Source organism: Littorina saxatilis, linkage group LG7 (assembly GCF_037325665.1).
Source record: "Littorina saxatilis isolate snail1 linkage group LG7, US_GU_Lsax_2.0, whole genome shotgun sequence".
NCBI classification, from domain to species: Eukaryota; Metazoa; Mollusca; class Gastropoda; order Littorinimorpha; family Littorinidae; genus Littorina; species Littorina saxatilis.
The window spans coordinates 46,968,891-47,108,920 of record NC_090251.1 but is presented as its reverse complement, the minus strand read 5'-3'; the positions used below and the strand labels follow the sequence as shown (position 1 = coordinate 47,108,920).

General features: G+C 41.9%; 8 protein-coding genes across 8 annotated transcripts in view; 2 read left to right on the top strand and 6 right to left on the bottom strand.

The window, feature by feature from the left end:
- Positions 1–4,081, bottom strand: part of LOC138970365 (sodium-dependent glucose transporter 1C-like) — a 5,226-nt gene extending 1,145 nt beyond the window's left edge. Inside the window, exons 1-2 of the mRNA XM_070342825.1 lie at positions 3,916–4,081; positions 1–823 (exon numbers count right to left, since the gene is read on the bottom strand). The exon at positions 1–823 is cut by the window's left edge and continues 130 nt beyond it. Of these exons, the coding sequence (XP_070198926.1) occupies positions 1–823; positions 3,916–4,036 (944 nt within the window). The 5' untranslated portion in view covers positions 4,037–4,081. The remainder of the gene's footprint in view (positions 824–3,915) is intronic.
- A 29,267-nt stretch (positions 4,082–33,348) lies between these two features.
- LOC138971991 (sodium-dependent glucose transporter 1-like) lies at positions 33,349–38,149 on the top strand. Its single transcript, XM_070344834.1, has 4 exons — positions 33,349–33,479; positions 33,884–34,034; positions 34,746–35,692; positions 35,956–38,149. The coding sequence occupies exons 1-4, from the start codon at positions 33,360–33,362 to the stop codon at positions 36,163–36,165; spliced, it is 1,428 nt and encodes a 475-aa protein (XP_070200935.1). The 5' UTR covers positions 33,349–33,359; the 3' UTR covers positions 36,166–38,149.
- A 911-nt stretch (positions 38,150–39,060) lies between these two features.
- LOC138971643 (sodium-dependent glucose transporter 1C-like) lies at positions 39,061–45,869 on the bottom strand. The gene is made up of 4 exons (XM_070344410.1): positions 45,033–45,869; positions 43,972–44,122; positions 39,923–40,875; positions 39,061–39,569 (listed from the first exon to the last, which is right to left on the bottom strand). The coding sequence occupies exons 1-4, from the start codon at positions 45,150–45,152 to the stop codon at positions 39,369–39,371; spliced, it is 1,425 nt and encodes a 474-aa protein (XP_070200511.1). The 5' UTR covers positions 45,153–45,869; the 3' UTR covers positions 39,061–39,368.
- Positions 45,870–65,779: 19,910 nt separating this feature from the next.
- LOC138971990 (sodium-dependent glucose transporter 1-like) lies at positions 65,780–73,988 on the top strand. Its single transcript, XM_070344833.1, has 5 exons — positions 65,780–66,028; positions 69,712–69,846; positions 70,240–70,404; positions 71,036–72,070; positions 72,340–73,988. Exons 1-5 carry the CDS (start codon positions 65,780–65,782, stop codon positions 72,547–72,549), a joined length of 1,794 nt encoding a protein of 597 aa, XP_070200934.1. The 3' UTR covers positions 72,550–73,988.
- A 2,271-nt stretch (positions 73,989–76,259) lies between these two features.
- Positions 76,260–85,010, bottom strand: LOC138971642 (sodium-dependent glucose transporter 1B-like). Its single transcript, XM_070344409.1, has 5 exons — positions 84,983–85,010; positions 81,922–82,056; positions 81,404–81,554; positions 77,071–78,023; positions 76,260–76,751 (listed from the first exon to the last, which is right to left on the bottom strand). Exons 2-5 carry the CDS (start codon positions 82,039–82,041, stop codon positions 76,551–76,553), a joined length of 1,425 nt encoding a protein of 474 aa, XP_070200510.1. The 5' UTR covers positions 82,042–82,056; positions 84,983–85,010; the 3' UTR covers positions 76,260–76,550.
- A 3,736-nt stretch (positions 85,011–88,746) lies between these two features.
- Positions 88,747–93,276, bottom strand: LOC138970368 (uncharacterized). The gene is made up of 4 exons (XM_070342827.1): positions 92,826–93,276; positions 92,345–92,507; positions 90,767–90,845; positions 88,747–89,532 (listed from the first exon to the last, which is right to left on the bottom strand). Exons 1-4 carry the CDS (start codon positions 93,028–93,030, stop codon positions 89,431–89,433), a joined length of 549 nt encoding a protein of 182 aa, XP_070198928.1. The 5' UTR covers positions 93,031–93,276; the 3' UTR covers positions 88,747–89,430.
- Positions 93,277–105,387: 12,111 nt separating this feature from the next.
- On the bottom strand, positions 105,388–123,979 carry LOC138971641 (autophagy-related protein 101-like). Its single transcript, XM_070344408.1, has 8 exons — positions 123,679–123,979; positions 122,494–122,530; positions 119,410–119,450; positions 119,025–119,108; positions 117,780–117,878; positions 115,953–116,067; positions 112,241–112,407; positions 105,388–109,291 (listed from the first exon to the last, which is right to left on the bottom strand). The coding sequence occupies exons 1-8, from the start codon at positions 123,706–123,708 to the stop codon at positions 109,211–109,213; spliced, it is 654 nt and encodes a 217-aa protein (XP_070200509.1). The 5' UTR covers positions 123,709–123,979; the 3' UTR covers positions 105,388–109,210.
- Positions 123,980–135,370: 11,391 nt separating this feature from the next.
- LOC138971640 (NEDD8-conjugating enzyme Ubc12) overlaps positions 135,371–140,030 on the bottom strand; it is a 12,141-nt gene continuing 7,481 nt past the window's right edge. Inside the window, exons 3-4 of the mRNA XM_070344406.1 lie at positions 138,926–139,068; positions 135,371–135,713 (exon numbers count right to left, since the gene is read on the bottom strand). Coding sequence (XP_070200507.1) covers positions 135,509–135,713; positions 138,926–139,068 — 348 coding nt within the window. The 3' untranslated portion in view covers positions 135,371–135,508. The remainder of the gene's footprint in view (positions 135,714–138,925; positions 139,069–140,030) is intronic.

Below are 140,030 nucleotides of genomic sequence, written 5' to 3'. Positions count from 1 at the left end.
GCCGTGACACTGCTCAGCCACACCAACCAGTCTAGTTGCCATAGCGACGCCAGAAGAAACGCCACGAACGAGGGAACCATGAGAGAAAAGCAGCTGACCAGGATCTGAGCTGGACGAAAGATCCGCACGAGGAACATGCAGGCGAAGCGAGATCCGGCGAAGGCGAGCCAGAAAGCTGAGGTGACGAGCGCGCCCCGAGACTTGCTCCAGCCCAGCTGTAACACCACGAAGGTTGGCAGGTAGTAGGGGAAGGTCATCTCCACGCCAAGGAAGACGGCGTTGAAGACGCACACCCACAAGAGAGTTCCCAGGTAAGCCGCCCGAGGCAGGTTTGGTCGGCCATTGTGGTCATCGTTGCGGCTTCCACGGTGCTCTTTCTCGGCTAGCGTTTCATCACGTCCCGAACCTTCTACGTCATTTCTCGCTGCCAGCCGCGTTGTGATGATGTCGACGAGAAGAGGAATGGAGGCAAGAAAAGACAGGGCGGCGGTTATGCTGAAAGCAAAATGGATTCGAGTGTCTGGCACCGAGGGCTCTGAGGAAGTTTCGTTTGAGTAGAAATAACGATTCGTTCCCGCCTTCACCATACTTGGATCCAGAAATGAATCAATGGAAGCACTGAATCCCGCTAGTTGTATTCTGGGATCCAGAACTGAAAAATTGGAAGCGTTGAATGTCACTGTTTGGATTTTCGGGGCCAGGAAAGGTTCGACGATCAGCGGAGCCGCAACAGCACCAACAGCGTATGCGCAGCTCATGGCTTGCAACGCCGTTTCTAACGCCATCCCTGCTCCCCAGGTTTTCACCGCTTTTGCTGTGGATGCTACACAGTACAGTTGTAACACATTCAGGGTTTGTGAGTCTGTACATACGCATCAACCTCCAAAAACACATATAGACGACAGTGTTAAGCGCTAACTGTTTACATGTGAAATCAACTCAATAAAATCAAGATATAAAATAAACTGCCTTCATTGTTTTGCATATCTTCTTCGTCTGCGTTCCTGAGCTTTTTACTTTCAAGGTTAACTTATGGTGAGAGTTCTGCGTTCCACACCGTATTTTACCTTGTTCAATTGTGTTGGTATACATTTAGAGTGTGTCTTCACACGCGTACAAACTTAGACATTCTGTTCACTAACATTTTGAACTCTGCTTCGCCCGGGAGTTTCTCACTTCGACTCTATATATTCTGTAAGAATGAGACAGTGTAAAAGTATTTACCATCAACACACTCTGTTTGCTGACAAATACCTTTGATTTGAGTTATCTCCCTTCCTTAGGAAAGTTCTACGGATACTTGAGAAGCAGGTCTAACATTGACTCTTTATATTCTGTAAAGACTGATCAGGCATGCCTGCAAGAGAAGAGTTACCTCCCTTCCATGGGTGACACAGCATGACTTACCTCCCTTGCACTATATAGCCTGTATTCATAAATGGGGAGGGTAATTATCCGAGGAAGGAAACCATGTCTGGAGAAACTAAAACCCAGGTGTATGCAAAATATCTTGTGCTTATCTTTTGCCATCTCTGAGGTATGGCGACCACAGACAGACACACACACTTACATCCATTTTTACATTCAGTCAAGTTTTGACTAAATGTTTTAACGTAGAGGGGGGAATCGAGACGAGGGTCATGGTGTATGTATGTGTGTGTGTGTGTGTGTGTGTGTGTGTGTGTGTGTGTGTGTGTGTGTGTGTGTGTGTGTGTGTGTGTGTAGAGCGATTCAGAGAAAACTACTGGACCGATCTTCATGAAACTTGACATGAGAGATCCTGAGTATGGTATCTCCAAACTTTTTTTTTTTTCATTCTTTTGATAAATGTCTTTGATGACGTCATATCCGGCTTTTCGTGAAAGTTGAGGCGGCACTGTCACGCTCTCATTTTTCAACCAAATTGGTTGACATTTTGGTCAAGTAATCTTCGACGAAGCCCAAACTTTGGTATTGCATTTCAGCTTGGAGGCTTACAAATTAATTAATGAGTTTGCTCATTAAAATTGTCATTAAAATCGATTTTTTGCAAACAGATTTAAAATTGATTGCATCGTATTCTTCATCACATTCTGAATCTAAAAATATATACATATGTCATGTTTACTCTTAAAATGTGATCACAATTAACGAAAAAAGATTAATTAGTCTTACGATTAAAATTTAAGAAATCGATCCAAAAAGGATTTCATCTTATTCTTTATCATTTCCTGGTTCCAAAAACATATAGATATGATAGGTTGTATTCAAAACAAGCTCAGAAAGTTAACAAGAATACAGAAAAGCGCGCTTTCCTGCTTAGCACAATACGCTACCGCGCTATTCTGGCGTGTTAATTTCACTGCGTTTTGCACGTGGGAGGTGAGCGATTTCCTTCTCGCGGGGATTGACGAAGCTGTACTGTCTTGGTGAAAAAATACAGTTCGTTCAGTTTCATTCCGTGAGTTCGACAGCTTGACTAATGTAGTAATTTCGCCTTACGCGACTTGTTCTTTCTTCATTTCTTCCCCTCATAGGAGCAATAGAGAGCCTCTAATATCACTGGCATGATGTGCTTGCTACAGGTGAACAGTAGGCACTGGACTGGTCTTGCACAATATAAGCTGTATTCAATAAATGGGGGTCCATAATCTGAGAAAGGAAACAATGAATGAAGAAACTAAAATCCAGGTGCACAACTGCGGCACATAGAGAGTGTGCAGGCATACTCTCTTGTTCCTGCCTCTTGCCATCTCTGAGGTATGGCGACCACAGACACACACATTTACATCTTGTTTTATATACATAGTAGATAGATTACGAAGCGGCTGGGGGCAAAAAACATGGCGCCATTTCAAAAAGTTAGAATTTTGAGTACACAAAAAAGGCTTTTCTTTGCACAGTCTATTAAGAAGAAGAAAATAGAAAGAAAAGAAAAGAAAACAAGTCGCGTAAGGCGAAATAACAACATTTAGTCAAGCTGTCGAACTCACAGAATGAAACTGAACGCACTGCTTTTTTCACCAAGACCGCATACTCGTAGTTTCGTCAGTCCACCGCTCGTGGCAAAGGCAGTGAAATCGACAAGCCAGAATAGTGCGGTAGTGGTCGCGCTGAGCAGGATAACACGCTTTTCTGTATCTCTATTCTTTTTAGCTTACTGAGTTTGTTTTTAATCCACACATATCATATCTATATGTTTTTGGAATCGGGGACCGACAAGAAATAAGATGAAATTGTTTTTAAATCGATTTCGGAAAATTAATTTTAATCATAATTTTAATTTTTTTTTATTTTCAGAGCTTGTTTGTAATCCAACTATAACATATGTACATGTTTTTGGAATCAGAAAATGACGAAGAATCAGATGAAATTGTTTTTGGATCGTTTAATAAAAAATATAATTGTAATTACAAGTTTCCGATTTTTAATGACCAAACTCATTCATCAGTTTTTAAGCCACCAAGCTGAAATGCAATACCAAAGTCCGGCCTTCGTCGAAGATTGCTTTGCCAATATTTCAATCAATTTGATTGAAAAATGAAGGTGTGACAGTGCCGCCTCAACTTTTACAAAAAGCCGGATATGACGTCATAAAAAAATGAAAAATAAGTCCGGGGATATCATTCCCAGGAACTCTCATGTCAAATGTCATAAAGATCGGTCCAGTAGTTAAGTCTGAATCGCTCTACACACACACACACACACACACACACACACACACACACACACACACACACACACACACACACACACACACACACACACACACACACACACACACATACACCACGACCCTCGTCTCGATTCCCCCTCTATGTTAAAACATTTAGTCAAAACTTGACTAAATGTAAAAAAATAAAAAATAAATCCACCATTAGTGATCTTTAAAAGTCCAAGCCCTCGGTCGATTTTTAAAACCTCCAGCCAACTTACTTGCACCAAAAGATGTCCCAAAGACGGCATTAAAGAAGCAGACGACCACCATGAAAGCGAAGAGGGAGCAAAACGGAGTTACGGCTGACGTTACAGCCATCATCAGCATGCCACCAATCATAAGCAAGGAAGGATTGAATAGGCCATACAACTAGAAAGTATCAACATTGGACAATTAGAACTGAAACACAGTTGATGATGATGCAAACACTTAAACTGATGTATATTTGGTTTTCTCTTTTTTGTTCAAGACACGGAATTCTTACAAAGTCATAGATCTTAAAAGACCGTTAGCCTTAAAAAAGAAGCAACTTTACGTATTTAAACAAACACCAAGACCAAACAAAAGCTTGTATAGCAAGCTGTTTAAAATGAACAAAAGTTTGCAATAATAACTTGTTTAAATCTAAATACAGAAAAAATAGACAACTCAAAACCCAAAGCATAAAAAGTACCCAATATTGACGGACTGTGTGATGATATCTTCTGCTATGGTCTGTTGAGACAGTGATATCAAAATCGAGACCGGAGGTCGAGATTTTGATATCACTGTCGAAACAGACCAATAGCAGAAGATATCATCACACAGTCAGTCCATGTTAGATATATTGCTAATTCTCTGGACAATTTGTATTTACTGTAAAGAAATTACAAAAGTATTTGTCTTAGTTTTGGCTGTTCCATATCCCTCCCTCTGATTATTATTTCTTTTTGTTCACTCTTTTCTTGTACTTTTCAGTATTTTAAAATGTCTTTCCTTTCAAAAAGTCTTTTGTCACTTGCTCAACTAAATTCTGGGATAATTACATTTTCATATATATGTGTTTGTTTTTAAATTTAGGTGTTTTTGTTTTTGAAGTGGGGAAGCAATAAAGAGGTCGTCGATATCAAAACTGATATCGACGGAAATGTCGTCGATATCACTTTTGCACTGAGCTCAGTTTTGCCCAATTGACCAATGGAAATCCACGTAACATATGAAATAGCAATATGAAAGTATATGGTCCATCCTGTCAGCCTACTGAGGCAATGAATAGTACACACAGATATATTGTTTAGCCTTACCAGTCCGACCAGGAGCGAGCCAGCCATGTTACCAGCAGACAATGCCGTGAAGAGGGCGGAGGCCTGCTGCACGTTAGTGTTGGTGATTAGCTGAAGGTCCAAGAAGGCGGGGCCTATCATTGCTTCCGTCAATCCCTATTGGACAGAGCAAAGTTTGATTGACTGCACTGTGCTTCTCCATAATGCCTGTTAGTGGGTGTAAGTCCTTAGAGGCGGGGCCTATCATTGCTGCCGTCAATCCCTATTGGACAAAGCAAATTTTGATTGACTGCATTGTGCTTCTCCATAATGCCTGTGAGTGGGTGTAAGTCCTTAGAGGTGGGGTCTTTAGTTGGTGCCGTCAATCCCTATTGGGCAAAACAAAGTTTGATTGGCTGCACTGCTCTTCTCACTAATGCCGGTGAGTGGATGTATGTCCTCAGAGGCGGGGCCTATCGTTGCTGCCACGAATATTGGACAAAACAAAACTCGATTAATGCATTGCGCTGTTCACTGGTTTGGTGATTAGTTGCAGCCGGCTCAAGAAGACCGGCCTTTTTACTGCTGTGATCAATCACTTTGGGACAAAGAAAGGTTTGATTACCATGTTGTACTGTTAACAAATATGTTGACTGGCTTCAGGTCTAGAAAAGGGAACCCCATCATTGCCTGTTAGACAAAGTAAAGCCTGATTAATTGCATCTTCTACTTTACACTATTGCATGATGACTGGGTTGTAATTCCAAAAAATGCGGGGCACATCATTGCAATCCCTTTTGGTGTGTGTGTGTGTGTGTGTGTGTGTGTGTGTGTGTGTGTGTGTGTGTGTGTGTGTGTGTGTGTGTGCGTGTGTGTGTGTGTGTGTGAGTATGTGAGTGTGTGTGTGTGTGTGAGTGTGTGTGCGTGTGAGTATGTGTGAGTATGTGAGTGTGTGTGTGTGTGTGTGTGTGTGTGTGTTTGTGCAGGGCCGGACTAGGCTAAGAGGAGGGGGGGTTGCCAGTGGTGGTCCAGGGGGATGTTCCCCCTGGCAGGGTCAAGGGGCAGAGCCCCTTGTGGGGGCCAGGGGGCTTCGCCCCCTGAAGCTGATGGGTAGGTCATATTCTGAGATAGGAAAATGGTCGCTCCTTGCATGAAACGGCATAAAATAAACAATAAATAAAAAATGTTTTAAACAAGTGAGGTACATGTTTAGGTTAAGGGGGGGGGGGTTGCGCAACCCCCATAACCCCCCCAGTAGTCCGGCCCGGGTGTGTGTGTGTGTGTGTGTGTGTGTGTGTGTGTGTGTGTGTGTGTGTGTGTGTGTGTGTGTGTGTGTGTGTGTGTGTGTGTGTGTGTGTGTGTGTGTGTGTGTGTGTGTGTGTGGTTGTGTCTGTTGTCGTTTTTACACATGTATTCAAGTTAATGGATCTTTATACTTCGTGTAAAGTCTGAATATATCTTCTTCGGTGGCTGACATGAAGTATAGAATAGATCTGAGGTGGTGAACCTAATTGCTTCCAAGTGAAGGATCGTACCTTCAAAGGATTCCGATTACTTTTGCCCAGAACGAGAAACATACCTTACACGCGTAGCACAAGCAAATCCATAAGCTTCTCCAGACCTTACGCCGTCTTTCTACTTGCGCTTTCAAAGACCTCGTGATTCCTTCTTCCGTGGCCTTGATACAGTATTCCTTTGAACTTGACCCTTTGCTGATTTCGGTAGTGTCCTTGACCCCGTAATTCCATAGCGCTTGTCCCTCTGTACTTTCTTCGTCGTGTAACAGTGATCTCCAGGCTTCTTCCTTTGTAACTTGGGCCATTTTCGGACTTTAATGAAAAACATTTCAGCTACGAAATCAGATATTGAAAAAGTTCTATCGTAAAGCATTATTGTGTGAATAAATGAAATTTAAGTAAAATTCGAATGCTAGGAAGCGTTCTTGCAATTGCTGAAACTGTGCACAATCAATTATTTTTGTTTGTTTGTTTGTTTTAAGTTTGGTGAAACAAATATTGTTTGTTCCTAGAAGTGGACAGTCATTCCGGATTATAAAGAAATGTGTATCCTCACTGAACAAAATTGTTCTAAAAGTAGCCATTTGAAAATTAAAATTTGTAGCTGTAGTTTATAACTATCGCGCAAATTTGTTACCGATGCATACCGTACTGTGAATAAAGCAGGTGTTCGGTTCTGTAAGTCTATTTGTGACCCTCCACCACGGAATGAGTCGCATGTCACCTCGCGCGGTTCTGCACTAGGCTTAGTATAAGTCCGGGGGATGTCTGGTAACAGTGTGACGGTCACCTTAGTCACAGGCTAAAAACTCGAAAAGTTTGCGCTCTTTTCTAAACCGATTGTCACCACTGGATAGAGCATAAAAACCTCTTTAAGAAAATGTAAAATATATGAAAATCATGCAAAGGTGACATGCGACTCATTCCGTGGTGGAGGGTCACATTTGTATTATTTTGTTATTCTATCGTTCTTCTCATTTCTCTGAAGTGTCCGAAGACTACTGAAGCAAAAACACTCGCATGTGTGATGAATGTCAAGTAGAAATAAAACATTGACACAATAGGTAACCAACAACAACAAAACACAAGCAAACAAACAAACCAAAAAAACCATTTTTTTAAAACAAGCAAACACACGGACGAACACACTGAGAAACAGACTGTTCACTAGTAATAAAGAAAAGTACTCGCTGCGTTTTCCTGTCAAAAGACTTGGAAGCGTAAACATTCTTATGTTCATGAACTATGAATATCAAGTAGAAATAAAACTTAAAACCACATTAACAAAACAAACAAGCAAACAAATAAATTAACAAACAGGGCGGGGATGTAGCTCAGTCGGTAGCGCGCTGGATTTGTATCCAGTTGGCCGCTGTCAGCGTGAGTTTGTCCCCACGTTCGGCGAGAGATGTATTTCTCAGAGTCAACTTTGTGTGCAGACTCTCCTCGGTGTCCGAACACCCCCGTGTGTACACGCAAGCACAAGACCAAGTGCGCAAGAAAAAGATCCTGTATTATTACCCCCTCTGCTTCTTTCTCTCTGTAAAGGTGTAGGGCTAGTTATTTTTCGGTAACTTACACAACAACCAAAATCACTTACCCAACAACGGGCCTGAATCCTCGATAGCTCACATGTTGATGAGTTAGACTTTGAGGGAACTACTTTAGCGATTGAAAAGTTCCGAACGCTCCAATGTACGAAATATACATCTCTAGACCAAACAATACAAACATACTGCATTTAAACTGGCAACTACAGGCTTGAACACATTAATCTCCATATAAAATCTATGAGTTTGGTTGTTTTCTAAATCCAAATCTAACGCTCAGTGCAGAGAAACTCGCTTTAGATCTCTTATGAGTGCACGCAAACTCCCAAGGCAAGTAACTCGCGTACGACAAGAGTAGTTCCCCTTCCAAATTTTCTGAACTGAGTTGCTTGGACAAGAAACTGCAATCCGACGGTTAGTTTTCGACAATATTTCATTTTATAAACAGATCACACGCAACCAAATGCACAAATCGCATCAATTTAAAGAATATACAGCGGTTTCATACACTATTTTGCCCCAGAAAACGGAACTTCATACAGTTTTTAACGTTGGAACACGGGTGCAAAAGTTCGTCTGCTTGTCCCATTCGAAGAAAGAACATTTCCCAAGCGATACCAAAACATGACCAGAACACACACTATCTGCCTTTACCGGCACAGCAGAATAACAACATAACTGTGTACTTGATTTTAGTCCAAAACAGGGAAACTGACAAGAAGTGTTAACAGAATTGATTGATTTTCCCTGAACTATACAACCGCGCATTGTTCAATCGCCAGCGCAGGTAGACTGGTTGAGTGATTTGGATTCGATCAAACTTTCGCAAAAAAATTCCTCTTTTCTTTGAATAACTGAAGAAAGGAGGAATAAAGAGGTTACATACCTCGTCTCAGTGATTATTAAAAATAATGGTCTCAGTTCGCGGTCATGAAAAAGCTCGCTGAAGCTCGCATTTTTCATGATCCGCTAACTTCGACCATTATTTTTGATAATCACTGAGACTCGGCATGTAACCTCTACTTATATGTCAGAGTTCGGTGGGTTATAGAAACACAAAAATACCCAGCATGCTCCCCCGAAAGCGGCGTATGGCTGCCTAAATGGCGGGGTAAAAACGGTCATACACGTAAAAGCCGTGGGAGTTTCAGCCCATGAACGAACAAACAAACAAACAAACAATTAACAAACATATCCCACGAACAAACATACCAACAAACAAACACAGAAACACACAGAAACACACAGACACACATAGACACACACACACACACACACACACACACACACACACACACACACACACACACACAAAGATAGACAAACAAACAAGTAAACACACATTTTATTTGTGACAAAGACACGTACTCACATTGTTCCCAGTGCTTCCACACTCTACTTTTGACAACTAGCAGAAACACGCTGCGTATCATTTTATAAGGAATTCACTCCCACCCCCCGCGGGTTAGGGGGAGTCCCATATTGGTTGGGACGAGAAAGAATTTACCCGATGCTCCCCAGCATGTCGTAAGAGGCGACTAACGGATTCTGTTTCTCCTTTTACCCTTGTTAAGTGTTTCTTGTATAGAATATAGTCAATGTTTGTAAAGATTTTAGTCAAGCAGTATGTAAGAAATGTTAAGTCCTTTGTACTGGAAACTTGCATTCTCCCAGTAAGGTAATATATTGTAGGCTACTACGTTGCAAGCCCCTGGAGCAAATTTTTGATCAGTGCTTTTGTGAACAAGAAACAATTGACAAGTGGCTCTATCCCATCTCCCCCCTTCCCCCGTCGCGATATAACCTTCGTGGTTGAAAACGACGTTAAACACCAAATAAAAAATAAAAAATGAAAAAAGATTCACTCCCCAAGGCACATTGTCATTAGCATAATGAATCACTTAATCTTATTTATTGTCAGGCATGGGAATTGAAAATTGTAAAAAAGGCTGAAAATTTATAACTGAAGACGCGAAGCGTCAAGTCGACGGCGCGAAGCGCCTAGTCTTACTAGGGGGGTCCGGGGGCATGCCCCCCCGGACAAAAATGTCTCCAAAGAACCCAGATGGTGCAATCTGGTGTCATCTGAGCTCCAAGTTTGCCATTAAATTCTGTTTTTAGAATCAGAGTTTTTAGTACCAATTTTTGCTTTTTTGAAGAAAAAAATATATACATGTATTATATGGTTTAAATGTGTTAAAAAATTGATCTGTTTAGACAAACAGGAAAATGTAACTTGTAACACAATCGGTGCAATCTGGTTTACTTTCAAACATAAAAGTTCAAGTAACTGAGGCGGGCGGTAGCAGTGCGTGAACAAAGTACAGAAAGTTTTCGCGGGCTTTTGCGCAAAGGCAAAAATAACCGGTGCTTTTTTTGTGTGCCTTCCCCCTTTATTTTTTTGGCGGACACTTTTACTTTTACGGCGGAACAAAAAAAAATAAACCGCCGTTCGGCGGACAATTCCCATGCCTGAATTTATTTATTTGTGTCTACAGTATGATTCAGGGCTCCCCAAAGTGCGCGTCCTATACACACTATATAACCTGAAATCACGTACTAGAAATTCATAGAGGGGGTTCCGGGACGCACTAAACCTATAAGAGCGGATCCCGGGATGCACTAAATTTCCGCTATCGTGCATACCGTAGGTACTCATTTCAGACTGTATTCGTCAATCAAGCAAAGTGCAAGCACAATTGCAAAATTCACGCGGGAACGTTATGGAAAAGTAGGCCGAAGCCGGTACAGATGAAGCAGCGCCCGACAAAGGTTATGACATAAACAGCACTCCTGGCATGTTGCTAGCGCAAAAATATACCGGGCAACTTCAGCGGCGGACGAAGACAGTGCCACAGATCCCGCGAAGCAATGGACAAAATCACACCGCTACCGACCCAAAAGAATGTGGCGTTTTCAGGCAGAAAGGAAGAAGACTTTCAGTTGGTTTAAACTGTTTTATTCAACGTTTGTGCATTATTTACAAAAAACGCATATTGAGTAAACAACAACAAGCATAATGCTTATAGTGGTGTTTACAGTTTTCTAGAAAGTACATATAAATGGCTGCTATTGTACAGTTTCAGTTGACCAAAGTTCAAAGACAAAACAAAAGTACTAACGTATATATGTACCTATAAGCTTATCTAAGAAAAGGATCGAACCGATACCACGAAAAAAATCTTGTTAAGGTCTCGAAAAACTTTCAAATGTCAGCGCTGAGATCATCTATCGGCAAGAAATGTGCCGACCGAGCGCATAACTATACATCTGTCAAAAAGTAACGTGAAGGTAAGCTTCCATATTTTTTAATTAATTTCTGCTGTTTCTTTTTACATTTAGTCAAGTTTTGATTAAATGTTTTAACATAGAGGGGGATATCGAGACGAGGGTCGTCGGTGGTGTATGTGTGTGTGTGTGTGTGTAGAGTGATTCAGAGTAAACTACTGGACCGATCTTTAAGACATTTTACATTGGAGTTCCTGGGCATGATATCTTTAGAGGTTTTTTTCAATTTTTTCGATAAATGTCTTTGATGACGTCATATCCGACTTTTTGTAAAAGTTGGGGCGGCACTGTCACATCCTCATTTTTTAATTAAATTAATTGAAATTTTGGCCAAGCAATCTTTGACAAAGGCCGGACTTTGGTATTGCATTTCAGCTTGGAGACTTAAAAATTAATTGATGACCTTGGTCATTAAAAATCTGAAAATTGTAATTAAAATCATTTTTTTATAAAACGATCCCAAAACAATTTCATCTTACTTGTCATCATTTATTGATTCCAAAAACATAAACATGTTATATTCGGATTAAAAACAAGCTCTGAAAATTAAAAAATATAAAAATATGATTGAAATTAAATTTCCGAAATCAATTTAAAGCAATATCATCTTATTCCTTGTCCGTTCCTGATTCCAAAAACATATAGATATGATATGTTTGGATTAAAAACACGCTCAGAAAGTTAAAAAGAATAGAGATATAGAAAAGCGTGCTATCCTCCTCAGCGCAACCGCTACCGCGCTTTTCTGGATTGTCAATTTCACTGCCTTTGCCACGAGCGGTGGACAGACGATGCTACGAGTATACGGTCTTGCGGAAAAAAATGCAATGCGTTCAGTTTCATTCTGTGAGTTCGACTGAGCTTGACTAAATGATGTATTTTCGCCTTACGCGACTTGTTTTTCTTCTGGGTGCTGCCTTTCAAACTGGCACAGTGAGAATAGGTGATGGCGCGATGAGTCTTTGTCAGATTGTGTTCGGATCTTAAAGACCTTACAGCCTTAGAGATCAGTACCAAATCAAAATCAAGTCTCAAGCACTGCACCTTTTAACCTTTCTCAATATTTCTACTATCATTTGGCTAATCTATCTCAGTCATGGAAAGCCACACACACACAAACACACACACACACACACACACACACACACACACTCATACAGGCACACCGACGTACTCATGTTTCAAAGTGTGCATCATGTTTAGAATCTGACATGTTAAAACAGCAACATTGAAATTGAAAAAACAGGAAGTCAAGTTCAAAGAATGTGTGTGTGTGCGTGCGTGCGTGCGTGAGTGTGTGTGAGATTGATTCTCGAGATTGATTCGTCTTCCCACTAACAGAAACAACAGAAACTACATTTACGTTCACAGCCCTTGCCGTGAAATCAATCAATCAATCAATCAATCAATAGGAAGCTTATATAGCGCGTATTCCGTGGGTACAGTTCTAAGCGCTTGTCTATAGTTACTATAGCAGACTGATATGCCCCGTCTGTTACACACCACCACATACCAAAACCAAGGACAGTTGTGTACTCTACAGACTCTGTCAAAAGTGACTGCTTCCAATGCAGAGTCGGAATTTGGGGGGTGAATTTATTTTACAAATTGACACCAGCGGAAGTTAAAACTGTCCAGGAAAACAGCCCAGCTGTGGCTATTTGGTACGTGTCCATGTGTTGGAATGGTCTCATTTCATGTCAAAGCCTGGCCATGGCTGAATCGTTTGCACGGGAAAGAATGTGCCTTTGACTATTCAAAATAACCCCATATTTGAAAGAATCGATTTTCATCTCTCGCCTTCCGCAATGGCAAAATGGATCAGAATGAGAATGTCATTATTGCTACAACGGCTTCGGCGTTTTACAATTTTGATAAGCTTAAAAACATGATATCTAGATATTAATAACGCGCAATCCAACAGTGGGATGCGAAAACAATGTATACATGTAGTGACAATATCAACACAGTTTGTATTGTGTGAAAGCAACAATTCTGTTGAATAATTCAAATGAGATATAATAAACCTGTAGGGAGACAGATGTCTAACTGTTTAGACTGATAAAGACACGTCGTAAATTACGCACGTCGTTATTGTGACAAGTCACAAAAAATAAACGTTGACACGGTGTGGGAGAAGTCCCAGGGCGGGGACGTGGCTCGGTGGGTAGCGCGCTGGCATTATAAGTAAACCTCGCCAAAAAATTATTGCGACAAATTTCATTCAAACTTGTTATGCCAGTTGAAGCCAGCAATTGACTTTCTGGATCACCTTTCGGATTAAAGATTTCTTTTCCAGGGATCGCATGAGCGGTCAAACACGGGAATTTGTGCGACAATTTTGAGGGGTATCATGACAAAACGCGCTATATTTCACTCATGACTCGGTTGATTGCTTTGAAACTTTCAGGATATATTATTTTGCCTACATAATAGATGTGCTTCGAGTAAAGTTTTGGATTGTAACACTTTTCTGTTCATTCTATCATTTAGCTGTTTACCTGTGGTGATGCCCAACGCATTTGAGAACTTAAAGGTTTGTTTTTTAAAAAGTCATGAAGAACTCTGCCTAACACACCTACTGTTGAGCAGAAACTTTCTTCCTTAGCCCAGAGCTTGGAAAAAATACCGCCCCAGAGCTTTTCACGCATGGAACGTCTCCTACACAGTAACACGCACATGTTAATGCAGGCATGGGAATTGAAAATTGTAAAAAAGGCTGAACATATTTAACTGAAGACGCGAAGCGTCAAGTCGACGGCGCGAAGCGCCTAGTCTTACTAAGGGGGTCCGGGGGCATGCGCCCCCGGAAAAATTTTTCTCCAAAGAACCCAGATGGTGCAATCTGGTGTCATCTGAGCTCCAAGTTTGCCATTAAATTCTGTTTTTAGAATCAGAGTTTTTAGTACCAATTTTTGATTTTTTGAAGAAAAAAATATATACAAGTATTATATGGTTGAAATTTGTTAAAAAAATTGAACAGGAAAATGTAACTTGTAACACAATCTGTGCAATCTGGTTTACTTTCAAACATAAAAGTTACAAAGGCTCACCAATAAGAATTGCCTACTTAAGTTACTTTCCCATGATCTCTTACAAGGAGTTTAAAAAAAAAGTATACAAAAATATTTTTTAAAAAAGAAGAAGAAAATAAGGCTCAACGCATATATTTTTCTTCGATTTGTGGGTTAGCGGTTTGGGTACCAGCCCAGCTCCAACCCTTGCTTAAATTTGGTAAATATAGTTCGAAGAATACGATCAGCACAGTGACATTCGAATGGAGAAAAACTGAAACAGATGCGCAAAGTTCAGATCTAGAGCGGTGTTCTTCGCTTGACCACAGGCGGAAGGTATCGTCCACTGGACTACTACTATCACAGAAAGACTACTCTTTCTGTGATAGTAGTAGTCCAGTGGACGATACCTTCCGCCTGTGGTTGTTGACTTGAGCCAAAATCTGTTCTTCTTCTGCCGTATAAAATCGAAGGAAAATCAAACAATTCAGGAGCACTGTGCCATACTTGAGCAGAAAAAACCCACCTGGCAAACGTTGATTGTCCTTCAGAGAAGAGCACGTTTCAATGTGCTTCTTCCTGGGGAGATGGTCAGTTAGTGCTTGAAGTCCCCGACTGGCATACGAAACGTAGATGTTGCAGACGATGCACCATGCTGAACCACGGACATCAATTTTTCTAAATCGGGTGCCGACGTGCTCTTTGTCTCTATTCACTTCCACAACAGCCGACACCCACTCCCATTATTTTCCATTTGTTCGCGCATCCAGTGTCATCGAATTTTTGACCACGTTTTACAACACGCGCGATCGACATTTTCACTGGTACACTGCGTTCAATGCTGTCGCGTTCCCGCGAATACTATAGCGTGCCCGCAAATCAACAGCGAGCTGTAAACAGTTTCACTCAAAGTTCAAGTAACTGAGGCGGGCTGTAGCGTGAACAAAGTACGGACAGTTTTCGCGGGCTTTTGCGCAGAGGCAAAATAGCCGGTGCTTTTTACACCCCCGGTATAGGGGTGTGTATAGGTTTCGCTCGATGTGTTTGTTTGTTTGTTTGGGTGTGTGTTTGTGTTCGCATATAGATCTCAAGAATGAACGGACCGATCGTCACCAAACTTGGTGAACAGGTTCTATACATTCCTGAGACGGTCCTTACAAAAATTGAGACCAGTCAAACACACGGTTAGGGAGTTATTGGTGGATTAAGATTCTACAAGGACTTATAGAGGCACATATTAATGGTCAAAGGGAAATAACCTTCTCAGTTGGTGGCAGTGAGAATGGTTATTTCCCTTTGACCAACGGGGGTGTTTTTCCTACCTCGGAGGAATTTCTTGTTTTGTGTGCCTCCCCCCTTTATTTTTTCGGCGGACACTTTTGCTTTTCCGGCGGAACAAACAAAAATTTCGGCGGAAATGGCGGACAATTCCCATGCCTGTAATGAAATAGATCCACATGACCTGATAATGATTAATACCACAGCTAACCGCGATCCTGTGATGTCTATACCTTTCTTTTGTAATTCAAATGTAATTCCTTTATCTGTCCGTGTATCTACAATTGTCTCCATCGTCTGTGAATTTATTTATATGTGTCACACACACACACACACAGAGCTTCCGCTTAGCTAATAGATTGAAAGAACGTTAAAAAGCAAGAACCAACACACACACACTTATGCGCCAGTCACACATACATGATTTTTTATTTTCAACAGAAGTAACCCAAATGCACCTTTAAACTGTAACTTTATTCAATGAACTTTCCATCGCTTACTACACCGCACATGAATGCTGTATAAATGTCTAGAAATAATTTCGGATTAGATAAAAGGCACGGAACTGTGTTACATTTGATTTTTAAAAACAACTTTAGAATTATTCAAAAGAAAAATAAACACGTTCCTGTGTTCTGTGGCATTTCAATGTTGTATCTATTTCATCAACATGATTCCAATTTCATTACTAACAGTCTAAAAAAAATGTCAAAGAATTTTGAGAGATCGGAACAAATGAACACAAGGCAAAGACACAAACTATTATGAAACTAAAGACGGGTTTTTTTCCCTGTTGTTGCTGTTGGTGGTGGTGGTGGATGAGGTGGTGTTGTTGTTGTTGGTGGTGGTGTTATTGGTGGTGGTGGATGAGGTGGTGTTGTTGGTGGTGGTGGTGGTGTTATTGGTGGTGGTGGATGAGGTGGTGTTGTTGTTGGTGGTGGTGGTGTTATTGGTGTTGGTGGATGAGGTGGTGTTGTTGGTGGTGGTGGTGTTATTGATGGTGGTGGATGAGGTGGTGTTGTTGTTGTTGTTGTTGGTGGTGTTATTGATGGTGGTGGATGAGGTGGTGTTGTTGTTGGTGGTGGTGGTGTTATTGGTGGTGGTGGATGAGGTGGTGTTGTTGTTGATGGTGTTATTGGTGGTGGTGGATGAGGTGGTGTTGTTGTTGTTGGTGGTGGTGTTGGTGGTGGTGGTGGATGAGGTGGTGTTGTTGTTGTTGGTGGTGGTGTTATTGGTGGTGGTGGATGAGGTGGGGGTGGATGAGGTGGTGGTGTTGTTGTTAGAAATGTCTGTACATGATTTTGAGCATTGCAACATAAGCCTAATTTCCGTTTCTGTCAAGTAACTAAATGAAAAGAGTTTTCGGATTGAGCTTCTCATTTACATGTCTCTCGATTAAAAGTCTTCGGAATGCGCAAATGCTTCCGATTACAAGTCTTCGGAATGCGTTCAATTCTTCCGATTGGAAGGTTTGGGAATGCATTAGCACTTGGAAATAACCAAACACATACGCAGAAAAACAAAGAAGAAAACAAATTCAGTTTTCGCTGCGGTGTTCTACATCAGATGCCGGTCTTCCCAGATTGAGAAGAAGCTGCGCCGCCATTTCGTCCACACACCCTGCGGTGTTCTACATCAGATGCCGGTCTTCCCAGATTGAGAAGAAGCTGCGCCGCCACTTCGTCCAAACACCCTGCAGTGTCTTCCTCCTGCTGAATATGAAGAATAAATATAATTCAATCTTCATTATCATCATCAACGCCACCACATCTATCATCTTCATCGTCGTCGTCATCAATATCATCGTCGTCGTCATCATCATCTTTATCAGCATCATCATCGTCGTCACGCCAGTAATCAAATATAGTTTCAAAAGGCACTGATTTCCGCGGATATAGGGTATATTGGCACATGTTTTTCCGAATCATTATGTTCATTTCCAGGCATAGTTACCTCCCTTCCAGTGTTGGTCCCAGGCCTCGGTCTTGGCGATGACGCATACTTTTTTATTTGACGCATTGGCGTGACCCCTGGCATGTCGACTTTCCGATAGTTGGGACATATAGGTCTTCAGGACTGAGGAGCACGCACCGAAAGTGGGTGCCACCTAAACGAGAGAGAACAAACCGCGGGTTCTGATTCGTTGGAATCACAACACATCTCAGTTTCAACCAATCCAACACTGCGGGTGGCTCCCGTTTGGGTGGTCACTTTGTCAAGCACCTCAGCCCTGTCCATCAATTTCCCTACCAAACGGACAAAGCAAGGACGTTTGGACCTATCCCTTTTTGAATCTAGGTCCACCTGAAATGTCCTATATGCTGGAAACAACACTGTTGCATCATCGGTTTAAAGTTGCAGTGTTTAAAGCCCCCCTCCCCCCCCCCCCTCCAACGTTTGGACCTATACCTATTTTGAATCTAGGTCCACCTGACCTGTCCTATGAACCTCAACACTATTCCATCTTTGGTTTAAAGTTCTAGTGTTTATAGCCTCCCTCCCCTTCCCCTCCAACCAGATCAGCCAGTATGTATTTTCTTTGCAATGGGCGTAATAATCCTTTGGACTAATGGGTGCAGTGTCGTGGTGGTAAGACGTCGGCCTCTTGATTGGAAGGTCGTGAGTTCGAATCCCAGCCGCGGCTGCCTGGTGGGTTAAAAGTGGAGATTTTTCCGATCTCCCAGGTCAACTTATGTGCAGACCTGCAAGTGCCTTCGTGTGTACACGCAAGCACAAGACAGAGTGCGCACGGAAAAGATCCTGTAATCCATGTCAGAGTTCGGTGGGTTATAGAAACACGAAAATACCCAGCATGCTTCCCCCGAAATCGGCGTATGCTGCCTGTATGGCGGGGTAAAAACGGTCATACACGTAAAAACCCACTCATGCAAAAACATGAGTGAACGTGGGAGTTTCAGCCCATGAACGAAAAAAAGTAAATGTTAAGGGGTTTATTGTCCGTCAGGTCTTAATTGCCTATATTGGACATGAATTGGTTTATACGATTCGAGTTTTTACGCCCTCACGGCTTTTGATGTATGCGTGTTTAGGTGGTATCAGCCATCTGCACTTATGGTAGAATGACCAAGATCTTTAACGTGCGATTGTGGTGACACGGGGGTGGGAGATGGATACCGTCTCTGGGTCTGCACATAAAGTTGACCCGTGTCCGTCCCGGCCCGGATTCGAACCAGCGACCTTTCGATCACAAGTCCAGTGCTCTACCACCCCAAGCCCATGAACGAAGAAGAAGAAGAATCCTTTGGACTTACCTGTGAGGAAAGGGCCGGCTGGTGTTCCTCCGTCATACTGTGTGTTTCCACAGGGCTTGTGGCGCTGCTTCCAGTGCAGCTAGGAAACGATAATTATATGCAAAAAGATCACAAAATCCTCATTCATGGGGAAAGTACAAATTCATGGCTAGGTCAGACGTTAATGATTTTATACTATATATTTATGATGACATTATACGACAGCAATTGACCCCCCAAAATCGACTTCGCTAATATTTTGTTCGTACTATGTGATATTTTCAGAATGTGTTGAAACAAGTGGGAAGGAATTAAATACACGCGCGCGCGTCAGACTTAAAGACATACGACTGTGATTGACCCCCAAAAAACGACGTCGCTAATAATTTGCTAAAAAAAATTTTTTATTAGGGAAGTTGTTTTTGGGCGGACAATCGCTTTTGTACGTTTGTACGTTTTTGCACGATTGCTGGGGTTGTGACAGCTGATTAATTGGTGCCAGTCATGAAACCATTTGTATTGTAAAATTGTTTCTTCATACCAAAAGTCAGTCTGTCTGTCTAATGATTGCAATGTGTTGTGAGTGTGTGTGGGGGGAAGGGGGGGTGCGTGCGAGTAAATGTGTGCGCTACAAGCTCAACATGTAAGTTTCTAGCCACGTTCTTAACCCACACCTTTCACTTACCTGAAAGGTGGCTGAACAAAAAGGACGGTTTCCATGGGCTGAGAGAACGCGAACTGCCCGGCGCACAGGTAGCCAGCAGGTGAACCATGCAGAGGAAAGCCATCTGACTGGAACGCAGTATTGTCCTGAGGCTGACTGCTGTAGTGTGTCTGGTCCGCTACGTCTGGAATAAGTAAGACACGGGTTGAGTTAATTTGCAGAAATGATAACATATGACATGATTATGCTTCTTTTACTTTTTACCCGTTTTGCTGCAATTAAAATATCTTTTGTGGATCAAATTAAAGAATAGTGTCCCAAATTCAGGGAAGCTGCGACAAAGCACGAAAGTGTCAGTTTGTTGAACATTAGATATTATTGTGGTGAAAAGCAATAATTCTGACTTTGACATTCGATTTATTCCGTATTCTTTAGTTTCATGTTCAAGGGACACAACTGTTGACGGAGAGAGATAATTTGGATCTTGCCCAAATGTGACTCACCAACAGTAGCAGAAGTTTGCCCAAACCACTGCAGCGCTTGGAAAGAATCGCAAACCTGGAAGTTGGGAACGTGATATCTTGAAACCTGAGGTGGGTGTCCTCCTCGGATCTGACTCGGTGCATTTGTTCTGCGCGAACTTAGAATCCGGTTTCATTCTAGAATGGACCGGGTCCAGGTTGGAATTCTAACCCTGCGCAAGTACAGGGGTGCCATTCTAGAATGAAACCCTTGTTGCTGGTCCATTCTAGAATCGGCCGTGCGCAAGGTTGGAATTTGGGTCCAAGTTGGAATAGTCATTTCAGTTAGACTATCACACAACCAAAGCCACAAATGTGGATTTTCTGTTTGTTTTTGTTTTTTGTGTGTTTGGTTGGGGTTTTTTTCTCGGGTTTTTTACACTTTACTCAAAGACATATTGAATTGGGATTGTGATGTTCTGAAAGTGATTACGATTTTGAGAGACACTCAGCACTGATCGCTACGAACGGAAATTTCCGGACTGACAGTGTTTTGCCGATCTCGCTTGTAACTTTTAATCTTATTCATATACATGAAGTTGGTCTTCTGAATTGTGAAGATATAATGTCAACTTTTTTTTAAACCTGTGACAACAGCTCTATAACTCACTCTGTCCTTCTGTTGGTCTGTCTGTCGGTTAGTCGGTCTGACCGTCTGTCTGTCTGTCTGTCAAAAAAATTGTCAAAAACCCGGACATTTCCGAGAGGGAGACAGCGCTGACATTGCAAGCGGCCGCAACCGGCTCTCATCACAAAAACAACTGCCCTGCAAACAATACCGCCCTGGTAGTCCCCCTTGCTATGGTCTGCCTTTGTTTATTGCGTACTCAGGAGTGTCAACTTTCTTGACATGACATGACATCGCAAGATCGCCAAAGGATTTTTTTCAGGGGTAGACAAATCAGCCCCATTTTATCAAAGGGAAGGTGCAGGTGGAGATAATTCAAGGGAAGACAACTCTGTCTTACCTACAAACATTACGGCCCCCTTTATTCAAGGGTTTCATTCTAGAATGGCACCCCTGTACTTGCGCAGGGTTAGAATTCCAACCTGGACCCGGTCCATTCTAGAATGAAACCGGATTCTAAGTTCGCGCAGAACACATTCAAACGACTGAACGGGTATTCAGCTATTTGGGTTGGGCCGGTGGTTGGCGCAGGGCATTGGGCCAGAGACTGTTGAGTATACAGAGACGCTCCATGCGGTGCTGAAAAGTGAGACCGGATGCCCAGTGGCGCCACCACGCGGAAACATGGAAAAACCTACTTTCTCTTTTCACAGCAGTAGTGATATCGTGCTACACAAGCATGGCCGCGCGAACGCGAAAACGCAGTGGGGCATGGTGTTCGGTCATCAATTGCTCAAACCCGTCGCGATATAACCCTTCGTGGTTGAAAACGACGTTAAACACCAAATAAAGAAAGAATCAATTGCTCAAACGCACATGCCAAAGGCTTCAGGATGTTCAAATTTCCCAAGGAAGAGAGCAGGTGTTTCTTCAATTCAGTTTTATCTCGTTAAATGTTGGAAAATCAGTAACAGTTGTAGCGTCGAACTGCGTGTAGATCTATTCTACCGGAACAGTGAAAACACACACTGTATACACACTACAGCCTCAAACCAGTCCCGGCAGAGGGTAGACAGAGAGAGAGAGAGAGAGAGAGAGAGAGAGAGAGAGAGAGAGAGAGAGAGAGAGAGAGAGAGAGAGAGAGAGAGAGAGAGATTGGATTGGATTGGATTGTTTACTCATTTAGGCCGTAGCCCCTTATGACGGGGGTGAACATATATACAATGACATAATGACATTTGCACACACATCAAATGAAATAAATCATACACGAACTACTAAGACATTACATTTCAAATAAAATATACCGTAGGCTTAGGCTACATGAACTAAGACATAACAACACTACGTAGCCGAAATGCTTTGTACACATAAGCTGACAACTTTCGAACAATACCTTCATTCACAGATGCCATAAGCATAGAAAACTTGTGTAAACTTGGGTGTCTATAAAACTTAGCAGGAATAAACTGGCATCGCAAATCACGAAGTGCGGGGCAACAAAGCACAAAATAAAACTAATCTTCCTCACTTTCCCTGCACAATGGGCATAACAACATATCCGCATCGTATCTCTTATATCGATTAACGTGCACAAATAGTTCTGTTATTCCACCTCGGAATCTTGCCATAATAAGAGAGAGAGAGAGAGAGAGAGAGAGAGAGAGAGAGAGAGAGAGAGAGAGAGAGAGAGAGAGAGAGTGAGAGAGCTTTCTGAACAAGAAAGAAGCAACTGAAAAGAAATAAGAAAATCATCGATCGATCAAGATTCTTTAAAGTCAGCTTGGTCACAAGAATCTGGTTTAAGTTGCTGTATTTTACAGTTTTCCTTACATGATAACTTCTTAGCTCCGTGTTATTGACAACCCATTTCAGTTTCGATGTGCTGGGACGACACCAAATTGACTAAATGCCTTAGTTACCGATTTAACCGGGAACTATTTCGTTAAACGATTAATTCCTGAATATGTATTCAGTATGTATTTGTATTTGATTAAAACACACAAAAATAACGACGGTTAGTTCGTGAAAAGAGACTGACTTGAATCATGTTTGCATAACTTCAGCGATGCAGCGAATATTGCCTAAGAAAATTAATTTGATTTAATTTTAATCTATACCATTTTCTGCGGTGTTTTTATGGTCATTTAAAAAGGATGTTCACAAACAAACATATTTTTTCATCCAGTTACTGTTTGCAGCACTGTCAGCCGGACAGAACAGACAGTATGTTAATATAAACGTGATATAAACACAGCCGACAGCAGCCGCTATACGCGAACTTCCTTGTGCGGCAGGGAGTGGCTCTTTTCCCGCGCTGCGCTGGCCGGTCTCACTTTCGCACCGCAGCGCAAAGAAGGATGACGCGTCTCTGTATACTCTATAGTCTCTGATTGGGCTCCAGGGTTGTTGGTCATAGTTATCAAACTCTGCAGCGCTGAGGAGGTCGGTGGTCGCACGGTGGTGGCTTGAGGATATAGCAGAGGGGAGCTTGTGTGGAAGAATTGCTGAGCAGCCATTGGGGAAGCCAGTGCTTGAATTGTTGGACTTGTCTGAGACAGTGTCGGTGAGGCCAACGGAGAAGGACTTGCCTGAAAAGTTCAAAAAGTGTTACATTCGCATCTTGTTGTGTAATGTAAAAAGAACTTGCGGGGAAAATTAAAACAGTTTTAAACACATCGTGTTTTGAACGCCAAGATCAAAGAACTGTGATTGCCGGAAAAAGTCCCAACAATTTTAAACGTACGTCAAGTTGTGTAAAGTAAGACACTGCCTGGGAAAAGTCAATTTGTGCAAGCAACGTAAACATTAATCCGGAAAATTTTAAGTACATGAACTGAACATCGTTCATCTTATTGAGATTGAGAAGTGATAAATAAGCCTACTGTTATTTAAATCTGAAATCTACAATTTGAATATTCCTGTAATCAGCGGTAATTTACAATTTTAAAAAAAACTGTATAAGGGGGCCAAACTACAGATGTACTGCCAATAGTAATAAAGTTGCAAAAATAACATCTAACATAAATTCATAAGAGCACGCTTAAAGGTGGTTCATGTTCCTTTTGCTGATAAACATTAGGTGTTGATAAACATTTGTGAATAAACTCTTGTTTAAACCAAAAAGTTCACCATGTAAAGACCGGCACGGTTGGCCTAGTGGTAAGGCGTCCGCCCCGTGATCGGGAGGTCGTGGGTTCGAACCCCGGCCGGGTCATACCTAAGACTGAAAAATTGGCAATCTAGTGGCTGCTCCGCCTGGCGTCTGGCATTATGGGGTTAGTGCTAGGACTGGTTGGTCCGGTGTCAGAATAATGTGACTGGGTGAGACATGAAGCCTGTGCTGCGACTTCTGTCTTGTGAGTGTGGCGCACGTTATATATGTCAAAAGCAGCACCGCCCTGATGTGGCCCTTCGTGATCGACTGGGCGTTAAGCAAACAAACAAACCATGTAAAGCAAAACCCACCACACAATAAACAGCAGTCTGGTGAAACTGCCCTTCTTCCAGTTGCAGACGACCGGTTGTTCCACTTCCATCTTTACCACCTCCGCCCTGGTGTAGTGCCGAAGACTTCGCCCTGGAACATTCTCTCCTTCCCACGACCTTAGCCGCCTTCGGACCTTCCACCGACTCTGCTATACCCACCATCTTCTTCTCCCATTTCTCGTTCTGTTGTCTCCGGCGTCGAGCGTTGGCGAACCAAGTTTTGATCTGCACGTGCGTCAGTCCCGTCTGTTCCACCATCTTCTCGCGCTGGGCGAGACTAGGGTACGGGTTTTCAGAGTGTGTAAGAAACCAAGACGACAGAACTGCTCGTGCCGTGTAGTCCAGAGAGCGCGTCTTTCGCCCTTCCTGACTGATGCTTGGGGGAGGGGGGTTCCTGACAATGACAGAACTTTACGGTTGACTGAGTATATAGCCTTGTGTAGCCTAACCAAAATTTACCAATCGGGCAACTTTTTTGTTTAATATACTATCACAAGTATGATCATAAAAAACAATTGGTTTGTGTGATATTCAAAATAAAATACACGCAGTTAGTGTTAGTCCCGTCACGACGGTAGCTCCGGCTTAAGTTTGGTACCGGTGTAACACGAAATTTTTACTCCCCGAAAAATTTACTCCGGAGTAAATATTTCGTACGAAATTCTTACTCCGAGTACACTTTTTGTACGAGAAAAGAACTCCCCAAGGCACGACAAAATTACTCCCTCCACGAAATTTTTACTCCCCATTTTTTTTTACTTCCAGTAAAAATCTCGTACGCAAAAATGGGATGCGGGCGAAGGGATAATGACAATAAGTGATCTCGCGCACACGAATGTCGCGCTACCTTCCTTCCATCCCTTCCACCACCAAGACTAACAGGGGACAAGGGAGTACACATTTCGTACACCTGGCATGGGAAGTTAAATTGCTCGTGTTGGGGTGAAGTAATTTATTCGTTATTTATTCGTCAGGGGAGTAACATTTTTTTACGAAATGTTTTCTCGGAACTCACTTGTCTTGGGGAGTAATTTTCTCGTGCGATGGGGGAGTGCTTTTTTCGTAAAGGGAGTAATTTTTTCGTACGAAATGTTTACTCCGAAGTAAAAATCTCGTGGGAGTAATTTTCTCGTGTTACACCGGCAATAGTCATTCTTTGCAAAGAAAATTGAACAACAGAAATATGCATTGTAAAAGAAACAGCGGCTCAAATAACTTTTAAAGAAAGTAACACAGTCTTAGCTCAATCCTAAATATGGGACTAAATTATTATGATAATGTTGCCCCTGTTTGAGGATCTCTCTCTCTCTATCTCTCTCTCTCTCTCCCTCTCTCTCTCTCTCTCTCTCTCTCTCTCTCTCTCTCTCTCTCACTCTCTCTCTCTCTCTCGTCTTATGCCTACCTTTTTTGGCTCACGTAAGTGTAGCCTATGCGATCGTAACTTTGTCTGTCTGTGCGTTTGTGCGTGTGTTTGTGCGTGCGTGTGTTTGTGCGTGCGTGTGTTTGTGCGTGTGTATGTCTGTGGTAGAAACTTTAACATTTCGTCATTTGAAGACGTCACATTATGGCGTAAGAGAGGGTTAGACGTCACGCGAAGGAATTACTGAAAGTCTCGGTCATTATTATTTTGAGCGGACCGAGACTAGTTGGCAGTCGTGTCTGCAAGTAGGCTACATGCAGACAGACAGATCTAGATCTAGTGTCTCGCTTTCTTGCACAGTGTCACCTATGCTTACTGTGTGTGTGTGTATGTGTGACGGAGTGATTGAGTTTGTGTTACTGTTTGTCGATTTCTTACGTGAGCCTTGTCTGATACGAAATCTCATGAGAGCAGACAACGGCTTCTTGTATCGTCTTCCCCACATCGTGTAGTGAGCTTCGTCCCATACGTCTAGCAGGTCTGATCCGTCACTAAAGGTGCCGTCCTGGGAAGGAGGGGGGGATTAAAATAAAAGTGAATTAATTCCTCAGTAATACCTATAATTATCAATTAATCAAACAGCCTGTGCATCACCATCACTTCTGGCCTCCTTAATATTTCTGCCACACCCGTTGTATTTCATTTACGATTAGAAAAAAAGTTAGAGCATATTTGAGAGGAACAACTCACACTGTAATGGAGATAGTAATGACAACAACGACCACAATGATACCGGTGAAAATGATCATGATGATAAAAACAACAAGCTCCCTTTACCGGTTGAATTGTCCAAGTACCTTGTAACCCTGTTAGCCTTGCCAGAATGAAACCTAGAAACAGAACACAAAAGAAATCTTTCTATGCCAGGGTTTTAAAACAAATGTTCATCATTCAAATGAAACCTGAAACAAGATCTGCTTCAAAGCACCGGCGTCAGCAGAGCTAGTGAAGGAACGAACATCTCAAACAAGCACAAAATAAAATGTCATATATGTTCTGTATTCAGTTTACTAATGCTGATTCAAGCCATCTAGCAACAAACCAACAAAACACGATGCAAACACACACACGCACGCTCACACAACACACACACACACACACACACATACACACACACACACACACACACACACACACACACACACACACACATACATACATAAGTATCAGTGGACAAGGATCCCCTCCGCCTTCGTTCAGTCAAGTCATACATACATACACAACTACACACACACACACATACCTACATACCTACATACATACATACATACATACATACATACATACATACATACATACATACATACATACATACATACATACATACGCATCGAAAGACAAAGAACCCCTCCGCCCTCCTTAAATTATTCAGTCAAGCATTGACTTTCGTGTAAAAATAAAAGTTAAAAAAATAACAATAAAATAAAAAGTATGCACAGCTATCTGATCATGTGGATTTATTTTAATCCCATCCTTTTACTTGTCGTTGGTAAAGGTCTTTGTGGATCTTTCACAATAAATAAGCAGTGAAAATGTTTTAGATCATAAGTATTTCCTACTTAATTGACATTAAACAATTCGCGACGTTTATTTTCCATGCTAATAAGGCTAACATATGTCTCCATTGGTTTATCTAATTTCGTCGTGATCGTTCACCACACATTTGAATTATTCAACCGAATTTTTGCTTTCAAAACACACACACAATTCTAACCAGACCACCGCCACCGCTTCCCCCCCCCCCCCCCCAACCCACCCCCACCAACACCACCACCCCCTCATATCCGACTCGTAAACACATTTATGCACAATTATCGCACCTGCAAAACAGTACACAGTTGTGACTGTACAATCAGTGGCACATACACACACACACACACACACACACACACACACACACACACACACACACACACACACACACACACAAAACCTGATACAACAGCACAGATGTTGGGTGAATGCATATCACTTGAATCACCCATGGAACGTTTCCAACATTTGTGTCGTTATTGTTTCTGACTTTGTACATTGTTTTTTCACAGAGCGCTTTTGGACCCCCATGGTTATTTGCTCTTCATATCCACTTCCCATATATGTTGGTTTAGGGTAACGTGACCCAAAAAGATAGGTTCGGTAGGTCGGCTTTATTTTCCTTTCTTTTTTTCTTAAATTTAGTCGATTTTAAAGGAAGTTACTTCCCTTAGTCTCGGTATTGTTCACAAAATGTGCCAAAAGTTTTTTTGTTTTTTTTTAAATGAAAAAACGTTTTAGGGTCGGTGGGAAAAAAATAGGATCGGTCGGGTTACCCTAAACCAATAAACATTTTTATTTGGCCTTATCGACATTGCAAAAATGACGAAGCCGTTGTATTAATATTGAGTTTCATCGGCGACAGATCTACTGTATACATCATGCACGTTATTTTGAAGTTATGTATTATGCCGGTTCTTGTATAATGTTCCTTACAACGCGACATGTGTTTAGAAGACTGACTGTTCATATACCATATGAACATAATCATGTCCCAGGTGCGGATCACGCATTAAATGATACACGGCGTGTTTATTCAAGTATTCAAGAGTACATTGTGGAAGCTCACTTGGAACACAGTGAGTATTTGTCTTTGTCACAAATGCTTTGTTTGTTTGTTTGTTTGTTTGTTTGTTTGCATGTTCGTTGGTTGGTTGGTTGGTTGGTTGGTTGGTTGGTTGGTTGGTTGGTTGGTTGGTTGGGTGGTTGGTTGGTTGGTTGGTTGGGTGGGTGGTTGGTTGGTTGGTTGGTTGGTTGGTTTGGCTGGTTGGGTGGTTGGTTGGCTGGTTGGTTGGGTGGGTGGGTGGTTGGCTGGTTGGTTGGGTGGTTGGTTGGTTGGTTGGGTGGTTGGTTCGTTGGTTGGTTTGGCTGGTTGGCTGGCTGGTTGGCTGGTTGGCTGGTTGGTATATGCTTGAAGACACCACCATAAGCCATAGGATTGTTGTTGTTTCCATATCTATAGAACTAATGTATGTAAATTTCATGTACAAATAAATGCAAATAAAACATTGTTTAAACCAAAGGACAACCGTGTCACTGTCATGGAAGCAGAAAACACGAGGTCGTGGCAAGACCAAACAGAACGACGACGTAAGGTGACACGCAGCGTCTGTGTCTGCTTGTGCACCGTTTGTCAGGTACGTTTTTCGTTTTCAGTGTGATTTTTTGTCGATTTTTATTTGGGCCCTTCCGTTTTTGTCCAGTCGATTTTGAGGGTACCCTTTTTTGAGCGGCGGTCACTTGATCCATGTAAAGATGTCAAGATGTTAGATATTTTAGATGTTTTTCAATTCACACAGTCAGTCAGTCATCCAACACACAAGAAGAATCACATACTGGATTGGGTTATGCATAGGCCTGATGATCATATTGTTCAATCTGTGTCTGTTACACACGCCTTAGCCTCAGATCATTTTTGTGTTTTGTTTGATCTGATGACCCAGTGTCCTCCTACTCCACCCATGTTTAAGTCTGTCCGCTGTCTCCGTACGATGGATAAAGACGCTTTTATGTACGAGCTGCAGAACGCGCTGCCCCCCTCCCCCTCCGCTGACCAACTTGATGCCACACTTCGTGCTGCTCTTGACGTCCATGCCCAGGGCCGGACCAAATGAGTTGTAAGGGGGGGGGGTTCCTCCTTTTTTGGGGGGGCAAATCAGCGAAGTGGCGAAGCCACAAGCGCGCGCCTGCTTGAACTAGGGGGGTCCGGGGGCATGCTCCCCCGGAAAATTTTTGAAAAACGGTTAAAATCTGTGCAATCTGGTGCATTCTGGGCCTTGTTTTGAGGGTTAAGAGCAGCATTGTTTTGGTGCTAAAACTAGTATAAAAAAAAACCACACTCAAAGCAAGGTACATGCTTTTTCCAGGGGTGGGGTTCCGGAACCCCTGGAACCCCCCCCTGGGTCCGGCCCTGCATGCCCCCGTTTCACGTAGCCGTGTCCGTCCGTCCAAGTCCGCACCGTGGTACTCCGATATCTGTGTCGAACTGCGTGATTCCAAATGTGACCATCTCAAGACTGGTCTTACTGTCCATAAACAAATATTTCAAGGAGCATCTTTCTTTCTTTATTTGGTGTTTAACGTCGTTTTCAACCACGAAGGTTATATCGCGACGAGGGAAAGGGGGGAGATGGGATAGGGGAAAGGGGGGAGATGGGATAGAGCCACTTGTTAAGTGTTTCTTGTTCACAAAAGCACTAATCAAAAAATTGCTCCAGGGGCTTGCAACGTAGTACAATATATTATGACCTTACTGGGAGAATGCAAGTTTCCAGTACAAAGGACTAAACATTTCTTACATACTGCTTGACTAAAATCTTTACAAACATTGACTATATTCTATACAAGAACCACTTAACAAGGGTAATAAGTGAAGAATTGTATGGGTGAGAAAAGGAAAGTAAAAGGACTTTGGGGAGGCAGAAATAGAGAAGAAACAAGAAAAAGATCCTAATTAGGTTCACGGCATCGAGAGTGATGCGACCTTCTCTCAGAAGTTAGTAGAGAAGGCTCCCCCATCCACCACCCGGGGGACGCGCCTCTACGCCAATTAGGGGGCGCGAGGATTTCAAGGAGCAAAGGACATTGTAACTAAGTTAGTACACGCAGCAAAGACAACCTTCCTCCAAACCCAGATTATTGCTTGCGATTCAAGCAAAAAACTGTTCGATATTCGCAGCCGGTTGACCGGCCGCAGTAAGGTATCCCCACTTCCCACTGTTTTCCCCGCTAGTCAGCTGCCAGATGTATTCAGTGATTATTTTATCAAGAAGGTTTCAGATATTCGTTCTGAACTTGATCAGATGGGTGCACATTCTGCTTCCTCCAGTCATGTTGATGTTCCCACTGATTGTTCTTTTTCAGCATTTCAGCAAATCAGTGAAAAAGACCTTAGATCCATTATTCTGAAGTCCAAACCAACAACTTGTCCACTTGATGCCATACCCACACCACTGCTTTTTGAGATTGCTTACTCAAATTGTCAATGATAGCCTGTTATCAGGTGTTTTTCCATCATTGTTCAAAACTGCACTTGTCAAACCACGTCTCAAAAAACCTAGTCTTGATGTCAATATGTTGAAGAACTATCGTCCTGTATCTAATTTATCATTCTTGTCCAAAGCTTTTGAAAAGGTAGTTTTGAAGCAGCTGTTGTCATATTTGAACACCCATGATTTGATCTCGCACTCTCAGTCCGCTTATCGCCCTTCTCACTGTACTGAAACAGCCCTACTTAAAGTAATCAGTGACATTCTGTCTGCTCTGGATGGTGGTGATGTGTCGAGTGCTTACCCTACTTGACCTTTCTGCAGCGTTCGACACGATTGACCATGTCACGCTTCTCCATAGACTTCAGACTCTGTACGGCATCTCCGGTCCACCGCTAGCATGGTCCGCCCCTTGATCGGGAGGTCGTGGGTTCGAACCCCGGCCGGGTCATACCTAAGACTTTAAAATTGGCAATCTAGTGGCTGCTCCGCCTGGCGTCTGGCATTATGGGGTTAGTGCTAGGACTGGTTGGTCCGGTGTCAGAATAATGTGACTGGGTGAGACATGAAGCCTGTGCTGCGACTTCTGTCTTGTGTGTGGCGCACGTTATATGTCAAAGCAGCACCGCCCTGATATGGCCCTTCGTGGTCGGCTGGGCGTTAAAGCCATATGTACTCGATGACTATACACGCTAATTGCTTTACCAACAGCTGGAGACATGCTAAATTAAGTTCCCTGCAAAATATTGTGGTCTAGGACCCCTTAAATGTTGAGATATTTGAATTTTCATTTTGATCTGGATCGTCCTATTTATAGATTTGGCAACACATGTAACGTTGATGCAAGGGAGAGAACTCCGCGGCTTTGTTGACATCCTCACTTTTTCAGAGGCTAGAACAAGCTGTAATGCATGTATTATGGTCCGCGCATGGTGACATATCGTCATTATATGGTCTTATGGTGCGTTTGACATCGATTGTGGGCAAACTACACTTTGTAAACACGGGAGTGCGTTAGTATGCCTTTAAGCAAACAAACAAACAAACAAACCGCTAGCATGGCTTGAGTCCTATCTCATTGGCAGGACTCAGGCTGTGCTTGTCGATGGCCAGATGTCTGCTCCAGCCCCACTTTCTTTCGGCGTTCCTCAAGGTTCAGTACTCGGTCCCATCCTTTTCATCATGTACACTAAGCCCCTCTCCACACTGATTCAAAACCATTCTGTTTTAAATCAGTCTTTTGCTGATGACACCCAGCTGTATAAACCCAGTCCCCCTGCAAAGACACATTCCACCATCCAGACCATTCAGACATGCATCACTGATGTTAAATCTTGGATGGTCGATAACAAACTTAAGCTGAATGATGATAAGACTGAAGTCTTACTGTGCAAAAAGAAGAACACTACATTTCCCTCTTCCCAACCTGTTTCTGTTCAAATAGGCAACACCGACATTCTTTTCTCACCATCAGCTAGAAACCTTGGATTCACCCTTTCATCTGACATGACCCTTAACAAACATATATCTTTAGTCTGTAGAGCAGCTTATTTTGAGCTTTGTAAGATCAGCACCATTCGCCACACACTCTCCTCTCAAACAACTAACACTCTTGTCTGTGCCTTTGTTCTTTCTAAACTTGACTACTGCAACTCTCTTCTCTCTGGCTGTCCTCTGTACCTCCTGCATAAACTACAAAAAGTCCAAAACTCGGCAGCACGCCTCATTCTGAAAGCACAAAAACGAGATCACCCAACACCACTTCTTCACACACTGCACTAGTTACCTATTCAAGCCCGCATTGACTACAACTGTCCACCCTCTGCTTTAACTTCTTTTCTGACTCGTCTCCTGCTTACTTCTCTGAACTCCTCACCGTCTATTCTCCAGCAAGACAACTCCGTGCCTCTTCTGACTGTCGCATCCTCACCACACCAAAACCTACGGACAACGCACTTTTACTTTCTGCGCACCCACACAATGGAATTCTCTCCCCTTTCACATCCCCCACTCTCAGTCACCCCAAGCATTCAAACGAGCACTTAAAACGCACCTCTTCAAGAAATACAACCCCTGATTTTGTTTTCTCAGTCCATCAGTAGGCTACATGTAGGGTATTTGTTGTTTTAGTGATAATGTGATAATGTATATAAACATCTAGGGCTGTTTTCAGTATTGTTGATAACATGTTCTGTTTGATTTAAGGGTATTCAGCTGGTATTTCCTTGTTTTCACTACCTATTTTATTCATGTTTTTATTACTTAGTTAGTGGAAGAATCTTTTGTAATGTGTGTTTGATGGTGTATGCTTTTAATTAAGCGTTGCTGACTATGAATGTAGATGTAAATGCTTGTATAACTGTGTTTTAATTTTAAATGTGTCAAGCGCAAAGAGCATAATTGTAAAGTTATGATGTTGCGCTATATAAATGCTCATTTATTATTATTATTATTATTAAAAGAAATCTTTAATCCGAAAGTAGGTGATCCAGATAGTCAAGTGAACGGCATGTAAAGTTTGGATGAAATGACACGGGAATTAAGGCTTTCATTTTGGTCCGAATTCTGTTGCAATAATATTTTGGCGAAGTTTAGTTTTGCTTTGACGAATAGGATCTGGTGACAACGATAATAGGCCCCGCCTCTCTGGACCTGCATCCATTTAACAGCACAAGTGAAACGACCAGTGCAATCAATCAAGCTTTGCTTTGTCCAATAGGGATTGACGGCAGCAATGGTAGGCCCCGCCTCTAAGGACCTTCATCGACTCACCAGCAATACTGAGAAGCACAGTGCAGTCAATCAAACTTTGCTCTGTCCAATAGGGATTGACGGCAGCAATGATAGGCCCCGCCTTCTTGGACCTTCAGCTAATCACCAACACTGACGTGCAGCAAGCCTCCGCCCTCTTCACGTCATTGTCTGCTGGTAACATGGCTGGCTCGCTCCTGGTCGGGCTGGTAAGGCTAAACAATACATCTGTCTGTACTTTCTTCTATTTCTTCTTGTGCATTCGTGGGCTGAAACTTCCTAGCATTTTTCCGTGTATGACCGTTTTTACCCCGTCATTTAGGCAGCCGTATGCCGCTCTCGGAAGACAATCTTTGTGTACTGTAAAAACTAAAATGGCCGACAGATTGGAGAAACTTTCTTTTTGTTTTATTTTTGAGTGGGTTTTTTCTTTGTGTCAATAATATAAAGAGATCTTGAAAATAAGAGATCACATTGTTAGTTAACAAGAACAAGAGCAAGACCAAATACTTCATTGTCTGTCTTTACAAAACGAAAATTTGGCTTCAGGCCTGCCGAAAGTGTTTGCATTCTCATCGACTGCGTTTTGGTTCTACATTGTCCATTGTTCTAGTTGTATGACCTCTTCCACCCATCATTGCTTCTGATTGGTGGTATGCTGATGATGGCTGTGACGTCAGCCGTAACTCCGTTCTGCTCCCTCATCGGTGTCATGGTGGTCGTCTGCTTCCTTACTGCTACTTTTACACAGATTGTTGGTACCGGTAAGTTCGCTGGAGTTATCAAACTCGACAGAAGGCTAGGGACTTTTAGAGATCTCCCATGACAGATATCTCTCTCTCTCTCTCTCTCTGTCTCTCTCTGTCTGTCTGTGTCTGTCTGTGTCTGTCTGTGTCTCTGTCTGTCTGTGTCTCTGTCTGTCTGTCTGTCTGTCTGTCTGTCTGTCTCTCTCTCTCTCTCTCTCTCTCTCTCTCTCTCTCTCTCTCTCTCTCTCTCTCTCTCTCTCTCTTTTAATTCTTTGAATTTTGACAGGTTATCTCTAATGTTTGACGTGATGTTATTCAACTTTTCCAGTTCATACAGAAATGATGATATTTCTTTGGAACTGTGATTCGCTGAATGGTTAATCACGCTTTAGGGTTCTTTTTTTCCTTTTTTTTCTTACGCGGTGCTTCTAAGAGCTATATTTCTGCCTAGTGATCTTACGTCTACATCAAGTATGTCAGCAGTATATATTTTTTTAAATCACAGCCACTTCTTATTCAACGGTTGTTTTATTTGTTTGCACACTTCTGTGCAGGTTTGCAGTCAAACATTTAACGTTTTCAGAACCATCACTTCTTTTGACCTCCTAACTTTTGTTACACATTTCATGTATGTCTTGATTTGATTTTATTGAATTGATTACATATACATTTAGCGCACCATTAACGCCATGCACACGGATGTGATTGTGTTGCATCTGGTCTGTGCAGCCGCCACGGCAGAAGAGGTGAAGACCTGGGGAGCAAAGGCGTCAGAAACGGCGTTGCAAGCCATTAGCTGCGCGTACGCTGTTGGTGCTGTTGTGGCTCCCTTGATCGTCGAACCTTTCCTGGTCCCGATAAATGAAGCTGCGGGTTTCAGTGCTGTCAATTATTCAGTTCTGGATCCAAGAATCCAATTTGCGGGATCCAGTGGTTCCAGTGATTCATTTCTAGATCCAAGAGCACAAGACGTGGGAATTGCTTCTTTCTACTCTAACGAAACTTCCTCAGAGCCCTCGGCGCCAAAGACTCGAATTCATTTTGCTTTCAGCATTATCCCCGCCCTGTCTTTTCTTGCCTCCATTCCTCTTCTCGTCGAGTTCATCACAACGCGGCAGGCAGCGAGAAATGACGTAGACGGTTCGGGACGTGATGAAACGCTAACCGAGAAAGAGCACCGTGGAAGCCGCAACGACTACCACAATGGCCGACCGAACCTGCCTCGGGCGGCTTACATGGGAACTCTCTTGTGGGTGTGCGTCTTCAACGCCGTCTTCTGTGCCGTGGCGATGACCTTCCCCTACTTCCTGCCGACCTTCGTGGTGTTAAAGCTAGGCTGGAGCAAGTCTCGGGGCGCGCTCGTCACTTCAGCTTTCTGGCTCGCCTTCGCCGGATCTCGCTTCGCCTGCGTATTCCTCGTGCGGATCTTTCGTCCAGCTCAGATCCTGGTCAGCTGCTTTTCTCTCATGGTTCCCTCGTTCGTGGCGTTTCTTCTGGCATCGCTATGGCAACTAGACTGGTTGGTGTGGCTGAGCAGTGTCACGGCTGGTGTCGCTACCTCGGCTGTTGTTCCCAGCGGATTCTCGTGGGTGAATGACGAGCTGATGCCTGTCACTGGGAGAGTGACTTCTGTTGTCATCCTGGCGGCCAATGTTGGACCTTTGCTTAATCCTATGGTGAGTTGTAGCGCCTTGCATTTTTGTCCATGTGTGTGTGTGTGTGTGTGTGTGTGTGTGTGTGTGTGTGTGTGTGTGTGTGTACGTACATACGAGCGTGCTTGCGAGCGTGCGTGCGTGCGTGTGTGCGTGCGTGTGTGTGTGTGTGACTTTGATTTTTTCAGTGTGTTGTTGTTGTTGTTGTTGTTGTTGTTGTTGTTGTTATTTCACAAAAACAATCTGTTAAAAACACACTCCAAATCACAAATCTTCATTGGTTTCAGGTTGTAGGTCACATGATGGAAAACAGCGGCGCCATCTGTCTGGCATACGCACTGGCAGGGGAAGCAACTCTGTGTGCTTTGATATTTCTGCTACTATTGCTCTTTTCTCGAACGTACCTCCGCACGAACTATGGCAGCATTCAAAATGATGACGTCACCCAAGATCATCAGCCTTTGCTTTCTGTTCCGGAAATTTTACAGAAGAGATAAACATCTATAGTCTATGTCAAGCATAAGAAAACAATAATAATGTACTCACCGGAAACATGGACAACCCAACATGAAGACGAATACGTACAGACGTGTTTGTGTTCCCCACATGTTTGATTGTCCATGTTTCTGATTAGTACATTTTTTATTGTCATATTTTTTTAGTACTTCTCGCCTGCAGTATCTTGTTCCTGTCAAGCATGAGAAATTCACTTCACTAAACTTTGCTGAAGAGCTCAAGTTGAACATAAACATAGACTGTGTTTACGGGAAAAAGAAACAAACTGAATGCAATGATGAATTTCAGATAACTAATTTTGTTGGTAGTTTGTCTTGCAGATTTTAGTTATTGGATAAAAGCTGTTACTCAACTTAAATACGAGTGACGGGCGCAGTGGCCTAGTGGATAAGACATCGGCCTTGTAATCGGAAGGTCGTGAGTTCAAATCCCGGCCGCGGCCGCCTGGTTGGTTAAGGGTTGAGATTTTTCCGATCTCCCAGGTCAACTTATGAGCAGACTTGTGTGTACACGCAAGCACAAGACCAATTGCGCGGAAAAGATCCTGTAATCCATGTCAGAGTTCGGTGGGTTATAGAAACACAAAAATACCCAGCATGCTTCCCCCGAAATCGGCGTATGCTGCCTGAATGGCGGGTTAAAAATGGTCATACACGTAAAAACCCACTCGTGCAAAAACATGAGTGAACGTGGGAGTTTCAGCCCATGAACGAAGAAGAAGAGCAGAAGAAATATGAGTACTGTTCGCACAGCAATACACCGAGGCAACGTTTCAATTTGCGTGGTTACGTAGCTCGACTCGTAGAAGGTTGATGCCTGTTAACCCGTGATTTGCACAGAGGGTATTTCAAAAGAATTTTAAACAGGTGTTGATAGGGAGAAAAAAAGAAGAAAAAAAAACCCAGCACAAAACAAGAAAAAAAAAAGAATGATTTAGACAGCAGATTGTAGTTGTTTTTTTGTTTTTTTTATCCACACTAAATGTTACGCCATATACAACGAGAACGATTATTTTGGAGATTGATTTCCACATTGTAAAACAAGTTATTTGATATTTTATTTTCACAACGGAGCGGGTTTGTGTGTATGTATTGATGGAATAACCTGCATTCCTCTCTTTATTGTTCTTGTATTTTTGTATTTATTAACTTGTTTTCTTTTTTTTCTTTTCATGTACCCCCATGGGGTTCCCTGAAAATAAAATTTGACTTGACTTGACTTGACACAAATGTAATCACGTAAATGCGCCCGATATTTTCTTGTCATCTCCAAAGTCAAGGGATCTATTAGTGTTTTTTAGTTTTTTTTAATTCATTACTTTATTGTCCCATCGCTGGAAAATTCAGGTCGCTTCCTCCCAGTGAAAAGCTAGCAGCAACAGCGTCGCGCTACCCCAAAGCCAAGGGATCTATTAGATTTTTTCCTTTTTTTATTATTACTTTATTGTCCCATCGCTGGGAAATTCGGGTTTGTTTTCTTTGTTATGCTAAAAATCGTAATATTTTATCTATCGGGTCCAAACTACCCCCATCCACCCAGCATAGAGGCTCTAAACAACAAATATTGATAATAATAAAAGGCATGTATTACTTTGTGGAACGCTTGTATGCCATTTTTACATTTTTACAAATCGCGGTTATAGGTTCGATGTAATTTGTAAAAAATGTTACATGTTTACAAATCACAGGTTAACAACGCCTTACACACAAAGGCCAGTTCGTCTCAGCACATGTGCGATTGCTACACAGTCTGAGAATAACAACTGGAATGGACATGTACGTGTGATGTCTTTAGTGTATAGATCGAATTCTGTGCCTTCTCCGCTAAGTTCCTTTTTAAGTTCAGTCAAATATTGACTGTATGTTTTCAAGTAGACTATCATTTAGAGGGACCCTAGGGTGCGTGTGTGTGTGTGTGTGTGTGTGTGTGTGTGTGTGTGTGTGTGTGTGTGACTGTGTGCGTGTGTGTGTGTGTGTGTGTGCGTTGGTGTGTGTGTGCGTTTGTGTGTGAGTGAGTGTGTGTGTGTGTGATGTGTGATGTATGTGTGTGTGTGTGTGTGTGTGTGAATGTGTGTGTGTGAGTGTGTGTGTGTGTGTGTGTGTGTGTGTGGTGTGTGTGTGTGTGTGTGTGTGTGTGTGTGTGTGTGTGTGTGGCGGTTCCAATATAACTACAGGACAAATGTCTGTGTTCGACTCCTTGCAAGAAACTCATTGCATCTAAAATCCCAGGTGGGGGGGGGGGGGATTGTGCAGGTATATGTATGAGAGTTGCACAGCCCCTTTCAGCCAGTGATCACATAACTTCACTAACTTTTCTGCAGAGGGTCGGCATATGATTGAGCGAAAGAGGATGAATCTGACTATCTGGTTGTACGCTTGTATGCCATGTTGTTTATCATTTTTCGAATGTTCATAAGCTGTTTGCTTCTCATTGATTCATATGGTGTTGTACAACGATTGAATAAAACATGGTTAAACGCAAACTATTTAAATATCAACAAATATTCCGTTATGGATGTGTGTGTGTGTGTGTGTGTGTGTGTGTGTGTGTGTGTATGTGTGGGCGCGTGTGTGTATGTGTGTGTGTTTATGTGTGTGTGTCTGTCTGTGTGTCTCTCAGTCTGTCTGTCCGTCTATCTGTCCGTCTGTCTGTCTGTCTGTCTATCTGTCCGTCTAACTGTCTGTCTGACTACCTCTATGTATGCGTGTGTGTGTGCGTGCGTGTGTATGAGTATGTGCGTGTGTGGGTCTGTCTGTCTGTTTCTATGTGTGACCGCGTGCGTGTGTGTGTGTGTGTGTGTGTGTGTGTGTGTGTGTGTGTGTGTGTGTGTGTGTGTGTTTCACAAAAAAGACATAAGATGCTCACAATAACTCACACGGTTTATTTTTCTCCTTAAATATTCGGTTACAATTGTATTGATCCATACACCTTTTTGTATACACCTTTTTAACAGGTCGAAAGTCACTGAAACACAACAAACAGTATATACCATGTCGTAGTTTATTTTAATAACCCGAACGCCTTTCTGCACATTGCTTTTTGGTAGACCAGAGGTACGAAATGTTAACGACAACAATATTCAAAAGAGTTTAGCCTATCTTTAAATTATCACTGCAATCTTTTGTCAAGTTTGTGTTCATCCCTTCAGCAAAGTTCAGTGAAGTAAATTAGTCACATCTGATGTTTATCCCTTCTGAACAGTTTCCGGAACAGAAAGCAAAGGCTGGGTGACGTCATCATTATGAAATCTGCCATAGTTTGTGCGGAGGTACGTTCGAGAAAAGAGCAATAGTAGCAGAAAGATCAAAGCACACAGAGTTGCTTCCCCTGCCAGTGCGTATGCCAGACAGATGGCGCCGCTGTTTTCCATCATGCGACCTAAAACCTGAAACCAATGACATGAGACGATTTATGTTTTCTTTTAAGTGTGTTTTTTGTTCAGTGAAACAAAGGCAACAACATCAGCACCAACAACAACTCACTATCTCTTTCTCCAAAACTAACACACACGCGCACACACACACACACACACACATCCACACACACACACACACACACACACACACACACACACACACACAAGCACACACACACACACAAACACACAAGCACACACACATCCACACACAAATACACACACTCAGACGTGCGCGCGAGCGTGCACGCACGCAGCACACACACGAAGCACATTTCCTTAACGTACCACGCCAACCGGCCATGCAATCCGCTACAACTCACCATGGGATTAAGCAAAGGTCCAACATTGGCCGCCAGGATGACAACAGAAGTCACTCTCCCAGTGACAGGCATCAGCTCGTCATTCACCCACGAGAATCCGCTAGGAATCACAGCCGAGGTAGCGACACCAGCCGTGACACTGCTCAGCCACACCAACCAGTCTAGTTGCCATAGCGATGCCAGAAGAAACGCCACGAACGAGGGAACCATGAGAGAAAAGCAGCTGACCAGGATCTGAGCTGGACGAAAGATCCGCACGAGGAACATGCAGGCGAAGCGAGATCCGGCGAAGGCGAGCCAGAAAGCTGAGGTGACGAGCGCGCCCCGAGACTTGCTCCAGCCCAGCTGTAACACCACGAAGGTTGGCAGGTAGTAGGGGAAGGTAATCTCCACGCCAAGGAAGACGGCGTTGAAGACGCACACCCACAAGAGAGTTCCCAGGTAAGCCGCCCGAGGCAGGTTTGGTCGGCCATTGTGGTCATCGTTGCGGCTTCCACGGTGCTCTTTCTCGGCTAGCGTTTGATCACGTCCCGAACCTTCCACGTCATTTCTCGCTGCCAGCCGCGTTGTGATGATGTCGACGAGAAGAGGAATGGAGGCAAGAAAAGACAGGGCGGCGGTTATGCTGAAAGCAAAATGGATTCGAGTGTCTGGCACCGAGGGCCCTGAGGAAGTTTCGTTTGAGTAGAAATAACGATTCGTTCCCGCCTTCACCATACTTGGATCCAGAAATGAATCACTGGAAGCACTGAATCCCGCTAGTTGTATTCTGGGATCCAGAACTGAAAAATTGGAAGCGTTGAATGTCACTGTTTGGATTTTCGGGGCCAGGAAAAGTTCGACGATCAGCGGAGCCGCAACAGCACCAACAGCGTATGCGCAGCTCATGGCATGCAACGCCGTTTCTAACGCCATCCCTGCTCCCCAGGTTTTCACCGCTTTTGCTGTGGATGCTACACAGTACAGTTGTAACACATTCAGGGTTTGTGAGTCTGTACATACGCATCAACCTCCAAACACACCTATAGACGACAGTGTTAAGCGCTAACTGTTTACATGTGAAATCAACTCAATAAAATCAAGATATAAAATAAACTGCCTTCATTGTTTTGCATATCTTCTTCGTCTGCGTTCCTGAGCTTTTTACTTTCAAGGTTAACTTATGGTGAGAGTTCTCCGTTCCACACCGTATTTTACCTTGTTCAATTGTGTTGGTATACATTTAGAGTGTGTCTTCACACGCGTACAAACTTAGACATTCTGTTCACTAACATTTTGAACTCGGCTTCGCCCGGGAGTTTCTCACTTCGACTCTATATATTCTGTAAGAATGAGACAGTGTAAAAGTATTACCATCAACACACTCTGTTTGCTGACAAATACCTTTGATTTGAGTTATCTCCCTTCCTTAGGAAAGTTCTACGGATACTTGAGAAGCAGGTCTAACATTGACTCTTTATATTCTGTAAAGACTGATCAGGCATGCCTGCAAGAGAAGAGTTACCTCCCTTCCATGGGTGACACAGCATGACTTACCTCCCTTGCACTATATAGCCTGTATTCATAAATGGGGAGGGTAATTATCCGAGGAAGGAAACCATGTCTGGAGAAACTAAAACCCAGATGTATGCAAAATATCTTGTGCTTATATTTTGCCATCTCTGAGGTATGGCGACCACAGACAGACACACACACTTACATCCATTTTTACATTTAGTCAAGTTTTGACGAAATGTTTTAACGTAGAGGGGGGAATCGAGACGAGGGTCATGGTGTATGTGTGTGTGTGTGCGTGTGTGTGTGTGTGTGTGTGTGTGTGTGTGTGTGTGTGTGTGTGTGTGTGTGTGTGTGTGTGTGTGTGTGTAGAGCGATTCAGAGAAAACTACTGGACCGATCTTCATGAAACTTGACATGAGAGATCCTGAGTATGGTATCTCCAAACATTTTTTTTCATTCTTTTGATAAATGTCTTTGATGACGTCATATCCGGCTTTTCGTGAAAGTTGAGGCGGCACTGTCACGCTCTCATTTTTCAACCAAATTGGTTGACATTTTGGTCAAGTAATCTTCGACGAAGCCCGAACTTTGGTATTGCATTTCAGCTTGGAGGCTTACAAATTAATTAATGAGTTTGCTCATTAAAGTTGTCATTAAAATCGATTTTTTGCAAACAGATTTAAAATTGATTGCATCGTATTCTTCATCACATTCTGAATCTAAAAATATATACATATGTCATGTTTACTCTTAAAATGTGATCACAATTAACGAAAAAAGATTAATTAGTCTTACGATTAAAATGTAAGAAATCGATCCAAAAAGGATTTCATCTTATTCTTTATCATTTCCTGGTTCCAAAAACATATAGATATGATAGGTTGTATTCAAAACAAGCTCAGAAAGTTAACAAGAATACAGAAAAGCGCGCTTTCCTGCTTAGCACAATACGCTACCGCGCTATTCTGGCGTGTTAATTTCACTGCGTTTTGCACGTGGGAGGTGAGCGATTTCCTTCTCGCGGGGATTGACGAAGCTGTACTGTCTTGGTGAAAAAATACAGTTCGTTCAGTTTCATTCCGTGAGTTCGACAGCTTGACTAAATGTAGTAATTTCGCCTTACGCGACTTGTTCTTTCTTCATTTCTTCCCCTCATAGGAGCAATAGAGAGCCTCTAATATCACTGGCATGATGTGCTTACTACAGGTGAACAGTAGGCACTGGACTGGTCTTGCACAATATAAGCTGTATTCAATAAATGGGAGGTCCATAATCTGAGAAAGGAAACAATGAATGAAGAAACTAAAACCCAGGTGCACAACTGCGGCACATAGAGAGTGTGCAGGCATACTCTCTTGTTCCTGCCTCTTGCCATCTCTGAGGTATGGCGACACACACATTTACATCTTGTTTTATATACATAGTAGATAGATTACGAAGCGGCTGGGGGCAAAAAACATGGCGCCATTTCAAAAAGTTAGAATTTTGAGTACACAAAAAAGGCTTTTCTTAGCACAGTCTATTAAGAAGAAGAAAATAGAAAGAAAAGAAAAGAAAACAAGTCGCGTAAGGCGAAAATAACAACATTTAGTCAAGCTGTCGAACTCACAGAATGAAACTGAACGCACTGCTTTTTTCACCAAGACCGCATACTCGTAGTTTCGTCAGTCCACCGCTCGTGGCAAAGGCAGTGAAATCGACAAGCCAGAATAGTGCGGTAGTGGTCGCGCTGAGCAGGATAACACGCTTTTCTGTATCTCTATTCTTTTTAGCTTACTGAGTTTGTTTTTAATCCACACATATCATATCTATATGTTTTTGGAATCGGGGACCGACAAGAAATAAGATGAAATTGTTTTTAAATCGATTTCGAAAAATTAATTTTAATCATAATTTTAATTTTTTTATTTTCAGAGCTTGTTTGTAATCCAACTATAACATATGTACATGTTTTTGGAATCAGAAAATGACGAAGAATCAGATGAAATTGTTTTTGGATCGTTTAATAAAAATATAATTGTAATTACAAGTTTCCGATTTTTAATGACCAAACTCATTCATCAGTTTTTAAGCCACCAAGCTGAAATGCAATACCAAAGTCCGGCCTTCGTCGAAGATTGCTTTGCCAATATTTCAATCAATTTGATTGAAAAATGAAGGTGTGACAGTGCCGCCTCAACTTTTACAAAAAGCCGGATATGACGTCATAAAAAAAATGAAAAATAAGTCCGGGGATATCATTCCCAGGAACTCTCATGTCAAATTTCATAAAGATCGGTCCAGTAGTTAAGTCTGAATCGCTCTACACACACACACACACACGCACGCACACACACACACACACACACACACACACACACACACACGCACACACACACACACACACACATACACACACACACACCACGACCCTCGTCTCGATTCCCCCTCTATGTTAAAACATTTAGTCAAAACTTGACTAAATGTAAAAAAAAAAATAAAAAAAATCCACCATTAGTGATCTTTAAAAGTCCAAGCCCTCGGTCGATTTTTAAAACCTCCAGCCAACTTACTTGCACCAAAAGATGTCCCAAAGACGGCATTAAAGAAGCAGACGACCACCATGAAAGCGAAGAGGGAGCAGAACGGAGTTACGGCTGACGTTACAGCCATCATCAGCATGCCACCAATCATAAGCAAGGAAGGATTGAATAGGCCATACAACTAGAAAGTATCAACATTGGACAATTAGAAACACAGTTGATGATGATGCAAACACTTAAACTGATGTATATTTGGTTTTCTCTTTTTTGTTCAAGACACGGAATTCTTACAAAGTCATAGATCTTAAAAGACCGTTAGCCTTAAAAAAGAAGCAACTTTACGTATTTAAACAAACATCAAGACCCAAAAAAAAGCTTGTATAGCAAGCTGTTTAAAATGAACAAAAGTTTGCAATAATAACTTGTTTAAATCTAAATACAGAAAAAATAGACAACTCAAAACCCAAAGCATAAAAAGTACCCAATATTGACGGACTGTGTGATGATATCTTCTGCTATGGTCTGTTGAGACAGTGATATCAAATTCGAGACCGGAGGTCGAGATTTTGATATCACTGTCGAAACAGACCAATAGCAGAAGATATCATCACACAGTCAGTCCATGTTAGATATATTGCTAATTCTCTGGACAATTTGTATTTACTGTAAAGAAATTACAACAGTATCTGTCTTAGTTTTGGCTGTTTCATATCCCTCTCTCTGATTATTATTTCTTTTTGTTCACTCTTTTCTTGTACTTTTCAGTATTTCAAAATGTTTTTCCTTTCAAAAAGTCTTTTGTCACTTGCTCAACTAAATTCTGGGATAATTACATTTTCATATATATTTGTTTGTTTTTAAATTTAGGTGTTTTTGTTTTTGAAGTGGGGAAGCAATAAAGAGGTCGTCGATATCAAAACTGATATCGACGGAAATGTCGTCGATATCACTTTTGCACTGAGCTCAGTTTTGCCCAATTGACCAATGGAAATCCACGTAACATATGAAATAGCAATATGAAAGTATATAGTCCATCCTGTCAGCCTACTGAGGCAATGAATAGTACACACAGATATATTGTTTAGCCTTACCAGCCCGACCAGGAGCGAGCCAGCCATGTTACCAGCAGAAAATGCCGTGAAGAGGGCGGAGGCCTGCTGCACGTCAGTGTTGGTGATGAGCTGAAGGTCCAAGAAGGCGGGGCCTATCATTGCTTCCGTCAATCCCTATTGGACAGAGCAAAGTTTGATTGACTGCACTGTGCTTCTCCATAATGCCTGTGAGTGGATATTGGTCCTTAGAGGCGGGGTCTATAGTTGCTGCCGTCAATCCCTATTGGACAAAACAAATTTTGATTGACTGCACTGTGCTTCTCCATAATGCCTGTTAGTGGGTGTAAGTCCTTAGAGGCGGGGCCTATCATTGCTGCCGTCAATCCCTATCGGACAAAGCAAATTTTGATTGACTGCATTGTGCTTCTCCATAATGCCTGTGAGTGGGTGTAAGTCCTTAGAGGTGGGGTCTTTAGTTGCTGCCGTCAATCCCTATTGGGCAAAACAAAGTTTGATTGGCTGCACTGCTCTTCTCACTAATGCCGGTGAGTGGATATATGTCCTCAGAGGCAGGGCCTATCGTTGCTGCCACGAATATTGGACAAAACAAAACTCGATTAATGCATTGCGCTGTTCACTGGTTTGGTGATTAGTTGCAGCCGGCTCAAGAAGACCGGCCTTTTACTGCTGTGATCAATCACTTTGGGACAAAGAAAGGTTTGATTACCATGTTGTACTGTTAACAAATATGTTGACTGACTTCAGGTCTAGAAAAGGGAACCCCATCATTGCCTGTTAGACAAAGTAAAGCCTGATTAATTGCATAATTATTCTACTTTACACTATTGCATGATGACTGGGTTCTAATTCCAAGAAATGCGGGGCACATCATTGCAATCCCTTTTGGTGTGTGTGTGTGTGTGTGTATGTGTGTGTGTGTGTGTGTGTGTGTGTGTGTGTGTGTGAGTATGTGAGTGTGTGTGTGTGTGTGAGTGTGTGTGCGTGTGAGTATGTGTGAGTATGTGAGTGTGTGTGTGTGTGTGTGTGTGTGTGTGTGTGTGTGTGTGCAGGGCCGGACAAGGCACTGAGGAGGGGGGGTTGCCAGTGGTTGTCCAGGGGGATGTTCCCCCTGGCGGGGTCAAGGGGCAGAGCCCCTTGTGGGGGCCAGGGGGCTTCGCCCCCTGAAGCTGATGGGTAGGTCATATTCTCAGATAGGAAAATGGTCGCTCCTTGCATTAAACGGCATAAAATAAACAATAAATAAAAAATGTTTTAAATAAGTGAGGTACATGTCTAGGCTAAGGGGGGGGGGTGCGCAACCCCTGTAACCCCCCCAGTCCGGCCCTGGTGTGTGTGTGTGTGTGTGTGTGTGTGTGTGTGTGTGTGTGTGTGTGTGTGTGTGTGTGTGTGTGTGTGTGTGTGTGTGTGTGTGTGTGTGTGTGTGTGTGTGTGTGGTTGTGTCTGTTGTCGTTTTTACACATGTATTCAAGTTAATGGATCTTTATACTTCGTGTAAAGTCTGAATATATCTTCTTCGGTGGCTGACATGAAGTATAGAATAGATCTGAGGTGGTGAACCTAATTGCTTCCAAGTGAAGGATCGTACCTTCAAAGGATTCCGATTACTTTTGCCCAGAACGAGAAACATACCTTACACGCGTAGCACACGCAAATCCAGAAGCATCTCGTGACCTTACGCCGTCTTTCTACTTGCGCTTTCACAGACCTCGTGATTCCTTCTTCTGTGGCCTTGATACAGTATTCCTTTGAACTTGACCCTTTGCTGATTTCGGTAGTGTCCTTGACCCCGTAATTCTGTAGCGCTTGTCCCTCTGTACTTTCTTCATCGTGTAACAGTGATCTCCAGGCTTCTTCCTTTGTAACTTGGGCCATTTTCGCACTTTAATGAAAAACATTTCAGCTACGAAATCAGATATTGAAAAAGTTCTATCGTAAAGCATTATTGTGTGAATAAATGAAATTTAAGTAAAATTCGAATGCTAGGAAGCGTTCTTGCAATTGCTGAAACTGTGCACAATCAATTATTTTTGTTTGTTTGTTTGTTTTAAGTTTGGTGAAACAAATATTGTTTGTTCCTAGAAGTGGACAGTCATTCCGGATTATAAAGAAATGTGTATCCTCACTGAACAAAATTGTTCTAAAAGTAGCCATTTGAAAATTAAAATGTGTAGCTGTAGTTTATAACTATCGCGCAAATTTTGTTACCGATGCATACCGTACTGTGAATAAAGCAGGTGTTCGGTTCTGTAAGTCTATTTGTGACCCTCCACCACGGAATGAGTCGCATGTCACCTCGCGCGGTTCTGCACTAGGCTTAGTATAAGTCCGGGGGATGTCTGGTAACAGTGTGACGGTCACCTTAGTCACAGGCTTATAACTCGAAAAGTTTGCGCTCTTTTCTAAAACGATTGTCACCACTGGATAGAGCATAAAAACCTCTTTAAGAAAATGTAAAATATATGAAAATCATGCAAAGGTGACATGCGACTCATTCCGTGGTGGAGGGTCACATTTGTATTATTTTGTTATTCTATCGTTCTTCTCATTTCTCTGAAGTGTCCGAAGACTACTGAAGCAAAAACACTCGCATGTGTGATGAATGTCAAGTAGAAATAAAACATTGACACGACAATAGGTAACCAACAACAACAAAACACAAGCAAACAAACAAACTAAAAAAACCATTTTTTTTAAAACAAGCAAACACACGGACGAACACACTGAGAAACAGACTGTTCACTAGTAATAAAGAAAAGTACTCGCTGCGTTTTCCTGTCAAAAGACTTGGAAGCGTAAACATTCTTATGTTCATGAACTATGAATATCAAGTAGAAATAAAACTTAAAACCACATTAACAAAACAAACAAGCAAACAAATAAATTAACAAACAGGGCGGGGATGTAGCTCAGTCGGTAGCGCGCTGGATTTGTATCCAGTTGGCCGCTGTCAGCGTGAGTTCGTCCCCACGTTCGGCGAGAGATTTATTTCTCAGAGTCAACTTTGTGTGCAGACTCTCCTCGGTGTACGTACACCCCCGTGTGTACACGCAAGCACAAGACCAAGTGCGCAAGAAAAAGATCCTGTAATCCATGTCAGAGTTCGGTGGGTTATAGAAACACAAAAATACCCAGCATGCTCCCCCGAAAGCGGCGTATGGCTGCCTAAATGGCGGGGTAAAAACGGTCATACACGTAAAAGCCGTGGGAGTTTCAGCCCATGAACGAACAAACAAACAAACAAACAATTAACAAACATATCCCACGAACAAACATACCGACAAACAAACACAGAAACACACATACACACACAGACACACATACACACACACACACACACACACATACACACACACACACACACACACACACACACACACAAAGATAGACAAACAAACAAGTAAACACACATTTTATTTGTGACAAAGACACGTACTCATATTGTTCCCAGTGCTTCCACACTCTACTTTTGACAACTAGCAGAAACACGCTGCGTATCATTTTTATATAAGGAATTCACTCCCACCCCCCGCGGGTTAGGGGGAGTCCCATATTGGTTGGGACGAGAAAGAATTTACCCGATGCTCCCCAGCATGTCGTAAGAGGCGACTAACGGATTCTGTTTCTCCTTTTACCCTTGTTAAGTGTTTCTTGTATAGAATATAGTCAATGTTTGTAAAGGTTTTAGTCAAGCAGTATGTAAGAAATGTTAAGTCCTTTGTACTGGAAACTTGCATTCTCCCAGTAAGGTAATATATTTTGTAGGCTACTACGTTGCAAGCCCCTGGTAACCTTCGTGGTTGAAAACGACGTTAAACGCCAAATAAAAAATAAAAAATGAAAAAAGATTCACTCCCCAAGGCACATTGTCATTAGCATAATGAATCACTTAATCTTATTTATTGTTAGGCATGGGAATTGAAAATTGTAAAAAAGGCTGAAAATTTATAACTGAAGACGCGAAGCGTCAAGTCGACGGCGCGAAGCGCCTAGTCTTACTAGGGGGGTCCGGCCGGGGGCATGCCCCCCCGGACAAAAATTTCTCCAAAGAACCCAGATGGTGCAATCTGGTGTCATCTGAGCTCCAAGTTTGCCATTAAATTCTGTTTTTAGAATCAGAGTTTTTAGTACCAATTTTTGATTTTTTGAAGAAAAAAATATATACATGTATTATATGGTTTAAATGTGTTAAAAAATTGATCTGTTTAGACAAACAGGAAAATCTAACATGTAACACAATCGGTGCAATCTGGTTTACTTTCAAACATAAAAGTTCAAGTAACTGAGGCGGGCGGTAGCAGTGCGTGAACAAAGTACAGAAAGTTTTCGCGGGCTTTTGCGCAAAGGCAAAAATAACCGGTGCTTTTTTTGTGTGCCTTCCCCCTTTATTTTTTCGGCGGACACTTTTGCTTTTACGGCGGAACAAAAAAAATAAACCGCCGTTCGGCGGACAATTCCCATGCCTCATTGTGTCTACAGTATGATTCAGGGCTCCCCAAAGTGCGCGTCCTATACACACTATATAACCTGAAATCACGTACTAGAAATTCATAGAGGGGGTCCCGGGACGCACTAAACCTATAAGAGCGGATCCCGGGATGCACTAAATTTCCGCTATCGTGCATACCGTAGGTACTCATTTCGGACTGTAGTCGTCAATCAAGCAAAGTGCAAGCACAATTGCAAAATTCACGCGGGAACGTTATGGAAAAGTAGGCCGAAGCCGGTACAGATGAAGCAGCGCCCGACAAAGGTTATGACATAAACAGCACTCCTGGTATGTTGCTAGCGCAAAAATATACCGGGCAACTTCAGCGGCGGACGAAGACAGTGCCACAGATCCCGCGAAGCAATGGACAAAATCACACCGCTACCGACCCAAAAGAATGTGGCGTTATCAGGCAGAAAGGAAGAAGACTTTCAGTTGACCAAAGTTCAAAGACAAAACAAAAGTACTAACGTATATATGTACCTATACGCTTATCTAAGAAAAGGATCGAACCGATACCACGAAAAAAATCTTGTTAAGGTCTCGAAAAACTTTCAAAAGTCAGCGCTGAGATCATCTATCGGCAAGAAATGTGCCGACCGAGCGCATAACTATACATCTGTCAAAAAGTAACGTGAAGGTAAGCTTCCATATTTTTTAATTAATTTCTGCTGTTTCTTTTTACATTTAGTCAAGTTTTGACTAAATGTTTTAACATAGAGGGGGATCGAGACGAGGGTCGTCGGTGGTGTATGTGTGTGTGTGTGTGTGTGTGTAGAGTGATTCAGAGTAAACTACTGGACCGATCTTTAAGACATTTTACATTGGAGTTCCTGGGCATGATATCCTTAGAGGTTTTTTTCAATTTTTTCGATAAATGTCTTTGATGACGTCATATCCGACTTTTTGTAAAAGTTGAGGCGGCACTGTCACATCCTCATTTTTTGATTAAATTAATTGAAATTTTGGCCAAGCAATCTTCGACAAAGGCCGGACTTTGGTATTGCATTTCAGCTTGGAGACTTAAAAATTAATTGATGACCTTGGTCATTAAAAATCTGAAAATTGTAATTATTTGGTCCAAGTGTTGGAATGGTCTCATTTCATGTCAAAGCCTGGCCATGGCTGAATCGTTTGCACGGGAAAGAATGTGCCTTTGACTATTCAAAATAACCCCATATTTGAAAGAATCGATTTTCATCTCTCGCCTTCCGCAATGGCAAAATGGATCAGAATGAGAATGTCATTATTGCTACAACGGCTTCGGCGTTTTACAATTTTGATAAGCTTAAAAACATGATATCTAGATATTAATAACGCGCAATCCAACAGTGGGGTGCGAAAACAATGTATACATTTAGTGACAATATCAACACAGTTTGTATTGTGTGAAAACAACAATTCTGTTGAATAATTCAAATGAGATATAATAAACCTGTAGGGAGACAGATGTCTAACTGTTTAGACTGATAAAGACACGTCGTAAATTACGTACGTCGTTATTGTGACAAGTCACAAAAAATAAACGTTGACACGGTGTGGGAGACGTCCCAGAGCGGGGACGTGGCTCGGTGGGTAGCGCGCTGGCATTATAACTAAACCTCGCCAAAAAATTATTGCGACAAATTTCGCACCCCAATTAAAGCATTAATTCCCGTGTCATTTCATTCAAACTTGTTATGCCAGTTGAGGCCAGCAATTGACTTTCTGGATCACCTTTCGGATTAAAGATTTCTTTTCCAGGGATCGCATGAGCGGTCAAACACGGGAGTTTTTGCGACAATTTTGAGGGGTATCATGACAAAAAGCGCTATATTTCACTCATGACTCGGTTGATTGCTTTGAAACTTTCAGGATATATTATTTTGCCTACATAATAGATGTGCTTCGAGTAAAGTTTTGGATTGTAACACTTTTCTGTTCATTCTATCATTTAGCTGTTTACCTGTGGTGATGCCCAACGCATTTGAGAACTTAAAGGTTTGTTTTTTAAAAAGTCATGAAGAACTCTGCCTAACACACCTACTGTTGAGCAGAAACTTTCTTCCTTAGCCCAGAGCTTGGAAAAAATACCGCCCCAGAGCTTTTCACGCATGGAACGTCTCCTACACAGTAACACGCACATGTTAATGCAGGCATGGGAATTGAAAATTGTAAAAAAGGCTGAACATATTTAACTGAAGACGCGAAGCGTCAAGTCGACGGCGCGAAGCGCCTAGTCTTACTAGGGGGGTCCGGGGGCATGCCCCCCCTCTCCAAAGAACCCAGATGGTGCAATCTGGTGTCATCTGAGCTCCAAGTTTGCCATTAAATTCTGTTTTTAGAATCAGAGTTTTTAGTACCAATTTTTGCTTTTTTAAAGAAAAAAATATATACAAGTATTATATGGTTGAAATTTGTTAAAGAATTGAACAGGAAAATGTAACTTGTAACACAATCTGTGCAATCTGGTTTACTTTCAAACATAAAAGTTACAAAGGCTCACCAATAAGAATTGCCTACTTAAGTTACTTTCCCATGATCTCTTACAAGGAGTTTTAAAAAAAAGTATAAAAAAAAATATTAACAAGTCGCGTAAGGCGAAAATACAATATTTAGTCAAGTAGCTGTCGAACTCACAGAATGAAACTGAACGCAATGCCATTTTTCAGCAAGACCGTATACTCGTAGCATCGTCAGTCCACCGCTCATGGCAAAGGCAGTGAAATTGACAAGAAGAGCGGGGTAGTAGTTGCGCTAAGAAGGATAGCACGCTTTTTATATTTAGTCAAGTTTTGACTAAATATTTTAACATCGAGGGGGAATCGAAACGAGGGTCGTGGTGTATGTGCGTGTGTGCGTGTGTGTGTGTGTGTGTGTGTGTGTGTGTGTAGAGCGATTCAGACTAAACTACTGGACCGATCTTTATGAAATTTGACATGAGAGTTCCTGGGTATGAAATCCCCGAACGTTTTTTTCATTTTTTTGATAAATGTCTTTGATGACGTCATATCCGGCTTTTCGTGAAAGTTGAGGCGGCACTGTCACGCCCTCATTTTTCAACCAAATTGGTTGACATTTTGGTCAAGTAATCTTCGACGAAGCCCGGACTTCGGTATTGCATTTCAGCTTGGTGGCTTAAAAATTAATTAATGACTTTGGTCATTAAAAATCTGAAAATTGTAAAAAAAAATACAAATTTATAAAACGATCCAAATTTACGTTTATCTTATTCTCCATCATTTGCTGATTCCAAAAACATATAAATATGTTATATTCGGATTAAAAACAAGCTCTGAAAATTAAATATATAAAAATTATTATCAAAATTAAATTGTCCAAATCAATTTAAAAACACTTTCATCTTATTCCTTGTCGGTTCCTGATTCCAAAAACATATAGATATGATATGTTTGGATTAAAAACACGCTCAGAAAGTTAAAACAAAGAGAGGTACAGAAAAGCGTGCTATCCTTCTTAGCGCAACTACTACCCCGCTCTTCTTGTCAATTTCACTGCCTATGCCGTGAGCGGTGGACTACGAGTATACGGTCTTGCTGCGTTGCATTGCGTTCAGTTTCATTCTGTGAGTTCGACAGCTACTTGACTAAATATTGTATTTTCGCCTTACGCGACTTGTCTGTACCTCTCTTTGTTTTAACTTGTAACACAATCTGTGCAATCTGGTTTACTTTCAAACATAAAAGTTACAAAGGCCCACCAATAAGAATTGCCTACTTAAGTTACTTTCCCATGATCTCTTACAAGGAGTTTTAAAAAAAAGTATAAAAAAAAATATTAACAAGTCGCGTAAGGCGAAAATACAATATTTAGTCAAGTAGCTGTCGAACTCACAGAATGAAACTGAACGCAATGCCATTTTTCAGCAAGACCGTATACTCGTAGCATCGTCAGTCCACCGCTCATGGCAAAGGCAGTGAAATTGACAAGAAGAGCGGGGTAGTAGTTGCGCTAAGAAGGATAGCACGCTTTTCTGTACCTCTCTTTGTTTTAACTTTCTGAGCGTGTTTTTAATCCAAACATATCATATCTATATGTTTTTGGAATCAGGAACCGACAAGGAATAAGATGAAAGTGTTTTTAAATTGATTTCGACAATTTAATTTTGATAATAATTTTTATATATTTAATTTTCAGAGCTTGTTTTTAATCCAAATATAACATATTTATATGTTTTTGGAATCAGAAAATGATGGAAAATAAGATGAACGTAAATTTGGATCGTTTTATAAATTTTTATTTTTTTTTTTACAATTTTCAGATTTTTAATGACCAAAGTCATTAATTAATTTTTAAGCCACCACGCTGAAATGCAATACCGAAGTCCGGGCTTCGTGGAAGATTACTTGACCAAAATTTCAACCAATTTGGTTGAAAAATGAGGGCGTGACAGTGCCGCCTCAACTTTCACGAAAAGCCGGATATGACGTCATCAAAGACATTTATCAAAAAATGAAAAAAACGTTCGGGGATTTCATACCCAGGAACTCTCATGTCAAATTTCATAAAGATCGGTCCAGTAGTTTAGTCTGAATCGCTCTACACACACACACACACACACACACACACACACACACACACACACAGACACACAGACACACACACGCACATACACCACGACCCTCGTTTCGATTCCCCCTCGATGTTAAAATATTTAGTCAAAACTTGACTAAATATAAAAAAAAAAGAAGAAGAAAATAAGGCTCAACGCATATATTTTTCTTCGATTTGTGGGTTAGCGGTTTGGGTACCAGCCCAGCTCCAACCCTTGCTTAAATTTGGTAAATATAGTTCGAAGAATACGATCAGCACAGTGACATTCGAATGGAGAAAAACTGAAACAGATGCGCAAAGTTCAGATCTAGAGCGGTGTTCTTCGCTTGACCACAGGCGGAAGGTATCGTCCACTGGACTACTACTATCACAGAAAGACTACTCTTTCTGTGATAGTAGTAGTCCAGTGGACGATACCTTCCGCCTGTGGTTGTTGACTTGAGCCAAAATCTGTTCTTCTTCTGCCGTATAAAATCGAAGGAAAATCAAACAATTCAGGAGCACTGTGCCATACTTGAGCAGAAAAAACCCACCTGGCAAACGTTGATTGTCCTTCAGAGTAGAGCACGTTTCAATGTGCTTCTTCCTGGGGAGATGGTCAGTTAGTGCTTGAAGTCCCCGACTGGCATACGAAACGTAGATGTTGCAGACGATGCACCATGCTGAACCACGGACATCAATTTTTCTAAATCGGGTGCCGACGTGCTCTTTGTCTCTATTCACTTCCACAACAGCCGACACCCACTCCCATTATTTTCCATTTGTTCGCGCATCCAGTGTCATCGAATTTTTGACCACGTTTTACAACACGCGCGATCGACATTTTCACTGGTACACTGCGTTCAATGCTGTCGCGTGCCCGCGAATACTATAGCGTGCCCGCAAATCAACAGCGAGCTGTAAACAGTTTCACTCAAAGTTCAAGTAACTGAGGCGGGCTGTAGCGTGAACAAAGTACGGACAGTTTTCGCGGGCTTTTGCGCAGAGGCAAAATAGCCGGTGCTTTTTTTGTGTGCCTCCCCCCTTTATTTTTTCGGCGGACACTTTTGCTTTTCCGGCGGAACAAACAAAAATTTCGGCGGAAATGGCGGACAATTCCCATGCCTGTAATGAAATAGATCCACATGACCTGATAATGATTAATACCACAGCTAACCGCGATCCTGTGATGTCTATACCTTTCTTTTGTAATTCAAATGTAATTCCTTTATCTGTCCGTGTATCTACAATTGTCTCCATCGTCTGTGAATTTATTTATATGTGTCACACACACACACACACACACACACACACACACACACACACACACACACACACACACACAGAGCTTCCGCTTAGCTAATAGATTGAAAGAACGTTAAAAAGCAAGAACCAACACACACACACACACTTATGCGCCAGTCACACATACATGATTGTTTATTTTCAACAGAAGTAACCCAAATGCACCTTTAAACTGTAACTTTATTCAATGAACTTTCCATCGCTTACTACACCGCACATGAATGCTGTATAAATGTCTAGAAATAATTTCGGATTAGATAAAAGGCACGGAACTGTGTTACATTTGATTTTTAAAAACAACTTTAGAATTATGCAAAAGAAAAATAAACACGTTCCTGTGTTCTGTGGCATTTCAATGTTGTATCTATTTCATCAACATGATTCCAATTTCATTACTAACAGTCTAAAAAAAAAATGTCAAAGAATTTTGAGAGATCGGAACAAATCAACACAAGGCAAAGACACAAACTATTATGAAACTAAAGACGGGTTTTTTTCCCTGTTGTTGCTGTTGGTGGTGGTGGGGGATGAGGTGGTGTTGTTGTTGGTGGTGGTGGTGTTATGGTGGTGGTGGATGTGGGGGTGTTGTTGGTGGTGGTGGTGGTGTTATTGGTGGGGGTGGATGAGGTGGTGTTGTTGTTGGTGGTGGTGGTGTTATTGGTGGGGGTGGATGAGGTGGTGGTGTTGTTGTTGTTAGAAATTTCTGTACATGATTTTGAGCATTGCAACATAAGCCAAATTTCCGTTACTGTCAAGTAACTAAATGAAAAGAGTTTTCGGAATGAGCTTCTCATTTACATGTCTCTGGGTTGCGTAACCGTTTTCGATTAAAAGTCTTCGGAATGCGCAAATGCTTCCGATTACAAGTCTTCGGAATGCGTTAAATTCTTCCGATTGAAAGGTTTGGGAATGCATTAGCACATGGAAATAACCAAACACACACGCAGAAAAACAAAGAAGAAAACAAATTCAGTTTTCGCTGCGGTGTTCTACATCAGATGCCGGTCTTCCCAGATTGAGAAGAAGCTGCGCCGCCACTTCGTCCAAACACCCTGCAGTGTCTTCCTCCTGCTGAATATGAAGAATAAAAATAATTCAATCTTCATTATCATCATCAACGCCACCACATCTATCATCTTCATCGTCGTCGTCATCAATATCATCGTCGTCGTCATCATCATCTTTATCAGCATCATCATCGTCGTCACGCCAGTAATCAAATATAGTTTCAAAAGGCACTGATTTCCGCGGATATAGGGTATATTGGCACATGTTTTTCCGAATCATTATGTTCATTTCCAGGCATAGTTACCTCCCTTCCAGTGTTGGTCCCAGGCCTCGGTCTTGGCGATGACGCATACTTTTTTATTTGACGCATTGGCGTGACCCCTGGCATGTCGACTTTCCGATAGTTGGGACATATAGGTCTTCAGGACTGAGGAGCACGCACCGAAAGTGGGTGCCACCCAAACGAGAGAGAACAAACCGCGGGTTCTGATTCGTTGGAATCACAACACATCTCAGTTTCAACCAATCCAACACTGCGGGTGGCTCCCGTTTGGGTGGTCACTTTGTCAAGCACCTCAGCCCTGTCCATCAATTTCCCTACCAAACGGACAAAGCAAGGACGTTTGGACCTATACCTATTTTGAATCTAGGTCCACCTGACCTGTCCTATATGCTGGAAACAACACTGTTACATCATCGGTTTAAAGTTGCAGTGTTTAAAGCCCCCCCCCCCCCCCCCTCCAACGTTTGGACATATACCTATTTTGAATCTAGGTCCACCTGACCTGTCCTATGAACCTCAACACTATTCCATCTTTGGTTTAAAGTTCTAGTGTTTATAGCCTCCGTCCCCTTCCCCTCCAACCAGATCAGCCAGTATGTATTTTCTTTGCAATGGGCGTAATAATCCTTTGGACTGATGGGTGCAGTGTCGTGGTGGTAAGACGTCGGCCTCTTGATCGGAAGGTCGTGAGTTCGAATCCCAGCCGCGGCTGCCTGGTGGGTTAAAAGTGGAGATTTTTCCGATCTCCCAGGTCAACTTATGTGCAGACCTGCAAGTGCCTTCGTGTGTACACGCAAGCACAAGACAGAGTGCGCACGGAAAAGATCCTGTAATCCATGTCAGAGTTCGGTGGGTTATAGAAACACGAAAATACCCAGCATGCTTCCCCCGAAATCGGCGTATGCTGCCTGTATGGCGGGGTAAAAACGGTTATACACGTAAAAACCCACTCATGCAAAAACATGAGTAAACGTGGGAGTTTCAGCCCATGAACGAAGAAGAAGAAGAATCCTTTGGACTTACCTGTGAGGAAAGGGCCGGCTGGTGTTCCTCCGTCATACTGTGTGTTTCCACAGGGCTTGTGGCGCTGCTTCCAGTGCAGCTAGGAAACGATAATTATCGCAGAAAGATCACAAAATCCTCATTCATTGGGAAAATACAAATTCATGGCTAGGTCAGACTTTAATTATCGCAGAAAGATCACAAAATCCTCATTCATTGGGAAAATACAAATTCATGGCTAGGTCAGACTTTAATGATTTTATACTATATATTTATGATGACATTATACGACAGCAATTGACCCCCCAAAATCGACTTCGCTAATATTTTGTTCGTACTTTGTGATATTTTCAGAATGTGTTGAAACAAGTGGGAAGGAATTAAATACACGCGCGCGCGTCAGACTTAAAGACATACGACTGTGATTGACCCCCAAAAAACGACGTCGCTAATAATTTGCAAAAAATTTTTTTTTATTAGGGAAGTTGTTTTTGGGCGGACAATCGCTTTTGTACGTTTGTACGTTTTTTGCACGATTGCTGGGGTTGTGACAGCTGATTAATTGGTGCCAGTCATGAAACCATTTGTATTGTAAAATTGTTTCTTCATACCAAAAGTCAGTCTGTCTGTCTAATGATTGCAATGTGTTGTGAGTGTGTGTGGGGGGAAGGGGGGTGCGTACGAGCAAATGTGTGCGCGCGCTACAAGCTCAACATGTAAGTTTCTAGCCACGTTCTTAACCCACACCTTTCACTTACCTGAAAGGTGGCCCTTTCACTTACCTGAAAGGTGGCTGAACAAAAAGGACGGTTTCCATGGGCTGAGAGAACGCGAACTGCCCGGCGCACAGGTAGCCAGCAGGTGAACCATGCAGAGGAAAGCCATCTGAGTGGAACGCAGTATTGTCCTGAGGCTGACTGCTGTAGTGTGTCTGGTCCGCTACGTCTGGAATAAGTAAGACACGGGTTGAGTTAATTTGCAGAAATGATAACATATGACATGATTATGCTTCTTTTACTTTTACCCGTTTTGCTGTAATTAAAATATCTTTTGTGGGTCAAATTAAAGAATAGTGTCCCAAATTCAGGGAAGCTGCGACAAAGCACGAAAGTGTCAGTTTGTTGAACATTAGATATTATTGTGGTGAAAAGAAATAATTCTGACTTTGACATTCGATTTATTCCGTATTTAGTTTCATGTTCAAGGGACACAACTGTTGACGGAGAGAGATCATTTGGATCTTGCCCAAATGTGACTCACCAACAGTAGCAGAAGTTTGCCCAAACCACTGCAGCGCTTGAAAAGAATCGCAAACCTGGAAGTTGGGAACGTGATATCTTGAAACCTGAGGTGGGTGTCCTCCTCGGATCTGACTCGGTGCATTCAAACGACTGAACGGGTATTCAGCTATTTGGGTTGGGCCGGTGGTTTGCGCAGGGCATTGGGCTCCAAGGTTGTTGGTCATAGTTATCAAACTCTGCAGCGCTGAGGAGGTCGGTGGTCGCACGGTGGTGGCTTGAGGATATAGCAGAGGGGAGCTTGTGTGGAAGAATTGCTGAGCAGCCATTGGGGAAGCCAGTGCTTGAATTGTTGGACTTGTCTGAGATGGTGTCGGTGAGGCCAACGGAGAAGGACTTGCCTGAAAAGTTCTGTTGTGTAATGTAAAAAGAACTTGCGGGGAAAATTAAAACGGTTTTAAACACATCGTGTTTTGAACGCCAAGATCGAAGAACTGTGATTGCCAAAAAAAGTCCCAACAATTTTAAACGTACGTCAAGTTGTGTAAAGTAAGACACTGCCTAAAAAAAGTCAATTTGTGCAAGCAACGTAAACATTAATCCGGAAAATTTTAATTACATGAACTGAACATCGTTCATCTTATTGAGATTGAGAAGTGATATATAAGCCTACTGTTATTTAAATCTGAAATCTATAATTTGAATATTCCTGTAATCAGCGGTAATTTACAATTTAAAAAAAAACTGTATAAGGGGGCCAAACTACAGATGTACTGCCAATAGTAATAAAGTTGCAAAAATAACATCTAACATAAATTCATAAGAGCACGCTGTGGTTCATGCTCCTTTTGCTGATAAACATTAGGTGTTGATAAACATTTGTGAATAAACTCTTGTTTAAACCAAAAAGTTCACCATGTAAAGACCGGCACGGTTGGCCTAGTGGTAAGGCGTCCGCCCCGTGATCGGGAGGTCGTGGGTTCGAACCCCGGCCGGGTCATACCTAAGACTTAAAAATTGGCAATCTAGTGGCTGCTCCGCCTGGCGTCTGGCATTATGGGGTTAGTGCTAGGACTGGTTGGTCCGGTGTCAGAATAATGTGACTGGGTGAGACATGAAGCCTGTGCTGCGACTTCTGTCTTGTGAGTGTGGCGCACGTTATATATGTCAAAAGCAGCACCGCCCTGATGTGGCCCTTCGTGATCGACTGGGCGTTAAGCAAACAAACAAACAAACAAACCATGTAAAGCAAAACCCACCACACAATAAACAGCAGTCTGGTGAAACTGCCCTTCTTCCAGTTGCAGACGACCGGTTGTTCCACTTCCTTCTTTACCACCTCCGCCCTGGTGTAGTGCCGAAGACTTCGCCCTGGAACATTCTCTCCTTCCCACGACCTTAGCCGCCTTCGGACCTTCCACCGACTCTGCTATACCCACCATCTTCTTCTCCCATTTCTCGTACTGTTGTCTCCGGCGTCGAGCGTTTGCTAACCAAGTTTTGATCTGCACGTGCGTCAGTCCCGTCTGTTCCACTATCTTCTCGCGCTGGGCGAGACCAGGGTACGGGTTTTCAGAGTGTGTAAGAAACCAAGACGACAGAACTGCTCGTGCCGTGTGGTCCAGAGAGCGCGTCTTTCGCCCTTCCTGACTGATGCTTGGGGGAGGGGGGTTCCTGACAATGACAGAACTTTACGGTTGACTGAGTATATAGCCTTGTGTAGCCTAACCAAAATTTACCAATCGGGCAACTTTTTTGTTTAATATACTATCACAAGTATGATCATAAAAAACAATTGGTTTGTGTGATATTCAAAATAAAATACACGCAGTTAGTGTTAGTCCCGTCACGACGGTAGCTCCGGCTTAAGTTTGGTACCGGTGTAACACGAAATTTTCACTCCACGAAAAATTTACTCCGGAGTAAATATTTCGTACGAAATTCTTACTCCGAGTACACTTTTCGTACGAGAAGAGAACTCCCCAAGGCACGAAAAAATTACTCCCTCCACGAAATTTTTACTCCCCATTTTTTTTACTTCCAGTAAAAATCTCGTACGCAAAAATGGGATGCGGGCGAAGGGATAATGACAATAAGTGATCTCGCGCACACGAATGTCGCGCTACCTTCCTTCCATCCCTTCCACCACCAAGACTAACAGGGGACAAGGGAGTACACATTTCGTACACCTGGCATGGGAAGTTAAATTGCTCGTGTTGGGGTGAAGTAATTTATTCGTTATTTATTCGTCAGGGGAGTAACATTTTTGTACGAAATGTTTTCTCGGAACTCACTTGTCTTGGGGAGTAATTTTCTCGTGCGATGGGGGAGTGCTTTTTTCGTAAAGGGAGTAACTTTTTCGTACGAAATGTTTACTCCGAAGTAAAAATCTCGTGGGAGTAATTTTCTCGTGTTACACCGGCACTAGTCATTCTTTGCAAAGAAAATTGAACAACAGAAATATGCATTGTAAAAGAAACAGCGGCTCAAATAACTTTTAAAGAAAGTAACACAGTCTTAGCTGAATCCTAAATATGGGACTAAATTATTATGATAATGTTGCCCCTGTTTGAGGATCTCTCTCTCTCTCTCTCTCTCTCTCTCTCTCTCTCTCTCTCTCTCTCTCTCTCTCTCTCTCTCTCTCTCTCTCTCCCTCCCTCTCTCCCTCCCTCCCTCCCTCCCTCCCTCCCTCTCTCTCTCTCTCTCTCTCTCTCTCTCTCTCTCTCTCTCTCTCTCTCTCTCTCTCTCTCTCTCTCTCTCTCTCTCGTCTTATGCCTACCTTTTTCTGATACGAAATCTCATGAGAGCAGACAACGGTCTTTTTAGCAGGTCTGATCCGTCACTAAAGGTGCCGTCCTGGGAAGGGGGGGGGGGGAAGGGGATTAAAATAAAAGTGAATTAATTCCTCAGTAATAACTATAATTATCAATTAATCAAACAGCCTGTGCATCACCATCACTTCTGGCCTCCTTAATATTTCTGCCACACCCGTTGTATTTCATTTACGATTAGAAAAAAAGTTAGAGCATATTTGAGAGGAACAACTCACACTGCAATGGAGATAGTAATGACAACAACGACCACAATGATACCGGTGAAAATGATCATGATGATAAAAACAACAAGCTCCCTTTACCGGTTGAATTGTCCAAGTACCTTGTAACCTTGTTAGCCTTGCCAGAATGAAACCTAGAAACAGAACACAAAAGAAATCCTTCAATGCTAGGGTTTTAAAACAAATGTTCATCATTCATATAAAACCTGAAACAAGATCTGCTTCAAAGCACCGACGTCAGCAAAGCGAGTGAAGGAACGAACATCTCAAACAAGCACTAAATAAAATGTCATAAAGTTCTGTATTCAGTTTACTAATGCTGATTCAAGCCATCTAGCAACAAACCAACAAAACACGATGCAAACACACACACACGCACGCTCACACAACACACACACACACACACACACACACATACACACACACACACACACACACACACACACACACACACACACAAACACACACACATACATACATAAGTATCAGTGGACAAGGATCCCCTCCGCCTTCGTTCAGTCAAGTCATACATACATACACAACTACACACACACACACACACACACACACACACACACACACACACACACACACATACATACATACATACATACATACATACATACATACATACATACATACATACATACATACATACATACATACATACATACATACATACATACATACATGCATGCATGCATGCATGCATGCATACATACATACATACATACATACATACATACATACATACATACATACATACATACATACATACATACATACATACATACATACATACATACATACGCATCGAAAGACAAAGAACCCCTCCGCCCTCCTTAAATTATTCAGTCAAGCATTGACTTTCGTGTAAAAATAAAAGTTAAAAAAATAACAATAAAATAAAAAGTATGCACAGCTATCTGATCATGTGGATTTATTTTAATCCCATCCTTTTACTTGTCGTTGGTAAAGGTCTTTGTGGATCTTTCACAATAAATAAGCAGTGAAAATGTTTTAGATCATAAGTATTTCCTACTTAATTGACATTAAACAATTCGCGACGTTTATTTTCTATGCTAATAAGGCTAACATATGTCTCCATTGGTTTATCTAATTTCGTCGTGATCGTTCACCACACATTTGAATTATTCAACCGAATTTTTGCTTTCAAAACACACACACAATTCTAACCAGACCACCGCCACCGCTCCCCCCCCCCCCCCCCCACCCCCACCACCAACACCACCACCCCCTCATATCCGACTCGCAAACACATTTACGCACAATTATCGCACCTGCAAAATAGTACACAGTTGTGACTGTACAATCAGTGGCACACACACACACACACACACACACACACACACACACACACAGACACACAGACACACACACATATATACACGCACAAACACATACACAGACACACACACACACACACACACACACACAAAACCTGATACAACAGCACAGATGTTGGGTGAATGCATATCACTTGAATCACCCATGGAACGTTTCCAACATTTGTGTCGTTATTGTTTCTGACTTTGTACATTGTTTTTTCACAGAGCGCTTTTGGACCCCCATGGTTATTCGCTCTTCATATCCACTTCCCATACGTGCAAGCTTAGGCCAAACAAGTCGCGTAAGGCGAAAATACAACATTTAGTCAAGTAGCTGTCGAACTCACAGAATGAAACTGAACGCAATGCAACGCGGCAAGACCGTATACTCGTAGCATCGTCAGTCCACCGCTCACGGCATAGGCAGTGAAATTGACAAGAAGAGCGGGGTAGTAGTTGCGCTGGGAAGGATAGCACGCTTTTCTGTACCTCTCTTCGTTTTAACTTTCTGAGCGTGTTTTTAATCCAAACATATCATATCTATATGTTTTTGGAATCAGGAACCGACAAGGAATAAGATGAAAGTGTTTTTAAATTGATTTGGAAAATTTAATTTTGATAATAATTTTTATATATTTAATTTTCAGAGCTTGTTTTTAATCCGAATATAACATATTTATATGTTTTTGGAATCAGCAAATGATGGAAAATAAGATAAACGTAAATTTGGATCGTTTTATAAAAAACATTTTTTTTTTACAATGTTCAGATTTTTAATGACCAAAGTCATTAATTAATTTTTAAGCCACCACGCTGAAATGCAATACCGAAGTCCGGGCTTTGTCGAACATTACCCGACCAAAATTTCAACCAATTTGGTTGAAAAATGAGGGCGTGACAGTGCCGCCTCAACTTTCACGAAAAGCCGGATATGACGTCATCAAAGACATTTATCAAAAAAATGAAAAAAACGTTCGGGGATTTCATACCCAGGAACTCTCATGTCAAATTTCATAAAGATCGGTCCAGTAGTTTAGTCTGAATCGCTCTACACACACACACAGACACGCACACACACGCACATACACCACGACCCTCGTCTCGATTCCCCCCTCTACGTTAAAACATTTAGTCAAAACTTGACTAAATAGAATAAAAAATATATACGTGACCCAAAAAGATAGGTTCGGTAGGTCGGCTTTATTTTCCTTTCTTTTTTTCTTAAATTTAGTCGATTTTAAAGGAAGTTACTTCCCTTAGTCTCGGTATTGTTCACAAAATGTGCCAAAAGTTTGGGTTTTTTTTTGAAAAATGAAAAAACGTTTTAGGGTCGGTGGGAAAAAAATAGGATCGGTCGGGTTACCCTAAACCAATAAACATTTTTATTTGGCCTTATCGACATTGCAAAAATGACGAAGCCGTTGTATTAATATTGAGTTTCATCGGCGACAGATCTACTGTATACATCATGCACGTTATTTTGAAGTTATGTATTATGCCGGTTCGTGTATAATGTTCCTTACAACGCGACATTAATAATGTGCATGTGTTTAGAAGACTGACTGTTCATATACCATATGAACATAATCATGTCCCAGGTGCGGATCACGCATTAAATGATACACGGCGTGTTTATTCAAGTATTCAAGAGTACATTGTGGAAGCTCACTTGGAACACAGTGAGTATTTGTCTTTGTCACAAATGCTTTGTTTGTTTGTTTGTTTGTTTGTTTGTTTGTTTGTTTGTTTGTTTGTTTGTTTGTTTGTTTGTTTGTTTGTTTGCATGTTGGTTGGTTGGTTGGTTGGTTGGTTGGTTGGTTGGTTGGTTGGTTGGTTGGTTGGTTGGTTGGTTGGGTGGTTGGTTGGTTGGTTGGTTGTTTTGGCTGGTTGGCTGGTTGGTTGGCTGGTTGGCTGGTTGGTATGTGCTTGAAGACACCACCATAAGCCATAGGCTTGTTGTTGTTTCCATATCTATAGAACTAATGTATGTAAATTTCATGTACAAATAAATGCAAATAAAACATTGTTTAAACCAAAGGACAACCGTGTCACTGTCATGGAAGCAGAAAACACGAGGTCGTGGCAAGACCAAACAGAACGACGACGTAAGGTGACACGCAGCGTCTGTGTCTGCTTGTGCAGCGTTTGTCGGGTACGTTTTTCGTTTTCAGTGTGATTTTTTGTCGATTTTTATTTGGGCCCTTCCGTTTTTGTCCAGTCGATTTTGAGGGTACCCTTTTTTGAGCGGCGGTCACTTGATCCATGTAAAGATGTCAAGATGTTAGATATTTTAGATGTTTTTCAATTCACACAGTCAGTCAGTCATCCAACACACAAGAAGAATCACATACTGGATTGGGTTATGCATAGGCCTGATGGTCATATTGTTCAATCTGTGTCTGTTACACACGCCTTAGCCTCAGATCATTTTTGTGTTTTGTTTGATCTGATGACCCAGTGTCCTCCTACTCCACCCATGTTTAAGTCTGTCCGCTGTCTCCGTACGATGGATAAAGACGCTTTTATGTACAAGCTGCAGAACGCGCTGCCCCCCTCCCCCTCCGTTGACCAACTTGATGCCACACTGCGTGCTGCTCTTGACGTCCATGCCCCCGTTTCACGTAGCCGTGTCCGTCCGTCCAAGTCCGCACCGTGGTACTCCGATATCTGTATCGAACTGCGTGATTCCAAATGTGACCATCTCAAGACTGGTCTTACTGTCCATAAACAAATATTTCAAGGAGCAAAGGACATTGTAACTAAGTTAGTACACGCAGCAAAGACAACCTTCCTCCAAACCCAGATTATTGCTTGCGATTCAAGCAAAAAGCTGTTCGATATTTGCAGCCGGTTGACCGGCCGCAGTAAGGTATCCCCACTTCCCACTGTTTTCCCCGCTAGTCAGCTGCCAGATGTATTCAGTGATTATTTTATCAAGAAGGTTTCAGATATTCGTTCTGAACTTGATCAGATGGGTGCACATTCTGCTTCCTCCAGTCATGTTGATGTTCCCACTGATTGTTCTTTTTCATCATTTCAGCCAATCAGTGAAAAAGACCTTAGATCCATTATTCTGAAGTCCAAACCAACAACTTGTCTACTTGATGACATACCCACACCACTGCATTTTGAGATTGCTTACTCAAATTGTCAATGATAGCCTGTTATCTGGTGTTTTTCCATCATTGTTCAAAACTGCACTTGTCAAACCACTTCTCAAAAAACCTAGTCTTGATGTCAATATTTTGAAGAACTATCGTCCTGTATCTAATTTATCATTCTTGTCCAAAGTTTTTGAAAAGGTAGTTTTGAAGCAGCTGTTGTCATATTTGAACACCCATGATTTGATCTCGCACTCTCAGTCCGCTTATCGCCCTTCTCACTGTACTGAAACAGCCCTACTTAAAGTAATCAGTGACATTCTGTCTGCTCTGGATGGTGGTGATATGTCGAGTGCTTACCCTACTTGACCTTTCTGCAGCGTTCGACACGATTGACCATGTCACGCTTCTCCATAGACTTCAGACTCTGTACGGCATCTCCGGTCCAACGCTAGCATGGTCCGCCCCTTGATCGGGAGGTCGTGGGTTCGAACCCCGGCCGGGTCATACCTAAGACTTTAAAATTGGCAATCTAGTGGCTGCTCCGCCTGGCGTCTGGCATTATGGGGTTAGTGCTAGGACTGGTTGGTCCGGTGTCAGAATAATGTGACTGGGTGAGACATGAAGCCTGTGCTGCGACTTCTGTCTTGTGTGTGGCGCACGTTATATGTCAAAGCAGCACCGCCCTGATATGGCCCTTCGTGGTCGGCTGGGCGTTAAGCAAACAAACAAACAAACCGCTAGCATGGCTTGAGTCCTATCTCATTGGCAGGACTCAGGCTGTGCTTGTCGATGGCCAGATGTCTGCTCCAGCCCCACTTTCTTTCGGCGTTCCTCAAGGTTCAGTACTCGGTCCCATCCTTTTCATCATGTACACTAAGCCCCTCTCCACACTGATTCAAAACCATTCTGTTTTAAATCAGTCTTTTGCTGATGACACCCAGCTGTATAAACCCAGTCCCCCTGCAAAGACACATTCCGCCATCCAGACCATTCAGACATGCATCACTGATGTTAAATCTTGGATGGTCGATAACAAACTTAAGCTGAATGATGATAAGACTGAAGTCTTACTGTGCAAAAAGAAGAACACTACATTTCCCTCTTCCCAACCTGTTTCTATCCGTGACTCCAGCAGCCTTTCCTCCTTCAAAACACAACTCAAAACATACCTGTTTCGTAAAGCCTTTGCTTAGCCTGAGTTAACTCTATTCTGTTATGGAACTCTCTACCCTGTATGTGCTTTATGGTCTATTTGTCAATGGTATCTTTGTGCGTGCGCGCATGTGTGTGTGTGTGTGTGTGTGTGTGTGTGTGTGTGTGTGTGTGTGTGTGTGTGCGTGTGTGTGTGTGTGTGCGTGTGTGTGTACTTTTAAACATTGTACGCAAAGTTTTTGCTTAGTGCTTGGGTTCTTGGTGTTATGTCTCAGTTAAATGTATGTTTTGTATGCTTGTTGATTTGTGCTAGTTTATTCTATAATGAATTTGTAAAGCGCCTGGAGCCAATTGATGGGACTCGCGCTATAGAAAAGTTATTTATTATTATTATTATTATTATTATTTCTGTTCAAATAGGCAACACCGACATTCTTTTCTCACCATCAGCTAGAAACCTTGGATTCACCCTTTCATCTGACATGACCCTTAACAAACATATATCTTTAGTCTGCAGAGCAGCTTATTTTGAGCTTCATAAGATCAGCACCATTCGCCACACACTCTCCTCTCAAACAACTAACACTCTTGTCTGTGCCTTTGTTCTTTCTAAACTTGACTACTACAACTCTCTTCTCTCTGGCTGTCCTCTGTACCTCCTGCATAAACTACAAAAAGTCCAAAACTCGGCAGCACGCCTCATTCTGAAAGCACAAAAACGAGATCACCCTACACCACTTCTTCCCACACTGCACTGGTTACCTATTCAAGCCCGCATTGACTACAAACTGTCCACCCTCTGCTTTAACTTCTTTTCTGGCTCGTCTCCTGCTTACTTCTCTGAACTCCTCACCGTCTATTCTCCAGCAAGACAACTCCGTGCCTCTTCTGACTGTCGCATCCTCACCACACCAAAACCTACGGACAACGCACTTTTACTTTCTGCGCACCCACACAATGGAATTCTCTCCCCTTTCACATCCGCCACTCTCAGTCACCCCAAGCATTCAAACGAGCACTTAAAACGCACCTCTTCAAGAAATACAACCCCTGATTTTGTTTTCTCAGTCCATCAGTAGGCTACATGTAGGGTATTTGTTGTTTTAGTGATAATGTGATAATGTATATGCATCTATAAGGGCTGTTTTCAGTATTGTTGATAACATGTTCTGTTTGATTTAAGGGTATTCAGCTGGTATTTCCTTGTTTTCACTACCTATTTTATTCATGTTTTTATTACTTAGTTAGTGGAAGAATCTTTTGTAATGTGTGTTTGATGGTGTATGCTTTTAATTAAGCGTTGCTGACTATGAATGTAGATGTAAATGCTTGTATAACTGTGTTTTAATTTTAGATGTGTCAAGCGCAAAGAGCATAATTGTAAAGTTATGATGTTGCGCTATATAAATGCTCATTTATTATTATTATTATTATTAAAAGAAATCTTTAATCCGAAAGTAGGTGATCCAGATAGTCAAGTGAACGGCCTTAACTGGCATGTAAAGTTTGGATGAAATGACACGGGAATTAAGGCTTTCATTTTGGTCCGAATTCTGTTGCAATAATATTTTGGCGAAGTTTAGTTTTGCTTTGACGAATAGGATCTGGTGACAACTTCTTCTTCTTCTTCGTTCGTGGGCTGAAACTCCCACGTATTTACGTGTATGACCGTTTTTACCCCGCCATTTAGGCAGCCATACGCCGCTTTCGGAGGAAGCATGCTGGGTATTTTCGTGTTTCTATAACCCACCGAACTCTGACATGGATTACAGGATCTTTTCCGTGCGCACTTGGTCTTGTGCTTGCGTGTACACACGAAGGGGGATAAGCCACTAGCAGGTCTGCACATAAGTTGACCTGGGAGATCGGAAAAATCTCCACACTTAACCCACCAGGCGGCCGCGGCCGGGATTCGAACCCTCGACCTTCCGATTAAGAGGCCGATGTCTTACCACCACGCCACAGCGCCCGTCGTGGTGACAACGATAATAGGACCCGCCTCTCTGGACCTGCATCCATTTAACAGCACAAGTGAAACGACCAGTGCAATCAATCAAGCTTTGCTTTGTCCAATAGGGATTGACGGCAGCAATGGTAGGCCCCGCCGCTAAGGACCTTCATCGACTCACCAGCAATACTGAGAAGCACAGTGCAGTCAATCAAACTTTGCTCTGTCCAATAGGGATTGACGGCAGCAATGATAGGCCCCGCCTTCTTGGACCTTCAGCTAATCACCAACACTGACGTGCAGCAGGCCTCCGCCCTCTTCACGTCATTGTCTGCTGGTAACATGGCTGGCTCGCTCCTGGTCGGGCTGGTAAGGCTAAACAATACATCTGTCTGTACTTTCTTCTATTTCTTCTTGTGCATTCGTGGGCTGAAACTTCCTAGCATTTTTCCGTGTGTGTTTTTACCCCGTCATTTAGGCAGCCGTATGCCGCTCTCGGAAGACAATCTTTGTGTACTGTAAAATGGCCGACAGATTGGAGAAACTTTCTTTTTGTTTTATTTTTGAGTGGGTTTTTTCTTTGTGTCAATAATATAAAGAGATCTTGAAAATAAGAGATCACATTGTTAGTTAACAAGAACAAGAGCAAGACCAAATACTTCATTGTCTGTCTTTACAAAACGAAAATTTGGCTTCAGGCCTGCCGAAAGTGTTTGCATTCTCATCGACTGCGTTTTGGTTCTACATTGTCCATTGTTCTAGTTGTATGACCTCTTCCACCCATCATTGCTTCTGATTGGTGGTATGCTGATGATGGCTGTGACGTCAGCCGTAACTCCGTTCTGCTCCCTCATCGGTGTCATGGTGGTCGTCTGCTTCCTTACTGCTACTTTTACACAGATTGTTGGTACCGGTAAGTTCGCTGGAGTTATCAAACTCGACAGAAGGCTAGGGACTTTTAGAGATCTCCCATGACAGATATCTCTCTCTCTCTCTCTCTCTCTCTCTGTCTCTCTCTGTCTGTCTCTGTCTGTCTGTCTCTGTCTGTCTGTGTCTCTGTCTGTCTGTGTCTCTGTCTGTCTGTCTGTCTGTCTGTCTGTCTCTCTCTCTCTCTCTCTCTCTCTCTCTCTCTCTCTCTCTCTCTCTTTTAATTCTTTGAATTTTGACAAGTTATCTCTAATGTTTGACGTGATGTTATTCAACTTTTCCAGTTCATACAGAAATGATGATATTTCTTTGGAACTGTGATTCGCTGAATGGTTAATCACGCTTTAGGGTTCTTTTTTTCCTTTTTTTTCTTACGCGGTGCTTCTAAGAGCTATATTTCTGCCTAGTAATCTTACGTCTACATCAAGTATGTCAGCAGTATAAAAAAAATTTCAATCTCAGCCTCTTCTTATTCAACGGTTGTTTTATTTGTTTGCACACGTCTGTGCAGGTTTGCAGTCAAACATTTAACGTTTTCAAAACCATCACTTCTTTTGACCTCCTAACTTTTGTTACACATTTCATGTATGTCTTGATTTGATTTTATTGAATTGATTACATATACATTTAGCGCACCATTAACGCCATCGTCTTCATGAGCTTGGAGGCTGATGCGTGCATGCTCACGGATCTGATTGTGTTGCATCTGGTCTGTGCAGCCGCCACGACAGAAGAGGTGCAGACCTGGGGAGCAAAGGCGTCAGAAACGGCGTTGCAAGCCATTAGCTGCGCGTACGCTGTTGGTGCTGTTGTGGCTCCCTTGATCGTCGAACCTTTCCTGGCCCCGATAAATGAAGCTGCGGGTTTCAGTGCTGCCAATTATTCAGTTCTGGATCCAAGAATCCAATTTGCGGGATCCAGTGTTTCCAGTGATTCATTTCTAGATCCAAGAGCACAAGACGTGGGAATTGCTTCTTTCTACTCTAACGAAACTTCCTCAGAGCCCTCGGCGCCAAAGACTCGAATTCATTTTGCTTTCAGCATTATCCCCGCCCTGTCTTTTCTTGCCTCCATTCCTCTTCTCGTCGAGTTCATCACAACGCGGCAGGCAGCGAGAAATGACGTAGACGGTTCGGCATGTGATGAAACGCTAACGGAGAAAGAGCACCGTGGAAGCCGCAAGGACTACCACAATGGCCGACCAAACCTGCCTCGGGCGGCTTACATGGGAACTCTCTTGTGGGTGTGCGTCTTCGACGCCGTCTTCTGTGCCGTGGCGATGACCTTCCCCTACTTCCTGCCGACCTTCGTGGTTTTACAGCTAGGCTGGAGCAAGTCTCGGGGCGCGCTCGTCACTTCAGCTTTCTGGCTCGCCTTCGCCGGATCTCGCTTCGCCTGCGTATTCCTCGTGCGGATCTTTCGTCCAGCTCAGATCCTGGTCAGCTGCTTTTCTCTCATGGTTCCCTCGTTCGTGGCGTTTCTTCTGGCATCGCTATGGCAACTAGACTGGTTGGTGTGGCTGAGCAGTGTCACGGCTGGTGTCGCTACCTCGGCTGTTGTTCCCAGCGGATTCTCGTGGGTGAATGACGAGCTGATGCCTGTCACTGCGAGAGTGACTTCTGTTGTCATCCTGGCGGCCAATGTTGGACCTTTGCTTAATCCTATGGTGAGTTGTAGCGCCTAGCATTTTTGTCCATGTGTGTGTGTGTGTGTGTGTGTGTGTGTGTGTGTGTGTGTGTGTGTGTGTGTGTGTGTGTGTGTACGTACATACGAACGTGCTTGCGAGCGTGCGTGCGTGCGTGTGTGCGTGCGTGTGTGTGTGTGTGACTTTGATTTTTTCAGTGTGTTGTTGTTGTTGTTGTTGTTGTTGTTGTTATTTCACAAAAACAATCTGTTAAAAACACACTCCAAATCACAAATCTTCATTGGTTTCAGGTTGTAGGTCACATGATGGAAAACAGCGGCGCCATCTGTCTGGCATACGCACTGGCAGGGGAAGCAACTCTGTGTGCTTTGATATTTCTGCTACTATTGCTCTTTTCTCGAACGTACCTCCGCACGAACTATGGCAGCATTCAAAATGATGACGTCACCCAAGATCATCAGCCTTTGCTTTCTGTTCCGGAAATTTTACAGAAGGGATAAACATCTATAGTCTATGTCAAGCATAAGAAAACAATAATAATGTCCTCACCGGAAACATGGACAACCCAACATGAAGACGAATACGTACAGACGTGTATGTGTTCCCCACGTGTTTGATTGTCCATGTTTCTGATTAGTACATTTTTTATTGTCATCTTTTTTTAGTACTTCTCGCCAGCAGTATCTTGTTCCTGTCAAGCATGAGAAATTCACTTCACTAAACTTTGCTAAAGAGCTGAAGTTGAACATAAACATAGACTGTGTTTACGGGAAAAAGAAACAAACTGAATGCAATGATGAATTTTGTTGGTAGTTTGTCTTGCAGATTTTAGTTATTGGATAAAAGCTGTTACTCAACTTAAATACGAGTGACGGGCGCAGGGGCCTAGTGGATAAGACATCGGCCTCGTAATTGGAAGGTCGTGAGTTCAAATCCCGGCCGCGGCCGCCTGGTGGGTTAAGGGTGGAGATTTTTCCGATCTACCAGGTCAACTTATGAGCAGACCTGTGTGTACACGCAAGCACAAGACCAATTGCGCACGGAAAAGATCCTGTAATCCATGTCAGAGTTCGGTGGGTTATAGAAACACAAAAATACCCAGCATGCTTCTCTCGAAATCGGCGTATGCTGCCTGAATGGCGGGTTAAAAATGGTCATACACGTAAAAACCCACTCGTGCAAAAACATGAGTGAACGTGGGAGTTTTAGCCCATGAACGAAGAAGAAGAGCAGAAGAAATATGAGTACTGTTCGCACAGCAATACACCGAGGCAACGTTTCAATTTGCGTGGTTACGTAGCTCGACTCGTATGTGGAAGGTTGATGCCTGTTAACCCGTGATTTGCACAGAGGGTATTTCAAAAGAATTTTAAACAGGTGTTGATAGGGAGAAAAAAAGAAGAAAAAACAAACCAGCACGAAACAAGAAAAGAAAGAATGATTTAGACAGCAGATTGTAGGGGTTTTTTGTTTGTTTTTTTATCCACACTTAATGTTACGCAATATACAACGAGAACGATTATTTTGGAGATTGATTTCCACATTGTAAAACAAGTTATTTGATATTTTATTTTTACAACGGAGCGGGTTTGTGTGTATGTATTGAAGGAATAACCTGCATTCCTCTCTTTATTGTTCTTGTATTTTTGTATTTATTAATTTGTTTTCTTTTCATGTACCCCCATGGGGTTCCCTGAAAATAAAATTTGACTTGACTTGACTTGACACAAATGTAATCACGTAAATGCGCCCGATATTTTCTTGTCATCTCCAAAGTCAAGGGATCTATTAGTTTTTTTTTGATTGTTTTTAATTCATTACTTTATTGTCCCATCGCTGGATAATTCAGGTCGCTTCCTCCCATTGGAAAGCTAGCAGCAACAGCGTCGCGCTACCCCAAAGTCAAGGGATCTATCAGATTTTTTCCTCTTTTTATTTTTTTTTTCATTTTTTTTTTTTTTGTGTTTTTTTTGCCTCAGTTGCATGCAGTCCGCTTCAAGCTGAAAAATAATTGAAAAGAATGAAACCCTACGTTTTTTTTTTGTGTTTTTTTTCCTTCTCTCTACAGCTGAGCGTCCTTCTTCATTGGCGTTTTATAAATGTATCAATTGTGTGTGGTTTTCTACAATGGACAAAATCTTGCATCTTTAATGTTGGTTATTGTCTTACATATGTCTGTGTTTGGGTTGACTTAAGTGTTGTTTGTGGCGGTGTCATAATGGAGGTTTTTTTTGGGTTTTTTTTTGTGGACAACGCCTTTATTTTCAAATTTTGCAATTATGAAAAAATTGCATAGTGTAAAGGGTATTATGAAACACGAAGTTTCATTTCATTTTCAAACATGAATGTTAAATTTACGGGAGTACCATATCTAAATTTGCTAATGCACATTTTAGCAATAAGAACTAAATGGTTAATGATATCTAGACACACGTTGCCTGCATTTTCAACACAAACAACCCCAAGTAGTACAGATTTTGCGTTAAGTTTAACACTTACACCAGTTTTATCTAGTATAGTGTTTTCGACGTGTTTCCATAAAGGCTTAACTTTACTACAATCATAGAAAAAATGTTCGATGTAGTCTCTTTCGTGTGTGCAGTATGGACAATATTCACTGTCGGACAGTCCCATTTTTTGTAGAAGAATGTTTGTGGGATAGATGTTGTGAACAATTTTCCAGTGCAATTCTCGTAGTCTTGATTCTTTTGTTGCGTTTTTTGCTATAGACAAATGTAATCACGTAAATGCGCCCGATATTTTCTTGTCATCTCCAAAGTCAAGGGATCTATTAGGTTTTTTTTATTGTTTTTAATTCATTACGTTATTGTCCCATCGCTGGATAATTCAGGTCGCTTCCTCCCATTGGAAAGCTAGCAGCAACAGCGTCGCGCTACCCCAAAGTCAAGGGATCTATTAGATTTTTTCCTCTTTTTTTTTATTACTTTATTGTCCCATCGCTGGGAAATTCGGGTTTGTTTTCTTTGTTATGCTAAAAATTGTAATATTTTATCTATCGGGTCCAAACTACCCCCATCCACCCAGCATAGAGGCTCTAAACAACAAATATTGATAATAATAAAAGGCATGTATTACTTTGTGGAACGCTTGTATGCCATTTTTACATTTTTACAAATCGTGGTTATAGGTTCGACGTAATTTGTACATTTTTTTACATGTTTACAAATCACAGGTTAACAACGCCTTTCACACAAAGGCCAGTTCGTCTCAGCACATGTGCGATTGCTACACAGTCTGAGAATATCACTGGAATGGACATGTACGTGTGATGTCTTTAGTGAATAGATCGAATTCTGCGCCTTCTCCACTAAGTTCCTTTTTAAGTTCAGTCAAATTTTGACAGTATGTTTTCAAGTAGACTATCATTTAGAGGGACCCTAGGGTGCGTGTGTGTATGTGTGTGTGTGTGTGTAGCGATTCCAATATAACTACAGGACAAATGTCTGTGTTCGACTCCTTGCAAGAAACTCATTGCATCTAAAATCCCAGGTGGGGGGGGGGGGGATTGTGCAGGTATATGTATGAGAGTTGCACAGCCCCTTTCAGCCAGTGATCACATAACTTCACTAACTGTTCTGCAGAGGGTCGGCATATGATTGAGCGAAAGAGGATGAATCTGACTATCTGGTTGTACGCTTGTATGCCATGTTGTTTATCATTTTTCGAATGTTCATAAGCTGTTTTCTTCTCATTTATTCATATGGTGTTGTACAACGATTGAATAAAACATGGTTAAACCATTTTGTCTATTTTGTTCCTTAAACGCAAACTATTTAAATATCAACAAAAATTCCGTTATGGATGTGTGTGTGTGTGTGTGTGTGTGTGTGTGTGTGTGTGTGTGTGTGTGTGTGTGTGTGTGTGTATGTGTATGTGTATGTGTGTGGGCGCGTGTGTGTATGTGTGTGTTTATGTGTGTGTGTGTGTCTGTATGTGTGTCTCTCAGTCTGTCTGTCCGTCTGTCTGTCTGTCTGTCTGTCTGCCCGTCTAACTGTCTGTCTGACTACCTCTATGCATGTGTGTGTGTGCGTGTGTATGAGTATGTGCGTGTGTGGGTCTGTCTGTCTGTTTCTATGTGTGACCGCGCGTGTGTGTGTGTGTGTGTGTGTGTGTGTGTGTGTGTGTGTGTGTGTGTGTGTGTGTGTGTTTCACAAAAAAGGCATAAGATGCTCACAATAACTCACACGGTTTCTTTTTCTCCTTAAATATTCGGTTACAATTGTATTGATCCATACACCTTTTTGTATACACCTTTTTAACAGGTCGAAAGTCACTGAAACACAACAAACAGTATATACCATGTCGTAGTTTATTTTAATAACCCGAACGCCTTTCTGCACAGAGCTTTTTGGTGGACCAGAGGTACGAAATTTTAACGACCAACAATATTTTATCTTTAAATTATCACTGCAATCTTTTATCAAGTTTGTGTTCATCCCTTCAGCAAAGTTCAGTGAAGTAAATTAGTCACATCTGATGTTTATCCCTTCTGAACAGTTTCCGGAACAGAAAGCAAAGGCTGGGTGACGTCATCATTATGAAATCTGCCATAGTTTGTGCGAAGGTACGTTCGAGAAAAGAGCAATAGTAGCAGAAAGATCAAAGCACACAGAGTTGCTTCCCCTGCCAGTGCGTATGCCAGACAGATGGGGCCGCTGTTTTCCATCATGCGACCTAAAACCTGAAACCAATGACATGAGATGATTTATGTTTTCTTTTTAAGTGGGTTTTTTTTTCCAGTGAAACAAAGGCAACAACATCAGCACCAACAACAACTCACTATCTCTTTCTCCCAAACTAACACACACACACACACACACACACACACACACACACACACACACACACACACACACACACACACACACACACAAGCACACACACACACACAAATACACACACTCAGACGTGCGCGCGAGCGTGCACGCACGCAGCACACACACGAAGCACATTTCCTTAACGTACCACGCCAACCGGCCATGCAACCCGCTACAACTCACCATGGGATTAAGCAAAGGTCCAACATTGGCCGCCAGGATGACAACAGAAGTCACTCTCCCAGTGACAGGCATCAGCTCGTCATTCACCCACGAGTACCCGCTAGGAATCACAGCCGAGGTAGCGACACCAGCCGTGACACTGCTCAGCCACACCAACCAGTCTAGTTGCCATAGCGATGCCAGAAGAAACGCCACGAACGAGGGAACCATGAGAGAAAAGCAGCTGACCAGGATCTGAGCTGGACGAAAGATCCGCACGAGGAATACGCAGGCGAAGCGAGATCCGGCGAAGGCGAGCCAGAAAGCTGAGGTGACGAGCGCGCCCCGAGACTTGCTCCAGCCCAGCTGTAACACCACGAAGGTCGGCAGGTAGTAGGGGAAGGTCATCTCCACGCCAAGGAAGACGGCGTTGAAGACGCACACCCACAAGAGAGTTCCCAGGTAAGCCGCCCGAGGCAGGTTCGGTCGGCCATTGTGGTCATCGTTGCGGCTTGCCCGGTGCTCTTTCTCGGCTAGCGTTTGATCACGTGCCGAACCTTCCACGTCATTTCTCGCTGCCAGCCGCGTTGTGATGATGTCGACAAGAAGAGGAATGGAGGCAAGAAAAGACAGGGCGGCGGTTATGCTGAAAGCAAAATGGATTCGAGTGTCTGGCACCGAGGGCTCTGAGGAAGTTTCGTTTGAGTAGAAATAACGATTGGTTCCCGCCTTCACCATACTTGGATCCAGAAATGAATCACTGGAAGCACTGAATCCCGCTAGTTGTATTCTGGGATCCAGAACTGAAAAATTGGAAGCGTTGAATGTCACTGTTTGGATTTTCGGGGCCAGGAAAGGTTCGACGATCAGCGGAGCCGCAACAGCACCAACAGCGTATGCGCAGTTCATGGCTTGCAACGCCGTTTCTAACGCCATCCCTGCTCCCCAGGTTTTCACTGCGTTTGCTGTGGATGCTACACAGTACAGTTGTAACACATTCAGGGTTTGTGAGTCTGTACATACGCATCAACCTCTAAACACACCTATAGACGACAGTGTTAAGCGCTAAATGTTTACATGTGAAATCAACTCAATGAAATCAAGATATAAAATAAACTGCCTTCATTGTTTTGCATATCTTCTTCGTCTGCGTTCCTGAGCTTTTTACTTTCAAGGTTAACTTATGGTGAGAGTTCTGCGTTCCACGCCGTATTTTACCTTGTTCAATTGTGTTGGAAAACATTTAGAGTGTGTCTTCACACGCGTACAAACTTAGACATTCTGTTCACTAACATTTTGAACTCGGCTTCGCCCGGGAGTTTCTCACTTCGACTCTATATATTCTATAAGAATGAGACAGTGTAAAAGTATTACCATCAACACACTCTGTTTGCTGAAAAATAACTTTGATTTGAGTTATCTCCCTTCCTTAGGAAAGTTCTAGATACTTGAGAAGCAGGTCTAACATTGACTCTTTATATTCTGTAAAGACTGATCAGGCATGCCTGCAAGAGAAGAGTTACCTCCCTTCCATGGGTGACACAGCATGACTTACCTCCCTTGCACTATATAGCCTGTATTCATAAATGGGGAGGGTAATCTTCTTCTTCTTCTGCGTTCGTGGGCTGAAACTCCCACGTACACTCGTGGGTTTTTTGCACGAGTGGAATTTTACGTGTATGACCGTTTTTTACCCCGCCATTTAGGCAACCAAACGCCGTTCTCGGAGGAAGCATGCTGGGTATTTTCGTGTTTCTATAACCCACCGAACTCTGACATGGATTACAGGATCTTTTTCGTGCGCACTTGGCCTTGTGCTTGCGTGTACACACGGGGGTGTTCGGACACCGAGGAGAGTCTGCACACAAAGTTGACTCTGAGAAATAAATCTCTCGCCGAACGTGGGGACGAACTCACGCTGACAGCGGCCAACTGGATACAAATCCAGCGCGCTACCGACTGAGCTACATCCGGGAGGGTAATTATCCGAGGAAGGAAACCATGTCTGGAGAAACTAAAACCCAGGTGTATGCAAAATATCTTGTGCTTATCTGTTGCCATCTCTGAGGTATGGCGACCACAGACAGACACACACACTTACATCCATTTTTAACGTAGAGGGGGGAATCGAGACGAGGGTCGTGGTATGTGTGTGTGTGTGTGTGTGTGTGTGTGTGTGTGTGTGTGTGTGTGTGTGTAGAGCGATTCAGAGAAAACTACTGGACCGATCTTCATGAAACTTGACATGAGAGATCCTGAGTATGGTATCTCCAATTATTTTTTTTCATTCTTTTGATAAATGTCTTTGATGACGTCATATCCGGCTTTTCGTGAAAGTTGAGGCGGCACTGTCACGCTCTCATTTTTCAACCAAATTAATTGGTTGAAATTTTGGTCAAGTAATCTTCGACGAAGCCCGGACTTTGGTATTGCATTTCAGCTTGGAGGCTTAAAAATTAATTAATGAGTTTGCTCATTAAAGTTGTCATTAAAATCGATTTTTCGCAAACAGATTTAAAATTGATTGCATCGTATTCTTCATCACATTCTGAATCTAAAAATATATCCATATGTCATGTTTACTCTTAAAATGTGATCACAATTAACGAAAAAAGATTAATTAGTCTTACGATTAAAATTTAAGAAATCGATCCAAAAATGATTTCATCTTATTCTTTATCATTTCCTGATTCCAAAAACATATAGATATGATAGGTTGTATTCAAAACAAGCTCAGAAAGTTAACAAGAATACAGAAACAAGTTGCGTAAAGCGAAATTACTACATTTAGTCAAGCTGTGGAACTCACAGAATGAAACTGAACGCACTGCATTTTTTCACAATGACCGTAGTCCGCCGCTTGTGCAAAACGGAGTGAAACTGACGAGCCTGTTCAGCGCGGTAGTGGTTTCGCTGTGCTGCATAGCACGCTTTTCTGTACCTCTCTTCGTTTTAACTTTCTGAGCGTGTTTTTAATCCAAACATATCATATCTATATGTTTTTGGAATCAAGAACCGACAAGAAGTAAGATGAAATTGTTTTTAAATCGATTTCGGAAATTTAATTTTGATCATAATTTTTATATTTTTAATTTTCAGAGCTTGTTTTTAATCCAAATATAACATATTTATATGTTTTTGGAATCAGGAAATGATGTAGAATAAGATGAACGTAAATTGGAATCGTTTTATATAAAAAACAAAATTATTACAATTTTCAGATTTTTAATGACCAAAGTCATTAAATAATTTTTAAGCCACCAAGCTGAAATGCAATACTGAAGTCCGGCCTTCGTCGAAGATTGCTTTACAAAATGTTCAATCAATTTGATGAAAAATGAGGGTGTGACAGTGCCGCCTCAACTTTTACAAAAAGCCGGATATGACATCATCAAAAGTATTTATCGGAAAAAAGAAAAAAACATCCGGGGATATCATTCCCAGGAACTCTCATGTCAAATTTCATAAAGATCGGTCCAGTAGTTTGGTCTGAATCGCTCTACACACACACACGCACAGACAGACAGACACACACACACACACATACACCACGACCCTCGTCTCGATTCACCCTCTATGTTAAAACATTTAGTCAAAACTTGACTAAATGTAAAAAGCGCTTTCCTGCTTTGCACAATATGCTACCGCTCTATTCTGGCACGTTAATTTCACTGCGTTTTGCACGTGGGAGGTGAGCGATTTCCTTCTCGTGGGGATTGACGAAGCTGTACTGTCTTGGTGAAAAAATACAGTGCGTTCAGTTTCATTCCGTGAGTTCGACAGCTTGATTAAATGTAGTAATTTCGCCTTACGCGACTTCTTTTTGGAATCAGAAAATGACGAAAAATCAGATGAAATTGTTTTGGGATCGTTTAATAAAAATATAATTTTAATTACAAGTTTCCGATTTTTAATGACCAAACTCATTCATTAGTTTTTAAGCCACCAAGATGAAATGCAATACCAAAGTCCGGCCTTCGTCGAAGATTGCTTTGCCAAAATTTCAATCAATTTGATTGAAAAATGAAGGTGTGACAGTGCCGCCTCAACTTTTACAAAAAGCCGGATATGACGTCATCGAAAAAATGAAAAATAAGTCCGGGGATATCATTCCCAGGAACTCTCATGTCAAATTTCATAAAGATCGGTCCAGTAGTTAAGTCTGAATCGCTCTACACACACACACACACACACACACACACACATACACCACGACCATCGTCTCGATTCCCCCTCTATGTTAAAACATTTAGTCTAAACTTGACTAAATGTAAAAAAAGAAAAAAAATCCACCATGAGTGATCTTTAAAAATCCAAGCCCTCGGTCGATTTTCAAAACCTCCAGCCAACTTACTTGCACCAAAAGATGTCCCAAAGACAGCAGTAAGGAAGCAGACGACCACCATGAAAGCGAAGAGGGAGCAGAACGGAGTTACGGCTGACGTTACAGCCATCATCAGCATGCCACCAATCATAAGCAAGGAAGGATTGAATAGGCCATACAACTAGAAAGTATCAACATTGGGCAATTAGAACAGTTGATGATAATGCAAACACTTAAACTGATGTATATTTGGTTTTCTCTTTTTTGTTCAAGACACGGAATTCTTACAAAGTCATAGATCTTAAAAGACCGTGAGCCTTAAAAACGAAGCAACTTTACGTATTTAAACAAACAACCAAGACCAAAAAAAAGCTTGTATAGCAAGCTGTTTAAAATGAAAAAAAGTTTGCAATAATAACTTGTTTAAATCTAAATACAGAAAAAATAGACAACTCAAAACCCAAAGCATAAAAAGGAAAGTATATAGTCCATCCTGTCAGCCTACTGAGGCAATGAATAGTACACAGAGATATATTGTTTAGCCTTACCAGCCCGACCAGGAGCGAGCCAGCCATGTTACCAGCAGAAAATGCCGTGAAGAGGGCGGAGGCCTGCTGCACGTTTGTGTTGGTGATTAGCTGAAGGTCCAAGAAGGCGGGGCCTATCATTGCTGCCGTCAATCCCTATTGGACAGAGCAAAGTTTGATTGACTGCACTGTGCTTCTCCATAATGCCTGTGAGTGGATATTGGTCCTTAGAGGCGGGGTCTATAGTTGCTGCCGTCAATCCCTATTGGACAAAACAAATTTTGATTGACTGCACTGTGCTTCTCCATAATGCCTGTTAGTGGGTGTAAGTCCTTAGAGGCGGGGCCTATCATTGCTGCCGTCAATCCCTATCGGACAAAGCAAATTTTGATTGACTGCATTGTGCTTCTCCATAATGCCTGTTAGTGGGTGTAAGTCCTTAGAGGCGGGGCCTATCATTGCTGCCGTCAATCCCTATTGGACAAAGCAAATTTTGATTGACTGCATTGTGCTTCTCCATAATGCCTGTGAGTGGGTGTAAGTCCTTAGAGGCGGGGTCTTTAGTTGCTGCCGTCAATCCCTATTGGGCAAAACAAAGTTTGATTGACTGTACTTCTTTTCTCACTAATGCCGGTGAGTGGATGTATGTCCTCAGAGGCAGGGCCTATCGTTGCTGCCGCGAATATTGGACAAAACAAAACTCGAGTAATGCATTGCGCTGTTCACTGGTTTGGTGATTAGTTGCAGCCGGCTCAAGAAGACCGGCCTTTTACTGCTGTGATCAATCACTTTGGGACAAAGAAAGGTTTGATTACCATGTTGTACTGTTAACAAATATGTTGACTGACTTCAGGTCTAGAAAGAGGAACCCCATCATTGCCTGTTAGACAAAGCAAAGCCTGATTAATTGCATCTTCTACTTTACACTATTGCATGATGACTGGGTTGTAATTCCAAGAAATGCGGGGCACATCATTGCAATCCCTTTTGGTGTGTGTGTGTGTGTGTGTGTGTGTGTGTGTGTGTGTGTGTGAGTATGTGAGTGTGTGTGTGTGTGTGTGTGTGTGTGTGGTGTGAGTGTGTGTGTGTGTGTGTGTGTGTGTGTGTGAGTATGTGAGTGTGTATGTGTGTGTGTGAGTGTGTGTGCGTGTGAGTATGTTTCCAGTGGTGGTCCAGGGGGATGATCCCCCTGGCGGGGGTCAGGGGGAGAAGCCCCCTGAAGCTGATGGGTAGGTCATATTCTGAGATAGGAAAATGGTCGCTCCTTGCATGAAACGGCACAAAATAAACAAGAATAAAAAATGTTTTAAATAAGTGAGGTACATGTTTAGGCTAGGGGGGGGGGGTTGCGCAACCCCCATAACCCCCCCGGTAGTCCGGCCCTGGCATGGTGTGTGTATGTGTGTGTGTGTGTGTGTGTGTGTGTGTGTGTGTGTGTGTGTGTGTGTGTGTGTGTGTGTCTGTCTGTTGTCGTTTTTACACATGTATTCAAGTCAATGGATCTTTATACTTTGTGTAAAGTCTGAATAGATCTTAATCGGTGGCTGACATGAAGTATAGAATAGATCTGAGGTGGTGAACCTAATTGCTTCCAAGTGAAGGATCGTACCTTCAAAGGATTCCGATTATGTTTGCCCAGAACGAGAAACATACCTTACACGCGCAGCACAAGCAAATCCATAAGCTTCTCCAGACCTTACGCCGTCTTTCTACTTGCGCTTTCAAAGACCTCGTGATTCCTTCTTCTGTGGCCTTGATACAGTATTCCTTTGAACTTGACCCTTTGCTGATTTCGGTAGTGTCCTTGACCCCGTAATTCTGTAGCGCTTGTCCCTCAGTACTTTCTTCATCGTGTAACAGTGATCTCCAGGCTTCTTCCTTTGTAACTTGGGCCATTTTCGGACTTTAATGAAAAACATTTCAGCTACGAAATCAGATATTGAAAAAGTTCTATCGTAAAGCATTATTGTGTGAATAAATAAGATTTAAGTAAAATTCGAATTCTAGGAAGCGTTCTTGCAATTGCTGAAACTGTGCACAATCAATTATTTTTGTTTGTTTATTTGTTTTAAGTTTGGTGAAACAAATATTGTTTGTTCCTAGAAGTGGACAGTCATTCCGGATTATAAAGAAATGTGTATCCTCACTGGACAAAATTGTTCTAAAAGTAGCCATTTGAAAATTAAAATGTGTAGCTGTAGTTTATAACTATCGATTAAATTTTGTTACCGATGCATACCGTACTGTGAATAAAGCAGGTGTTCGGTTCTGTAAGTCTATTTGTGACCCTCCACCACGGAATGAGTCGCATGTCACCTCGCGCGGTTCTGCACTAGGCTTAATATAAGTCCGGGGGATGTCTGGTAACAGTGTGACGGTCACCTTAGTCACAGGCTTATAACTCGAAAAGTTTGCGCTCTTTTCTAAAACGATGTTCACCACTGGATAGAGCATAAAAACCTCTTTAAGAAAATGTAAAAAATATGAAAATCATGCAAAGGTGACATGCGACTCATTCCGTGGTGGAGGGTCACATTTGTATTATTTTGTAATTCTATCGTTCTTCTCATTTCTCTGAAGTGTCCGAAGACTACTGAAGCAAAAACACTCGCATGTGTGATGAATGTCAAGTAGAAATAAAACATTGACACGACAATAGGTAACCAACAACAACAAAACACAAGCAAATAAACAAACCAAAAAACATTTTTTTTAAACAAGCAAACACACGAACGAACACACTGAGAAACAAACTGTTCACTAGTAATAAAGAAAAGTACTCGCTGCGTTTTCCTGTCAAAAGACTTGGAAGCGTAAACATTCTTATGTTCATGAACTATGAATATCAAGTAGAAATAAAAATTAAAACCACATTAACAAAACAAACAAGCAAACAAATAAATTAACAAACATATCCCACGAACAAACATACCAACAAACAAACACAGAAACACACAGACACACACAGACACACACACACACACACACACACACACACACACACACACACACACACACACACAAAGATACACAAACAAACAAGTAAACACACATTTTATTTGTGACAAAGACACGTACTCACATTGTTCCCAGTTCTTCCACACGCTACTTTTGACAACAAGCAGAAACACGCTGCGTATCATTTTATAAGTGATTCACTCCCCAAGGCACATTGTCATTAGCATAATAAATCACTTAATCTTGTTTATTGTTAAACAATCTTAACAAGATGCATGCAATGCATTGTGTCAACAGTATGATTCAGGGCTCCCCAAAGTGCGCGTCCTATACACACTATATAAGCTGAAATCACGTACTAGAAATTCATAGAGGGGGTCCCGGGACGCACTAAACCTATAAGAGCGGGTCCCGGGACGCACTAAATTTCCACTAACGTGCATACCGTAGGTACTCATTTCAGACTGTAGTTGTCAATCAAGCAAAGTGCAAGCACAATTGCAAAATTCACGCGGGAACGTTATGGAAAAGTAGGCCGAAGCCGGTATAGATGAAGCAGCGCCCGGCAAAGGTTATGACATAAACAGCACTCTGGCATGTTGCTAGCGCAAAAATATACCGGGCAACTTCAGCGGCGGACGAAGACAGTACCACAGATCCCGCGAAGCAATGGACAAAATCACACCGCTACCGACCCAAAAGAATGTGGCGTTTTCAGGCAGAAAGGAAGAAGACTTTCAGTTGACCAAAGTTCGAAGACAAAACAAAAGTACTAACGTATATATGTACCTATACGCTTATCTAAGAAAAGGATCGAACCGATACCACGAAAAAATGTTCGTTAAAGGTCTCGAAAAACTTTCAAAAGTCAGCGCTGAGATCATCTATCGGCAAGAAATGTGCCGACCGAGCGCATAACTATACATCTGTCAAAAAGTAACGTGAAGGTAAGCTTCCATATTTTTTAATTAATTTCTGCCGTTTCTTTTTACATTTAGTCAAGTTTTGACTAAATGTTTTAACATAGAGGGGGATCGAGACGAGGGTTGTGGTGTATGTGTGTGTGTCTGTGTGTGTGTGTGTGTGTGTGTAGAGCGATTCAGAGTAAACTACTGGACCGATCTTTAAGACATTTTACATTGGAGTTCCTGGGCATGATATCCTTAGAGGTTTTTTTCAATTTTTTCGATAAATGTCTTTGATGACGTCATATCCGACTTTTTGTAAAAGTTGAGGCGTTACTGTCACACCCTCATTTTTTAATTAAATTAATTGAAATTTTGGCCAAGGAATCTTCGACAAAGGCCGGACTTTGGTATTGCATTTCAGCTTGGAGACTTAAAAATTAACTGATGACCTTGGCCATTAAAAATCTGAAAATTGTAATTAAAATGATTTTTTATAAAACGATCCAAAAACAATTTCATCTTATTTGTCATCATTTACTGATTCCAAAAACATAAATATGTTATATTCGGATTAAAAACAAGCTCTGAAAATTAAAAAATATAACAATATGATTAAAATTAAATTTCCGAAATCGATTTAAAGCAATATCATCTTATTCCTTGTCCGTTCCTGATTCCAAAAACATATATGTATGATATGTTTGGATTAAAAACACGCTCAGAAAGTTAAAAAGAATACAGATACAGAAAAGCGTGCTATCCTCCTCAGCGCAACCGCTACCGCGCTTTTCTGGATTGTCAATTTCACTGCCTTTGCCACGAGCGGTGGACAGACGATGCTACGAGTATACGGTTTTGCGGAAAAAATGCAGTGCGTTCAGTTTCATTCTGTGAGTTCGACTACATGTTGTATTTTCGCCTTACGCAACTTGTTTTTCTTCTGGGTGCTGCCTTTCAAACTGGCACAGTGAGAATAGGTGATGGCGCGATGAGTCTTTGTCACGGATTGTGTTCGGATCTGTAAGACCTTACAGCCTTAGAGATCAGTACCAAATCAAAATCAAGTCTCCAGCACTGCACCTTTTAACCTTTCTCAATATTTCTATCATTTGGCTAATCTATCTCATTCATGGAAAGCCACACACACACACACACACACTCATACAGGCACACCGACATACTCATGTTTGAAAGTGCATCATGTTTAGAATCTGACATGTTTAAACAGCAACATTGAAATAGAAAAAACAGGAAGTCAAGTTCAAAGAATGTGTGTGTGTGCGTGCGTGCATGCGTGCGTGCGTGATTGTGTGTGAGATTGATTCTCGAGATTGATTCGTCTTCCCACTAACAGAAACAACAGAAAGTACATTATTTTACGTTCACAGCCCTTGCCGTGAAATCAGTTCGGCTTACTATAGCAGATCTGCCCCGAGTTTTACACACCACCACATTCCAAAACCAAGGACACAGACAGTTGTGTACTCTACAGACTCTGTCAAAAGTGACTGCTTCCAATGCAGAGTCGGAATTTGGGGGGTGAATTTATTTTACAAATTGACACCAGCGGAAGTTAAAACTGTCCAGGGAAACAGCCAAGCTGTGGATATTTGGTACGTGTCCAAGTGTTGGAATGGTCTCATTTCATGTCAAAGCCTGGCCATGGCTGAATCGTTTGCACGGGAAAGAATGTGCCTTTGACCATTCAAAATAACCCCATAATTATTTGAAAGAATCGATTTTCATCTCTCGCCGTCCGCAATGGCAAAATGGATCAGAATGAGAATGAGGTCATTATTGCTACAACGGCTTCGGCGTTTTACAATTTTGATAAGCTTAAAAACATGATATCTAGATATTAATAACGCGCAATCCAACAGTGGGATGCGAAAACAATGTATACATTTAGTGACAATATCAACACAGTTTGTATTGTGTGAAAACAACAATTCTGTTGAATAATTCAAATGAGAGATAATAAACCTGTAGGGAGACAGATGTCTAACTGTTTAGACTGATAAAGACACGTCGTAAATTACGTACGTCGTTATTGTGACAAGTCACAAAAAATAAACGTTGACACGGTGTGGGAGAAGTCCCAGGGCGGGGACGTGGCTCGGTGGGTAGCGCGCTGGCATTATAACTAAACCTCGCCAAAAAATTATTGCGACAAATTTCATTCAAACTTGTTATGCCAGTTGAGGCCAGCAATTGACTTTCTGGATCACCTTTCGGATTAAAGATTTCTTTTCCAGGGATCGCATGAGCGGTCAAACACGGGAATTTTTGCGTCAATTTTGAGGGGTATCATGACAAAAAGCGCTATTTTCAACTCATGACTCGGTTGATTGCTTTGAAACTTTCAGGATATATTATTTTGCCTACATAATAGATGTGCTTCGAGTAAAGTTTTGGATTGTAACACTTTTCTGTTCATTCTATCATTTAGCTGTTTACCTGTGGTGATGCCCAACGCATTTGAGAACTTAAAGGTTTGTTTTTTTAAAAGTCTTGAAGAACTCTGCCTAACACAACTACTGTTGAGCAGAAACTTTCTTCCTTAGCCCAGAGCTTGGAAAAAATACCGCCCCAGAGCTTTTCACGCATGGAACGTCTCCTACACAGTAACACGCACATGTTAATGAAATAGATCCACATGACCTGATAATGATTAATACCACAGCTAACCGCGATCATGTGATGTCTATACCTTTATTTTGTAATTCAAATATAATTCCTTTATCTGTCCGTGTATCTACAATTGTCTCCGACGTCTGTGAATTTATTTATATGTCACACACACACACACACAGCTTCCGCTTAGCTAATAGGTTGAACGAACGTTAAAAAACAAGAACCAACACACACACACACACACACACACACACACACACACACACATGCGCCAGTCACACATACATAATTGTTTATTTTCAACAGAAGTAACCCAAATGCACCTTTAAACTGTAACTTTATTCAATGAACTTTCCATCGCTTACTACACCGCACACGAATGCTGTATAAATGTCTAGAAATAATTTCTGATTAGATAAAAGGCACGGAACTGTGTTACATTTTATTTTTAAAAACAACTTTAGAATTATTCAAAAGAAAAATAAACACGTTCCTGTGTTCTGTGGCATTTCAATGTTGTATCTATTTCATCAACATGATTCCAATTTCATTACTAACAGTCTAAAAAAAAATGTCAAAGAATTTTGAGAGATGGGAACAAATCAACACAAGGCAAAGACACAAACTATTATGAAACTAAAGACGGGGTTTTTTCCCTGTTGTTGCTGTTGGTGGTGGTGGTGGATGAGGAGGTGTTGTTGTTGGTGGTGGTGGTGTTATTGTTGTAGGTGGATGAGGTGGTGGTGTTGTTTTGTTAGAAATTTCTGTACATGATTTTGAGCATTGCAACATAAGCCAAATTTCCGTTTCTGTCAAGTAACTAAATGAAAAGAGTTTTCGAAATGAGCTTCTCATTTACATGTCTCTGGGTTGCGTAACCGTTTTCAATTAAAAGTCTTTGGAATCCGCAAACGCTTCCGATTACAAGTATTCGGAATGCGTTAAATTCTTCCGATTGAAAGGTTTGGGAATGCATTAGCACATGGAAATAACCAAACACACACGCAGAAAAACAAAGAAGAAAACAAATTCAGTTTTCGCTGCGGTGTTCTACATCAGATGCCGGTCTTCCCAGATTGAGAAGAAGCTGCGCCGCCACTTCGTCCAAACACCCTGCAGCGTCTTCCTCCTGCTGAATATGAAGAATAAAAATAATTCAATCTTCATTATCATCATCAACGCCACCACATCTATCATCTTCATCGTCGTCGTCATCAATGTCATCGTCGTCGTCATCATCATCTTTATCAGCATCATCGTCACGCCAGTAATCAAATATAGTTTCAAAAGGCACTGATTTCCGCGGATATTGGCACACGTTTTTTCCGAATCATTGTGTTCATTTCCAGGCATAGTTACCTCCCTTCCAGTGTTGTTCCCAGGCCTCGGTCTTGGCGATGACGCATACTTTTTTATTTGACGCATTGGCGTGACCCCTGGCATGTCGACTTTCCGATAGTTGGGACATATAGGTCTTCAGGACTGAGGAGCACGCACCGAAAGTGGGTGCCACCCAAACGGGAGAGAACAAACCGCGGGTTCTGATTCGTTGGAATCACAACACATCTCAGTTTCAACCAATCCAACACTGCGGGTGGCTCCCGTTTGGGTGGTCACTTTGTCAAGCACCTCAGCCCTGTCCATCAATTTCCCTACCAAACGGACAAAGCAAGCACGTTTGGACCTATACCCATTTTGAATCTAGGTCCACCCGACCTGTCCTATATGCTGGAAACAACACTGTTACATCATCGGTTTAAAGTTGCAGTGTTTAAAGCCTCCCTCCCCCCCCCCCCCCCTCCAACGTTAGGACATATACCTATTTTGAATCTAGGTCCACCTGACCTGTCCTATGAACCTCAACACTATTCCATCTTTGGTTTAAAGTTCTAGTGTTTATAGCCTCCCTCCCCTCCCCCTCCAACCAGATCAGCCAGTATGTATTTTCTTTGCAATGGGCGTAATAATCCTTTGGACTGATGGGTGCAGTGTCGTGGTGGTAAGACGTCGGCCTCTTGATCGGAAGGTCATGAGTTCAAATCCCAGCCGGGTGCCTGGTGGATTAAAAGTGGAGATTTTTCCGATCTCCCAGGTCAACTTATGTGCAGACCTGCAAGTGCCTTCGCGTATACACGCAAGCTCAAGACAGAGTGCGCACGGCGAAAAGATCCTGTAATCCATGTCAGAGTTCGGTGGGTTATAGAAACACGAAAATACCCAGCATGCTTCCCCCGAAATCGGCGTATGCTGCCTGTATGGCGGGGTAAAAACGGTCATACACGTAAAAACCCACTCATGCAAAAACATGAGTGAACGTGGGAGTTTCAGCCCATGAACGAAGAAGAAGAAGAATCCTTTGGACTTACCTGTGAGGAAAGGGCTGGCTGGTGTTCCTCCGTCATACTGTGTGTTTGCACAGGGCTTGTGGCGCTGCTTCCAGTGCAGCTAGGAAACGATAATTATAAGCAAAAAGATCACAAAATCCTCATTCATTGGGAAAATACAAATTCATGGCTAGGTCAGACTTTAATGATTTTATACTATACATATGATGACATTATACGACAGCAATTGACCCCCCAAAATCGACTTCGCTAATATTTTGTTCGTACTTTGTGATATTTTCAGAATGTGTTGAAACAAGTGGGAAGGAATTAAATACACGCGCGCGCGTTAGACTTAAGGCGTAAGGGTCACCCAGATTGTCGGACCAAAACTGTAATTTTTTTATTCAGTCACTTGCAATCAATGAATTGGCTTGATGTTTGGTAGTTTTCTTCAAACATCATTATATTTTCAGAAAACATCAAGTTTGAATACCTACATTAAGTAGAACAACTGACAAAATTATTTAATTCGTAAAATAATGGGCAAAATAAACCTGCAAAAATGCTAATTTTAGCATTTTTGAATGCTCTCTTGGGGAAAAACTATGTGTCCAATTGAAAAATAAATTGGCACTCATATTTAAAGCATCATTACCTACTGTATGCTCTAAAAGCTTTCTGTTTTGTTGGAAATGTTGCTTTTAGTAGCATTAGCAAAAGAATACTATAATTCTATATTATTATGATATATCACACAATAAAAAAAATTCTATTTTTCTGATTATCAGCTTCATTCTAGAACAAACAATAGCCAGTCAAGTAAACATTTGATGTGCAAAGTTTCAATGGAATAGGTGAATATTTAAAAAAGTTTTTCATTCAGACAGTGCAGCTGCCTGTGATTTCGCGCGAACTTTCACCACATAAAACAGCAAAAAGTTCAACATCTATCAGTTTATGTCCTTTATGGGGGGGTCATCAAGAGATTAGAATCAAAACTATCTTCACTTGAGCTACTGTCTGATTCATCATCTGTGTCTGACTGTTCTGAGCAGTTTTTGGAATCAAATTCATCATCAGAACCGATACTTTCATTCAACAGAGGCCTTGATTAAAGGGATTTTTAATTCCCACCAACCTACTTTGACCACTTATTGCAAGAAAACTATGTATGCTAGAGACAAAATGTAAACTGCACATGAAAATAGAGATATTGTTCTAGCTTTTGGCAACATCATAATTTAGTATATCTGAAAAACGATTTTTTTCCAAATTCTGGGTGATACGACTGTGATTGACCCCCAAAAAACGACGTCGCTAATATTTTGCTAAAAAAAAAAAATATTAGGGAAGTTGTTTTTGGGCGGACAATCGCTTTTGTACGTTTGTACGTTTTTTGCACGATTGCTGGGGTTGTGACAGCTGATTAATTGGTGCCAGTCATGATTTGTATTGTCAAATTGTTTCTTCATACCAAAAGTCAGTCTGTCTGTCTAATGATTGCAATGTGTTGTGAGTGTGTGTGGGGGGAAGGGGGGTGCGTGCGAGTAAATGTGTGCGCTACAAGCTCAACATGTAAGTTTCTAGCCACGTTCTTAACCCACACCTTTCACTTACCTGAAAGGTGACTGAACAAAAAGGACGGTTTCCATGGGCTGAGAGAACGCGAACTGCCCGGCGCACAGGTAGCCAGCAGGTGAACCATGCAGAGGAAAGCCATCTGAGTGGAACGCAGTATTGTCCTGAGGCTGACTGCTGTAGTGTGTCTGGTCCGCTACGTCTGGAATAAGTAAGACACGGGTTGAGTTAATTTGCAGAAATGATAACATATGACATGATTATGCTTCTTTTACTTTTACCCGTTTTGCTGTAATTAAAATATCTTTTGTGGGTCAAATTAAAGAATAGTGTCCCAAATTCAGGGAAGCTGCGACAAAGCACGAAAGTGTCAGTTTGTTGAACATTAGATATTATTGTGGTGAAAAGAAATAATTCTGACTTTGACATTCGCTTTATTCCGTATTCTTTAGTTTCATGTTCAAGGGACATAACTGTTGACGGAGAGAGATAATTTGGATCTTGCCCAAATGTGACTCACCAACAGTAGCAGAAGTTTGCCCAAACCACTGCAGCGCTTGGAAAGAATCGCAAACCTGGAAGTTGGGAACGTGATATCTTGAAACCTGAGGTGGGTGTCCTCCTCGGATCTGACTCGGTGCATTCAAACGACTGAACGGGTATTCAGCTATTTGGGTTGGGCCGGTGGTTGGCGCAGGGCATTGGGCTCCAAGGTTGTTGGTCATAGTTATCAAACTCTGCAGCGCTGAGGAGGTCGGTGGTCGCACGGTGGTGGCTTGAGGATATAGCAGAGGGGAAGCCAGTGCTTGAATTGTTGGACTTGTCTGAGACGGTGTCGGTGAGGCCAACGGAGAAGGACTTGCCTGAAAAGTTCAATGTAATGTATACCGAGAGGCATAAATTCCGCAAACTCAACTTTAATAAATCACAAAAAATCAACTCAGTGGTAAATGTTTTCAATGTTTGAATATTTTATTTATTGGCCATTTTAGTGTTTATAAACCTTCGCTTTATTGATTTTGAATAGAACATTATGAAATGACAATTTTTCAAAAAAAGTGACTGAGTCCAAGCGCAATGATTTCGGAAAACGTTCAGTGTTCATCACGTTCAATGCTTTGGCCAGCTCTAAGCATCCCAATCGCTTGCTGTCTCTCTCCTTCATCAAGTCGTGGCATGATTGCGATATCTGATACAGCCAAACAGCCAGTTGCATTTTATAGGGCCTTACACTATCTTTTTTACGTTATTGTCTCCCGTTCAGCCCATTGTCTTTATTAGCACAGTGAGCTGTGGCTGGATCAGCAATACTGCAAAGCGCACGCTGACAGCGTGAAACATTTGCTCCGACACTCAAGATGTCAACTACAAATTACAGGTTCAATCTGATTTTCGTTTGAGAGCAAAATCGTTCAATGCACTATTTGCAGAATTTATGCCTTTCAGTATAAAAAGAACTTGCGGGGAAAATTAAAACGGTTTTAAACACATCGTGTTTTGAACGCCAAGATCGAAGAACTGTGATTGCCGGAAAAAGTCCAAACAATTTTAAACGTACGTCAAGTTGTGTAAAGTAAGACACTGCCTGGGAAAAGTCAATTTGTGCAAGCAACGTAAACATTAATCCGGAAAATTTTAAGTACATGAACTGAACATCGTTCATCTTATTGAGATTGAGAAGTGATATATAAGCCTACTGTTATTTATATCTGAAATCTACAATTTGAATATTCCTGTAATCAGCAGTAATTTACAATTTTAACAAGAAGAGCAAACGCTCGATCGAGTCACTTTCGCAGTTCTGAATATTATATGAGGCATCAGATGGACAGGAAGAAATTGCTATTCACAACACAATGAGTCACGTTCACATAAAATTTGAGCCCGGTCACTTTTATAGTTTCCGAGAAAAGCCCAACGTTAAGTTGTGTGTTGCCGAACAGAAAAGGCTAGTTATCTCCCTTGTTTTTCTGATAACGTTCGTAAAAGGCTACAGATGTAAATACTTTGATGTAAAGAATAATCCTACAAAGTTTCAATCACATCCGATGAACTTTGTCAAAGATATAAAATGTCTAATTTTTCCTTTGACGCTGACCTGTGACCTTGAAAAAGGTCAAAGGTCAACGAAACCATCGTTAAAGTGTAGAGGTCATTGGAGGTCACGACTAAACAAAATATGAGCCCGATCGCTTTGATAGTTTCCGAGAAAAGATATAAAATGTCTAATTTTTCCTTTGACGCTGACCTGTGACCTTGAAAAAGGTCAAAGGTCAACGAAACCATCGTTAAAGTGTAGAGGTCATTGGAGGTCACGACTAAACAAAATATGAGCCCGATCGCTTTGATAGTTTCCGAGAAAAGTCCAACGTTAAGGTGGTGTCTACGGACGGCCGGCCGGCCGGCCGGACGGCCGGCCGGACAGACTAACACTGACCGATTACATAGAGTCACTTTTTCTCAAGTGACTCAAAAAAAATGTATACGGGGGCCAAACTACAGATGTACTGCTAATAGTAACAAAGTTGCAAAAATAACATCTAACATAAATTCCTAAGAGCACGCAGGTCCTTGTCTACATTTTCATACCGAAATCGCCATTTGACCATTAAAATGCAGAGTCTATTATCTACAAATATCAACAATACACCCCTTTTCGATCAGGAAAGACGAAGCCAGTGTAGCCGTAAAATTCATTGTAGTATTCCAGCGCAGTACTCATAGTAGGATATCCTTATTTGGAAAATGCCAAGCGCAAAACTCCTCTCAAATCCCGTGCATTTCGTGCGTTTAAAAAAAAAGCGTGGACAGCGCTCCAGTGTCAAACTGTTGCAGCACTTGTTTGGGTGTGGCTATAAGCATAGTGACATGAATTTTATTGGTCAGTATTTTTAGGCAAAGCACACGTTCTCAGCGAACAGAAAACAAAATAAAAGAAGCGTGAGTCACACTACCCAAAAATAAAATCTTTTTTTACATATATTTTTTTCTATAACTTTTTTTCCCATGGTTCATTCGTCATCTGACATAACTTTTTAGCGAAATCTAACCATAAGATTATTGAAAAAAAGCAAAAATGTAGACGACCACCTTTAAAGGTGGTTCATGCTCCTTTTGCTGATAAACATTAGGTGTTGGCATTATAAACATTTGTGAATAAACTCTTGTTTTAACCAAAAAAAGTTCACCATGTAAAGACCGGCACGGTTGGCCTTGTGGTAAGGCGTCAGCCCCGTGATCGGGAGGTCGTGGGTTCGAACCCCGGCCGGGTCATACCTAAGACTTAAAGGCACAGTAAGCCTCCCGTAAACCATCACAGAGCTCCCCCAGCGGTCTACATACAATACAAGCATACTTCCTTTTGAACGCTCACCGAGCGGGAACATCCTGGCTGCTTTCTGTCGAGCGTGAGAAATTTTCAAAGAATTTATTTTCGTGGACTTGCTCCTCTACAACAATGGCGCCTCGTTTTGGTGCTGGACGGCTGTTATGAATATTCAATACCGGAAATCACGCCCGGACAGTAAGCCTCCAGTAAACCATCACAGATACTGTCAGGCTTTTACACACAGTACAAACACCCTTCCATTTGAACGCTCACCAAACGGGAACATCCCAGGTGCCCTACGTAAAGAGCGAGCAATTTTCAAAGAATTAATTTTGCAGATTGTCTCGAACACATTTTGGACCCATCCTGAACTCAGGTCAAAAATGAGTTACTTGCCTTCGGGTCTCATTCTATCGATGTAAACTGGCGATAGCCGTGGATCGATGATTATCAGAATGTTTTTGGACCGTGGTGCGTTTTTGCGCTAGACCTAACTTTTAAAATCTAAATAATAAATTGACAGCTTGTTACACAAACATTCTTTAATCATAAAAGAATTCTTTTTTCATCAAGACAAGATCAGTACAATTCGAAGTTGTGAAAGTTTGAAAAAAGAAAAGCCCGGAAGCAGGGTCACGCAAGGGTCGTAGCAGACGACGGTTTATGCATATCGCCGTTCCTCTCAACAGTCAAAAACCATCGCTAGAGTTCTTGTGAACCACAGCCGTTTGTTTCGTGCATAAAAACGTGCTATTGTAGATAAGCTCACAGCGAGTCGCATTCCTTGTTTTCACTACCTATTTTATTCATGTTTTGATTACTTAGTTAGTGGAAGAATCTTTTGTATGTATGTTTGATGGTGTATGCTTTTAATTAAGCGTTGCTGACTATGAATGTAGATGTAAATGCTTGTATAACTGTGTTTTAATTCTAAATGTGTCAAGCGCAAAGAGCATAATTGTAAAGTTATGATGTTGCGCTATATAAATGCTCATTTATTATTATTATTATTCAAATGACTAACTGACGACTACATTGTGAAAAAGGGAAACTGGATCACACGGGTTCACGATGGCTCAGGGGTAAGATAAATCACGCAAAAATAAATTCTTTGAAAATTGTTCGCTCTTTACGGAGGGCACCTAGGATGTTCTCAATCGGTGAGTGTTTAAATGAAAGGGTGTTTGTACTGTGTGTAAAAGCCTGACCGTATCTGTGATGGTTTACGGGAGGCTTACTGTGCCTTTAAAAATTGGCATATCTAGTGGCTGCTCCGCCTGGCGTCTGGCATTATGGGGTTAGTGCTAGGACTGGTTGGTCCGGTGTCAGATTAATGTGACTGGGTGAGACATGAAGCCTGTGCTGCGACTTCTGTCTTGTGAGTGTGGCGCACGTTATATGTCAAAAGCAGCGCCGCCCTGATATGGCCCTTCGTGGTCGGCTGGGCGTTAAGCAAACAAACAAACAAACAAACCATGTAAAGCAAAACCCACCACACAATAAACAGCAGTCTGCAGTTGCAGACGACCGGTTGTTCCACTTCCATCTTTACCACCTCTGCCCTGGTGTAGTGCCGAAGACTTCGCCCTGGAACATTCTCTCCTTCCCACGACCTTAGCCGCCTTCGGACCTTCCACCGACTCTGCTATACCCACCATCTTCTTCTCCCATTTCTCGTACTGTTGTCTCCGGCGTCGAGCGTTTGCGAACCAAGTTTTGATCTGCACGTGCGTCAGTCCCGTCTGTTCCACCATCTTCTCGCGCTGGGCGAGACTAGGGTACGGGTTTTCAGAGTGTGTAAGAAACCAAGACGACAGAACTGCTCGTGCCGTGTGGTCCAGAGAGCGCGTCTTTCGCCCTTCCTGACTGATGCTTGGGGGAGGGGGGTTCCTGACAATGACAGAACTTTACGGTTGACTGAGTATATAGCCTTGTGTAGCCTAACCAAAATTTACCAATCGGGAAACTTTTTTTTTTAATATACTATCACAAGTATGATCATTAAAAACAATTGGTTTGTGTGATATTCAAAATAAAATACACGCAGTTAGTGTTAGTCACGACGGTAGCTGCGGCTTAAGTTTGGTACCGGCAATAGTCATTCTTTGCAAAGAAAATTGAACAACAGAAATATGCATTGTAAAAGAAACAGCGGCTCAAATAACTTTTAAAGAAAGTAACACAGTCTTAGCTGAATCCTAAATATGAGACTAAATTATTATGATAATGTTGCCCCTGTTTGAGGATCTCTCTCTCTCTCTCTCTCTCTCTCTCTCTCTCTCTCTCTCTCTCTCTCTCTCTCTCTCTCTCTCTCTCTCTCTCTCTCTCTCTCACACACAAACTTTTAAAGCCTAAAACCTTTATCCTTGTGTAATAAATGTTCTGAGTTCTCTCTCTCTCTCTTTCGTCTTATGCCTACCTTTTTCTGATACGAAATCTCATGAGAGCAGACAACGGCTTCTTGTATCGTCTTCCCCACATCGTGTAGTGAGCTTCGTCCCATACGTCTAGCAGATCTGATCCGTCACTAAAGGTGCCGTCCTGGGAAGGGGGGGGGGGGGGGGGGAGGGGATTAAAATAAAAGTGAATTAATTCCTCAGTAATAACTATAATTATCAATTAATCAAACAGCCTGTCCTTCACCATCACTTCTGCCTTCCTTAATATTTCTGCCACACCCGTTGTATTTCATTTACGATTAGAAAAAAAAGTTCGAGCATATTTGAGAGGAACAACTCACACTGCAATGGAGATAGTAATGACAACAACGACCACAATGATACCGGTGAAAATGATCATGATGATAAAAACAACAAGTCGCGTAAGGCGAAATTACTATCGAACTCAGTCACGAGATGAAACTGAACGCACTGTATTTTTTCACCAAGACAGTACAGCTTCGTCAATCCCCGCGTGAAGGAAATCGCTCACCTTCCACGTGCAAAACGTAGTGATATTGACACGCCAGATAAGCGCGGTAGCGTATTGTGCTAAGCAGGAAAGCACGCTTTTCTGTATTCTTGTTAACTTTCTGAGCTTGTTTTGAATACAACCTATCATATCTATATGTTTTTGGAATCAGAAAATGATCACGAATAAGATGACATCATTTTTGGATCGATTTCTTACATTTTAATCGTAAGACTAATTATTCTATTTTCGTTATTTGTGATCACATTTTAAGAGTAAACATGATATATGTATATATTTTTTAGATTCAGAATGTGATGAAGAATACGATGCAATCAATTTTAAATCTGTTTGCGAAAAATTGATTTTAAGGACAACTTTAATTAGCAAACTCATTAATAAAATTTTAAGCCTCCAAGCTTAAATGCAATACCAAAGTCCGGGCTTCGTCGAAGATTACTTGATCAAAATTTCAACCAATTTGGTTGAAAAATGAGAGCGTGACAGTGCCGCCTAGACTTTCACGAAAAGCCGGATATGACGTCATCAAAGACATTTATCAAAAAAATGAAAAAACCATCTGGGGATATCATACCCAGGAACTCTCATGTAAAATTTCATAAAAATCGGTCCAGTAGTTTACTCTGAATCGCTCTACACACACACACACATACACACATACACCACGACCCTCGTCTCGATTCCCCCCTCTACGTTAAAACATTTAGTCAAAACTTGACTAAATGTAAATAGTGAGAATAAGTAAAACAAAGTATTTATATGTGTTGTTGTTGTTGTTGTTGTTTTTAAACCCGTGGAAGGAACAGCACCAACAACAGGACAGCACCGTAATTTTCAAAATAATAATCAGTAATTTTTGTTAGGCTTGTCAACATTTACCTCATCAAAATAAGGTCACGCCGCGTATCTTGCCCAAAAAGCAAAGAATACTAACCTTGATCAGTTCGCACACTTCCTCGAACCGTCCCTGCTGACATCGCAAGGTGATGAGCCCTCGACGAAAACCCTCGTTCCTCAGGAAGACTCCCAGTACGCTAATAGGTAAACTTGAAACAAAGTTTTCAAAAACTTCAAAGCGCTTCGCCGAGGTTAGCAAGTGGGAAACTTTGGCCGCTGTCGCGATTTGGATGGCGGTAACATCATCCTCTCCAAATGCCATCCATGGCATCAAGCAGAATTCTAGCATGTCATCTGTTCCAATTTGTTGACAAGATGTTGCCATTTTAGTGTCTTCTTGTCCAATCAATCTTGAGGAATGTTGCGATTTCTGCCTGAAGTCGATTTTGTGCAACAGTGTTGCAACTTGGGTTTTTTGTGCACCGTGCTCGTCGTGTTTTTCGTTTCTTGTTTAAGCCCCGCCCCTCCGCGATTTTCACAGGTTATTTTGGGGAGTCTTGCTGGCACGTCAAGTCAAGAGACAGAGACAGAGAGAGGGGTGGGGGAGGGAGGAAGAGAGGGGTCATCCCAGTAAAACCGAACTGCAGGCCACACGACACCCACCCCCCCCCCCTCCCCACCCCACCACCATCCAAACCCCTCTACTCCTTTAGACACCTGTCACTCAGCGAAGTGGAAGACGCGCGGCGTTTTAAACACGAGACGCCGTAAGCCAATCAAATCAGTTTTAGACACGAGAGCAGACACTATGACCTTGTTATGTCTCGTTTGTACAAGTGCAGTTGAACCCAATCTGAGACACGCCGGATAAATAGCTACAACGTGTTTTGCAGTCATGACACAAAAGCTACGGTCCTCATAACATGAACAAGGGTACTAGGTATAGAACTATCAATAAAAACAGCTTCCTTCTTCTTCTTCTTCGTCGTTCACTAGATGGAGATGCCAATCGCCCGCACGAAAGCAGCTGTCCTCTGTAGGTCCTCCAGGCCGCAAAACAGCTTCCCAAAACGCATGAATTTACTTAAGTTGGTGTCTAACACATGTACCTCATATATTCCCCATTTTTGCTGCATTAGAAAATATAGCTCACAGTGCCCGTACTCAACGACCTCTTGAAACATGTTGCTGTCAGAAACCAAAACCTTGCATATGAAAGGTGTTTCATTGATAGGCCTACACATAAGCACACACTTCGTGTAGTAGAGACGTGAATAAGCCTATGCTTAGTGCACCCTGCGATTTTGTGGCTCTGCGTGTAAAAATGACAGAAATAGATCAATTCGAAAACACAAGTCTGTCTTGACCATACCAGTCTCTGACCATACCAGTCTCTGACCATACCACTGAGTCTCTGACCATACCAGTCTCTGACCATACCACTGAGTCTCTGACCATACCAGTCACTGACCATACCACTGAGTCTCTGACCATACCAGTCTCTGACCATACCACAGAGTCTCTGACCATACCAGTCTCTGACCATACCACTGAGTCTCTGACCATACCAGTCTCTGACCATACCAGTACGTCGGACGGATCAAAATCAGGGCCACCTTACGCTGACCAACACTACACGATCGCTCCTCAATAAAACAAAATATTAAAAAAAAGTCGTTGGTGTCCTAAATAAAACAACTCCATTGAACATTGCCCATGAAGTAAGATCTATGAGATGAACCGAATTTCAGACAGGAAAAATTCAAATTTTCACCAAAAACTTACTTTAGTTGCGGGAGAGTGAACATGTTAAGTTAAATTACCTCTCAGCTTCCTTTTTGGGACACTAATCTAGAACAATATCCCACAGCAAACTGAATTTCCTGAATTAATCCCAAACGTATACGCCATAGTGTTTTTGTTTGTTTGTTTGTCTCTGTTTGTTGTGTTGTTTGCTTGTTTTCACATTTAATTTTAGTGGGAACTAACATAAGACATAAGACATAAGATCATTTATTGTCCATACAATTAATTACAAGAGATGGACAATTGTGGTTCATCTGCTCTTAAAACAACCAAAACAGCATATGAGAACAACCTTAAAAAACAAAAATAAGAACAATAAAACATACGAAATAAGAACACCCAAAGTATTCCAGACAGGCACGTCCGCCACATCCATACTGCACACACACACACACACACACACACACACACACACACAAACACTCTTTATTTATTCATGTATAACTATCCCAGGCTGAAAACTGACATTAAATCAACAGGTGTCGTAGGCAGGACACGAACATCCCCCATTTTGGTAAGGTGGACATGATTTGAAACATTTGAATTTGAAATATTTAACCTAATTTCACGACAGCGTTCACGATTTTTTCAGTTTGGGTCCCGAGACACAACACGCAGGAAATAACAAAAGCTGAATGTTTGAGCCTTTGAGAACATCAGTCAGAAACTACGAAGCCGTGTAAGGCTGTGGAAGAAAGGGTTGAAATCGATCGGTTCTAGAATGGTCAGGTCTGAGTCCTACTTATAGGTGACAGCTAGGTTGGTTTTGTTTTCGTCGCGATCGTACCATGTGTTAACCAACGGTGCTGAAGTGACATTTCGTGCAATATGAATCATGTATGTATGTCATACTCTCTCTCTCTCTCTCTCTCTCTCTCTCTCTCTCTCTCTCGCTCTCTCTCTCTCTTTGTCTCTGTCTCTGTCTGTCTGTCTCTCTTTATGTCCTTCTCTCTCGCTCTCTCTCTCTCTACTCTCTCGGCATTCACATGCTTTTCGAGGAAATTTCCCCGTGTCAAAGAGCTTAATAGTTCAACGCGTGCATGTATAGCACAAGCACCAGAATCTTCTTTTCCTGCGGCGGTGTCATATCAGACTGGTATTCTACAATCTCTGGTCATATTCAAAGAACGTTGGACTTTTGGGCAGGTTATTTATCATCTTTGAAATCACAATTCAGCACCAAAATGAATTGAAATGCTTTACATCTAACATAAAATGATGTCAAACATTTTAATTCTGAAATTGCATTTGTCAAATTAGACGACTTTTATTCTCTGTGTCTCTCTTTGTTCAGTGGTGGGTTTTTTTTAATGTAAATTTAAGTTTTGTCAAGGATCTGAGGTGACGACCGTTAATATATGTATGTCTTTGATAGATAAATAAATACAAATCATATTAAAACAAATAATACAATGTCGTGATATATTACTTGTGTTGAATTGTCTTGTCATCAGACACAACATGAATGTTTTCTATTTGGGATAATAAAGTATTATTTTCTTGCATTGTGTTTGAAATACATCCAAGAAAATGTCTCACATAAAATCACCGCAATAAATATTTTTTTATTTGTGAATTTCTCCCAAAAAAGTTCTATGCAAAATAGCTATTGACAATAACCGTATTTTATTTGTGAACGTCTTCTTCTTTCTTCTTCGTTCATGGGCTTAGACTCCCACGTTCACTCATGTTTTTAGCACGAGTGGATTTTTACGTGTATGACCGTTTTTACCCCGCCATTCAGGCAGCATACGCCGATTTCGGGGGAGGCATGCTGGGTATTTTCGTGTTTCTATAAACCCACCGAACTCTGACATGGATTACAGGATCTTTTTGCTGTGCGCACTTGGTCTTGTGCTTGCGTGTACACACGAAGGGGTTAACTTGTGTCATTAGCAAGTCTGCACATAAGTTGACCTGGGAGATCGGAAAAATCTCCACTTTTAACCCACCAGGCGGCAGCGACCGGGATTCGAACTCACGACCTCCGGCGAATAGGAGGCCGACGTCTTACCACCACGCCACAAATGTGCGTGAACGTCTTAGGACTGCCTTGGTGCAAAATCACTACAAGACTCTTATGTGTGCTGAAAATCGGACTTCATCTCTGATTCGGCGGAACTGGAGACTTTTTTGCTCATTGAAATAAGTTCAACATTATCTGTATTTTGTGTGTTGTTGTTGTTGTTGTTGTTGTTGTTGTTGTTGTTGTTGTTGTTGTTGTTGTTGTTTTTGTTGTTGTTGTTTTCTCGTTGTTGGTGGTTGTGGTCCGGTGGGGGTTAGGTGGTGTACTTAAAATGCTCCCGATAATAGTGAGAAACGTACGTAAGCTTTATGAAGTCACTTACATAGAGTTCACAGCGAAAGTCTCAGGGCTTGGAAACACGAATACACGCATGTGGGGGGTAGCACCGTATTGTATGTCAGCTCGCTTTCCCCACTAAGAAAGCAGCCCGAATTTCCATGAGGTTAATCTCACAGGACTTTAAGAAATCTTATCCCTATCCTTATAATATGCTAAACGGGTTGTGGACCAAGACTCTATATAATGCAATAAACACCAGATACCGCATACACACATAATCACACACACACACACACACACACACACACACACACACACGTGCGTGTGTACTGATGTGTGTCCAAGTGTCTCTTTGTACAGCGCTTTGATCAGGGTTAAACCCTGGATACATGCGCTATAGAAATATTATGCATTATTACACCCCCGGTATAGGGGTGTGTATAGGTTTCGGTCGATGTGTTTGTGTGTTTGTGTGTTTGTGTTCGCATATAGATCTCAAGAATGAACGGACCGATCGTCACCAAACTTGGTGAACAGGTTCTATACATTCCTGAGACGGTCCTTACAAAAATTGGGACCAGTCAAACACACGGTTAGGGAATTATTGGTGGATTAAGATTAAGAGTGACATATTAATGGTCAAAGGGAAATAACCTTCTCAGTTGGTGGTAGTGAGAATGGTTATTTCCCTTTGACCAACGGGGGTGTTTTTCCTACCTCGAAGGAATTTCTTGTTATTATTATTATCGGCTAACTGTTGGTGGCAAACAGGCAATATTCCAAAGGCGCGCTGCCGTCGTCGTTGTTGTTCGAGTTGTGGTATTTGTTGGTACATGTTCTAGATCTGTACGTAGTGGTGGGGGCGGTGGTGGTGCTACGCGGTTAATGTGCAGTGTCTTCGACGCCGTATTCCAGATGAAGACTGAACACTTGAATACAACATTCAATGTTGATTCCCATACCTGTGCTTGTAATGAAAATTGGTTCTCCGTGTCATGTCAGTTTCGCTGAACCCCAGTCGTCGATTTCTACTCTGGAAATAGCTCTCGTTGTTTTATTATTTAATTAAATTTGTCTGAGAAAATTAACATCTTGTGTCTGTCAAAACTGACTGAACGAGAATTTTTCCAGAAAGTGTTGCTGGATTGCGTCACGTCTCTCCTCCTGTAAAAGAGAGACACTTGGATACGCGCGCGCGTGTGTGTGTGTGTCAGTGTGTGTGTATGCATGCGGTGTTTGTGTGTGTGGTTGTGTGTGTGTGTGTGTGTGAATGTGTGTGTGCTTGTATGCGTGCCTTCGGGGTGTCTGTATGTGTGTGTGTGTTTGTATGCCGGCGTGTCTTCGGTGTGTGTGTGTGCTTGAGTAGTGTCGGAATGGTTGTGTTTTGTTTTTCATTAATTGCGTGGTGTTACATATCATGTGTACGGGAATCTCACTGTGCAGTGGAAGGTTTGCACCTGTCTATAATATAACAACCAGTCCCGTGGGTGTCGGTAGAGACAAGTTTGACTGTAGCTGTTATGTGTTTTGGTTTCACAAGCATACCGCGAACAGCCACCTAGCAATGTATTTTTTAAACCAAAAAAAATGAAAACAAATATTTCGAAGCAATGTTCAAAGACCTAAACGTTTTATGAATAGACGTGTAGAAAAGTAAAATCTCTCCGTAACAACTTCATAAAATGTAACAAAAAATGTAGAGTTTAGAACATTAGAATAATATTGCGAGTTGCTGGTTTGTTAGCTTTATTGTTCTTGTTTTAATCTTATAAATTCTGACATTATTAAATCACACACACACACTCACACACACTCAGGTCTGCAAGAAATCAAAAGCAGAGAGGGAGACACTAAAGGAGACATGGCAAATATAAGTAGAATGAACATCCTTTATTGCATTTACAACACGCACACATCACCATGCACTTCTGATCTTTCCATTGCATCAAATTTCACCACATTCAAACGGAAACCACTCTAAATCTTTTGAAAATAAGGACTATACTTGTCCTGACATCATCTGTTTTGAAGAAAATAAAAATCACCATCTTGATATCTTCACAACTCTTAAAGTGCAACATGAAACCTGCCACGCACACGCTATCTTACCAAACCACACACTTCTTAACGGTTCAGTGCAAACAATCTGCTTTCACTTTCTGCACACAATACAATATTATAAAAATTCATCTTTGTCTCGCTAAATGACATTCATTCTGTGTGGTTTCTTCATTTCAAACCATTATTTTCATCTATCCCAAACATAAACATTGAACAAATTTCACATTCCGAGCAGACTGATTTACATTCTGAGAAACAGAAAAGACCGGTTTAGTATTTTCAAAATGTCAGCATCACACAACATTTATATACAAAACTATTTTCAACTTGATGTTTTTATTCCAGCCAATACACCTGCTCGCAAAATCTTCATAAGAATGTATCCAGTTAAAACAGAATAATATCAAACATCACATTTGGACAACCACAGTAAGTAAAATTGGAAAAGAGTCAAACATCTACAAACTGTACAAGAACCATTCTTGAATAGCAGCCATATTGCTGTATTTCACATGAAACATTTATATATATGCTGCACACCTATCACAACAAAAGCCACAAGACAAAATCATTCCGTTCTACCATAGCTCTCCTGCTTTCAATGACACAGAGTCTCAAAAGTTCACACACAGACACACACACACAGACACACAGACAGACACACAGACACACACACACACAGACACACAGACAGACACACACACACAGACAGACACACACACAGACACACACACACACAGAGAGACACACACACAGACACACACACACACACACACACACAGACACACACACACACACAGACACACAGACACACAGACAGACACACACACAGACACACACACAAACCCCACTGCTGCTTTTTTCTCACATATAACTGCTTACATATATATGCTTCTCACTTACGCATGATTCTGTGAATGTGATCATGGCTGAGGCATTAAACAGATAAAGAATGAATCAAAGTAAGAAGAAAAGAAACAATGCAAAGTAAAAGAAATAAGGAAATAAAATAGAAAATTCCATCACAGTTACCTCAATCACGAAGTAACAATTAACACGATGAAGAAAACATCATAAAAGGCAAAAACTAAGGACATCTTTCTGCACAATCCATTAACATGTATCTAAAAAGCAACATTGAGGTATGCAATGCAGACCTACATTATTTATATCATATGAAACAAACATTTCTTTCTTTATTTGGTGTTTAACGTCGTTTTCAACCACGAAGGTTATATCGCGACGGGGAAAAGGGGGGGGGGGGGGGGGGGGGGTGGGATAGAGCCACTTGTTAATTGTTTCTTGTTCATAAAAGCACTAATCAAAAATTTGCTCCAGGGGCTTGCAACGTAGTACAATGTATTACCTTACTGGGAGAATGCAAGTTTCCAGTACAAAGGACTTAACATTTCTTACATTCTGCTTGACTAAAAATCTGTACAAAAATTGACTATATTCTATACAAGAAACACTTAACAAGGGTAAAAAGAGAAACAGAATCCGTTAGTCGCCTCTTACGACATGCTGGGGAGCATCGGGTAAATTCTTCCCCCTAACCCGCGGGGGGGGTATATGAAACAAACAACCCAAACCATTTTGTACACTAAAACAGAATTGAGGTTTCATAAAAATGCTCTGTATGTACACAAGCAATCATCTAGCACACACAAACAACAAAGGAAAACCTTAATTTAAAAAGAAAAATTCACCAAACATTAAAAACAGAAAAGATGGCACTATAGTATATCACACAGAAATAATCAACAACAACAAACACACACAAAAACGGTCTAAATTTTACCAATACAAACATGGGTTATTCAAGCTTTAAAGGTGGCAGTTTCAAACACATTCCCCTCCCCCCCCCCCCCCCCCTCCCCCAGTACATGAACAAAATACTTCACAGTATTTCCCTTCCAGTTTGAACCGTCACCCAAACCACTCTCGATCTGTCTAGATTTTCATTCTGAAAGGAATAAGAGCGTCCTTCAATTTGGACACGTACCAAACTCCAGTTGCCTGGTTTCTTCTTCTTCACCTTCTGCGTTCGTGGGCTGAAACTCCCACGTACACTCGTGGTTTTTTTGCTTGAGTGGAATTTTACGTGTATGACCGTATTTTACCCCGCCATTTAGGCAGCCATACGCCGTTTTCAGAGGAAGCATGCTGGGTATTTTTATGTTTCTATAACCCACCGAACTCTGACATGGATTACAGGATCTTTTTCGTGCGCACTTGGTCTTGTGCTTGCATGTACACACGGGGGTGTTCGGACACCGAGGAGAGTCTGCACACAAAGTTGACTCTGAGAAATAAATCTCTCGCCGAACGTGGGAACGAACTCACACTGACAGCGGCCAACTGGATACAAATCCAGCGCGCTACCGACTGAGCTACATCCCCGGCCGTTGCCTGGTTTGTTCTTGTGTGGGGATGTTTTTGGTTTTGCTGAATTAATTTTGCAGACTGACACATGTAGCTGTCATGCAAGAGTATCACTTTACACACAGAGTAGCCAGGCTGTTGATTAATTGTATGTGTCTGACGGGCGCAGTGGCGTGGTGGTAAGACGTCAGCCTCCTAATCCAGAGGTCGTGAGTTCGAATCCCGGTCGCTGCCGCCTGGTGGGTTAAGACTCAGTTATTAAGAGTGGAGATTTTTCCGATCTCCCAGGTCAACTTATGTGCAGACCTGCTAGTGACTTAACCCCCTTCGTGTGTACACGCAAGCACAAGACCAAGTGCGCACGGAAAAGATCCTGTAATCCATGTCGGAGTTCGGTGGGTTATGGAAACACGAAAATACCTAGCATGCCTACTCAACGAAAGCGGAGTGAAGCTGACTATGCTCTCAGAGTATAGTGTGGGGGAACCCAAATGGGCAAATGAGCTCACACGTCACCAGAAAATTCTGGAACGCTGAAGAAGAAGAAAGGTATTTGTCCAAGTGGAAGGATGTTCGTACCTTATATATATTTGTAAAACCCTGGACATTTCTTTCTTTCTTTATTTGGTGTTTAACGTCGTTTTCAACCATTCAAGGTAACCCTGGACAGAAACGTGCTAGTGTATCCCATCGTTTCTTTGGAAGAAAAATGACGTTAACTTCTAGAAAATATTTGCACTATGATCAACACAAAATGTCACTGAAAGTGACGCCACTGGCACTTTGCTTCACTGTGGAAAACCATCCACTTAGCAGATTTGGAAAAGCGTGGGCATCACCAAACAGATGTCAGGACTCTCCTAAGAAAAGAAAACCCAGAAATAAAGGACACTTTGTGTTGTCTGTTGTCCTTTGGTCTTAACTGTTTTGGGGCATCCTTTTTACACAAAAAGTAAGCCTGAAAGTAACAACACACGGGGGTGAACCCCAACTTGTTTCCACAGTTTACAAACCAAATGCATACCAAGGAAGAAAATAAATTTTTGGAAAAAGCAACAGAAAAAGAGCTGAAAGACACTAACTGTATTCAGAGGTTATCAAATTTGCTTGCCTAAAGTTTTGTGTGTTTTTTCCTCAGTTTAACCCTCCTCCCTCCAAAAGCAGGGACCCTTTTTTGTTAAAGTACAGTTGTTTTGAAGAATACGGCACGAGGGTAGCACTAGAGAGAAGAAACTACACTCTTTGACCATCCTCATAACATGAGTGTATCCTTTAGAAATTTTCTCATGGTGGTGCTGACATTTGAAGAGGGAGACTGCATGGTGTGTTCAATCTGCAATCAGAAAAAAAGATAAAATAGATTTACGGTTGAACAAACATTCACGTTGTTGAAGACCTTATTAACTCATTCGCTGCGCGTCTAAATTTCCCCTGTGTTCCCTGCCAACGCGCGATTTAGAGCCATTTTGAAAAAATTATTAAAAATCAACAACACAAGATAACCTTACATACCTTATGTTTTTGCAAAGTGTGGAACTTACTCTTTTAGAAAATATATGAAACATTTGAAAGTACATACGTTTTGTTGTCTTCATATCCAGGCAAAATATCCAATTTGAAGCAAAACAAAAAAACTTTCTACGTCATGGGTTCATCATACACAATGTCATGATCGACACTTGCATTGCCCGAATCATCACCCAAATGATCGTCCATTGGCACAAAATCGTCACCAGAATCTAAAATATCATCTCCATTATCATCATCACTGAGGTCAAGATCAGAACCGTACTGAATAACACGTTCTAGCACTCTTTTCAAGTTACTACGTCTCAGCAGAACGATCCGCCATCTTGGAAAAGTCAAAACACGTGGGTCGCACACCGTCAACAAAATTTTTATTAATCCCAACAATTTAAGGGAAGGAACTGTTTTCAGTGAATGGTACCACTGTAGACAGATAGAAGTTCATTGCAGAGGTTGTTTCCCTTGGTCAGCAGGACCGTTTACACCGTTAAAAATTCGTGATATCCGTCGGAACTCAAGTACCGGCACGCAGCCAACGCTAAACACAGGTGTCGGAATTCCAGTTCCGACACGCAGCGAATGAGTTAATCATTCATCCTTAGTGATTCATTGTTCTCCCTTGAAATCCCTGACTTTGACTTAAAAAGAGAGGGAGAGAGAGAGAGAGAGAGAGAGAGAGAGAGAGAGAGAGAGAGAGAGAGAGAGAGAGAGGGAGAGAGAGGGAGAGAGAGGGAGAGAGAGAGAGAGGGAGAGAGAGAGAGAGGGAGATGGAGATGGAGAGAGAGAGAGAGAGAGAGAGAGGGAGAGAGAGAGAGAGGGAGAGAGAGAGAGAGAGAGAGAGAGAGGGAGAGAGAGGGAGAGAGAGAGGGGGAGAGAGAGAGGGGGAGAGAGAGAGAGGGAGGGGGGCGGGGGGGAGAGAGAGAGAGAGAGAGAGAGAGAGAGAGAGAGAGAGAGAGAGAGAGAGAGAGAAAGAAAGAAATTAAATACAACTGATACTTTCAGAGAGAGAGAGAGAGAGAGAGAGAGAGAGAGAGAGAAAGAAATTAAATACAACTGATACTTTCATTTTAAATTTAAAGAATTAAAATTGAAAAGCAACGACCATCTCTTGATCACACCATTCAGAACTAAAAGTATTGTAAGGGGCTCTGCCTACTTATGGTCATACTATCTGAAGTTTATTTTGCTTCTTATCTTCGTATGGAAGAAACTAGATTCTGTCTAAATCTAATACCTTCAAAGAACTTTCGAAGTCCCAAAGACTTTATTTTTGTGTGTTATTTTGTTCTCAAAAACTAGGGTGTCTTCTGATTTTGTCCAAATTGCTACATAAAGATAGCGGCATAGATGTTGTAGCCATTTACGATGTAATTAAGGGGAAATTGGATAGATTGTTAGAATGTAGCAAGAATGTGTTATACCGTCTTTCTGAATAAATCATGCAGCACTATCGCAGGTTTTATTTTTTTCCATTTAAAGAAGTACAAAAATACCTCTGAATATTTGAACATTTCTTTAAAGTTCCAATGTTGTAGACCACTGATGGCTCGTATTGCATTAAAATTTAAATCCATTACTCGACAGTGCATATGAATATGAATATCCTTTCATATTCTCACATACTGGTGTCCAGACATGGATCTTCTTCTGCTTGGCGTACGCTATCGTCCAGATATGGATAAAATGCATACAAGCCATGTGCTGTGATGTAACCTTTTCGTATTGTATTGCATTGTATTGTCTTGCATTGTACTGCATTGCCTTGGATTGCATTGTATTGTATTGTACAGTGGAACTCCCCTTTTAAGACTCCCTCCTTTTTAAGAGCCTGTTTACTTTGACTTTCTGTTCATAACCTCTGTAAATTAACCCCCATTTTAAGACTCCCTCCTTTTTAAGACCTGATTTTCTCAGATTTGTGGATGTCTTAAAGGGGGGGGTTCCACTGTATTATAATTGGTATTGTATTGTATTGCACTGTATTGTATTGCACTGTATTGTATTGTACTATATTGTATTGTACTGATGGAAGTGGGGGCTACCCTTGAAGAGATAAGGCTGCACCGTGGGGAAGGAAGAATCAAAGATGTATTGTATTGTATAGTATAGTATTGTACTGTATTGTACTGTACTGTATTGTATTGTACTGTATTGTATTGTACTGATGGAAGTGGGGGCTACCCTTGAAGAGATAAGGCTGCACCGTGGGGAAGGAAGAATCAAAGATGTATTGTATTGTATTGTATAGTATAGTATTGTACTGTACTGTACTGTATTGTATTGTACTGTATTGTATTGTTTTGATGGAAGTGGGGACTCACCTTGAAGAGATAAGGCTGCACCGTGGGGAAGGAAGAATTGTATTGTATAGTATAGTATTGTATTGCACCGTATTGTACTGTATTGTATTGTACTGATGGAAGTGGGGGCTACCCTTGGAGAGATAAGGCTGCACCGTGGGGAAGGAAGAATCAAAAATTTATTGTATTGTATTCTATTGTATTGTATTGTTTTGATGGAAGTGGGGACTCACCTTGAAGAGATAAGGCTGCACCATGGGGAAGGAAGAATTGTATTGTATAGTATAGTATAGTATTGTATTGCACTGTATTGTACGGTATTGTATTGTACTGATGGAAGTGGGGGCTACTCTTGAAGAGATAAGGCTGCACCGTGGGGAAGGAAGAATCAAAGATGTATTGTATTGTATTGTATTGTATTGTATTGTATTGTTTGGATGAAAGTGGGGACTCACCTTGAAGAGATAAGGCTGCACCGTGGGGAAGGAAGAATCAAAGACGTTGTCCAGTTCGCTGTAGTTTGGATTCTTTGGCACGTACTGATCCCTACTCATGATCTCTGTGATGTACATCACCTTTTCTCCCACCGCCATGCCCAGGTTGGTGCGGTAGGCGTTTCGCTCTGAAAATAATTAAATCAATGTTGTAGGAAAATCATATTGTGGTTACTAACAGTATGGTAAGCTGAAACAAAGAAAGGCAATAATTTCACCATCATTATTTGGCAAAGGCAGAGAATAAACTCTTGTTGTCAACTCTGTTTGAGTTTTATTCCAGTCTTAAAGGCCTACTAAAGTGCAAAATTTTTATTCGCCGAAAACATGTGTAATAGCAATCTGGTAAATGTTCCGAAGACCATTTTGTAAAATTTTGCGTGGCTGATTTTTTATTGAATAAAAACCGATTCCGCGCACCTGTCCATTCTGCGAGAGACACCCCCGGTGCCAGTGACGTCATGAGTGTAACACGGCCTTCAAGAGCAACATGGCCGACGGTGATAGTAGCGCTGCCACTGCGAGTACGTATGTTCAAAAAGAGATTCCATCTTCGAAGCGGAGAAGATATGGCTTCGCCTGTGCTGTCGCTGAGTGCAGCAACAATCATGGTAAGGGCCATACCATGCACAGGTTTCCTGATGATGCCGAAACTCGGAGGCAGTGGGTCAAGTTTGTGCAAACTTGCAGAGCGGATTTTGGTCCGAAGTTTGGGACACCAAATCAAAATTCGAGAATATGCAGTTTGCATTTTAACTCTGACTGCGAGGGTGATGATAATGATGATGAAAATTATGATAATGATGATTATGATAATGATGATGATGATCGAATGAATGGAGCAAAAAGAGAGCGATAACTAGAAAAATGAACATCAGCATGTACAACAACAACAACAACAACAACAACAACAACAACAACAACAACAGTCTGCGTGTGAGTGTGTGTGAGTGTTTGTGTATACGTGAGTGTCTGTGTGTGTGTGTGTGCCTGGTGTGTGTGTGTGTGTGTGTGTGTGTGTGCCCGGTGTGTCAGTGTGTGTGTGTGACCGGTGTGTCACTGTGTGTCAGTGTGTGTGTGTGTGTGCAGTGTGTGTGTGTGTGCACGGTGTGTCAGTGTGTGTGTTTGTGTTACTGTTTGTGTGTGCGTCTGTGTTTGAGGTTTGAGGGAGTCAGTGTCTGTGTCTGTCAGCTGTCTGTTTGTGTGTGTGTGTGTGTGTGTGTGTGTGTGTGTGTGTGTGTGTGTGTGTGTGTGTGTGTGTGTGCGTGCGTGTGTGTGTGTGTGAGTGTGTGTGTGTTACAGTGTACGCGCGCACGTTCGCACTCGTGCGGAGTGTATGTGTCAATATTCGCAAATAGTACACACACACGCACACACATTTTCGTATCGACGTATTTGAGAGAATATTTCTCAGTGAGAATGAATGACTAAATGATCTAAGGGACCAAAACATCAAAATCGCCAAGAATGGAGTTACGCAGTAATTCCACGACGACATCATGCATGTAGTATTTAGGCCAGTAGGGTTCCGGTCAATAGAGTTTCGAACGTTTTGGAACCTCGATCTCTTCTAGTAAAACCTCGTGCAATCTATTACGTCAAAGCAAAGAAACGTCACTCTGATAGTGTGGCATGACGTGTTAGTTCTAAAGATTTATCGAGGGTAATTAGCCAGCGCAATTTTTGTTTCTATAATGACGTTTGTCTCGTTGACTTTGGCATCATAAATCAGTGGAAAAACAGGTCCCTGCCAGACTTGCTTGACATGACCTCATTTACATGATATACACACGTGTCATTTTAAGTATTATTATCTCACGGGTGTCTCTCTCACGTATGTAGGATAAATACTAGATCTATACGAATATTGCATGAACATACCGGGCACACACACCACACACACACACCACGGCACACACACACACACACACGAACACTCACGTATACACAAACAAACACTCACACACACTCACACGCTTCTGTTGTTGTTGTTGTTGTTGTACATGCTGATGTTCATTTTTCTAGTTATCGCTCTCTTTTGGTCCATTCATTCGAGTATCACCATCATCACCATCACTGATTATCATCATCATCATCATCATCATCATCATCATCATCATCATCATCATCATAACCATCATTATCATAATTTCCATCATCATTATCATCCTCGCTAGATCTTCCAAAATACATCATAACTCCCGTATTTTTATTTTATTTCTGTGACCTAAGACTCGGTGTAAAGGCAGATGATGTCCTGAAGATACCAGATATGTAAGAATATTAAACAACCGTACTTTAATTAATGGTCGTGCCTGCGGTTCTAAAAACAATGCGAACATGGTCGGACGCAGATATTCGATGCTTGCACTTTCGCTCGCTAGCTCTTCGAAAATGCATCATAACTTCCTTATTTTTTTTATTTCTGTGACTTAAAACTCGGCACAAAGTATGATAATGTTGTGAAGATTCTAGATATATATAAAAATATTACATGAACATTCTTTATTTTGAGGTTGAGCCTGCGTTCTTAGATCAATGCGAACATGGTCGGACGCTGAACCACGATGCTTTCACTTTCGCTCGATAGATCGTCGCAAAATACATCATAACTCCCTTATTTTTTTATTTCTGTGACTTAAAACTTGGTATAAAGTCAGATAATGTTGTGAAGATACTATATATATATAAAAAAAATAGTACATGTCCATGCTTTAGTTTGGTAGCGCAAGGTAGTGCAAGGCCGCGTGCGGTCGCGTAGTATTTAGTCAGACCGACCTCTTCTGCTGGTCTTTCCGGTCTTTCGTCTTCATCACTTGAACCTTGCGGTTCGAACTGGTATTTCTCTATGTCTATCGCTCCAGAATACGGTAGTTCCGATGTTTCCAACTCCGATTCAAAGTCACTGCTTTCGCACGAAAGCTGCAATTCAGACTCATCCGCGTTCGACATCATGGTAGCCATACACCACTCATGACGTCACTTTCAGGGGAGAGAAGCAGTAGCAAAAAAATGTCTGTTGCTTCCCTTCTCGCTGATTACAGGTGAGATTGAGCACTTTCTCAGGCCGACTACGGGTGATCGGAGCGGAAGAAATTGTTTTGTTTAATATATTTGGTATCCTGATATGCAGCTCTTTCCATTTAAGCAATAAAAATGTTGCACTTTAGTAGGCCTTTAAACCTGCACTACCGGTACATTAAAAAAAAAAATAATAAATTAACCAAAAAAAAACACAATCATAAATTGTCTCAAAGTATCTGTCCCTTTGGCTTTGTGGTTGAACCCAGGCAAGTACAGTTTTCTGTACTCAAAATGAAAATACTCAAGTGATGTGAAACGTAAGGATGAATTTGTGACAGCTTGCTTGCCCCCTAACAAATCAACAGCAATTAAAACAGTCTTTCCAATTTCCAGAGTCTCAGACATTGTTGCACAGTGGAACCCTCCCTTTTAAGACCCTGTTTTCTCAGACTTTTTGTTAATAGCATCTATAAATTTACCCTCAATTTAAGACTTCCTCCTTTTTAAGACCTGATTTTCTCCAATTTTTGGAGGTCTTAAAAGGGGGGTTCCACTGTACCTTGGTTCATAGCAGTAGGCCACAAGTCCTCCATAACAGGGGGTAAATTTTCTGTCTATTCTGCACAAAAGTTACATCTGTTCAACGCACCGTGTTCATTGGGCAGATGAATGACCTTGAGACTCAGGGTCCACATCTCCCAAGGTATGCATTCCTGTGAAAACGGCCATCGCTTCTGCTTCTTCTGGTAAAAGGTCAGCGTTATCTGTTCCATAGAAATAGCATTGAAATCATTTGTACAAACTTCAACCAGTAGCATAGGAGACATAAAGGTAGCAAAACACCAAGACGATAATTCATGCGAAGAGATGATGTCAATCATGTAAAGTAAATTAACATATGAATTTCCTATGCAACAAGAGTTAATTCCAAAGACTAATTTTGAGAGGAGAGACAATGTTTGCTTTTTGTTGATCGCAAAAATAAAGACAAGAATATAATCATATGAAAGAATTAAGAGGGAGCAGAGTGATAGGATGGCATAAATATGTAAACGTGTTTCTAGGGACTTGACCCTTGCAGGTAAGTGAAAGGAGGATGTGAACATGGCAGAATAATTTCAGCCTTGTTGCAAACGCAAGAAATAAGAAACAAGTTAGGTGACTGATTGATTTACTACAGTATCCCATTGACAGGCTTCCGTTTGAAACTTCTCTGTTAACATGGTCGATTGATGCCCTCCCAATTGAAGCCTAATTCAAGCCCTTCGTTGCTTTGCTCTGTCAGGCTTCAATGTCATGCTTTGGTTGGGCATCAATCAACCATGATTACCTCAAGGTTTCAAATGGAAACCTATCAATGTGTAACAAAAACTAAGACATGTAAAACACTAAGAAAAGCCATTACACTGAAACAGAAATAAAATTGCACACACAAACACTCCCCCCCCCCCCCCCCCCCCCCCCCCCCAGGGATGTCGTTAGGCGTCGGACATCGGACATATAACGATGAAAATCCCCAAATGTCCGATTCACATTGCCGCATGTCGGTCAGATGTCCTATCGTGTTAGCCTGAGCGTGGTCATTGTCCGATATGTACTCCATTCCTTCGGACAGCGCGATATTCGTTAATTTTCATTTCAAGATACAAATCTTCTAAAAGACCGAACGCTCTCGTGTTCAGCTGACACTGAAGTTGTCAGTGCCGCGTGCGGATCTTTTCTTTTGTCGGGAATTCCCGAACCGTTTGCGGTATGCGCCGTTTGGGTATAACCGTCTCGGTGCAGCGCACTGATCTAAAAATAGTGGATTCTTTTTAGATCAGTGCATGCTACAGGAGTACGGGAGACAACTCCAACTGACTAAATTTGTAGTCTGCTTTTGTTTTCGATACGAGACGAAGCACTGAATTATGCCGCTGAAAAAAAAACTAAAGCCTGCAAAAGATCAGCATTAGATCAAACCGATCATGTTGTTTGTCAACTTTTATCCAAATCATGCAGTATTTAATCAAAGTACGAGCTCTGAAGTTGTTCATGTTGGTTTCTTTTTTGTGGTTTCTTTGAAACTAAACAAATACAACATTATACGCACACTGTGTTGATGTATTTACTATATTATGTGTGTGTTCTACAGCGCGCGCGCGTGGGTGTGTGTGTGTGCGTGTGTGTGCGTGTGTGTGTGGGCGCATGACTTTGGAACAATTCCATGGAATGTGTTATAAGCTGTTTGGCGCAAATTCATAAATGATAATGTCCTATTACACTTTCTGAAAGCGGTCAAATGTCCTATTGATGCTGAAGAACTCAGGACATTTGTCCTATAGGTATGAATTTGTAGCAACATCCCTGCCCCCCCCCCCTCCCCCCTTATGCAACAAAGTGACTGGCGAGCTAGAGAATACATTCTTCTCATCATAACTTTTCTTGCCAGTGCTATTATGCTCTGCTTATTCCTAGCAAGAACACAATGCCATACCTCCCCAGATCGTAGTGACTCATTGTATCTCAGTGCTCTGTTGAACTTTTCAATCTCTCCCTTCAAGAACAGATCAAGTTGATCACTGTCTGCACGGGTCTGCAAAGAAAAGGGAAAACATCATTAGCTTCTTTTTCTTCAGCGTTCCAGAATTTTCTGGTTACGTGTGAGCTCGTTTTCCCATTTGGGTTCCCCAAACTATACTCTGAGAGCATAGTCAGCTTCACTCCGCTTTTGTTGAGGAGGCAAACTGGGTATTTTTGTGTTTCCATAACCCACCAAACTCCGACAGGGATTGCAGGATCTTTTCCGTGCGCACTTGGTCTTGTGTGTACACACGAAGGGGGTTAAGTCACTAGCAGGTCTGCACATAAGTTGACCTGGGAGATCGGAAAAATCTCCACTCTTAACCCACCAGGCGGCAGCGACCGGGATTCAAACTCACGACCTCCTGATTAGGAGGCCGACGTCTTACCACTACGCCACTGCGCCCGTCATTAGCTAATGACATGAATCAATTCATAAAAAAATAGTACTCAAACTGGGACAGCTAGATCTGAAAAGGAAGGTTTTTCCTATACATGTAGATGCCTCAAAAATTGGAGGCGTACCTGAACCAAAAAGAAAAAAACATGCCAACCATGACCCAATGTCAATGAGGTTATTCATACAATGTTTGTATCTCACAACTCAACTGTGAGTACAATGTATTAAAAAAAGAAAAGAAATTGTATTCATTTTCAACACGGTGACTGGGGCTGTGTGCTGTTTTTTTCAAGGTACTTGTTCCACCCTGAAAATAATTGTACACAAACAAAGAACGAAAAAGAGCAGTGTGTGTGTGTGTGTGTGTGTGTGTTTAACCTCATCCGCCGCTAGTACATATTGCAGGCTTTCCTGTTTTGGGAGAACCCGTCATAAAAAAGCATGTGATATCCAGCCTTTGAGCAATTGAACCCTCCCCCCCCCCCCCCCTCCCCCCTCTTTACCCCTAACTTTGGAGAACCATCATGCAAAAATTAAGCTACGCATACAATCATTCGAGTTTAAGCATAATTTTTCAATCACCTGACATGCTTACAAAATGTGACGTTCTTGGTAATTTCTTTTGCTTTCAGTTAAGAAAAGTTATTCAGACTAAGAGTAATACAAGTCTTGTACCCTCTCAATCTTAATAATGTTTTTTCATGTCCAGAAGAACAATACATCTTCAAATCCACCAGAATCATTCATAATTTGACTTACATAAGTAAGGTCAAGAAAATCACAGTCTTCGTCCTTGGCTCCCACAGGTCCAATGGAATAGGATGTTTCTTCTTTATACTTGTACTGTAAAAAAAAAAAGATATGCTCAGGTTAATACTGCAAAATGCATCACATACAGATACACCCTTTTCCCCCTCTATCACTCACTATTCGCTCTCTCTCTCTCTCTTTATCAAAGGACAGGCAGTTGCACGGCAAAGCATTGTGTCTTAAAATGTAATCCTTATGTTTATTAAAGATCAGTCAGTCAGTCAGTCAGTCAGTCAGTCTGTCTCTGTCTCCATCACACACACACACATCTCTCCATCACACACACACACACACACACACACACACACACACACACACACACACACATACTTACTTTGCCGGTACTTCTCAAAAATAGGATGGTGTGGAAGATACCTGGAAATCAAAGACAAAACAAAATCAAACATCGTTGTCAAGCTTGTTTTTGATAACAAAAATTACACTTTACAGACATGTAAAATCAACCAAATTTCTATTTTCCTCCATTAAAAGAGTTGCAGACAGGCAGGTCAACTGAAATTCTAGTTACCTCTTTCTTTTTTTGGTGTTTAACGTCGTTTTCAACCACGAAGGTTATATCGCGACGGGGAAAGGGGGGGGGGAGATGGGATAGATCGAGCCACTTGTTAATTGTTTCTTGTTCACAAAAGCACTAATCAAAAAATTGCTCCAGGGGCTTGCAACGTAGTACAATATATTACCTTACTGGGAGAATGCAAGTTTCCAGTACAAAGGACTTAACACTAGTTACCTCTATTGAATTACTCAATTAGTTATTGCGGAGAACAGAATCAGTGTACACACCAACCAGCACCGTTCAAAAGAAATCGGATACAGTGGAACCTGCCCTGGGTACCACCTCTCAATAAAGACCACCTGCCCATAACAACCACCCCAAAGGATCCCAAACGGTTTTGACTATAAATCACCTTTCCATATAGATCTCCATCTTACTCTACCGTGACTTGATACCGTGACTTGGGTGCGAAATTGAGTGTTCGCAGTTGCACTAGACAGGTAGTCTTTATGGAAAGGTCAGTCATTAGTCCGACTGACCTTTCCATAAAGACAACCTGTCTAACGCGACTGTCAGACCACTCAAATTCGGTCCCAAGTCACAGTATCAACCGGTCATGGACGACTACTCTGTCTTTTTTTTAAAAACTCTGCACACTGCGAAAGAGCATACCCTAGATACTATACTGAAACCCACTTCACATTACAGGCCAGACCAACTGTTTCCACTTTTATTGTCTGACCTGATCTCATTGTGACTGTGTGCTTTACATTCATTCTCCGTCCCCCACCCCCATCTTCCTCAAGAAAACAATCCTTGCAAAACCTTTCTCTTCCGTGACACTTAAAGGCATATGTACGCGCTCCCGTGTTTACAAAGTGTAGTTTGCCCATAATCGATGTCAAACGCACCATAAGACCATGTAATGACGATATGTCGCCATGCGCGGACCATATACATGCATTACAGCTTGTTTTAGAGTCTCAAAAACTTTGGATGTAAACAAAGACGCGGAGTTATTTCCCTTGCGTCAACGCTACCTCTGTTGGCAAATCTATAAATAGGACGATCCAGATCAAAATGAAAATTAACATATCTCAACATTGAAGGGGTCCTAGACCACAATATTTTGCAGGGAACTTAATTTAGCATGTCTCCAGCTGTTGGTAAAGCAATTAGCGTCTATAGTCATCGAGTACATATGGCTTTAAGCCCCCGTCTGGACCACTAACACTAATGTAACAGCAATCACTAGCCTGTGACAAGATACTGGCGGCATATATTTCTTTGATTGCGATAACGGACTGGTCACCGCTTACACCCATCCCCCCCCTCCCCTCTGCATGTCCATGAATGAGAAAGCAGTCGAGCAACAACTGTGAATAAGTGAGCGGTAGGTGACAGAGTTGATGAAGCAAACTTGTTTTATTGTTTGCAACCAGCACTCCTGATTCGCTTCAGCAAAAGGATAACTTAACTGTCCACACCTTAAAAACAGCAATTGTTTGGGAGAATAATGAGAGGATGTTCAAAATCTTAGAAGCAACAAAACAAGGAGACAATGCCGATATCCGCCTGAAGGATGAGTGTCTGTGTGTTTTGTGTGTCAGTCACCAGTGTGTGTGTGTGTGTGGATTGTGTTACACATGCAAGAGTGTTACTATGCAGTGGGAGGTTTGCGTGTGTGTTTGTTATATCAATCAATCAATATGAGGCTTATATCGCGCGTATTCCGTGGGTACAGTTCTAAGCGCAGGGATTTATTTTTTTTAATTTAAAAACAAAAAAAATTATTTTATGCAATTTATATCGCGCACATATTCAAGGCGCAGGGATTTATTTATGCCGTGCGAGATGGAATTTTTTTACACAATACATCACGCATTCACATCGGCCAGCAGATCGCAGCCATTTCGGCGCATATCCTACTTTTCACGGCCTATTATTCCAAGTCACACGGGTATTTTGGTGGACATTTTTATCTATGCCTAGATACAATTTTGCCAGGAAAGACCCTTTTGGCTTTGGTCAATCATGGGATCTTTAACGTGCACACCCCAATGTAGTGTACACGAAGGGACCTCGGTTTTTCGTCTCATCCGAAAGACTAGCACTTGAACCCACCACCTAGGTTAGGAAAAGGGGGAGAAAATTGCTAACGTCCTGACCCAGGGTCGAACTCGCAACCTCTCGCTTCCGAGCACAAGTCAATCAATCAATCAATCAATATGAGGCTTATATCGCGCGTATTCCGTGGGTACAGTTCTAAGCGCAGGGATTTATTTTTTTTATTTTTTTTATTTTTATGCAATTTATATCGCGCACATATTCAAGGCGCAGGGATTTATTTATGCCGTGTGAGATGGAATTTTGTTACACAATACATCACGCATTCACATCGGCCAGCAGATCGCAGCCATTTCGGCGCATATCCTACTTTTCGCGGCCTATTATTCCAAGTCACACGGGTATTTTGGTGGACATTTTTATCTATGCCTATACAATTTTGCCAGGAAAGACCCTTTTGTCAATCGTGGGATCTTTAACGTGCACACCCCAATGTAGTGTACACGAAGGGACCTCGGTTTTTCGTCTCATCCGAAAGACTAGCACTTGAACCCACCACCTAGGTTAGGAAAGGGGGGAGAAAATTGCTAACGCCCTGACCCAGGGTCGAACTCGCAACCTCTCGCTTCCGAGCGCAAGTGCGTTACCACTCGGCCACCCAGATGCCAAAAGGCTACCCTTTCCATAACGACCACCTGTCTATAACAACCAAATTTGATCAGACCCTCAGGTGGTCTTTATAGACAGTTTCCACTGTAATTAATCACAGATGATTGCAATCTACTTCAGACCACAAATACAATACAAACTACTGCACTAACATTAAAAACTTACTGTTACAAACTTCTGGAATCTGGCCACCAAGGACATTCTGAAATAAAAGAAGACATAACTTTTACTTTGCACTCAAACAGGTTTTATTTATTGCTTTAACTTTAAGCATGCACCTCTCTAGCTATTGTTAATGTTTATGCACCTTGCTTTTCTTCTTCAAACTATGAAAGGGTTGTATGCATTGCATTACTCATCACCGTGAAGCAGACGAAAGTAGTGAAGCATTGTCATGCAATGCATGCATACACATGTATGTGAAATGTTACATTCAGATCCTTTGTGCTGCACACTACCGTCGGGTAATCTTGAACTTTAGCGTGTTAAATTCATAGCTCAGAATCCAGTGACATTCCTTACTTATTTTTGATACAAATCCATGTAAGCTAACCAAAAAACATTTGTCGTGAAATTAATTGACGGATTGAGCTCCAAACTTAAGCATAATTAATTAATTTGGTTGTTCAATCAACAAAAATGCACCGAAAATGGCGTACGTTGTCGACCATGGGACATCATTTACACGAAAGAGTTGTCTCCCTTGACCGCTCATACGGATAAATCATTCTTTGACCCATGTAAACGAAATGCATTCGTACAGTTCATCGGAGTTCATTCCGTAACTTCAAAGGGATCTAAAATGACTTGTTATGATTACAAGTGCAGGTTCTACAAATTTGGAGACTTAAATGCCTCTATGAATTAAACAGGCTAAAGTTCAAGATTACCCTACCGTCGATACGATTAGTAATGATATGATGATATGTGATATGATGATATGATATGTTGACAGACTGGTACTTAGGCTGTTGATCCTTTGTCTGATCTTTTGATCAGTTGCTATCCTAGCTTCATAATTCTTCATATGATTTCAAGTGACACTGACAACTCTACAGAAATAATTTGTTAAAGGCATTCCTACAGTACAGGTTATATAAATACTGTGAATATATGACAAATCAGTTTTATAATCAAAAGCAAGTCTTTTGTGTACCCTCTATTTTGGTACAGTAGAACTCGTCCGCTCTTTATCTCGGAGTCGGAGTCAAAATGTAGAACAAGTTACCAAATATGACCTATTTCTTTTTTCAAATCGCAAAACGGCATACAACGCCTGAATGTCAATGGCTTGACCACACCTTTTGTTTTGTTTACAGTTTTCTCGATTCAACATTGTAAAAGTCTTACCAGTTCAAAAGTTTCAGTCCTCGCGTTCATTTCGCATCAAATTGAAAGGAGTAATAGTCCGATGTATGCGATGTCGTTCTCTCATGAAAACTCCGTTTTTTCACCTGCTCATATTGCAATCACAGCATCCTTTCAACGGCAAAACAAGTCATTAAAGAACGGCTATGGATATCTGATGACGTTTCAATAGGTGCGACGGGCTGCATCAGTCATGTTTCCTAAATATACGCCTTACGAAGAAACAGACCCTCTTCTGCTTTGTTTTGTTTTGGTCCAACTCCTACGTCATAGCTACTTCCGCCAAGGGCAAGTAAACGCATCTGAATTGTACAAGGGTTCCTCGGTGGCTCTATGGAGGATGTATTGCATTTTGAGCAAAGCAGTGCCAGTGGGCAGTGACCATGATCCTGTGATACAAATCGTACATTTTTAAAATCGATTATTCAGGAAAAAAATGTGTTATCCCCAAACGTGAGCACTGCTGCACTTTTACATTAACAATATATATATGACACCCGGATCATAGTTGACCAAACCAGAGACATGTATGTATGTCTCTGACCAAACTCAGTAAAAAAAATCGCCTTCAATCTGAACTGATTCGCTTTCAAATTTATAGTTATGCTAATAATTTGCCTGTGATATTTTCAGAGTGTTTTGAAACAAGAATGTGGGTGGAAAAAAATCTACCGGAGATACTATATGATACAGACTTTTCAGTGAATATGATGACATGCCGCCAAGACTCAGTCGGAATCCGAGTCATATCACATAACTAGCGGGGGAGGGGGGGGGGGGGAGGGTGTAATTGAACTGACTGACAGTGACCGATTGATTGACATTTGCATATTGGTGATAAAAACAAAGAACATCCATTTCACTCTTTCTCTCTTCCTCTCAGTTTCGGCTGGCCAGTTGGTATAGGCTACATGGCTGCAATGCGGCAAAGCCGGTATTTTCAAAAGGCACTTTACTACTAGAAGTTATCGTGTCGCACATCATTCTCAGTGACCAGACCTATATAGGTCCCTGTTCAGACTAAGGACTGGTGCATGAAACATTCTTCCAGTTCTGTGACCACAAAATAATGTGAATAATTATGTTCTTCTATGATCGACAACGTGAGTTCCATTGTGTGTTCAGAGTTTAGAAGCAAATACTATGACTGACGTTATGAACTTTTGAGAAGTTGTGCGTCGTTTGCCATGTCATCATTGAGCATGAGCTGGGGTAAATCAAGTTGAACAAGGCTAATATTCTAATAGTTCGTGTTGAGGGGAGGGGGGGGGGGTCTTAAATACTCAAATGGAGGTCTTAAACAGGGTGCTCCATATCCGTCCTAAACCTGCCCGTCCCCACTGGAAGAAACTGAGGCGCCGACAACTCAGGCTGACCGGCGATGCTATTTAAAATAGCAAATGACATGATTCCTGCACTACCAGCGGCTACATTTCTTATTACAGCTGACAAGTGTCAAGCCGGTCCCGACGCAGGATCCACCCCACCACCGACGAGGGATACTGATCAGGGATACTGATGAGACCCAGAACATATTCGTGAGGCGGCATTCAAAAAACAACAGCCGCCGCTGCGGCTTCAAAGTCGAACATTCCAAAACAGAACAATTTAGATCATTTTTACATTTAGTCAAGTTTTGACTAAATGTTTTAACATAGAGGGGGGAATCGAGACGAGGGTCGTGGTGTATGTGTGTCTGTCTGTCTGTCTGTCTGTCTGTCTGTCTGTCTGTCTGTGTGTGTGTGTGTGTGTGTGTGTGTAGAGCGATTCAGACTAAACTACTGGACCGATCTTTATGAAATTTGACATGAGAGTTCCTGGGTATGATATCCTCAGACGTTTTTTTCATTTTTTTGATAAATGTCTTTGATGACGTCATATCTGGCTTTTCGTGAAAGTTGAGGCGGCACTGTCACGCTCTCATTTTTCAACCAAATTGGTTGAAATTTTGGTCAAGTAATCTCCGACGAAGCCCGGACTTCGGTATTGCATTTCAGCTTGGTGGCTTAAAAATTAATTAATGACTTTGGTCATTAAAAATCGGAAAATTGTAAAAAAAAAATATATTTTATAAAACGATCCAAATTTACGTTCATCTTATTCTCCATCATTTTCTTATTCCAAAAACATATAAATATGTTATAATTGGATTAAAAACAAGCTCTGAAAATTAAAAATATAAAAATTATGATCAAAATTAAATTTTCGAAATCAATTTAAAAACACTTTTATCTTATTCCTTGTCGGTTCCTGATTCCAAAAACATATAGATATGATATGTTTGGATTGAAAACACGCTCAGAAAGTTAAAACGAAGAGAGGTACAGAAACTGAAGCGTGCTATCCTTCTCAGCGCAACTACTACCCCGCTCTTCTTGTCAGTTTCACTGCCTTTGCCATGAGCGGTGGACTGACGATGCTACGAGTATACGGTCTGGCTGCGTTGCATTGCGTTCAGTTTCATTCTGTGAGTTCGACAGCTACTTGACTAAATGTTGTATTTTCGCCTTACGCGACTTGTTTTTTTTTTACACGTGTTTGAGACACACACCCTCGCCAAAGACTGGCCTATAAGGTCACGTGGTAAATAATATCATGTGGCAAAACTCAGTTTCACACGTGACATTTCATGCCAGTCACACTAGCGCCGGGAGAGAGCGGCGGTATGTCTCAGGGGCGGATCAGTTCATTTTATGGGGGGGCCGGGGGGGGAGTTCCAAAAGTATATTGTGAAGATATGGGTGTGAAGGCGCGAAGCGCCGAGCCGAAGGCGCAAAGCGCCTAGCTTGCTGGGGGGTCCGGGGGCATGCCCCCCCGGACAATTTTGAAAAAAAGGACGCAAAATGGTGCAATCTGGTGCATTCTGAGGATGATCATTACCAGTTTCAGGCAGCAGATTTTGTCACTGATTAATACCCCAAAAAAACACAATTTAAAAAAAAAATTGGGGCTGGGGGGGGTTTCCGGAAACCCCAGAAACACTCCCCCCCCCCCCCCCCCTCATCCGCCCCTGGGAAGCACATGTCAATATTTTTCTGACCAAAAGCAAGGGTACTCACTCTTTCACAATCCATACAAACCCGACAGAGTTATTTCCCGAATTCGTCTATATTTTAAGCTAGCAGTTGAAGATTTGTAAGCCAGCTACGGTGAGTGCTCACACAGACAGCTAAATATAGCCACAGACAGCTAACTTCCTCCAACGCCCGGTGTGACGTTTTCATCTTTCGCTGTGTTGATATTTCGCTTCTCGGCCTCGTTGATCTAGTATAAACTCTACACTGAACAAAAAAAACACCCTTCGATAGTACTGATCTTATCCTCTCTCCTGGGCTCCTCCCCCGGCTGCCCCCTTACCCACTGCTCACCCACCTCAAGACTATCCCGGAGTTATTCTCGGAGTTCTTCAAGGACAAGATTGACAAGTTTCGGAGAACACTCGATCAGCAGCCCTTCGTCCCGTCCCCACCCTCCCCCTCCTTCTCCGGCTCCCCCCTCACGTGCTTTCAGCCTGCCACTCAAAACCACGTCAAGCGACTCATCACCAAGACGGCCATCAAGACCTGCGAGCTAGACCCCCTGCCAGGCTTCCTCTTCACCAAGTGCCGGTCTGGACAAGCTCCTGCCGTCTATCACAGATATCATCAACATCTCCCTGGCCACAGGCGTCGTTCCCGACTGCTTCAAATCTGCCGTTGTCCGCCCACTCATCAAGAAGCCCGGCCTTGACGTCAACGAGTTGAAGAACTACAGTCCTGTGTCCAACCTGCCCTTCCTCTCCAAGCTTCTGGAGCGTATCATCCTGGATCAGTTGAGCGCCCACCTGTCTCGGAACTCGCTGATACCAGTGTACCAGTCAGCGTACCGCCCTCACCACAGCACCGAGACGGCGCTCCTGCGAATCACCACGGACCTCCTGAACGCAACAGATAGCGGTCTTGTCTCTGCCCTTGTGCTGCTGGACCTTTCCGCGGCCTTCGACACGATCGACCATCAGCTACTCGTCGATCGCCTCAGTTCCACGTTCGGCATTCACAACACCGCCCTCTCTTGGTTCCGGAACTACCTCCAGAACCGCTCTCAGACTGTCACCACTGATTCGTTCTCTTCTCAGCCTGTCTCTGTCCGCTTCAGTGTCCCACAAGGGTCTGTCCTCGGCCCTGTCCTTTTCACCCTGTACACCCAACCCCTCTCCCTGGTCATCGAACGCCACGGCTTGAACTACATTGTCCTTTGCCGATGACACGCAGCTCCAGAATAGCGCCAAGCCGGAGGACGTTGACCATCTCCTGGGATCCATCTCCAGTTGTTTCACTGACATCAAGAACTGGATGACTGAGAACAAGTTGAAGCTGAACAGTGAGAAGACGGAGGCCCTTCTCGTTGGAACACGACAGAAGGTTGCTTCCCTCACTGTGACCGACCTCCAGCTGGATGACGCGACTGTTCCATTCTCCCCTGCTGTCAAGAGCCTTGGCGTCTTTCTCGACTCCACTCTCTCCATGCAGACACACATCTCCTTCATCATCAAGACCTGCTTTTTCCACCTACGACGCATCGCCTCCATCCGTCGCTACCTCACCCACGACGCCTGTGTCAAGCTGGTTGTCTCCCTCATCTTCAGTCGTTTGGACTACTGCAACTCCCTTCTGAGACCGGCACGGTTGGCCTAGTGGTAAGGTGTCCGCCCCATGATCGGGAGGTCGTGGGTTCGAACCCCGGCCGGGTCATGCCTAAGACTTTAAAATTGGCAATCTAGTGGCTGCTCCGCCTGGCGTCTGGCATTATGGGGTTAGTGCTAGAACTGGTTGGTCCAGTGTCAGAATAATGTGACTGGGTGAGACATGAAGCCTGTGCTGCGACTTCTGTCTTGTGTGTGGCGCACGTTACATGTCAAAGCAGCACCGCCCTGATATGGCCCTTTGTGGTCGGCTGGGCGTTAAGCAAACAAACAAACAAAAAACTCCCTTCTGGCTGGCCTCCCCGCCTCATCCATTCATGATGGCCTACAACGAGTCCAGAACGCTGCTGCCAGGCTGATGCTGAGGAAGACGAAGCGAGACCACATCACCCCCCTACTTCGCTCCTTGCACTGGCTCCCTGTCAACACCCGAATCTCCTACAAACTGTCCACTCTGGTCTACAAGTGTCTCAACGACTCTGCTCCCGAGTACCTTCAATCCTCCCTCGACCTGTACACCCAGCCCTCCGACCGTCCCCTTCGTTCTGCTGCTGACCCACTCCGCCTTCACATCCCTCGCTCGAAACTCGCATCTGCTGGTCAGCGTTCATTTCCCTCCGCGGGCCCCTCCGTCTGGAATTCCCTGCCGCTTGAGCTTCGCCAGAGCCCCTCTCTTGACCCGTTCAAGAGTAGGTCGAAGACTCAGTTCTTCCCGTAGCCGGCTGCGACTTTCATGTTCGACGTGATGTGTTGTGCCCCAAAAGACATTCTTATGCTGTGCTCTGTGAGAGGTGTTTTCTTCGTGTTTAATATTATTTTGTTTGGACCTAGCTATTGATGTGTACATTGTTGTTAAACAGTTGTTTGTTGTATGTTTATCAGGGTTTGCTAGTGTGTGATAGGATTCGTGTCCGTCTGTAGATGTTAGTTTCTTTGTTAGTCCTGTGTTGACAACTCTTCGACAAGCGCTTAGAACTGTACTCACGGAATACGCGCTATATAAGCTTCATATTGATATTGATTGATTGATACTGATGAGCGACCTTGTGTACCTTACATTCATGGGGCCAAATTTGTCCAACCAATTTGTTTTATTTAACTTAGAAATTTGATTCATCCTAAAATGTTTTCCTTCTTACTGAAGGGACGTAACCACTCAGTACACGTTTTCGAAGAATTCGATTTTGGGGGTGAAATCAGAGACATACATACATTCTATCTATGTCTCTGGTGAAATCTATTAAATTTTACCACCAATTTTCTTCACATGCAAGAAACTGACATGCTTTTCGTCCATAAATAATTTCACTTCTTAATTTTACCAGGAAACAACATTTCAGTCTTGAGTATATGTCGAGGGGGAAATATGTACACAGGCGAAAGATGAAATCGTGACACCGGGAAGTAGAGCAGACTGAGGTTCCATGATGCTTTTTATTAAAGTTATACAAGTTTGCAGATGACATGGCACTTGTCGGCCTTCTGAAGGGGGAAGATGAATTCTCTTGCCAATAACATTTTGCACATGGATCAGATCAGGATCCGGATCGATACATTGCAGGAACCTTTTTAGGTTATCATCGCAACGGAAACAAGAGAGCGCAACCGGGCCAAAATTAAAAATTTTAATAATAGGAATTATTGGATCCTAGCATATCCTCCTATAGTTCTTTTCTTTCTTTCTTTATTTGGTGTTTAACGTCGTTTTCAACCACGAAGGGTTATATCGCGACGGAGGGAAGGGGGGAGATGGGATATAGAGCCACTTGTCAATTGTTTCTTGTTCACAAAAGCACTAATCAAAAATTTGCTCCAGGGGCTTGCAACGAAGTACAATATATTACCTTACTGGGAGAATGCAAGTTTCCAGTACAAAGGACTTAACATTTCTTACATACTGCTTGACTAAAATCTTTACAAACATTGACTATATTCTATACAAAAAACACTTAACAAGGGTATAAGGAGAAACAGAATCCGTTAGTCGCCTCTTACGACATGCTGGGGAGCATCGGGTAAATTCTTTCTCGTCCCAACCAATATGGGACTCCCCCTAACCCGCGGGGGGCCCTCCTATTTCTAAGGAGGTCAGTTTAGAAAATTATTTTGATAGTTCTCGTGGAAGCAAATAATGGATAGAGAGACAATAGTATACATATAATTTAATTTACCTTTTTTTGCCGCGGACAATTTTTTATTTTTGCTGAAACGTAATTTCCTTTTGGCGGAAATCCGCGATTTCGCAGACAATTCCCATGCCTGAGTAAGGATAAGAATAGACGAAAGAGTGCGCTCATACATTTGGATCATAAGGCTGGAAGACAATGTAAAAGTATTACCATCGACACACTTCTGGATGACAATTCTGTGATCGGCAACGAACAAGCTGGATTCCGAAAAGGCCACTCTACTGTAGACCACATTTTTGCACTACATTGCCTTATTGATATATTTTTACAACAAAAGATAGTTATATTGTGCTTTCATTGATCTGCGTAAGGCTTTTGATTCTGTGCAACGCAGTCTCCTGTGGCAGAAGCTGATGCAACGGAATATTAATGGTAAGGTATTGAATGTAATTAAGGACATGTATGATAAGGCAAAATTGTGCGTGAAGGTGAATAGTGTATTCGCCGAGGCGTTCACCTCAAACATCGGGCTTCTTCAGGGCGAAAATTTATCACTGATTCTTTTCTCACTATTTTTAAACGACCTGAAGCAGTTTTTGGTTGAATAAGATGTCAGCCAAGAGTTGCCCCTGAAAAGAGCCCAAGAAATAGATGTTGAACGCATTAATGACTATATGTATTTGTTCCTGTTAATATATGCTGATGATACTGCTATACTCGACGAAACACCTGGAGAAATGCAAAAAGCCCTGGATGGACTAGATCGTTATTGTAAAAACTAGGGACTAAGCATAAATATTGAAAAGACAAAAATAGTTGTTTTTTCGCGGGGGAAAATACGGAATATCCCAAATTTTGTCTTGAATGGAGTACCTGTTCAAGTAGTTTGGGACTATGTGTACTTAGGTGTACTATTTAATTATAATAACAAGTTTCATAATGCCATGAAACGTCAATGTTTGATTGGTAACCGTGCAATGTTCTCGTTAATTTGAAAATGTAGAAAACTAAATTTACCAATTGATGTGCAATTGGATCTTTTTGAGAAGTGTGTACATCCAATTTTGCTGTATGGTTGTGAGGTGTGGGGATATGATTCATTAGACATATTGTCAAGGTTTCAATTGCGATTTTTAACAAGAAGAGCAAACGCTCGATCGAGTCACTTTCGCAGTTCTGAATATTATATGAGGCATCAGATGGACAGGAAGAAATTGCTATTCACAACACAATGAGTCACGTTCACATAAAATTTGAGCCCGGTCACTTTTATAGTTTCCGAGAAAAGCCCAACGTTAAGTTGTGTGTTGCCGAACAGAAAAGGCTAGTTATCTCCCTTGTTTTTCTGATAACGTTCGTAAAAGGCTACAGATGTAAATACTTTGATGTAAAGAATAATCCTACAAAGTTTCAATCACATCCGATGAACTTTGTCAAAGATATAAAATGTCTAATTTTTCCTTTGACGCTGACCTGTGACCTTGAAAAAGGTCAAAGGTCAACGAAACCATCGTTAAAGTGTAGAGGTCATTGGAGGTCACGACTAAACAAAATATGAGCCCGATCGCTTTGATAGTTTCCGAGAAAAGTCCAACGTTAAGGTGGTGTCTACGGACGGCCGGCTGGGCCGGCCGTCCGGACGGCCGGCCGGCCGGACAGACTAACACTGACCGATTACATAGAGTCACTTTTTCTCAAGTGACTCAAAAATGCTTCTTGATGTATATATAAAATTTACTCGATGCTCCCCAGCATGTTGTAAGAGGCGACTAACGGATTCTGTTTCTCCTTTTACCCTTGTTAAGTGTTTCTTGTATAGAATATAGTCAATGTTTGTAAAGATTTTAGTCAAGCAGTATGTAAGAAATGTTAAGTCCTTTGTACTGGAAACTTGCATTCTCCCAGTAAGGTAATATATTGTACTACGTTGCAAGCCCCTGGAGCAAATTTTTGATTAGTGCTTTTGTGAACAAGAAACAATTGACAAGTGGCTCTATTCCCTCTCCCCCCTTTCCCCGTCGCGATATAACCTTCGTGGTTGAAAACGACGTTAAACACCAAATAAAGAAAGAAAAGAAAGAGCAATTTTTTTATTAGTGCTTTTGTGAACAAGAAACAATTAACAAGTGGCTCTATCCCATCTCCCCCCCTTTCCCCGTCGCGATATAACCTTCGTGGTTGAAAACGACGTTAAACACCAAATAGAGAAAGTTGTTTCAAAGCCCTCTGGGCCCAAAACAATAAAATACTTGACTTGACTTGACTTGACTTGAGAATGATTCTGCACGACAAGAGTTACCTCCCCTGAATGTATAACCAAGTATGTTACCTCCCTTTGCTTCTCGACATTTCCTAAACTCAGTGTCCGGTTAATTTTTCTTTCTTCATCTCTTTTCCTCATAGGGCAATAGAGATTTTATAATATCACTGACACTTATACATCCATATTTATATATATATATATTAGAAGATTGGAAAAGGGGTGTTGATAAGCTGCATTTTGTACGAATACAGATGTAATAAGGATCAAGTCGCGTAAGGCGAAATTACTACATTTAGTCAAGCTGTGGAACTCACAGAATGAAACTGAACGCACTGCATTTTTTCACCGCTTGTGCAAAACTGAGTGAAACTGACGAGCCTGTTTAGCGCGGTAGTGGTTTCGCTGTGCTGCATAGCACGCTTTTCTGTGCCTCTCTTCGTTTTAACTTTCTGAGCGTGTTTTTAATCCAAACATATCATATCTATATGTTTTTGGAATCAGGAACCGACAAGGAATAAGATGAAATTGTTTTTAAATCGATTTCGGAAATTTTATTTGGATCATAATTTTTATATTTTTAATTTTCAGAGCTTGTTTTTAATCCAAATATAACATATTTATATGTTTTTGGAATCAGGAAATCAGATGTAGAATAAGATGAACGTAAATTTGGATCGTTTTATATAAAAAAAAATTTATTACAATTTTCAGATTTTTAATGACCAAAGTCATTAATTTTTAAGACACCAAGCTGAAATGCAATACCGAAATCCGGTCTTCGTCGAAGATTGCTTTACAAAAATTTCAATCAATTTGATTGAAAAATGAGGGTGTGATAGTGCCGCCTCAACTTTTACAAAAACCCGGATATGACGTCATCTGACATTTATCGAAAAAATGAAAAAAACGTCTGGGGATATCATACCCAGGAACTTTCATGTAAACTTTCATAAAGATCGGTCCAGTAGTTTACTCTGAATCGCTTTACACACACACACAGACAGACACACATACACCACGACCCTCGTCTCGATTCCCCTTCTATGTTAAAACATTTATGTAAAAAAGCACCACAACATGTGTGTCTTTTACAGTGCATACAGGAGTCTGTTTGAAAGTGTTCTAACTTCGGCTAATGTTCTCTTGTGTGAAAACCTGAGGGTAAGAGAAACAGCAAAACTGGCATGTACATGTATTATCAAAATGGCAAGAAAGATCGTAGGTATCAAATAGTATACACCACTCACAGAGTTGTACATCAATGCAGTCAAGGTATCTGCCTCATTATTGATGGGCGACCGACATCAGTTTGTGAAAACACAGTTATGTTGACGCTTGCGTGTTGGCAATAGTGGCAATGCAAATCATTTAAATGGCCCAAACATGAAAAAAATCAACAATTACAACATCCGGTCTCAGGTCATCTGTTACCCTCAATGAGTTGGTGAATGAGACAAAGCTATACACACTTTCCTGTTGCGACTGAGACTATTTCATGAGTACACAGACACCTTTTAAATGTGGGATCTGTGAGTTGTTTTTGCTGCTGTTGCTAATATAAAGTACTTGAATGTTTTACATATCTCACTGACAGAAACATTCTTTTTCTTCTCCTTCATTCATGGGGTGAAACTCCCACGTTCACTCATGATTTTGCACGAGTGGGTTTTTATGTGTATGACCGTTTTAACCCTGCCACTTTTGAGGGAAGCATGCTGGCTGTTTTTGTGTTTCTATAACCCACCGAACTCTGACATGGATTACAGGATGCGTGTACACACGAAGGGGGATAAGGCACCAACAGATCTACACACAAGTTGACCCGGGAGATAAAAAAAATCTACACCCTTAAACCACCAGGCGACCGCGACTTGAAATCAAGACCTCCCGATTAGGATGCCAATGTCTTATCCACTTAGCCACTGCGCCCGTTATAACATTCAGATTTGTATATTCCATGAAACTGACTTAACAGAATTGCAAACAATTTCAGCAGGATACTGTCACATATTTAATATTCAACAACATAATACATTTACATATTCACACAATTTTCATCAATGAAATACAAATAAAGTAATTGCTCAGCAAAAGGAAATCTTAAAGGAAAAAAGAGAGGGAACTAGTTGATTTGAATGCTTGTTAAGCATCATAATCTTTGTCTCCTCTCAGCGTCCAACTGTATCTTTCCATATTATTTTTGAGAGGACAGCACTAAAGGAAACGTGCTGGATTATTTGTTGTTGTGTCTTTCAAAAATAAGAATATACTTCATCACGCAAACACCATTCAACCAGATTACTAACAAATTCACATTCAAACTTTTCACTGGCAGCAAAAAGAAATGTAGTAAATGTGGAACAATTCATCACTTATTGGATCTTGGAAGTGCAAGTATTTAACAAGCCTGCATACCAACAAAACCCAGCTGCATACACTGTGCTGTACATGGATGCGGACCACTATTCCCCTAGAAGTACTTCTGCGTGAACTGCTCACAAACATTCTTAATGGTTTCAAAATTGAGAAGAAATGAAAGGGCCAAAGAAAGCAACAGGAAAAAGAAACAGAAAAGCAGTCATTTCATTTCATGTCAGCCCTGCACATACTTTGCTCCTATTAGGAGCAGACTTTACCCATAACACTGTAAAATATTCTTATCCAACACTGTTTCAGTCCTTGAAAATCTGTTAAAAAAAAAAGAAAAAAAAGCTTTCTTGCATAATCATTTTTGCCTGATCATTTCAAACAGCGTTCAAAGTAGGTTGAACCTATATGTCCTCCTCGCATGGATTTGGCAACATTTTGCTCGAACAACCTCCTGTTGTTCTGCAAAACTTCAGCAGCTTCTTTGTTGAGTGGATCCTCTGGGTTCGGTTCCAAGAACAGATACTGGAGCCCATAGACTATTGAGTTGACAGTCAGCACCGGTTTCCAGTCTTCCCTGTGGGCAGAAAAATGACATAAGGTTTAACTTTACATGTACAATGCTGTTCCCGGACTCAGATGACATTAGATCAGATGGACATGGATTGAATATATATGTGTGGGCCCAAATGTCCTGGCTACAAACACATGGTTTTGTCAGAAGAAATCTTACATGTCAAAACTATTAGACGGTCAACTGGCCACGGGTCAGAACAATGCGTCAGATTAAAAAGTACACGTCAGCAACTAAAGAGCAAGGCCTGAGAACAACCATAATATCAAAGTTGACCGCGCAAAGCGCCTAGCCTTACTAGGGGGGTTCGTGTCATCTGAGCTCCAAGTTTGCCATTAAATTCAGTTTTCAGAACCATTTTTGCCTCCTCCATTTATTTTTTCGGCTGACACTTTTGCCTTTTCGGCGGAACAACAAAAATTAGGCGGAAATTTGCCTTTCGGCGGACAATTCCCATGCCTGAAAACACTGCATGTACTGTGGTAGGTATAGTGCATCGCAAGGACACCCTTGGTACCACACAAAAGTGACCCTACGTCATGACAGGTACAGTGTGGTCAAAATAATGGGCAAACGGAGTACAGAAGGTCTTGTTCATTGGAAGGTGTCTCACATCGCAGGTATCACTTGTTTGTTTGTTCGTTCATGGGCTGAAACTCCCACGGCTTTTACGTGTATGACCGTTTTTACCCCGCCATTTAGGCAGCCATGCACCGCTTTTGGAGGAAGCATGCTGGGTATTTTCGTGTTTCTATAACCCACCGAACTCTGACATGGATTACAGGATATTTTTCGTGCGCACTTGGTCTTGTGCTTGCGTGTACACACGGGGGTGTTCGGACACCGAGGAGAGTCTGCACACAAAGTTGACTCTGAGAAATAAATCTCTCGCCGAACGTGGGGACGAACTCACGCTGACAGCGGCCAACTGGATACAAATCCAGCACGCTACCGACTGAGCTACATCCCCGCCCGCAGGTATCACTGAATTTGACAGAATAATTTGTCAAACAGATAGAAATGACTGGTTTGCCCATCTTGTATGTGGGATTTTTCTGATTTCAGATGCCAGAAATCACAGTTTACCACAATTCCTGAATAACAGGTGTCTTTAAATTCATTTGGAGATTTAAAACAAGAATGGTAAGGTACTGGAACCTTTTGATTTTAACAAAACAAGATGCTCACGAGTATATCAACCTGATGGCCTTTATAGTGGATAGACAGACAGACAAATGAAGTGAACTCTTATCTGAGAAAGCATTCAGTCTTTCGCAATATGGTCATGCAGAGCCAGATACCTTACTATTCTTGTTTTTTTTTATTCTTGATTTTGGAATGCTAGCAGTCTATCTGTTTTCGGATTTCATTTGAACAGTTATGCATACATGTGTTCACCTATCTCATCCGTGGGGGAAAATGGGCCCACATATATGTCTGCATACCTATAATATCACAGTACAGTGGAGTCCAGCTATAACGAACCTGGGTATAACGAAATCCCTCTTTTAACAAACTGCCATTGATTTCCCGGCAGACAGCCTTCTATTTCTTACTTGTTACTTTCCGGCTACATCGAACCTTTTGAACTCATTTGCATAACGAACCCCTCTTTTAACAAACACGTTTTCATCGCCCCAGAGCCGTTTTGTCTCTAAAAGTCACAAGGCTACAACGAACTGATGTCAATAATTGTCTCCAAAGACAAAAATACACAAACACAAGTGCACATCGCGTGATGAGCGAACTCTGAACAAACTAACAGCGGGAGGTGCACGGAACAGATCGCACCAAAACCGAAAGTTGTGGTGACGTCATGACATTTTGCGATGTACGTCAGCGAAGCTCGTGCACATGTGGTCTGTCTTGCTAAAAACAATGGTTGACGAACATGGTTTCGAAATCTGGAACTGTTTTTTTTGTTTTCTCCGATCCGTGACCGAGTGACGCGATGAACCACGCGTTCGTTTGAATCAATACTCTCCTCAGGCAGTGAAGTCTCCTAAATTGCTCAACACTGTGGACAGTCCGGAGTGCAGTTATGTCCCGTGAATGAGCGAGTCAAAGTTTTATCGTGAAAACTGACGCTTTTCATGCACCTCCTGCTGTTAGTTTGCCTCTCTCTATGGATTATATTATGAAGCTGTTGAAAACATGCAGAGATTGTACTCTCCAAGGAAAGATCGATGGGACGATCATTTGAAGGTGATTGGGAAAACTTGTCTTGAGGCCATTTAGGGTTAAAAACTCTAAAGCGAATTACAGATATAACGAACTAAAATGTATCTCCCTTGAGATTCGTTGTACACGGACTCCACTGTATGTGCACAGATGTGTATAGACATCTACAATTATTACATGTCATTGTACATGAGTGTGTGTGTGTTGTGTGCACTTGATGTGTATAGACATCTACAATTATTACATGTCATTGTACATGAGTGTGTGTTGTGTGCACTGGATGCGTGTCCAGTTTTTACATGTCATTGTACATGAGTGTGTGTGTGTGTTGTGTGCACTTGACGCGTGTCCAGTTTTTACAGGTCATTGTACATGAGTGTGTGTGTGTTGTGTGCACTTGATGCGTGTCCAGTTTTTACATGTCATTGTACATGAGTGTGTGTGTGTGTTGTGTGCACTTGACGCGTGTCCAGTTTTTACATGTCATTGTACATGAGTGTGTGTGTGTTGTGTGCACTTGATGCGTGTCCAGTTTTTACATGTCATTGTACATGAGTGTGTGTGTGTTGTGTGCACTTGACGCGTGTCCAGTTTTTACATGTCATTGTACATGAGTGTGTGTGTGTTGTGTGCACTGGATGCATGTCCAGTTTTTACATGTCATTGTACATGAGTGTGTGTGTGTTGTGTGCACTGGATGCGTGTCCAGTTTTTACATGTCATTGTACATGAGTGTGTGTGTGTTGTGTGCACTTGATGCGTGTCCAGTTTTTACATGTCATTGTACATGAGTGTGTGTGTTGTGTGCACTTGATGCGTGTCCAGTTTTTACATGTCATTGTACATGAGTGTGTGTGTGTTGTGTGCACTTGATGCGTGTCCAGTTTTTACCTGAGTGTGTGTGTGTTGTGTGCACTTGATGCGTGTCCAGTTTTTACCTGAGTGTGTGTGTGTTGTGTGCACTTGATGCGTGTCCAGTTTTTACCTGAGTGTGTGTGTGTGTTGTGTGCACTTGATGCGTGTCCAGTTTTTACCTGAGGATGTTAAGACACACATTGCCCTCCAAGTCGATGTTGGGGTGATAGACCATGGTCTCACATTTCACTTTGGGGGGATCGTGGGGGTAGCCCTGACCGACCTTGAAACTGAACACGAACCTGCCACCTCTGTAGTAACCCTGGAAAAAACATGACCAGCACTTTTAACTCTTTATCGATCATAGGATTGTAACGATATATACATTTTCCTTCCTGCTCAGCAAAGATCCGTCCAGATTTTTTTGTACATGGGATGAGAGCGTTCTTTCACTTGGACACATCATAATAATAATAATAATAATAATAATAATAATAATAAAATGGGAGATTTATAGAGCGCTTGACCTTCTCTAAGCGCTTTACAATGAATTGGTGAGAGGTCAAGGCAGGTGAAGTAGCCCGCACATTGAACATCTCTCATGCAGGGTATTTTCGTCTTTCTATAACCCACCGAACTCTGACATGGATTACAGGATCTTTTCCGTGCGCACTTGGTCTTGTGCTTTCGTGTACACACGAAGGGGGTTAAGTCACTAGCAGGTCTTTACATGAGTTGACCTGGGAGATCGGAAAAATCTCCACTTTTAACCCATCAGGCGGTAGTGACCGGGATTCGAACACACGACCTTCTGATTAGGAGGCCGACTAAATACAAAACTCTACCGTCTGGCTGCTTTCGAGTCAGATTCATTTTGCTGAATGAATTCTGTAAATGTAACTTACAGTAAGTGAGTAACACACATATGTCTATCTCTAAAATAAATTCAGGAATGACAAGTGTCTTGGTGGAAAGATGTTCTTTGCATATACATATATATGGGGCGGGGATGTAGCTCAGTCGGTAGCGCGCTGGATTTGTATCCAGTTGGCCGCTGTCAGCGTGAGTTCGTCCCCACGTTCGGCGAGAGATTTATTTCTGAGTCAACTTTGTGTGCAGACTCTCCTCGGTGTCCGAACACCCCCGTGTGTACACGCAAGCACAAGACCAAGTGCGCACCAAAAAGAACCTGTAATCCATGTCAGAGATTGGTAGGTTATAGAAACACGAAAATACCCAGCATGCTTCCTCCGAAAACGGCGTATGGCTGCCTAAATGGCGGGG

Coding starts and splice junctions, on each gene's coding strand:
- LOC138971642 (XM_070344409.1), bottom strand. CDS start 82,041: ATGATAGGCCCCGCCTTCTTGGACCTTCAGCTAATCACCAACACAAAC. Junction 81,555..81,921: donor GCTCGCTCCTGGTCGGGCTG/GTAAGGCTAAAC, acceptor GATACTTTCTAG/TTGTATGGCCTATTCAATCC. Junction 78,024..81,403: donor TGGGACATCTTTTGGTGCAA/GTAAGTTGGCTG, acceptor TGTACTGTGTAG/CATCCACAGCAAACGCAGTG.
- LOC138970368 (XM_070342827.1), bottom strand. CDS start 93,030: ATGACCAACAACCTTGGAGCCCAATGCCCTGCGCCAACCACCGGCCCA. Junction 90,846..92,344: donor TTTGTTCAGTCACCTTTCAG/GTAAGTGAAAGG, acceptor ATCGTTTCCTAG/CTGCACTGGAAGCAGCGCCA. Junction 89,533..90,766: donor AGCCAGCCCTTTCCTCACAG/GTAAGTCCAAAG, acceptor CTTCATATTCAG/CAGGAGGAAGACGCTGCAGG.
- LOC138971643 (XM_070344410.1), bottom strand. CDS start 45,152: ATGATAGGCCCCGCCTTCTTGGACCTTCAGCTCATCACCAACACTGAC. Junction 44,123..45,032: donor GCTCGCTCCTGGTCGGGCTG/GTAAGGCTAAAC, acceptor GATACTTTCTAG/TTGTATGGCCTATTCAATCC. Junction 39,570..39,922: donor GACCTTTGCTTAATCCCATG/GTGAGTTGTAGC, acceptor CATTGGTTTCAG/GTTTTAGGTCGCATGATGGA.
- LOC138971991 (XM_070344834.1), top strand. CDS start 33,360: ATGATAGGCCCCGCCTTCTTGGACCTTCAGCTAATCACCAACACTGAC. Junction 33,480..33,883: donor GCTCGCTCCTGGTCGGGCTG/GTAAGGCTAAAC, acceptor CCATTGTTCTAG/TTGTATGACCTCTTCCACCC. Junction 35,693..35,955: donor GACCTTTGCTTAATCCTATG/GTGAGTTGTAGC, acceptor CATTGGTTTCAG/GTTGTAGGTCACATGATGGA.
- LOC138971990 (XM_070344833.1), top strand. CDS start 65,780: ATGGATAAAGACGCTTTTATGTACAAGCTGCAGAACGCGCTGCCCCCC. Junction 66,029..69,711: donor TTCAAGGAGCAAAGGACATT/GTAACTAAGTTA, acceptor TCTGTCCAATAG/GGATTGACGGCAGCAATGAT. Junction 69,847..70,239: donor GCTCGCTCCTGGTCGGGCTG/GTAAGGCTAAAC, acceptor CCATTGTTCTAG/TTGTATGACCTCTTCCACCC.
- LOC138971641 (XM_070344408.1), bottom strand. CDS start 123,708: ATGAACGCGAGGACTGAAACTTTTGAACTG. Junction 119,451..122,493: donor GATTCCAGAAGTTTGTAACA/GTAAGTTTTTAA, acceptor TTTGATTTCCAG/GTATCTTCCACACCATCCTA. Junction 112,408..115,952: donor TCATCTGCCCAATGAACACG/GTGCGTTGAACA, acceptor AATTATTTTCAG/AGCGAAACGCCTACCGCACC.